Source organism: Nipponia nippon, unplaced genomic scaffold, assembly GCF_047370975.1.
Source record: "Nipponia nippon isolate SJK-2023a ecotype South Korea unplaced genomic scaffold, ASM4737097v1 scaffold_1, whole genome shotgun sequence".
Lineage (NCBI taxonomy): Eukaryota > Metazoa > Chordata > Aves > Pelecaniformes > Threskiornithidae > Nipponia > Nipponia nippon.
The window spans coordinates 1313126-1435021 of record NW_028262290.1 but is presented as its reverse complement, the minus strand read 5'-3'; the positions used below and the strand labels follow the sequence as shown (position 1 = coordinate 1435021).

Here is a 121896-nt window from a genome sequence, read left to right as displayed (position 1 = left end):
CACAGGACAGGGGACACAGGCGACAGGGCCACGGGGGCGCCGGCCGCAGCCCGCGGGGACCCTCCCGCTCCCTCTAGGACCCAGCAGCAGGGGGCGAGGCGGTGCAGCCGCGAGACCCGCCCTCTCCCCTTCATTGGCTACCTGCCTTGCGCTCCGCCTCTCCCTATTGGCCGGCCAGCCGGCGGCAGAGGGGCGGGCCGGAAGCGCCGGCGTGTGGCGGCGCCGCTCTGGGCCGCGCTCCCGCCGTGGCTCTGTGGTGGCGTCCCCTGAGGCGGAAGAGCGGGGCCGGGGCGGCGGCGGACGGTGAGAGCGGGGGATCGGGCGGGTCCCGGCCTCCCCCTGCGGCCTCCCCTCCTCGGCATCGCCCCACAGCCCAGCCTTCCCCCGCCGCCCCCCAGCCCCGCCGCCCCCCGGCCCCTGTGGGGCCCTCCCAGCCCCCTGTTCCCCCCGGTACCTCTGGGACAGGCCCCTGCAGACCCTTCCCCCCACCCCAGCCTCTGTTTATTCCTTTAATTTCGCTTTAGTTTTAATTATTTGGCGCTTTCCACGTCCCCCTCAGCGTAATCCATCAGGTTTCAGCACCATTTAAAACGCCACAAGCCCAAATAGTCGCACATTGGCTTGAATGTGCTTTTATTTCTATTAACCTGGGAGGGAATTGTGCATAGTCTGTTGTTAAAGAGATGGTTTATTCTTGGGTTTGCTGAGGAAAAACGTTTATGCTGGGTTTTTTAACGAGGAAAACGGTTTATTCTGGGTTTTTTAATGAGGAAAATGGTTTATTCTAGGGTTTTTTTATGAGGACAACAGTTTATTCTAGGTTTTTAATGACGAAAATGGTTTATTCTAATTTTTTTATGATGAAAATGGTTTATTCTAGGTTTTTTCCTGCGGAAAATGGTTTATTCTAGTTTTTTTCCTGAGGAAAATAGTTTATTCTAGGTTTTTTGTGAGGAAAACAGTTTATTCTAGGCCGATTTTTTGAGGAAAATGGTTTATTCTGGGTGGGTTCTAGGTTTTTAATGAGGAAACCTGTTTATTCTAGGGTTTTTTTGAGGAAAACAGTTTATTCTAGGATTTTTTTATGAGGAAAATGGTTTATTCTAGGATTTTTTTGAGGAAAATGGTTTATTCTAGGATTTTTTTATGAGGAAAATGGTTTATTCTAGGATTTTTTTGAGGAAAATGGTTTATTCTAGGATTTTTTTGAGGAAAATGGTTTATTCTAGGATTTTTTTGAGGAAAATGGTTTATTCTAGGATTTTTTTGAGGAAAATGGTTTATTCTAGGATTTTTTTGAGGAAAATGGTTTATTCTAGGTTTTCTTTTGAGGAAAACGGTTTATTCTAGGTGTTTTCTTTTGAGGAAAATAGTTTATACTAGGGTTTTTTTATGAGGAAAATGTTTTATTCTGGTTATCCTCTTTTGGCAGCACTTAAAGCACAGTGAGGTTTCTTGTATTCCTTGTGGAGGGAGAACTTTAAAAAAAAAAAAAAAGTAAAATAAACCCGAGGTCCTGACTATGGAAGATTGAATGGGGGGGGTTGGGACACAGAATGTTATTCTTTAATTCTATCCTTTAAAAATCACAGAATTTCAAGCCTTTGCCCCGCCGGCAGAGTTATAAAACGTCAGCAGCGAGCTGCATCGATGGGAAATAAGGGAACTGCTGTGCGGCACGGGATTTCTTCCACTTCCACAGCCTGCTGTCGCCTCACGACTTGCTTATGGCAAAACAAGGGGGCTCGCCCTGGCGTGGCCGCTGCCGGGTACCCCCGTAGAGCCCCGTGACTTCGAGGTGCTCATCCCGGAGGGAATTGCGCTGGATTCCCTGCGGATTTGGTGTTCTGCTGGCAGGAGTCCCTCGGTAGAAAGAAGGAAGAGCGTGAGCGTGGTTTGCAGCACCGTGGTAGGGCCCTGCCTCGGTGCCGCGCGTTCGATTCTCGAATCTCTGGGTTTACAGGTGAAATTAGCCACGTTGGCAAACCCAACTGGATGCTGCTTGAGGAGACCCATGTTTTTTTGGGGGGGTTATTCCGTTTTGAGACCACACCTTCGGCCGCAGCAAACGAGCGTTGCCCAAAAGCAGTACAGCAGCATTTGGATCGGGTCTCCGAGCCATCTTCCCGCCTGCTGAGGTTAAAAAAATAAGAGTGAAAGGGAGACGGCTCCTGTAGGAGGCCGCCCCGATGAGCCCAAACACAAGGAAAGCTCCAGGAGCTGATCAGGCGATTTTTTTTTCCAACACAAGCAGTGATTTACCTTTACCTGATACTTTAAAAAATGAGCTCTCTTGATATTAATCTCTAGCAAAGTCCCCAATAACGCTGCCCTCCTCCTCGCTGAGCGCTGCGCAGCCTTTCTCTTCGACCTCTGCCTACATTTTCCTCCCAACCCACCCGTTTATTTTTCTTGCGAACAGCTGCCTTCGTGCTTCCTGCCGCAATGCCCCGAGTGTGTTTCTACTTCCCTTAATTACAGCTGCTCAATTCCTCCTTTCTCCACTTCAAACTTTTAAGAAACTTCTACCAGGTAGCCCATAGCAGAGACGTCTTTTTTTTTTTTTTCTTAATTTCCTCCATGGCCTAGAAACGGAGATGTCTCTTATTTTCCCTGTATTGGCCAGGTTGGGCCAACCGGTCCTGTCCACCTGCAGGAGGAATTTTCTATATTCACCCCCCCCTTTTTTTTTTTTTTATGTTGCAACAAAAAGTCTGGGTGTCCTGGCTGTGCGTGGTTTCGCCAACAGTGAGATGCAGAGCGGTAAATTGCATGAAAACTGAATTTAACTAGGGTTTAACTAGGGTTTAACTAGAAAGTAAGCACAAAAACGTACTTCTGATTCCAGATATTTGAATTTCTTTTAATACGTTTGTTTTGAAAGATGGGGATCTTCAGTGCCGCAGCATAGTAATGCGGTAGGTGCTGTGCTTAGCGTACGTTTTGAATATTAACGTGCTTTAACGCGACATGGAAGAGCTCTAGTTGCAGACTAGAACTCCCTTTTTTCGAGAATTTTTAAAAGGCAGAATTTAGCCTTTGTCCCACTCCTGCAAGTAAGTACGAAAAGAAAGCAGGAGGTGGAGTTTAATGAGGCCGTTCTGGATCTGCGGCATTGTAGAGAACAGGACAGACGAGATGCAGCTCTTCACAACTTACTGGGAGGGTTTAGTAGTGAAGACGGAGCCAAACTCATCCCGTGGATGCACAGTGGGGACAAGAGGCAACGGGGACAAGCAGGAACGTGGGAAACCTTGGTTAGATGGAATTTTTCCTTTTCCACCAGGAGGGTGGTCAAACCCTCAAGGGACCAGGGAGGCTGTGGGATCTCTGTCGTTGGAGATGCTCAAAACTCAGCTGGGTGAGGCTTTGAGCAACCTGCTTTGAGCGCGGCGTTGGGCTCCGAGACCTCTTCCAACCTGAATTCTTCTGAGATCCCGTGGTATCGCGCATGTATCTTCACTGGCGTGACTCTCTCCTTTCTCACAACCCAGGGGAATGACGATGACCAGCCTCCTGCCTTCGGCAGGGGACGGAAACTGCTATTACATCCTGACAGAAGACTGTGCCTATGGCAGCAAGTACTTCCAGGCTGGGAACATGTGCTTCTGCAGCGAGAGGAGTTACCTGCGCAATTTCTCCGACGACAGGCCCCCGGCTTGCTTCTTGAAAGTTGTCATGCTGGATGACAGCTCCACCGTCACGATAAACATAGAAATCCTTCAACCTGTGCGCGAGGAGGCGGCCGTCTTCCTCCTGGCCATCAGCAGCCACAACGAACGTTTGAACTACTTCTTGGAGAGGCTGAGCCTCGAAGCGGCTCTGCGGGCCGTGCCAGGCCAAAAAGTTATGGTGGATGTCGACCGGCAATATTTCCCTGGTATCATCCGCTACATTGGGAGCATTTACAAAAACACTTCATCTGTGCTGTCTCCGTTCTTCTTCGGGGTGGAGTTACAGGTAAAGTGGCCAACGAAGTAAGTTGCTTATTTTCCCTTTATGTTTGCGTATGTAACGTGCCTTTCTGGTGTGTTTTCAGGGCGAGGGTGAAAACAGAGGGCGCAGCGATGGATCTTATCACGGCACTGAGTATTTCAAGTGTAAGCGGAACTGCGGGATCTTCCTGCCGTTTAGCAGAGTCCAGTTTAGTCCCGCGTCGGATGATGACTATGGGAAACAGAAGGCAAAACCGGACACGGAGGAGGGGGTTCCTGTGAAAGTGGGAGATGCGGTTAGCTTCTACGTGGACGAGGTCCTCACAAAAGGAATAGCGATGGCTGTTTACAGGGAGGGAACCCAATGGTTCGTTAAAGTTTGTCCGGTAAGAGCAGTCTTGCTGCCTTTTCTTGCTTTTGGGGGATTTTTTAAAAAATTATGTTATGGTGGGACATTAAAGAGAAGTGGAAAGAATGTCCAAAAGGGACATAAGGTTACATACAAACTTTCCAGGCCTGTTTGAAAAATTAATTTGTATTCCAGGAATGCCCTATGTCTGATAAAGCATTTAGCTGATAGATATTTTTTTTTTTTTTTCTCTCCTTTCAGGAAGAAGAAGGAACAACTGACATTTTCAGAGAAATCCCTATGGACTCTGTTGTGAAGGAAAGCTTGCAAAGTAGGTTATCCTCAGATGTGTCTGCCCTGTGTATGTTCCTGGGGATTTAGCATTTATTTCTTCTCTGCGTGGTACTAATGAGCCGAAAGTCCAACAAAAGCTTCAGCTAGTCACAACGAAGTCGTTCAGGAGGCAGAGAAGGTCCATAGAAAAGTCTCGAGTTCTGGTTCTCTGCATTAGGCAGCTAAAGCTGAGTCTCCCCATTTATCAAGAAGAAGAAGAGAGACTCTGATTGCAGTGCAGTATTTCCTAGGGCAGAAGGCACCACTGGTTAGAGAGTCTTTAATTAAGCTGTAGAAGGTGGAGCAGGAGCCTTATCCTGATGCCAGACAAACTCAGAAAGGCACAGACGCCAGCAGCGATGGTGTGAGTCATTGGACAAGACAAGAAATTAGTGGAATCTCTCCGTTGCCATCAAAAGACACCGTGCTTCTGTCAGGGCCGGCCCGAGGGGAGCCGTCATTAGACTTGTCACTGAGTTGATTCATCTTGCTAAAGGCAGAAAAATAATTTAGAAATAACCCCCCCTGCTGCCTTTTCAGTAGTCTGAAATGGTTCTGTGAAGGGGTGGCTTAGCTCCAGGGCCTGGAGTGCGCAGCCCTGAGCGGGGAAACAAGGAGCAGGATCATCCTCTCCCAGCCTGTTACACCAGCTTGGCCATATCACGGGGAATTACACCTTATTTCTCTGGTGCTCAGCTTCATGCTTGTCCGTGCGGTCTATAATTTCAAAATAGACCTGGTATTAGGTGAGATCCTGAGGTATCTGTCATGAGGTGTTGACTTCTTACCTCACCTGACATTTTGTATTGCTCACTAGGTTTATTTTCATCGTTCGAGTCCGACATGGGCTTGGGACACCCAAACCAAATGAAACGAGAGATAAGCGAGAGCGGTGAGGAGTGTGAAAGTGGGAATTCATCCCTGGAGGTGAACTCCATGGTCCAGATCACCTTGGACAAGGGAAATCAGGTTTCGGGAATCATCCGCTGGTTGGGCTACCTGCCCCAAATTAAGCACAAAATGGCAGGAGTTGAACTGGTAAGGAGCAAAATATTTCCCGCTGTGAGATTGTATATCAGAACGGGGACGGTCTTGGTTGCCCTTCTCTTCTCCTTCTCTTCTCCTTCTCTTCTCCTTCTCTTCTCCTTCTCTTCTCCTTCTCTTCTCCTTCTCTTCTCCTTCTCTTCTCCTTCTCCTTCTCTTCTCCTTCTCTTCTCCTTCTCTTCTCCTTCTCTTCTCCTTCTCTTCTCCTTCTCTTCTCCTTCTCTTCTCCTTCTCTTCTCCTTCTCTTCTCCTTCTCTTCTCCGACCTTCAGCTTGTGGCTGTGTAGCTCACAGCTTGACCTGGGCCTCTGACAGGTCGGAGTGTGAACTGTGAAGGCAAGCACACAATTGTCCCCTCCCTTAGGCTGGGGAGGAGAGCCTATGGCATGATGTACAAGGGTTGGTTTGCTCTCTTCTAGAGCAATGCTACTGGAATGGGGGACGGAATAATCATGAATCCTATACTGGCGGCATCCATAGGTTCAAAACCTAACCAGAATAAATGAAAACGGTCAGCAAAATGGGACCAAACTTGTACACAGCTCTTAAGATATTAAATGGCCATATGGGGGATTGCACCTCACTCGTGGAAAGCCTGCTCTCGTGTTACGATGTCCTCGCAAGGCTCAGGGCCGGGTCCTGCACGTGGGTCACAACAACCCCATGCAACGCTGCAGGTGTGGGGAGGAGTGGCTGGAGAGCTGCCTGGCGGGAAAGGGCCTGGGGGTGTTGGTTGACAGCCGCCTGAACATGAGCCAGCAGTGTGCCCAGGTGGCCACAAGGGCCAATGGCATCCTGGCTTGTATCAGGAATGGTGTGGCCAGCAGGAGCAGGGCAGGGATCGTCCCCCTGTGCTGGGCACTGGGGAGGCCGCCCCTCGAATGCTGTGCTCAGCGCTGGGCCCCTCACCCCAAGGCGGCCATGGAGGGGCTGGAGCGTGGCCAGAGCAGGGCAGCGAGGCTGGGGCAGGGGCTGGAGCCCAAGGCTGGGGAGGAGCGGCTGGGGGAGCTGGGGGTGCTCAGCCTGGAGAAGAGGAGGCTGAGGGGAGCCCTCGTCACTCTCTGCAACTGCCTGAAAGGAGGCTGGAACCAGGGGGGCGGGTGGTCTCTTCTCCCAGATAACAATCACAGAATCGTTAAGGTTGGAAAAGACCCTTAAGATCATCGAGTCCAACCGTTAACCCAGCACTGCCAAGCCCACCACTAAACCATGTCCTCGAGCACCACGTCTCCCCTTCTTTTAGATACATCCAGGGATGGGGACTCAACCACTTCCCTGGGCAGCCTGTGCCAGGGCCCGACAGCCCTTTCAGTGAAGAAATTGTTCCTAATATCCAACCTAAACCTGTCCTGGCGCAGCTTGAGGCCATTTCCTCTTGTCCTATCACTCTTCTTCCAAGTAACAAGCGATAGGACAAGAGGAAACGGACTCAAGCTGTGCCAGGGGAAGTTTAGGTTGGATAGTAGGAAAACTTCTTCACCAGCAGGGTAGTCAGGCATTGGAAGAGGCTGCCCAGGGAAGCGGTGGAGTCTCCATCCCTGGAGGGATTTAAAAGAAGTGCAGACGTGGTGCTCGAGGACATGGTTTAGTGGTGGGCTTGGCAGTGCTGGGTTAACGGTTGGACTCGATGATCTTAAGGGTCTTTTCCAACCTTAACGATTCTACGATTCTATGTTATTCCTCAATGCTCTTTTCCCAGGATGAAGATAAGGGGGTCACTGCCGGCGAATGGCTGGGCAAATACTACTTCCACTGCGCTCCGAAGCGCGGCCTCTTCGTGAAGCTGCAGTCCTGCCAGCCCGACATTCGCTTCCAGTGTTCGCGCAACAGCGACCTGAGCCTCGTGGATTATAGTAAGTTCTCTGGGGAAAGGGGAGACAGTGCCGCGCTGGGACAAGGCACGCTACCGAGAAGCCTCATGCGCAGTGTCTTAATCAGTGATTTAATGTTCTTCACTTTGAGTGTTTCAAAAAATGTCAGTTTTAAGGATGCTGAGGTTGCCGTGGTGGGGTTTATAGGGAATGGGCTGAGTAATTTAATAGAGGGATAACGTAGACTAGGGCATCGAATATAGGGCAACATACTGTGAATGGCTCTAAAAATGAGGCCTCAGTGGTGTGGATGTGTTGGAGAAGAGGAAGCTGCAGGAAATATTGGGGGGTAACAGAGGATAGAAGTCCAGAGCAACAGTCTTTGCAAGGCATTATGAATGCTGCAAGCAAGGCAGGACTTTTCTGCCTGTGGTTTTCAGGGCAGAAGAAAAAACCGGAGATTTGAATGCGGACAAGTGTTTTAGCTATAGCCTAGCTACCGTATCTTAAATGTTGCGCAAACACAGGCCAAGCGCGTGGCTCTGGAGAATTGGAGGGGGTAACTCGGGCCCGTGGCCAGGATGTCAGGGGATAACGGTGTCGCGCCTGGGAACTGAGAAATAAGGGAGAGCTTGGAAAGGGAGAGAGGATTAAATCAATTTTAATGTAGAGTTTGACGTGGCAAGACATTCACAAGAGGGTGTGGGGAAGAAGAGAGGTCAGTATTTTCATTTGAACAGGAAGAAATTCCTCCAGAGCAGAGAAGACCGTGTGAACGAGCCATTTAGAAACTGTCTTCTCGTTTACAGTCGTCTCATTTACAGGATTTGTGTAGGGACTGCCCAAAATCTAGGAGTAGGGACAAGAAAGAATGTCCTAAGGACGTGCTGAAGAGAGGGGGTTAAATTACAAGGGGAGAATGCTGAAGAAACCAGAAAAGACCAGATTGAGATGCCACCTTTGAAGCGTAAGGAGACAACTGGCCAGCGGGATGAGGCTATTAAAGCACAGTTGCCTGTTTGTCTCCTTGCTGCTGGAGTCACAAGTCTTTCAACAGAGACCCCAAGCTTGCTTATAACACAGCACCAGCTCATTTGTAGCTCTTTTTATCTTCGTTATACTTGGCATAACGATGGCAGAGGCAGTATGGATTGCTAGGGCACGTCTCTGGTGAAGAAGAGATGGTTTGGGTTTGTCTCCATTTCCAGTGGATGAATTGCTAAAGAGTCAAGTCTTCATCCCAGCGTGGTTGAATCCCAGCAGGAGCAGCGCAGAAGAGCGTGGTGCTGATTTCTGAGCGGAGCAGAGCGCTGGGGCATCGGGGAAGGGCAGAGCTGACCCAGACGAGGTGGGAAGCTAAAGGGAGTTGCTTCTGTTGCTTCTCTTGCAGGAGGGCAGGAAGTTCTTCCACAGGCTCCAGACAGTTTTCCTCCCCTCAGGAACGAGGCAGCGGTGCGTGTCCTGCGAGGGCGGATGAAGGGGATCCAAGGCCACTGTAATTCCTGCTATATGGACGCAGCTCTCTTCAGGTAAGGACCTGCTTGGGTGGTGCCGTTTCATTAAATGAGTGCCTTTTTTTTTTAATTGGGCAGAGCCCTAAACTGCAGCACTTCCCTGGACTTCCAAGGCGGCTGGAAATTTAGCCGGTATAGAGCAGAATATAACTGTGTGGAGATGCAGCCTCGATGCTTGCTGCTTTTTGATCTCCTTCCTAATCTGGTAGGTTCTCAGGCCCTGAAATACCTCTCATGAGTACCTAAGGTACCCGTGTGTCTGTCATGCAGGGCGGTGAGAGATCGTAGCTCTCTGGACTTGGACCGTGCTGACTCTGTCACTGGAGGTAATGGCTGGAAACATTTCAAAGAAAGTGCCCAGGAGGTCCCAGCTTCACTGTGCAGCCCTGTTTGGAGAGGAAAAGACTTAGTGGTGCCCCCCCATGAGCAGTTTTGGCTGCAAAGTACGAGATTTCATTCTCTCTGAGCTGTTTCCTTGCTTAATACCAGTGTTCATTAAACCAGATGTGGTTTATGGCACTGCGGAGACGCGCTGTCGCTCACCTTTCTGTAACTGCATGCATGGACTGTTGAGAATAAAAGCCACCAACTGTCACCAGGCACAACAGTTTGGGTCTAACTCTCACTGCAAACCCATCAGGCTTACACAGCGCGCTCTTTCCACAGCCTCTTCTCCTGTACGTCCGTGCTGGACTCCATGCTCTTCAAGCCCTTCCCACTGTGTGACAGGAATGTCCAGAGCATTCTGCGGGATGAGATTGTTAATCCCCTTCGAAAGTGAGTATAGTATGTAGGAATCCTGGAAGTCATCCATCTGCCTTCGTACCTTCTCTGCTGCCCTGCCAGAATGGACCTGTCACTGAGGGAAAGGGTTACCTGCAGGGTTTCTCCTCCCGTTGTTCCCTTCCCCAGGTTGCGAGGGTGTTGTGACTCCTACTGCATGTGCATGAGCCTCTCCTGCTCAGAAGGAAGCCTTGTGAGCTGTAGGTCTCAGTGAAAGGATGAAAGGGGGATTCCTGGGGCTGAGACCACCTCTGCGGAGGAACCCTGGAGCTGATGAAGCAAGGGCATCGCTTTCATCAGCAGTTAGTCCCAAAGGCAGCATGCAATGCCAGGCTGGATGAGGGTAGACCACAGCATGAGAGCTAAATTCTCTGGAATTTGTATCAAAGATACCAGGTTCTTTCCTCATCCTCCCTAGAGAGGCGAGGCATGGAGAGCTGATTGAACATAAGACATTATGTCCTTGAGGACCAGTATCCTGGCACTGGCTGCAGAAATACAACCCTGGGCATTCTGTGATGCTGAGATTTGATTGAGAGCAGCCCTGCATAGAAGGACTTGGGGATAAAAAGTTGGACGTGAACCGGCAACATGCACTCGCAGCCCAGAAAGCCAAGCGTATCCTGGGCCGCATCGAAATCAGCGTGGGCAGCAGGGCGAGGGAGGGGATTCTGCCCCTCTGCTCCGATGTCCTCAGACCCCCCCGCAGCCCTGCCTCCAGCTCGCGGGTCCCCAGCACCAGACAGACATGGACCTGTTGGAGCGGGGCCAGAGGAGGCCACGGAAATGGTCCGAGGGCTGGAACCCCTCTGCTATGGAGAAAGGCTGGGAGAGTTGGGGTTGTGCAGCCTGGGGAAGAGAAGGCTGCGGGGAGACCTTCTTGTGGCCTGTCAGTGCTTAAAGGGGGCTGGTAAGAAAGATGGAGAGAGTTTTTACCAGGGCCTGCAGCGAGAGGACAAGGGGTGATGGTTTTAAACTGAAAGGAGGTAGGGTTAGACTGGACATAAGGAAGAAATTTTTTTACGCTGAGGGTGGTGAGACACTGGCCCAGGTTGCCCAGAGCGGTGGGAGACGCCCCATCCCTGGAAACATTCAAGGCCAGGTTGGATGGGACTCTGAGCAACCTGCTGTAGTGGGAGATGTCCCTGCCCATGGCAGGGGGGTTGGACTGGATGAGCTTTAAAAAGTCCCTTCCAACCCAAACCATTTGATGATTCTATGATTTAAATACACTGGAGAGATTGTCTGCAGCTGCTTCTTGTTTCTAGGACTGGCTTCGTCAGGGCTAGGAGTGTGATGCACCTTAGGGAGCAGCTAACTGAAAAGGGCCAGTGTTCAAGCTTTACCAACGCTGAGAAAGGTAATGTGCTCTCTGGGGCCTTCCCCGGGCTGCTTCGCTGTGCGCCGCCTCATCCAGGCACCAGCCTGACGACTTAATTGTAGGCTTCTCCCAGGCACGTGCATTAATACGCCTGCTGTGCTGTTCGTTTATGTAAAAAATGCACATGTAAAATATTTTCAACTTTTAAAACTCTACAGGCTTTTCAACTGAAATTTGTCCTGAAGTCTGATGGAAAGATAGGAATTGCTGGGGCTCTACCTGGTGGCAGCTGTTGCCAGGAGGGAAGCTCTCTGTGAGCAGAATTTAAACAAGGGAAATATCCTTGACCTTTATACCTTGAGTTATACCCTGATAAATCCATCCCTGATGTCCCTGCTAGAATGCAGCTTGATTTCTCATTTTGCCAGGATCAACTTGTCTTTGAGTTCTGATATAAGTCATTTGAGGTTCCTCAAAGACTCTAGTCTGCTTAAAATAAGACAGAAAACACCTACAGCCGAAACCCACCAACCTCTGCTTGCAATCACCACGTTCCCATCCATGCACAGCAAGGCCCCGTGTAGTTTACAACAAGGAAACGGATTACACCAATACCAAACATCACTGCCGCAACCTCTGAGTACCTGGCTAGTACACAAGTGGCATTGATTCTTCCAGAAACGGCAGGTATCTTGCCAGTGAACAGCACTTGTGCTTTGTGCTATTGTATATTTATTTTAGCCAGGGGATAGTTTAACCATTCGGTTTCTTGAATTTCCATAGCTGACCCTGTTTTCACTTTGAGTTTATACGTTTTCTCTTAGCAGTAACTGTCCGTTAAGGTCTCTGAGACAGTGTTGCTGTCATGGCCCGGCTTGTAAGAGTGCAGTATCTGAGGGCTGGTTTGGGGTTTTTTTTTTCATGCTCACCCTGGGATTTATGCATTAACCAAGCGCTCTCAGCTTTTAGCCCAATTCTCCCCTGACCTAGAGTAAAAGAGGAGATTCCAGGTTCACAAAATGCTGGCTCATGTTTATCCGGCAGCTTTTGCCTTCTGGATGCAGTGGGGCAAGGCAGCGTTCCTGGTGTGGTGTGACCCATGCTTTTCTCTGACCTTCCAGATCCTGAGGAGTTCCTCAATCTCATCATGCATCAGATCCTGGGAATAGAGCCACTCTTGAAACTGCAGTAAGTGTCCCTATCTAAGCGATATGATTTACCCAGGCCAGGCTCGTTAGTTATCCACCTCAAGATCACCGGGTGTTGCTTGCACCTTTTCATCGAGGCTTTGGAGGCACAGGCTCAGGGAGTTGTGTGCAGCTCCTCTCTGCTGTCCGTGTGATCTTGCTTGGTGTGATCTTGTCCCGGGTGACGCATCCAGGAAAAAACACTTCTAAACTCTCCCTGGAGGTGCCGCCTTCAGAAAATGATGATAAAAACCTTGTCTCGTCCTTAGGGAGAGCCAGCAGTGGCTTGAGAAACGTAGTGTCCAACTTCAGCGCAGAACCAGCAGTATCCGACAGCCTTTGGATGCGTTTGGGATGTGTCCAGGCTGTCAAGCTGGCTCAGGTCCTGCAGCCTCTCAAACAGCCAGTCCATGGATGCAGTCCCAGTTTTTCAGGACTCTACAAAGAGGATGAGAGGCTGAAGGAAGCCAAAAATAACTGTGCTGTTCAGAAGCATAGAAGGGGATTGTTCGGTTTCTGTGCTCCTTTGTTGAGACGTCAGTCAAGCCGTAGATCGTGGAGTGCTCGGAAAGGCTGAGCACAAAGACGACTCTGTGCTGCAGCTCCCCTGCAGAGGGTCATCTGAAGGAAATCCTTTCTCTGCTGGCTCAGGGATGTAGGGGTTGTGGGAGATCTTCTGCACACAACTCACCTTTTGAATGCACCGAGCTTTGCTCTGTGGCTTTTCTATGGGCAGTTATACATAGATCTTTCATCCGAGAAGGAGTTTGCTGATTGTGCCGTAGTGCAGTTGATTTTAAAAACATGGAAATGTCTTTTAATATTTACATCGATGAGGGGAAACCGAGTTTTGCTCCTAGGAGCGGGACGTGATGCTGTGGAGTGATACTGAGACTGAAGATGGTACTTGTATCCTCCTCCCATGATACGTATTTAGTATTTCTGGGTGGAAAAAGTGCTTCGTGTCAGTGTTGCGCCAAGCAGCCCTTGGTGCCTTGGGCCCAGAAGCTCTTGCAGGACAAAACCAGTATGTCCTCTGGGAGCTCAGATGTGTGTGGCACCACGTAAACAAGCCCCGTGACCACTCCTTGCAGGTCAGGAGGCCAGAAGGAGCAGGAGTGTTACTGTTACCAGATATTTATGGACAAACAGGAGGATCTGGTGGTTCCCGACGTGCAGCAGTTAGTGGAACATTCCTTCCTGTCCTCTGATCTGAAGCTAGTGGAGGTGAGCCCAGCTACCTTCCGCCTACGCTGCTATCTGCCGCCTCTTTCTTGCTTCCTCCAACGTACCTGTGCCTGCCAGCGAGTCTGCGGTGGGTTTAGTATGTCTTATATCCAACGCTGCAAAGAAGCAGGATACAGCCACAAGAGAGAGGTCTTGGGGAATCTGAGCGTGACCTGGGAAGAGGGCTGTGCTTTCCCTGTTGCCATTTTGTCTTGTGAATAACCAGAGCAGAAAGTCTTTACTCCCAGCAGCAATATGGAGAGAAGAGTCTCTGGGGCTTGTCTCTTCCAGCAGGGTGACTTGTTTGCCTTTCTTTTCCCAGATCCCATCTTGCTTCATTATCCAAATGCCGCGTTTTGGGAAAGAATATAAAATGTTCAGCAAAATCATTCCTTCCTTGGAGCTGGACATAACAGATCTGCTGCTTGACAGTAAGTTGTTGGGCAATGGTAAAAGCTGCTGGCTGAGACTGTGAGCAACCAGGTGATGGGTCTCGCCTCTTCGGGTTGTGAGCAGATGTCAGGTGGGATCACGGCGTGATTCTTCTTCCCTGAACACCAGTTTTGGCAGGACAAGTTGGATTTCAGGTGAGACCTGGAGAAGACGCATCCTCTCGCCCCTGTTGCCCCTGCAGGTCCCAGGGAGTGCTGCGTGTGCGGCGACGTCGCCACCCTGGAGTGTTCGGAGTGTTTCAAAGACAAGGTATTCGCAGCTACGGGCCTGAAGCAGTTCTGCAGCTCCTGCTCCAGACAGGTATTCATTTTCTTTGGCTGCCCACGAAATCTGTCTTGGTGGCTGACGGCAGATTGAACCCTCCAAAATACCCATGTTTCCCCTGCAGCCGTTCAGGTTGGGCACGGAGTGGCCCCTTCCTGAGCATCAGCCCCACCGCCCACGTCGGCTGCGTGAGCGGCGTTAGGTGCCACACATCATCGAACCCTCTGCTTACATAGAATCGTAGAATCGTTTAGGTTGGAAAAGACCCTTAAGATCATCGAGTCCAACCGTTAACCCAGCACTGCCAAGCCCACCACTAAACCATGTCCCTAAGCACCACATCTCCCCGGCTTTTAAATACCTCCAGGGATGGAGACTCAACCCCTGCCCTGGGCAGCCTGTGCCAGTGCCTGACTGCCCTTTCGGGGAAGAAGTTTTTCCTAATATCCAACCTATAGAGCCTAAATGAGCACTGATCCTGCACAGAGTGCTGGGCCCTCCACGCTCTCTCACCAGGAGCATTCCTGCAGCTTTCTGGCCTTTTTTGGAGGGTGGCAGGCTCCCGTCTCAGCTTCTTGCTGCCAGCCTGGTGACACAATGCCATTCCCTGGCATGCAGGGACCGTGGGAGTCAGATCACTGGGAATAAACTGGGGATCTGACCCCTGCACACTCCTCTTTCTGGCAGGCCAGGTTCAGTTCTGCCCGCTCAGCCGTGCCACCTCGTCATCTCTCCTCAGGTTCACTCCCACTACCGACGCAAAACGCACAAGCCGACTAGGCTGCACATCCCAGAAGAGTTTCACAGCCGGAGCTCCCGGGGCAGCCAGCAGGTCCCTCGCGAGAAGATGGAGCTCTTCGCGGTGCTCTGCATCGAAACCAGTCATTACGTCTCCTTTGTGAAATACGGCCCCGAGAACGAACACTGGATGTTCTTCGACAGCATGGCTGACAGGCACGGTGAGGACGTGGTGGTGGGCTCAGAGCTTTGATCGCAGCCGGGCGGTGGGCAGCTGCGAGGGTCTGCAACGCTCATTGCGTAGGTGCTGGTCCATCCGCCTTTTGCTCTGAAGCCCCCTACGCGATTTAGGCTCTCTCTGGACCCTGCTTCTAACAGCGACCATTTAAGTAGACCCCAGAGCTGTGTTCAAACAAGGGCTGTCCTGTGGGCGAGGACTGTTCTCCTGTCCTTTCCCGCTTTCTTGGTGGCCTCCAGATCTCAGCTAAGGCACTACGCTACTGTCGAGCGTGGTGGTATCTGCTTGAGCTGTAGGTGCTCGTCCCTTGGGACCTGGTTTGGACTTTTCTCCTTCTTTCTGGGTTAGGTGATGAAAACGGCTTCAACATTCCCACGGTAACGCTGTGCCCTGAAGTTGCCAAATACCTGGACTTGCCACTGGCTGTGCTGGCCCTGGAGCAACCTCGGGACATGGATGGAGTGGCCAAGCGCCTCTTCTGCGACGCCTACATGTACATGTACCAGAGCAAGAAGATGGCGCTTTACAAATGACACTGCCTTGGGCTCGTGCCGCAGAGCAGCGAGGCGTTGGAAACGTGAGCCTGGATCAACCCTGCAGCTCGTCATCGGTGAAAGCAGCTGAGTCTGGGCACACCGAGCCTGCACTTCTGCCTCTTCTTACCTCTTTCAGTGTCTGGTATCAAGCTATCCACGTCAGCCTCTCTGGGATTGTTAAATCCTGTACCTGGCCTTATCGAGTGATAGTTTGTACTTCTGGCAGACCTGGACTCTGAACTATTGACACTCAAATTCATTCTCATTTCCTACCTTCCCTTTCCACCCTCCTTCCTCCCCAGGCACGCTGCAGCTCTGCCCTACCTCAGAGTCCTCCCCAACAGCCCTTTCTCCCGGCCAGCCCTTCCCTCCAAAACTAAGGACCAGCATCTCATCAAAACAGTTGCAAAGAGCACAAGAAAACCACAGCCTCGCCCTGCGTAAGAGATCCCCGCGTGGACTTGCCGAGTGAGAAAACCAGCAGGTGTGAGCTGCGCCGGCGCGGTTAAGAGATGGGTCAGGTCAACGGTTTTTCTTGAGGTCTGGGATGTGACCCCGCGCCTAAAGCCGGGTCCCTGAATTGTCTGCGCTTCCTTTATCCAGCACTAATGCTCTGGCACTTTTACCCACCATTCCTTATTTTCAGCCATGAGATTAATCGGATGCGTTGAGCTGCAAATATGCTTTAAAAATGTGTATTTTGTAAGAACAAAGCTGGAAGAAAGATGGAGCAAAGGAAGAGCGTGTCAGCTCATTAGGTTTCCTCTTTTTTTGTGAAGTCTCCGCTATTGCTACATGATCCGGTGTTTTACCCTCACTTTTAGCACTTTCTGTCCTATCTTTGCATCTGCTTCTGAGATCTGTGCCAAAGACCAAAACCCGAAGGCCAAGGGCAAAAATGGAAAAAAAGGAGCATTCTTGGATTTTCTGCCCTGACTGCAGTAAGGTTTAGGGTCTCTGGGTGGGAACTGGTATTCCTGAGCTAAAATAACTTAAATTTGCTAAGTGGGGGTTCTCTGCCGTTAAGCACATACTGTCACGGCAGTGGGAAGCTGTTACGGGAGTCAGTGACACGAATGGCGTTGCCCGGATTCCAGATTGCACCGACAGGACACCAAAACCTTGAGGGACACATCCAGGAGCCCCAGATGTGCAGCTGTAATCTCCCTCTTGCTCTTTTTTTTTTTTTTGTTGTTCCTTTTTAGTGCAGGGTGCATAATTGTAATACGCAGCCTGTGGCTTTGTAGCGGTCCTGTTGGCTCGGGCCACGCAATACGCGTGGTTTAGGATCTTTTTTTTTTTTTTTTTGCTGACAGCAGGGTCGTGATGCTAACAGGACCTCAGCAGCTTGATGGCTGCATCGGCTTTCTGGTGTGTCCCTTATTTCTGTGCGTGGTGGCTACAAAGGACAGCTGGTGTGCAAGGAACCCAGATCGTTAACGCACGGTTCATGTTTTGAGAGCAATGCTGTCCAATTCAGCTTCCAAATGTCCTCGATGAGCGTTTGGGCCTCAACACCAAGTTGACCACAAGGCAGCAACGTGTCCTCATGGTGCAGAAGGCGAACGAGGTCCTGGGCTGCGTTTGGAGAAATGTTGCCAGCAGGTCAAGGGAGAGGCACTGATAAGGCCACCCCTGGAGTACTGGGTCCAGTTTTGGGCTTCCCAGTACGAGAGAGATGAAGAGAGGCCAACAAAGGGCCACAAAGATGCGTGGAGCATCTTGCCGAGGAGGAAAGGCTGGGAGAGCTGGGACTGTGCAACCTGGAGAAGAGAAGACTCGAGGGAATCTCATCAATGTTTATAAAGACCCGAAGGGAGGGTGCGTAGAGGACAGAGCCAGGATCTTCTCCGTGGTTCCCAGTGCCAGGACCGCTGTCTTTATTCATCGGCTTAAAGTTGCTCTTCATTCCCTCTCTCCTAAGAACTCGGGACAATCCCTGCTCAGGTACGCCGGGGGTTGGGCTCTTTGATCTCTGGTGCTTCTGCTCTAAAAATGTACGTTTTAATAGCAAACTGGTCTTGGTTTTCCTGGCAGTTTTTTTCCTCTCTTAAAATGTTAAGTGTGATACAGTGCCCACGGCTGGAGCACTGCAACAGGGAGGCCCAGCCTGTTGGGGTTTTTAGAAACAAGAGACCACCAGGCCTTGTTCGTTAAATTATTTTAATTTTTTTTCCCCCCATCAACATGTCCTGTAAAGATCTAAACCACGGCTGCTCCTGGGAGGGGGTGCGATGCGGGCAGAGGGTTGGTGCCTGGGGATGCGTGGGTGCATCTCGCTGGGGACTTCCCTCTTGCCCTCCCTCCTTTTCCGATGGGTGGCTCAGCTCTGCGTCCGTACATTTTACAGATCTCCCCGTTACAGATTTGGGCAGGGTTAGAGAAAATACGCGCGTCTCGGAGACGATCTACCCCCAGTGCTGCTAGAAAGGGGTTTTCGCTGCAATTAGAGTCATGGGATGCCATGAAATGGGGCTGTGAGGCACCTGCTGTGGCCACCCCCGGGTGCTTTCATGGGTCAGAACTTGCTTTTTCATTCCAACTTTATTCAGTCATAAACCGTGAAGTGAAGGACGGTGACTTAAATGTTCAGGCTGAAGGCACCGAGTGTTTTGAAGGACCAGGGCAGCCACACAGCATGGCCGTGGTGGGTAAAGGCCTTTATTTCATTTTTTGCTTAGGATGAAGTTAATTGTGAGGATTAGTACCCCTCTTCCTCTAGGAACATCAGGGGAGAGAGTGCAGGCACCGACCTGGAGCCGGCCTCCACCCCCCAGGGAACGCAAACGAAATGGAAAGAGAGAAAACGTGGCCACAAAGCCTAGACTAGGAAGCGCAAAGTGCATCTGCCACGGGTGTCCCACAGGATGTGGGTTAGGGGACAAGCTGGTCCCTCCCATGGTGGACCCCTTCTTGTGCACTCAAGACTTGGTCTCTCGTGCCCCTGAGGAGCATGGGCTGCCACCACAGAAAGTGCAGGGTGTGGCAGGGCCACCAAGGTGGGCAGCGCTGCCTTAGGAGAAGGCACAGGGTGTGGCAGGGCCACCAAGGTGGGCAACACTGCCATGGCAGAAGGTGCAGGGCTGGCAGGGCCACCAAGGCAGGCAGGGAAGGACTGTCGCTTCCAGAGGACATGGGGGCAGCTGCCTCCCAGCTCTGCTTGCTCCATCCCTTTCTGCCCAGCTTTGTTGCTGGGAGCCCTTCCAGTTCCTGCAGGGTCCTTGGATCAGCACCACGCAGCAGCAACGTCACTAGAACCATTCATTCCCAATTAGTCACCTGGCCTTTAAAAGGGCACGGAGGAAGAGCTGGTTAGGCAGGGGCTGTTCCCGGCGTGGGCTGGCACAGGGTGGGGGGCGAGCGGGGACCCCCTCACTGGCTGGCCTGCTGCAGCTCGGCGAGGAGGCGGTGCAGCCTCTCCGTCACGGCCACCTGCCACGGGAGCGAGAGGGGACGGTGAGCGTGCGCTCCCCAGGGGGGACTGCAGCCCCATATCCACGCACCGCTGCAGCTCCGCGGTGGAGCCACGCTGGCTTTGCTCAGGCCACCGGGGCCAGGCAGGGTTCCGGGGTGTGTACCGACGGTGCCTGGCAAGTGGCGGACGTACCGGGTAGGGCTGTGGCTCATGGAGCCGCCGGTGAGCAGGGTTGAGCAGACTGAGGGACGCCTGCGCGTAGCTCCTCACCTCTGGCAGGCTGGGCAGCGGCTCACACACCTGCGGGACAGAGATGGGTGACCGTGGCCATGTGGGGGTGCTGGCCACCCAGCCCCAATCCCCAACGAGCCAGCTCCAGGCTGGACTCCAATGCCACCATGCCCAGGGTGGCACCTGGGTGGTTGTGACAGGGGCCATCTCAGATGCAAGGAAAGGCTGGGGTTTAACCCTTTGATGCTGCCATTACTGCCAGGACACCACCACCCCAGCTCGGTCCTTCACCCAACGGGGGGGAGGACACCCCAGCACCAGAAGGCAGAGCCACACCTGACCTGGCCATCTCTGAAGTACGTGCGATGGAGGGGCTCCACGGCGGTGGGCACGACCTTGCTGGCCTCGCCGAGCCGCCCCAGGACACGGACCACCAGCTCCTGCCCCGCGCTGGGCGAGGGCTCCTCCTCCAGGGCCATGAGGTCCATGAAGGGGTGACCTGCAGGGGTGCCAGGTTAGGGGCCAGTGAGTGCGCGGGACACCAGGGACAAGGTTATGGAGCAGGAGGGGGACACAGGTCAACAGGACAGAACCATGGCAAGGGTGTCCCAGCTCACCGGCAGCGTCGTAGAGCCGATAGATCGTCTTAGTCCCTGGGATCGTCATCTTCTCCTCCTCTTCTGTGAGTTTCAAGCATGGGGAGCCGTTGACCTCCACCAGCTGTAGGAGAAGGAGGTTATGGGGATGGGCACCTTATTTTTGTCGCACTCACCAGCTCATGCGGGTGCTGGGGACCGTGCTGAGCTCTGTCCCCTCTGTGTGTGGCCCCACATGGTGGGGAGGCCTCAGATACAAACCAGCTGAATAAATCATTTAAAAAAACCCCCTCAAACCACCCCAAAGATGGCCATCCTGCCTCCTCCTGCCTGCACGCTTCCCGTTACAGCCGTCTCATGACCATCATCTCCAAGAAGGACACGGTGGGATCGAGTGCCCCCACAGCAAGTTTGCAGATGACGCCAAGCTGGGCGAAGCAGTTGATTCCCTTGAGGGAAGGGATGCCATCCAGAGGGACCTTGATGGGCTGGAGGAGTGGGCCCAGGTGAACCTCATGGAGTTCAACAAGGCCAAGGGCAAGGTCCTGCACCTGGGTCGGAGCAATCCCCAGTATCAGCACAGGCTGGGGGATGGAGGGATGGAGAGCAGCCCTGAGGAGAAGGACTTGGGGGTGCTGGGGGATGAAAAATGGGACGTGAGCCGGCAATGTGCGCTCACAGCCCAGAAAGCCAAGCGTATCCTGGGCCGCATCCAGAGCAGCGTGGGCAGCAGGGCGAGGGAGGGGATTCTGCCCCTCTGCTCCGATGTCCTCAGACCCCCCCGCAGCCCTGCCTCCAGCTCGCGGGTCCCCAGCACCAGACAGACATGGACCTGTTGGAGCGGGGCCAGAGGAGGCCACGGAAATGGTCCGAGGGCTGGAACCCCTCTGCTATGGAGAAAGGCTGGGAGAGTTGGGGTTGTGCAGCCTGGGGAAGAGAAGGCTGCGGGGAGACCTTCTTGTGGCCTGTCAGTGCTTAAAGGGGGCTGGTAAGAAAGATGGGGACAGACTTTTTAGTAGGACTTGCAATGATAGGACAAGGGGTGATGGTTTTCAACTCAAAGAGGGGAGAGTCAGACAAGATCTAAGGAAGAAATTTTTGACGCTGAGGGTGGTGAGACACTGGCCCAGGTTGCCCAGAGCGGTGGGAGATGCCCCATCCCTGGACACATTCAAGGCCAGGTTGAATGGGGCTGTGAGCAACCTGATCTGGTTGAAGATGTCCCTGCCCATGGGAGGGGGGGGGGTTGGACTGGATGAGCTTTAACAAGTCCCTTCCAACCCAAACCCTGCTGTGGTTTGATGACGTTGGCCTCGCAGCAGCGTCCCTTAGGGCCGGAGCCCCCTTTGCTCCTTGGCCGCAGCTGTGCGAAGCCCAGGAGCCCCCACGCAGGGCAGGGCGCTGCCGCCCCTACCTTGTAAACACAGCCCAGCGACGGCTGCAGGGGACACGTCACCAGGTTTGTCCCAACGCCGATGACGTCGATCTCGCTCCCCTGGTGCGGCAGAGAAGACGGCGGCCATCAACACAGCGCAGCCTTGCCACTGGTTTTTAAGCCCACACCAAAACCGGAGCCACGGGGCAGGTCAGAGGATGCGCTGCCTGAAGGTGCCTGGTGTCTGTCTGTCTGTCTGTCCCACCCAAAATGCTTTTTTTTTTCTTTTTTTTCCCCCAGCTTAGAAACTCTTCTCTATTCTCACCCAGGGAGACCGTCCCAGGTGGCTCTCGTGTCCACCCCACCCACCCCAAACCTCAGCGGCACCAGCAAAAGCCAGGGTGACGCCCCAGCCCCAACAGCAGCTACCTCACCTCCCGGCTGAACTCCTCCAGGCTCCGCTCACTGATGTCGTTGCTGACGGCGATGGGGACGGTCTCAAACCAGGGCACCTGGAAGCTGGAGAGGGGCAGGGGAGCAAGCGAGGGTTTGGGGGGACCCCTGGCTCTGCTCGCAGCACCCCCCTGAGCAGCGAGGGCTCCCACCCCGGCAGGACAAGGCGCTGGGGTGCCCACGGTGGGGACACTGGGGACTGGTGGCAGCCAACCCCGGCTTGGTGGAGGACTCACTGCGCACCGCAGGCTCGCAGCGCTCGGCGGACCTCCTTGGACTGCCGGGCCAGGTCCCCGCTGTCCAGGCGCACCCCGATAGCCCGGTACCCCAGCTGGTGCAGGGCCAGCGCCACGGCACAGAAGTTCGGCATGCCGCTCCTGGCGTGGGCGAGGAGAGGGTTAGTGTCCCTTGCCTGGTGGGACAGGGACCCAGGGCAGGTCCAGCAGCAGGCCCAAGCCCTGCGTCACACAACAGGGATGCTGCCAGGTGGAAACATCCCTCCTTCAAGGCCACCAAGCAAGCAGGGACACATCTGTCCCCTCTGCCACGGTGGCAAAGCCACCCGGTGTCCTCACCTCCTGACGCAGTACGTGTCCAGCAGCCCCTGGAAGTCCCGCGGGAAGGTGATGGCGTAGGACACGAAGGCGGCCAGCTCGCCCCGGTTCGCCTTCTCGGCTGGGGTCTGCAGCAGCTCGCACACCCGCCCCAACCACGACTCTGCCAGGGCCAGGAAATCCACGGGCTCTCCTCCCGCCAGCGGTGACAGCTCCTGCCCAGGGGACACGGGCATTGCGCACACCGTGGCATCCTCCACGGCACCGGGAGCGCGGCCACGGGCAGAGCATCCCATCCCCTGCCCACGGTGACGCTCACCCGGGGCTGCACTTCCTCCAGCGATGTGAAGGACATGATGAAGGAGTGGGCGACGGTGCCGCGCACTGGGATGCCGTAGAGCTTCCCCGCCAGGATGTTACTGGTGTAGTCAAAGCCTGTGAGGAGGGATGGGGAGACACACGGGTGATGGCGTGGCCGCAGTGCTGCGGAGCACCGCGGGGCAGCACTCACCCCCGATGTAGGAGTACTTGGAGGCTGAAAGGGCACCGTCCGGCCCCTGAGCACGACGAAGCCCGATCTCCATCAGCTTCACCTCCGGGCTGGTGAGGAGTCGGAAGCGAGCGGCATTCGTAGCTACCAGGCTGGGGAGGAAGGGACCGGTCACACCAAGCCAGGCCGAGCACGGAGCCAGCGCACAGCCCAGGGTGGGGAGGGCTCCGGGACCCTCTGCGCTCGACCGCAGCCGTTGCGCCAGGAGGTGGCAGGGACCGCAGTGGGACTCGGAGGGTTTGGCAGAGCAGGGACAGACGCGGCCCTACCTGGCGTAGCTGACCAGGCACAGCAACGTCGTCTCCAGCAGCTGCACCACCAGCAGCGGCCCCTTCACCTGCAGGAACGGGACCTGCGGGGACAGCCGGGCGGTGACGTCCCCGTCCTCCCCGGGGACACAGGAGCCAACCAAAGCCCCCCCGAAGCAGGGGAGGGTACTGAGCTCGTCCCACCCTGGCGAAGACGACGGAGCCCTCCGGCACGGCGGAGACGGTCACCTCCGAGGCGTCCAGGCTGGCCAGGTAATCGAAGAAGGCGTCCTCCGTGGTGCTGGGCAGGACGGAGCGCAGGTAGGCGACGTCTGCAGGGACAGAGCTCAGCGGGCACCGGGGTGGGTGGTCCCCGAGCCGTGGTCCCGTGGCACAGGTCAGGCTGGAGGGAGTGACCCCCCCATGCCAGGGGCAGGTGACAGCGCCGGGGCAGGGGTGTCCCCAGCCCTTGGAGGGCACCATGGCCCTGCCACGTCCCCTCTGAGGGACTGGCCCTGGGAGCACTGTCCTCCTGGAGGGTGTCCCAGTGTCCCCCAAGTCTTCTTGAGGGCTGTCCATGTCCATGTCCCCTGAAGGGTCCCCCTCTCCCTCAGGTCCCTCTGAGGGATGTCCCTGTTGTCCCCCTGTCCCTCTTTAGCCTTCCCTGTCCTTCCAGCTTCTCCTGAAAGATGTCCCTGTCACCACCAGATCCCCCGAGGGGTCTCCTGGTCCCTCTGAGGGACGTCCCTGTCCCCCCCGAGGTGTCCCACTCTCCCCTTAAGGGACGTCCCTGTCCCCACCAACCCACCAGTTCCCACTGAAGGGTCCCCCTGTCCCTCAGGTCCCTCTGAGGGATGTCCCTGTCCCCACCAGGTCCCCTTGTCCCTCTGAGGGATGTCCCTGTCCCCACCAGGCCCCCCCGTCCCTCAGATCCCTCTGAGAGATGTTGCTGTCACTTGGAGGGTTGTCACTGTCCCCACCAGGTCCCCTTGTCCCTCTGAAGGATGTCCTTGTCCCCACCAGGCCCCCCTGAAGGGTCCCCCTGTCCCTCAGGTCCCTCTGAGGGCTGTCCCTGTCCCCACCAGGTCCCCCTGAAGGGCTGCCCTGTCCCTCAGGTCCCTCTGAGAGATGTCCCTGTCCCCCCCAGGTCCCTCTGAGAGGTCTCCTGGTCCCTCTAAAGGATGACCCTGCCCCCCCCCCCCCCCCCCGGTCCCCCTGTCCCTCAGGTCCTTCTGTGGGCTCTGTCCTGCCCCAGGTCCCCCTGAGCGCTGTCCCTGTCCCCTCAAGGTCCCCCTGTGGGCTCTGTCCTGCCCCAGGTCCCCCTGAGCGCTGTCCCTGTCCCCTGCAGGTCCCCCCGTCCCCCGCAGGTCCCCCTGAGCGCTGTCCCTCTCCCCCACCGCAGGCCCCCCGTCGCTTCCCCCCCCGCCGCCCCTCAGCCCCACGCACCGGCGGCGGAGAAGCGGAAGGCGCGGAGGCAGCGCAGCGCCTCGGCCAGGCCGGCGGCCAGCGCCAAGGTGCCGCGGAAGGGCCCGCGGCGGAAGAAGAGCTCGGCGGCGGCGGGGGCGCGGTGGCGGCCGGCCCGCCAGTGCCCGTAGGCCATGGTGAGCTGGTAGAGGTCGGTGAGCGGCGCCATGGCCCGGCCGCGCCGCCGCGGGGCAGCCTGGGAGCGGCGGGCGGGGGCGCGGGCGGCCGCGGACACGGGTGGGGTGCGAGGGGCAGCGGGCACCGGGGATGGCGGCGCACGGGGGACGGGGGACACGGGGCACCGGGGATGGCAACCCACGGGGGGGACACAGGGACACGATGGCACCGGGGATGGCGGCACACGGGGGACACGGGGACATGATGGCACCGGGGAGGGCGGCACACAGGGACACGGGGATGGCAGCCCCCCCCGGGGGACACGATGGCACCAGGGATGGCAGCATGTACGGGACACGGGGCACTGGCGATGGCATCACACAGGGGACATGGGGTGGGGCACACAGGGACGGCAGCCCCCGGGGGGACACGATGGCACCGGGGATGGCAGCCCACAGGGGACACAGGACACGAAGAGACAGCAGCCCACAGGGGACACGATGGCACCAGGGATAGCAGCGCACAGGGGACACAGGGATGGCAAGCCACGGGGGACACAAGGCACCAGGGATGGCAGCACACGGGGGACACGGGGACATGATGGCACCAGGGATGGCAGCATGTAGGAGACACAGGGCACTGGCGATGCCAGCCCACGGGAGACACAGGACACAATGGCACCAGGGATGGCAGCACACAGGGCACACGTGGCACCAGGGATGGCAGCACGGGGGGCACCGGGCATATGGCACACCGCACACCCAGCGCTGGGCACGCACGGCCCCAGCTGTGCCAGCACCCAGAACCCCAGGGACTCTGGGGACAGCAGCACATGGGACACTGGGCACCCCCAGCACCAGGCACCTGGGACACCGGGCACACAGGACAGCAGGCACCGGGGGCACTGGTGGCTTAAGGGACACATGGCACAGGGGGGAGGGCAGCACACAGGGGCCACATGGGCCACAGCAGGGAGAGGGGTGCACAGGACCCTGGGCACAGGGAAGGGTGGTACAAGGGACACGGGGCACCAGAGATGGGAGCGGACGGGGACACAGGGCAGGAGGGGTGGCAGCACCGGGGACCAGGCTTATGCAGCACTGCATGCCCAGCACCGTGCGCACCAGGCATCCCAACACCAAGGACAGGGCAGACACCACACCCCAGGTGTGACAAAACACTGGCCACGCCAACACCAGGGCAAGGGACACCACGCACAGCAGGCACCGCAGGCGTCGACCCCGGCACTGCGCGTGCCACCACCAGCCCCAGGGGACACGCCAGGCGCCGTGCTCGGTACCCCAGCACACACTGGGCACGGAGCAGGCAGGCCCCAGACAAACCCACACCAGGTACCGCATGCGCAGGGCACCGCTCCCTGCGCACCTGCAGGCAGGGGACATCGGGCACAGGGCACCACGCACAGCCAGGAAAGCTGGCGCTGAAGTCATTGTCACTTGGCTGTCGCGTACTGCGCAGGCCGGGCGCCGCTGCGGCTTCGTCCGGTGCTTGCAGCGCAACCCCACAGCACTTGCCCCTTTGCTCAGCGTTCACACCCTGCAACTCGCACCCGACCTTGGACTCTGGCGGTGCACCGCGCGTCCCTAGGGTTCGAAACGCCTCCTGCCTCCCCTTCCCCCAGGCCACGCTCAGCCACGAACCAAAGGATTGGCTGAAGTGACCTGTGCAGGACAGCGAGGGGAAACGAGGGAGGAAATTAAACCCCAAACCAGCAAGGCTGAATGTTTCCTGGTGATTCGTCCTGTCGTTTTTTTTTTTTGTTGTTTTGTTTTGGGTTTTTTTGGGTTTTTTTGTTTTTTTTGGTTTTTTTTTTTTTTTTTTCTGACTGGGGTCTCTACCTTGGGAAAGGTGGGCGCAAACACCCTCAGCGCAGGCTACTGGGACAGGATGCCGCTCAGACCTTCCTTCCAGCCCAGAACCACAGGTCACCCCCGTCTCAAAGCCTCTCCTTTTATGAAGGGAACAAGGGAAATACCCCAAAGTCTCACAACCCATCACGCTGGAGACGTTGCACTTGGCAGAGGAAAAACATCACCCGATCTGCACTCCCAATCCTGATCTTTATTAGTTACAGTTTCAGAGGGGATACAGTTTTCCTTCTAGATCTTGTTAAAAGCAGCAATGTCAACGCTTTGCACCTGAAAGAGAACAAAAGCAGCACCCAGAGGTCACCAAGGCGTTTTCTTTTCAGACATTTAAAACAGAGAAAGCACTCGCATCAGGGATTTCTTCACAGCATGCACTAGCAACGCCCAAACAGATCAAGTGTGGCCCAGGTCTCTTAGGCCAGCTCCCGGCTGTGGTAAGAGGACCTTTAGGGACCGTTATTTAATATTTCTAGCAACATCAGTCACAACAGCACTGTCCTCGTTACGGCACAAATCTTTAGCCAGTCCAGCCTACAAAGAACATCATATTAAGAATTTCTTAATTAAAAGTTCCTGATTTATTCTAAATATAAGCAAAAGAGTAGGCAAAGAAGATCAATAAAAACAGGTACCTGGCCTGCTGCTCTCCCAACAGCGAGACTGGGAGCGTTACAGAGCCTGCACGTTACCCGGCACAGGGCTGGAGCTCCCGCTCCCATTTCCATGGAAGGAGGAAGGATGGGGATGGAGACATCTCCTCCAGCCCCAGCCACAAGGTTAAACTTGGGCCAGGGCCAACTGTATGGGATTTAACAGGGCTCAGGGCCAGGTCCTGCACTTGGGGCACAACAACCCCAGGCACCGCTGCAGGCGTGGGGAGGAGCGGCTGGGAGCTGCCTGGCGGGAAAAGACCTGGGGGTGTTGGCTGACAGCCGGCTGAACATGAGCCAGCAGTGTGCCCAGGTGGCCAAGAGGGCCAGTGGCATCCTGGCCTGTATCAGGAATGGTGTGGCCAGCAGGAGCAGGGCAGGGATCGTCCCCCTGTGCTGGGCACTGGGGAGGCCGCCCCTCGAATGCTGTGCTCAGCGCTGGGCCCCTCACCCCAAGGCGGCCATGGAGGGGCTGGAGCGTGGCCAGAGCAGGGCAGCGAGGCTGGGGCAGGGGCTGGAGCCCAAGGCTGGGGAGGAGCGGCTGGGGGAGCTGGGGGGGCTCAGCCTGGAGAAGAGGAGGCTGAGGGGAGCCCTCATCGCTCTCTGCAACTGCCCGAAAGGAGGCTGGAGCCGGGGGGGTCGGTCTCTTCTCCCCAGGAACAAGCGATGGGACGAGAGGGAACGGCCTCAAGCTGCGCCAGGGCAGGGTTGGGTTGGGTATTGGGAAAAACTTCTTCCCCCAAAGGGCTGTCAGGCCCTGGCCCAGGCTGCCCAGGGCAGGGGCTGAGTCCCCATCCCTGGGGGGATTTAAAACCCGGGGAGATGTGGTGCTTAGGGCCATGGTTTAGTGGTGGCCTTGGCAGTGCTGGGTTAACGGCTGGACTCGATCTTAGGGGTCTTTTCCAACCTAAACGATTCTATGATTCTATGATTTGTGTGTCTACCTTGGTACTGTAAAAGCAGGGGTTCCCCAAAGTAACAGTTGGTGGGGGCTGGACGCAAAACAGCTCTGCAAAATACCTGCATCAGCCAGCCTTAAAAAAATATATTCAAACATACTCTACAAGTGTCTCAGCAAGCAGACACCATCCATTCCATGTGGTTTTCTTTTAAAAATCCAATTTTGTCAAAATCTGCAAATGAACCTTAGTTAAAAATGACCCCGCACGGGTCAGGCATCACCCAGCTCGCTGAAAGACTTACGTAGTCTTCAAACTTGGTGATCTCCTCCTCCAGGATGTCTGTCCCGACTTTGTCATCCTCCACCACACACTGGATTTGGAGCTTCTTAATACCATAGCCTACTGGGACCAGCTTGGAGGCTCCCCACACCAGCCCGTCCATGTGGATGGACCGGACACACTCCTCCATCTTCGCCATGTCAGTCTCATCGTCCCACTGGAAAAAACATCAAGTATAAACTTCAGTGTTTTCCTCGAGATCACCATTAGCCCCAAGACGCGGGACTTAAAATTCAACCCCACTCCTCTCAGTACATTTCAGCTGATCCAAGCTGCCCTTTCTTGGCTACTATTTTCACCAGAATTAGCCGATGGGTTAGCCAAGCTAAATCTGACTTTGCAGCCATGCTGCACAGCGTGGCGTTTCGGTTCTACCTACACGCACCGCAGATACAAGGGGGATTCTTCCTGCAGCAACACGACCGCTTTGGAGTGCTCACTTTCAAGTGACTTTTACCCAGGACATCTCTCGGAGCACTAGCCAGCCCAGAGTTTTTGTTCTACCATAACAGTTTGACAAAGAGAGGTTTATTCCCATTTTTAGGGCATTTATTATCTCTCTTTTCTTCAAAGAAAAAGGCTAGTCCTGGTGAGGGGAACCTCGGCTAAGAGCCCGCGCTTGGTGCGAGGAACAGGGCAGCAGCGCAAAGCCTTCAGATCCCAGCTGCAATATCCCACCTCACTCTGACCCCTCCTTTGGAAATCTGCAGGTCCGATCGTCACCAACCCGCTCGGATGCGCGAGCGAGGTGATTTACGGCCTCCTGCAGCACTCAGGAGCTCCCCCGCTTCAGTTACTCACTGGCTTCACATCCAGAAGGATAGAAGACTTGGCAATAAGACCCGGTTTCTTGGCCTTCTTCTCTGCGTACTGACGCAGTCTCTCCTCCCGGACTTTGGCAGCCTCTTGGTCTTCCTCTTCATCATCACTACCAAAAAGGTCGATGTCATCATCATCATCTTCCTCTGCGGCAGCTGGTTGAGCTTTTTTTGCCGGTGAAGCAGATGGGAGCTCCACTTTCTTGGAGGGAACGCTGAAGGGTTCCACTTTCTTCATTGGGGCGAAGAATTCAAGTTTGCATTAAGGAAAAAGGGGAGAAGATTAACCTGAAGTTGAATCAGAGCAGCACTCAGGAGAAGCTCAGGAACAGGAGTCTACATTACTCAAGGCAACGAACATGGCCCACACCACGTGATTTGTGTGAAAAATCAGCTATTGGCCATCAAAACAGGATATTCGACCAGTTGGACCTTTGAACTGGCCCAGCATGGCCGTACTTATATTCCTAGAGCAAAAACCACCAGGTAGCCAAGAGCTGATCCTTCTCCTAAGGGCTCAGGATAGCCAGACCGTAAGAGTCTGAGCGGGACAGCAGCTGGGAACGCAACCAAGCAGCTTCGCCTAGCTTGAGGAGGGGCCTACGCAGTCCACAGAGTAACTGCAGAGCCCACCAGCACCACTGGTAGCACATCTGCCACCCTACAACAAGACTCGATCAAATTGGTGCCACGCATTCAGCTCCCAGAGAGTTTTCTCTTAAATTAAATACATTCTTACAGGAGACATTTGTTAAAAAGAGTCACCAACTCAGCTGATCTATTCTACTAAAGTGGCATTTTACCTGGTGTGTGCTAAGAAACTCGCAGCACCGTGGGCTAAATGCTAATCGAGTATATATAAACTCCAAACCTCCACAGATCTGCACCAGCTCTCCCTAGCTGAAATCTCTAACGTAGCTTCTTTGCTGGTTTTAGGGCAGAACACTCCTCTCTACACACACTTTTTGGGAAAGATAATAGAATGCTTTGGGATGGAAGGGACATTTAAAGGCCATCTCATCCATCCCCCCTGCCATGGGCAGGGACATCTTCAACCAAATCAGGTTGCTCACAGCCCCGTCCAGCCTGGCCTTGAATGTTTGCAGGGATGGGGCCTCTACCACCTCTCTGGGCAACCTGGGCCAGTGTCTCACCACCCTCAGCGTAAAAACTTTCTTCCTTATATCTAGTCTGAATCTCCCCTCTTTCAGTTGAAAACCATCACCCCTTCTCCTGTCACTGCAGGCCCCACTAAAAAGTCTGTCCCCATCTTTCTTACCAGCCCCCTTTAAGCACTGACAGGCCACAAGAAGGTCTCCCCGCAGCCTTCTCTTCCCCAGGCTGCACAACCCCAACTCTCCCAGCCTTTCTCCATAGCAGAGGGGTTCCAGCCCTCGGACCATTTCCGTGGCCTCCTCTGGCCCCGCTCCAACAGGTCCATGTCTGTCTGGTGCTGGGGACCCGCGAGCTGGAGGCAGGGCTGCAGGGGGGTCTGAGGACATCAGAGCAGAGGGGCAGAATCCCCTCCCTCGCCCCGCTGCCCACGCTGCTCTGGATGCGGCCCAGGATACGCTTGGCTTTCTGGGCTGCGAGCGCACATTGCTGGCTCACGTCCCATTTTTCATCCCCCAGTACCCCCAGTCCTTCTCCTCAGGGCTGCTCTCCATCCCTTCATCTCCCAGCCTGTGCTGATACCAGGGATTGCCCCTACCCAGGTGCAGGACCTTGCACTTGATGTGTGGTGGTCATCATTCAAAGACGACAAGGCAGCTGCCAACACTGCTGGAAAACCTGCAGCAAACTCATCCTAACTATGAGCATCTCTTCACCTTCAGCCAGGAGAGGACAGAAATAACCCAGCACTTTGTGACTGTGAAGCATTCAGGAACAGCACTTTGCCAAGGCTCACCTGGGTTGGAGGAACCGGTGAGGGCTGGTGGGAGGTAGATGACTTTTCCAGAGCATTCAGGCGGCTTTCCAACTTGAAGATGGCCATCTGAAGGTCTGCAACAACTGCGAGAAGGGGGAGAAAAAAAAACCAAAAAACTTTATCTTATAGGATCTGCATCAGCTCTCAAGTCAGGACAAATTTACTTCTGCTCAAAGTGGGCTTTAAAAACACCAGTTGCCCCAGTCAGAGGGAAGCCTGCAAAGCTCTGATCAAGACACTGGCATGTGCTCACCTGGCAACAGACAAAGTCAGTAAGGGATACACCCCAGAGAAGCAGGACCCCAGCCAGTTTTGCTTTCGTGCCAAAAGATTCTCCTACTTACCACTGCGAAGGTTTTGATTTTCTACCTCCAGGTGAGAAATTCTGGAAAGGAGTTCATTTTGGTCACCAGCAGGCCCAGAAGAGGTTGTGCTTGCACTCTGCAACAAGGAAAACCGAGATGAAAAATCTGTTCACCTGCTCCCAAGCTCAGTGGTTCAGTGAAGCAAAGCAGAGTCATGCCTTCAGGGAAGAAGAAAATTTGAGAGCTAATCTAAGAACAAGGACATTTTCTCTAAAGGCTTTCTAAAAAGAATATACTAGCTCTACAGAATGAAGCATGGAACTTATCTTGAGAAATGGCAGCTGGCACTGATGAGCAAAGGATAAAGTCATTCTCCGCGGTCTCGGATCACAGACGGACACTAAACACACACAAAGTTTTCAAAAGTTTCATGCTACACCCCTTAAATGGGGCAACTGGTCTCCTCTTACAAAGGGAGGCACAGAAGCGACCTGCCTAACGTCCCACAGCGAGTCACTGCGAAAGCTGGAAAGAGATCCCGACGTTTCTATGCTCTCACCTTCCCCGGTCCAGCCTTTAATTCCTCTCAAAACAACTTAAACGTACTTTAACACATCCTGAGGGAGCAATTATACCGATCCAGCTTCAAAAGTATTTGTTTCAACAGCAAAAAAGAGCTGTCATTTCTTTTAAGGAGGCCCTTACCTATAAATTCAAATTGGCAAAGGGAAAGAAAATAACAGGCCTTCACACTTTAAGTGGCATTTATAACTGAATACAGCAATAGAGAAAATAATTTATACTCTTTCAAGTGGACCCTGCACGTAATTATAACGTGCTTCTCTGTTGCAGCTGACCTGCTTCCAAGATCTCAGCAGTCACTTAAGATGGAGAGAGGGGTTAAGATGAGGAATACATGGCACACGGAAAGCAGGTCTGGGAGATGCCAGGCCCTGGGAGACACATGGAGCAGTGCAAGCTGCTCCCAGCGGGAAGGTCAAAAGAGACCCTTCTCCACCCACCCCCCCCCAAAAAAAAGAGGTCAAAAGCACCAGAAAAAATCAGTCTCCAACGCAGCCTTTGCAGTGGATGCAGGCTCAGGAACGCGAATGCAGATCCGCAGTCCCCAGACACCAAGCTGCGAGACCTAAACGCCCTGCTAAAGATCCTGTTACACAGAGTGAGCTCCGACCACCTGCCAAAGGACAAACGCTTCTCATCGTAAGGAAGAACTTGATCCACCTCTCCAAGAAAGGGCTGTCCTTGCCCTACAACGTCCTCGCAAATCACACAACCAGCTCCATCCGTGCACAGGTGACTTACAGTTGAGCGGCCTGACTGCCTCTTGTGACGGGCAGAAGGAGCTTCTTTGCTACGAGGAACTGTCTTCTGCTGCAAAGGGCAAAAGGTTTGGGGGGCGTTTGGTTCAACACGGAAGATAGAAAAGGATTTCAGTCATGCTGGAAGATGCAGTCCAAGTGCAGGAAGCAGATCCACATGCAAGACAAATCGTCAAGCAACGAGATACAGCCTCACGCCAACTACACACCGAACAAAGCCCGCACAGAAACGTTTATCCACAAACTCTGCCATCTTCTTGTTAAACACCTCAGTGCCCGCAGCAAGGTCACGCAGCTGGGTGGCAGAACGGGATCGAGATGTCCAGAGCATGGGCTCCGCCATCTCCCCATCTGTAAAATCAGAGGTGAAGCAGGTGCGTGCACTACTGCGGCACGCACCGCGGTCTCTGCTCGCTCTCCTCTCTTCAGATAAAATCTAATACCTGACAGATGCAGAAGCACATGCAAAGTTAAAGACTCTTAACAAGTCCCCAGTTACCACTAAAGCATCTCTCCTAGGGAGGAGTAAAGCAACGCAACGCCAGTCTGCACTAACAACCTGATGAGACCCCTGCATGGGCTTCCATCCTCACGTGCACCACCAGAACGGAGGCTGCTAGCCACGGTGGGCTCATCACACCAGGCTAGCCCTAGCCTTACACAAAAATTAAACCTCAGATGAACTCGTTGCCTGACCTCTTCCTGTTCTAGTTACACCATCGGGGCCAAGGTCTAAAGTTAATTCAATGAAAAGTAAATTCTGGCAATAGTCACATCCATCCCCTCCCCTTGAAAAAGCACTTCTTGCTTTGACTCATGATCAAACACGGGCGCTGTGTCACCTGCAAAGAGATACACAGCTGGGTTTTTTCCCCCCAAAAGCAGCCTGCTGATTCAGCTAAGCAGCAAGCACCACAGATATTTGGCACTTTGAAGCCCCAGTCACGTTTTCCAGCCAAAGGATGAAGCGTTTCAGCAGGCTCTGCGCTTGCCCTGCCAACTGGCTGTCCTGCGCACAAGCGTGGATGTTCAAGACGCTGCAAGACGGCTACGGCTATTCGGTGCTGCGGAACAGCCCGCTTTTACACCCTGGCTCTCAGGTTTAGTGGAAACATTTTCCACAGAAGCCCGTCATGCCTCCACATTTCTTTCCTGTTAGTAATAAGCCCTCAAAAATGAGAAATCTAAATTGAGGCAGTTCCAGCTACCTTGATACTGATCTGCCATCCTGGAGCCTCACACGGAATAGCTCAGCGCTGCTCCTCCCTGTAGTCCCACAGGAAAAACATCTACAGCTTGGCAGGAGGCCTCCAGCTCAAGACAAACCTGTCAGCCTTGTGTGGTTGTGTCATTTAGGGGAAGAGTTGGAGAAAATCACGGCCGTTTTCCCCAAAACCACTGTAGCTGCAGCTTGCAAGAGCAAGGTGAGAGGACTCTGAAACACTCTCCTCTGCGTGAAGCTGTTCTCAACAAGGAAGAGCATGGAAAAACGACGTTTTGTTATTTCAACAGACCTTTTGAGTAGTACAAAATACTAGGATACAAACCTAGCTGTATATTGCCGTCAGGTGCTGTTTGTAAAGCTTTGTGTAGCACCCAGGGCACCGCGCAAAGCAGAGGTCTACGATGCACAAACTCCTTCCCTTTTCACCCTTCCTTTGCCAGCTTGCATCGAGCCCGCAGGTGAGACGACGTTAAGGTTGCAAATAACAGATAATGAAGGCCAGAGGAGAGTCAGCATTCTTGGTGGGGCATTTAAGGATGCGCCTGCCCATCAGCATGCGGTAATACAGGTAGCACAGGCGCCGGAGGAGCTGCAGCAGATATCTGGGTGGCTCTGTGGGAAGCCGTCTCACCTCCGGGATTTCTCAGCTGTAAGTTGCTACTGAGGTCTCCGCAGAAATGGCAAGATCGATTAACAACCTGGATGCACCTACAGGTTAAACACCCACAAAATTGATGTGAGTAGTTCGGTGTTGTGCACCTGGACGAACGGATTCAGCATTTTGCATATGCTAAGCTAATCCTAAACCAGGATTCACTTGCTCCTCTGCGCTGTATTTTTCACGCCTGTTTCAAAGGGGGGTTTACAACGCGAAGGGGGCTCACAGACGCAGCATTTCAATCACCACCCTGTGGAATTCAGGCATTACTTGTTAGTCCTGGGCAACCCCAGGGCAGGGTGAGCCTGAGCACAGCCATCTCTTGCTGGTGAGAAGAGAGGGTTGCCTGCCCCGAGCTTGAGCAAACAAGAGATTAAAAGTCTTCACAAACCAGGCCAGCCATCCTTTGGGAACCTGTAACCTGTGTAAAGCACGGTAGAAGAGGCAAAATGCTGAACCAAGTTCCCAATTTTGGGAGGTGGTCAAGCCACACTTTCAGAAATTGTGGAAAAGTTGCCTTTAGGAGACTGTGGGCTTTCCTCCGAGGTGAGGATTTTTCAAGCTTTTAGTGATGGGGCCACCAACCTAAGCTACACCCTACCCAGAGCGTGTTTTTTCCTCTGCACAACCAAGCACTATTTCCTCTTCTGACTCAACTGTGCCAAGAGGAAGCTCGACACAAGTGTTTGTGAATTTTATCAAGGAGAGTAATTCAAAATCCCGAAGGTGGAGAGTTCCAGAGCATCACTTCAGCCACTTCCCACGCACCGTCTCATCGACGGAGCTCTTAAAACGTTTATTTTTTCTAAGCTTAAGCCATAGCTTTTGTGCTGAACTCACATTAGTGATACACTGACCAGTGCTGCAACCTATTCAAAATATTTTGCACAGCAGAAGCACTCAGCAAGCCTGGAACCACACCAAGGACAGTATACAAATTTAATCATCCAAGCAAATTAAAACCCTGGGACTTCTTGCTTATGAAGGGTAGAAAACAGAATCTAGCCTCAGCGGCCTTTCAACATCTGTACCTCTCTAAAGTTTGACTAAAACATACTTTGAAAGTCAGAGACACTGACTAACGAAGAAGAAAAAGTTGGCAAGGGTTACACTTCTCCGTATCAGCTGAAAAAAATCCGTCTGGACAACTACAGGTAAAATCTTTTCCCTTGGGATGTCAGGCCCAGCCAACGGACACAGCTGGAAAGCTGGCACTTCCCTCGCTACAAGAAGTATCCGGAGGTTATCAACCCTTTTCCCTTCATTTGAGTTAACCAGTTACAAAGAAGAGCACGCAGATTTTACAAGCGCGGTTACAGATGTGTAGGTTTTCTGGTCCAGAGCTCACAAAGCACTCATAGCTTCATACAAAAAAATAAACCTATTTTGCGCATGCAGAGGTACAACACCTTTCCCCTCAGGGGAGCTCTGGAAACCTAGAAAATTTAGCCGTGGTCTGATACACAAAACTGAACTGCGGGGAAATGATGCTGAAGAAGTAGAAGCAGCTTTCCCCCACTTCAGACCAGCAGGATGGATCCTGGCTGGTTTCTTACAGAAGGTGTGACCGTTCCCTGCACACAGATGCGCTTCTGAATGTGGTCTCCAAACACTTTAGCAAGATCAGACGTTTTTCTGGGAGTTTTTCTTATTTGAAACCCACACGCAGGAAATGCACAAATACGGAGGCTTTGTAAGGAGCAGCTTGGGCAGAGAGCGGAATAACAGAGCTTCAGATTCCCACACCGGCCACCTACCCAGTGACATCCCTTTCGTTACGGCCCCCGGGGAGGGTGTAGGAAGTGAGAGTTCAGTCACCCGCTCTGTTGGACTTGCTCATGATCTCAGGCAAGTCAATCCTTTCCGTGCCTCAGGTCCCCAGCTGTAAAATCTCTCACCACCTGCGGTCTCAACACCACCAGCTGCAGTACTGCACACGTTAACCACTTTATATCTAGGAAAGCATTAGCGATCGAGCAGACGTCAACCGGAAAGATTGTTTAGAGCAGAGATGACCATGCAAAGCGGGATGAAAGGTATGTGCAAACAAATGTTTCCAGCATCCGAGCTTTGTACCCTCCTTCGGGAGGTACAAACCACTGCCTCGACCCTTCTAATGCTCATTCACACATTTCAGAACACCACTATCCAGCTGAAGCAGATCTGAAAACGGCCTTGGCTGAATTTCACAGCAAAAGGAAGGCACTGATCTTCCATCTTCCCATCTTATACAAACCAAGTCTTCACTTGCTACATCTTCAGACACCTGACGATAACTCTGCACGTTCAGGTGGAATGAAAGACTAAATCCTGACTACAAAAACACGCTTCGCTATTGTGCTGTAGATCAGACAGTATAAATTTGACTTTCTGAAACAAAAAACCAAAGTTTAAGCATGTTCTAAAGTCAAGCCTGCTCTATGGCACAGCTGTCCGAGACCAATGATGATCCTTCAGAAATGCAAGCTACAAAAGCTGATGTTTCAGACTCGTTTCTCAACAGCTCCGTCTTTTTAACTCACACGTTAGCACAGAAGAGCCAACCGTGGTTTATCGCTTCAGGTTCCAGGGCAATGTGTGGAAAAATTGAAAAGGTGAGCTCTCCGGGGCATCACATAAGCCAGGGTAAGGCATGATTCGTAAAACGGGACTACAAAACAGTAAGGAGGTCACTGCTGCCACGTGCTCTGCTTATCCAAGCAACCGCATCCTTTGAGAGCGGGATGGCAGCTATAGGTTAAATCACCACGGCGTGCCCCTGAGAGCAAGGCAGATCAGGGTGCACAATGCTTTCCCCAATAGTCATGCAGTAACACAATGCTTTTCCTTCAAGCCTTCACTGCAGTCTCAGTCCACTTTTTGCACCACCCCAGATTCCAGTTTTAAGGCCCTATGGCTCAGTCCTGACCTTAAATCCTCAAGCCCACCAAGCTTTCTTCACAGGAAGAAAAAAATCCAGCAGATGAATTTTTTCTATTCAGCACTAACGCCAACAAGTGTCACAGGGGTGCAAAGGACTTTATATTCTCACATTTCTGTTCTAGCTTTGGTCTGGTGCTTTCCCAGTTCTCCCAGTCTTCCCCGTGACAGGATCTGGACAATCCAAACTCACGTGCTTCTCACATAAAGAAGCTCTCTAACAGGAGTCACAGGCCAGGGCAAGAAACTCATCTTTGGCAAACCACAGACCATTCAGCAAGATGAGAATATGCCTTCAGGGTAGACCAGCAGCACCACCAGGTGATTTGTATTTGGGTTTCCTGCCCCTCCTCACCACATCCAGCCTCTGCTCCTGAAGGAGGCAGGTCCTGGAGGAAGAAGCTGATGCTAGAGACCTCACTCCGTTTCAAAATGTCTTTCCAAAGTCATTTTTAACACTGTGCAAAAAGTTCTCCATCCCTGTCTGGGACGGGGGCTATTTCTCCACATATTTGCCTTACTAAAGTCCAAACTAAAAGTCTTCGACAGGGGCTGATAGTCTCTACTGAGAGCCCAAACATGTTACTTCAGATCTGAACTTAAATGAGCCAGTTCAGGAAAATCTTCCCTAAGCTGTTGGCTGAAATCCTGATGCTGAAGGAAGAAACTAGCATCAGAAAACTTCCAAGTATTCTCCTCCTCAACATGTTTTGGTTTGTTTTTAGTATTACTAAGATGTCCCAACTTTCCATTGATTCCCACGCTGTATTCAGGACCACTGAATCTAACCAAAGCAAATTTAACTCTTTCCCACTGTCCTTTCATCAAATTTGCCCTGCTCTTCCCACATCCACTTCCAAGTTTCCAGCGCAGTACGGAGTATCTTGGATTGCTCACGTGAGCGGTTGCAGAAGCTGCTTTTGTAGTGTCGACTTCAACAGGCCCAGTGAGACCGCCACGGGGAAAGCAATTAGCCAAACTCCTTCGCATTCACCCCAAATGTATGGCTCCTTTCTGCTTGTGGTAAGGAGGAATATGAAATATTCCCCTTGAGAAAGGCTCGATTCCCTGTGATTGTGCTGCTCTAGATAGAAACTGAGGGTGTTAAATACCCCAAGAGGGAGTTATGAGGCCAAATCAACACAGATAAAGGATGGATACCCTCAGATGGAAGGTATGCGCAGGTATGTAGTAGTCCCACTGCAGAGGTAAGAAATCAAGATACACGGGCTGTATTCCGTGAGTTTTCTTCACTCATGAAACCAGTCCACGTATTAGTTTAAGAACTCAGCTTCCTATTGAAAAATTAAGAGTTTTAACAGTGCTGTCTCTACATATCAGCACAAAAATACCTCCAGAAAGGAGGTGACTGAACTTCTACGGGATGGTCCAGACTCAGAGCTAGTAGCCAAGCTGAATTCCCTCGATGCAGCAGATGGAAGATACCATTTTTTTGCACATACCCTAACTGAAAGCAAAACAGGAAAGAGAAGGTGGCAGCCCAGTGTACCCCGAGAGAGACAGACATCCTCCTGCTGGCAGCTCAGTGCTTTGCTACTCAGCAAGGTTATTTGAACAGTGACTTGTTAGATAAGACTTGTGGGAACAAACTCTAGCATTCCACCAGCAGAAAAAGTAAAGAAATGCACAGCAGGAGACTTTCAACCCAAATCCAGTTAGTTTTAAAAAGCACTGCAGGCTAGCAAGCAGGTAAGCAGCATGCAGTCTAGTAGCAAGGGTGCTCTTGATCGGATGGAGCTATGCTGGTGGTACACAGCGCTGCACACCTTAGTCTTCTCCTCTAACTTCAAAATAAGAAGCCACACAATCTATGAAGTGGTCACAGCGAAGTTCTGTGAGATGCACCACAGCTAAAAATGGTTGCGGGTAGCCAGCTGGTGAGAGAGCTTGGGTACTCACTCCGGCCAGCGATTTCTGGATATTCTCCCTGGCTCTGGCAATGTCGCGTAGGATCGTGCTGGCTCCGTTCTCCTGCAAACAGTGCAGAAAGAACCAAGATTTTTTTTAAAAAATATGAAACATGGGAAACTGGTCAGGGAAGTTAAAAAAAAAAAGAGAGGGTAAGAGTAGGGGAGGGTTCCTTCCAATGATTCAGCAAGTATTGCAAACTTAGCTGCAAGGAGGATTGGTTCTAAATCAAGTAGCACCGACTGCAATCCCTGGTCCCATCAGGCCCCGTGTCCAGAAGATCATCCAGTGAAGAGCTCTTAAATTCTTTATTATTACCCTGAACAGTTTGGACAGCTGCCAGCCAGGCAGAGGGCTGGAGTCACTTCAGGACTCCTTGGAGATCTATGGTTAGGCAGCTCTTTGTCACGGAATTACCTGTCATTGTATTCAGGCAAGAAGTGACAGCCCTAACCGAAGTCTTCTATCCAGAGAGGTATGACCCAGAGTACAGCAGCACAAGTTTTTTTTCCACCCCCCCACGCTCCTGCTGCCAAGCCTTAGCCTGGATTTGAAGATTCCCTTCCTAGGGCACCAATTCAGTTTCCGTGATCCATTCACTCCTTGCCTCTCCCAGACTGCAACCCCACAAGCAAAATCCGAGACATGAAACTGCCCAGAAGCCAAGGTTTTAAGGAGCGTGGATCTTTTTCCTTAACAGAGAAGTGGCTGATAAACTGCTGCAGAATCTCCCCCAGAGCCTTCACACCACCTCTCAAAGGCAGAACTTCTTCACTGGAAGCTCCTTACGTGGCACAAAATAATTCTTCTAAGAGCACTGCAGAGGTTTGCACTTGAACATCTACTTCGAGCGCTTATCTATAGCTTCTATTTTTATGCACGTCCTAGGTGCTGTGCCACCACTATACTAGCATGGGCAGCAGGAACAGACAGTGTGACTAGAAGCTATTACTTAAGCAAAAAGCTTCCCCTTAAACACTTGCAAGACAGCCATTTAAAACTTTAAGCAGCTTTCTACATAACCAACCAAATGCATAAGCAGTTAACAGCTCTTTACGTGGCAGGAAGAGGTTACAACAGCTCTGTACCTTTAAATAATAATAATTTCGGGCTAATATTTAAGCTTGAACTACTTCAGCTCAGGTGCGCTGCAGCAGCACCATGCTTCCCCCAACTCACCAGTACTGCGATGCAGTCTTCTGCAGGAGCACACTGAATATTTCAAGGAGTACAAAGAGAGGAATATAATTCCTGGTCTCTTTGGAGCCACGGTGCCTCTCTTCAAACATCAAGCATCTCATATATACCCGATACATCCCTTGCCAAGGAAAGCTTAGCTGCTTCAGAACCGCGGCAAAACAGCGTCTTCCCTGGCTGAACGGGGACAGGGCAATTGTTCGCCCAGCGTACCGCCCAGCCAACAGAACCGCAGCTCTCGGGGCTTACAGCTCAAACTGTGTCCCCGTTAGATTGCAGAGAGCATTCGTGCCCTGCCACAGCAGCCTGAAAAGATTAACTGCTGCAACCTATAACTGGTTTGTCTGTTGTTACAAGGGTGTCTGATCTCCCAGTACACTGGTTGTACGGGAAGAATTCTTCCGAGTCCACAGAAGATTTTTGAAAAGACAAAAGGGGTCATAACGGGGGGTAGGCTTAGAGAGCTCCAGAGAAGACTCTCACACTTGGAAAAAACAGCACCCAGAGTGGAAATAATACGGAAGCGTACATCCAGATGGATCGTGTCCTTTCGCCTGCTCTGTACTAGTTCTTAAAGCTCCAGCACCCTGCTAAACCCCACCTGAGAACAAGTGTTACCTGCTGGTGGGAAGAGCTGCCAACTGGCCCGTTCATCTGCTCATAGTATCTTCTCTCAGCATCGTCATACTTGTATTTCTCAAACCAGATCTTCTCATGCAAAAAGTAGTCGACTGCCATTTTTCTGCAGAAAGGAAAAAAAGAAAACCCAAAGTAAGTTCCTAGAAGTACTTAACAGCTTGCAATGAGCTTGTCAGAAGAGCGTTTTCTTCCCCCACGGAGCTGTGCCTGCAGCTCTCTGGTGGTTTCCCCTCCAGTGGAAAGCTTTAAGTAAATGGGATCCTATTAAGAAAGCAGGGCAGCCTAATCACCCACCCGTCTGCCTGGCCTGACCTGCATTTAGTGACGGGACACCAAGTGGGGACAGAACAAATCAGCTGATCTGGACCTTCTTCCACAAAAAAAGCTTTCAGAGCAGGATTTGCTAGATCACACTAGACACGCGCTGCTAAGAAAGATGTCTTGTGTATGAGAATCAAAAAGGGAATAATGCTTTTAATTCTTAAGACGCCTGGCCACGGTGAAACCAAAGACTGAAGAATACGCGGCTCCAAGCAGCCCGTGCCACGCATGCCAACGAGGGAGCACTCTGTATGCGACAGGCAATTCCTGACGCTGCAGCTCACACATTTCAACGCGTTTCCGTCTTCCTTGAACACGACTCAACTGCGTTGACAGCAACTGTTGGCTGTCTTCGGCAGGACACGTCTCTACCTGGTCACCCCATGCTTCACTAGGTGCACCACCGAATCCTCCTGTAAGGAACAGCCCGGCACAGCATACTGCCTGACACCGACCAGCTTCCAGGAATTCGGATACACACGCAAATGACAACGGCACCGCAGGTAACCGCACACATGCCCTTTTGGAAGCTGCTGCAACCGTTTAGAAATTAAAATCATCAGCAATGCAACACTTGCAAGGAACAGACACCTGGCACTACAGGGAGGAGGAGCATTAAACATCCTAACGCTGCTGTGAAATGCTGCTGTTTTTCTTCAGAGCAGCAGCTTCCAAAGGTTTAATTCCTTAACTTGAAGGGAAATGATGGAGCCCTTGCAACAGTAAGAGAAGAGGATGTGCCCTTATTTCAAGCCAGGGGACAGCTACAGGAGGTGGGGAGAGCAGGGATAGAGCATCACAACGAAACCACACCGTTACCAGGTTCCACCACACAACGCAGAGAGAGCAACTAAGAGCAACCCGCAAATCCTTTCCTTACCAGCTCAAAACCCCACAGCTCTCCAGTAAAACATTTCCGTGGAAGCCAACAGATGAGACTTTTGTAAAACAAGCACCCTTCTCATCTACCCCTTCAGAAGAGACCAGAGGCCACCACAGGTCCTCTGCATTGAAGCCATTCCCAACACTCAACCCTCCAAGACCCTGCTTGAGCTGCCAACCAGTATCGTTAATAGAGAATCCCAGTTACAGACAAACTTATGCCACATATTTTACAAGGACACCCTTGGGGAAGGGTGAAAGGCACAACCAAATATCTAGTTTTGTCCAACTAAAGAGAAAATTATCCCAAATAGGACAGGGTGAAAGGCATGGGTGCTCTAAAGCTTGTCTGTAACCCTCGGTGTCAACTTGACATGAAGATCTTAAAACTTTCCCACAAATCCTAAGAAACTCAAGGATCAAAAGTGTCAGAAATAAGGACTGACACTCCAAAGGCTCCAAGAGCCTTTTTTTTTTTTCCTAAGAACATCAGTCACTGCAAAATAACATCTAAGCACTGGCCTTCGGACAGGCTCCCAGGGCGTTACAGCCCTGGTTCAAGCAGTCATACATAAAAGCACGGTATCATACCGCACCTCATCCAGGACTGAAAAAGAAGCCTTTAAACGTTTTTCTGCAAACTGATTTATAACTGCAAGTTACAAACATGAAGGTCATGTACAATTTGAGAACACACTCTTCCTGCCCAGCTACCTCTGCACATCAGGTAAGCTGTAATCCAGCTAGCCCTATCCCAAAATTAACAGCAGCTTCCAGACCAAATGGTCGAACAAATTAGAAAGGCGACCTTCTCCCACAATGAAGCAAATATAGGACATGCTCACACCAGACTGACACCCTAAATTGTATTTCACTGTCATCCCCAAGCCTTCTTCAAGCTGGATGCTAGTAGGGATGCTCAAATGTAGTCATGGCTTGCAGAGGTCAATGACCAGCCTACGTGCTCTGCAGGAGAACTGGGGTAACCGCTCCTCTGAAGGACCTTGTGCTATTTTTAACAGAAATACACAGCAAATAACCACCACTAATTTCTCAAATTCAAAGATGAAGCACTGCATCCTCTGCAGGCCTGTTTAAAACACGTGGTTACTCCCTCCAACTTCTCACTTTTATGGCTTTTTGTATGTAGTAGGAACAGAGAAAGGGGCATCACCCCAGGCTTCCCCCATCTAAAGAGGGAGTCAAACCTTAGCTCACTTACCAGCCCTGACTTTAAATGCTTAACCTCTGGCACCACACAAATACCACCTTTAGCCACCAGCATTCACCAGGAGAAAGGGGGTTCCTTGAACAAGTCTCCCCCAGTTCCCCTGCCCACGAACAGGCTCCCTAGCTCAGGAGCAGCGTCTCCCTACAGCCGCACGCACGCTCGGTCCTGCGGACACAAAAGACGCCCATCTTCTACACATGCAAATTCTTTCAGCTCAATCCTGACCCGGCAGTTTTGCATGTGTGAGTGTTACCCCAGAATAAACTTCTCCTACTTCGTTTCTGGCGCAGGTACGCTTGAAGCATAAGCAGCTGGTTGGGAGGGTTTTACTACTGCGGATTCCTGCGTCTCCGTACTCTCTCCTGCTCTTGACATTTTCAGAGCCTCGGCTGCATAGTATCGCGACTCGGCACTGTCATATGTCGGCTTATTAAGCCACACAGTTTCGCTGTCCTCATGCAGAAAAAAGCAGGTAGGCGGAGGTTGCTCAGCATCACTGGGAAGCAGAGAGGTGGTGGCAATCTCCACGTGTTCGATGCCCGCTTGCTTTCCAACGGTGTGGTCCTTCCCGTCCTCGTGGTGGTTCTTCGATGCTTCGGGGCAGCCACGTTGCTGCTGTCTGACTTTGCCCGACGGATGACCATCAAACATGTTCTCGTAGAAGCTCTTCTCAGCATCGTCATAGAGAGGTTTCTCTAACCACACCTCTGACATGAGAGCCTGCAAGCTTGAAATCTGTGGCTTACCATTTACAGTCTGGTCTACAGAGCCAGGCAAACTGGTAACGAAGGAAGAAGCAGAATCGGCAACGATGTCTGGAGCTAAGCTTGGCGTAGCAGGGGTAGGCAGGGCTGTAACATAGCCCTCATCTGGCGTTCTCAGCCCAACGTTGCCAGCGTTTGACCACACAGACGGGATGGTTAGGACATTTGGAGGAACAAAGAACTGAGATTTTTCAATAAACACCTCCTCGGCCTTATCAAAATCAAACTTGTTGACCCAGACATCCTGAACAACATGGTGACATGCAGACAGACTACCGTGGGAGCAGGACAGGGCTGCTGAAAGCATCCTTGGCTTCGGAACATCTTGGACAGCTTTTGACCTGGCCACTAAAGGGGACTCCTCAGCGGTTAATGCAGTCTCAGGTGCCTCCTCGTTCTGACAATCCACCAGTTTTTTCCTGTACACGTTCTCAGCGTGATCATAGAAAGGCTTGTCAAACCACACGTGGTCAGCTAACAAACCGGTCAAAATAGAGTCTAACTTGGAGGCCATGTTTTTGGGTTTTGGAGAACGTTTCCGTTTCCTTTGTTTCTTTCCATTCCTTGCTCTCTTCAGGTCTCCCTTGAATTCACTTTCAACAGAGTCGTCATTGCAGACCCCATTTACAGCCTCTACCTCCTGGCACTCCTCAGGGGCCGCAGCAGCTAGCATCGCTTCTCTTTCGTAATGCAGTCTCTCTGCTTCATCGTATTTGTGCTTGTCTACCCACACTTTTTCTACTGGGCAGGGAGGCTTCCTTGTCCTCATCTTCCAAAGAGTGGCAGCATTAAAAGATAAGCACAACAATGTAGTTGCAACAAAACTAAATAAAGCAAGGGCATGCATCAGACTTCAGTAAAATCTTAAGTAATACAAGAACGTCAAAGCTATCATGCCGTTATTATTCATGGTAAAGAGCCTAAGCATTTAGTTCGATTTTTCCTTTGTTATAAATTTTCATCCAAAGAAATTAAACTGCCTAAACACATCCAGTTTCTGAAGCCAAAATAACCTTGCTCCTAAAGTACTTCTGCTGTTCTGAGAAGTATTCTGCACGTTACTATTTAAAAATAAAGGCACTGAAAGCACTTCAAATTTCACTTTTGAAGACAACTGGCAGGAAAAAAACAACGAGGTTTTGTTCAAATGCCTGGTCATGTATAAGATATTCATCCAAGTTAGTAGATTAGTCCTTAATTACTCATTAGGTATTCTCAACTAGGCACTGTTTTGGGAAGACAAGCTAAAAGACGCCCCAATTCTTGAGTATCTTTAGAGGTCACTGCTTACACCTATTCGTGTTTTGCTTCTAGAAAGCCAGCAGAGGGAGCTGACTGAAAAACGATGACTCAGTTTTGGTTTAAAACCCCAGTTACTGGCAAATTAAAATTGACCAAGAGCTGAAGATCTCATGATTTGTTTAGCTTACCAAAAAAAAAAAATCTTCTATTGAAATGAAAAACATTGCATCTGCTTTGTGTTTTCCTGCCTTTGTCATACTTTACCAGAGGAAAAAAGAAAAAAATCAAGCCGCTCCTAATATGTGTAGATCATTGGAAATGGTATAGGAAATACTTTTTCAAGTACAGAATTTACTGTACTGCTTAAATATCTAATGAGTAGGTAATCACCCCTCTGCCAAACAACTACATGGTCAGATCCCTAGAGTTAAAAAACAAAACTCTGAAATGAAGTACCTGTAAGCCAGCTCTCTCTTTAGCTACCAACAGCTGCAAGTTTTAGAGCTACAAATTTATCTGTGACAGGTTGCCAAGTAAAATTCCTATACAGCTGAAATATCCTCCAGAGTTCAGTCGATGGCTTGCAGTTCCAACCATTCCTGGAAGATTTTACAAGCCTCAAGTCCGGGGCTTGACAGACCAGTAAAAACAAAAAACTATTATTACAAGTAAACACTTTTGCTTTTTTAAACTTTCACTTTAACTTTATATAGTTTAAAATATTAAAGCAATGTAATACTATATTTCGATTATAAAAATTACTAGGAAAAGCAAAAGTAGATCTTTTTCTTACTGGAGTTGTGAAACTGCTCCTCCACCAGCTGCTGAAAACACTGTGATACAGCTAAAAACATTTCAATTGAAACTTATTTTGACATCTTTTACTTTACACTCTCCTCTTGCATTTTACAAGTTATGGAGCAATAAAACACTTCTTAGTACACACAAATCAGTGCTTTCAATAAACAATCTACTTGTTACCACCAACATCAAAAACACCCAAGCTGGAAGCACACGCATTGCAAGGTGGGAGCAATGCCACGAGCAAGCAGTAACTCAGGTTTGCTCATCAGGACGAGCTCTCCTTGCACAGTGTTCTCATCAAGCAGTGAAAAATGACATCACGTAGGTCGTGCGGACCAAAGACATGGCAGTGCCACTAAAGAGCCTGCACGAGTTGAGGTACAAGGATATGTTCCTGCTGTAAAAAAGAAACCAACCATTGAGGCAGCCTCATACTCCCGATTGTCTCGGCTGCTGGACAAATAATTTAAGATATTTTTATGTTCTTACATGGCAAACAGCATCCCCCTTAAAAAAATAATCTTTACAGGAGATTTAAATGGGATTCTTGGAGGGTAACATCAAAGACAAGGCACCATCTGCTAGAGCAATACCTGCATTTCAGGCATTGGCAGACTGGAAAAGGATTAAATGATGCAAATTAAAAGGGTTGTGCGCAAAGGTGCTGCTTTGCAGCGCACGCTTTCCACAGTAACGGCCATCCAGATCTAGGGCAGTAACCTGCCAGCACAAAATCCACAGGGAAAGGAAAGCGCACAGCTGAAAATACATAGGTAAGGCATGCAAAAGGGTGAAGGCAATACATTTGAATTTTTATGTTATTTAGGTCGATAAAGACTGCTAAACAGGTCATCAGATTTCTGCGTTGGCCTGACACGCTCTCTTTGGCTCTACGTTCATATTCATTGGAGTTATCCCAAGGAAAAACCATAGTCTAAGGGAATAAAGCCTTCAAGGAGATCCTTTATTGAGAATACTTCATTAACCCAATGCAGGTGTTATATTCTGAGGTTATGACTTAAAACTATTTCAGGAGGAATCTCTAGAGGGTGTAACAAGAAACCCAGACATGACTCAATACAGCTCAAACTGTCACACCTTTAAATATTTAATTTGCATTACAGCTATTAACATTTCATATAGAAAGAGCATAACCGTTTGACAAAAACAAAACTAAAATTTGGGGGTTAGTGTTTTGGGTTTTTTTTTTTTTTAATTATAGGTGATTTTGCTCAAGTCTTTAAGCCAACAGCTTCAAGCACTGGAGCTGCAGCCCCCACATCGCTCAGCTCAAGGGTGAGGTGCATTATTGAGGACTCCAACTATCAGGAGTCTCAAATCAAAGAACTGTCTTGAATCAATGTGAGACACAGGTGAATTTAATAAAGAAACCTGTAAAGGTACACTTATTTCCAGTGGAAATCAGAAAACTGTGCAATAATCTGTCTAGTAAGAAACATCAGATCAGTGCCTATATTCCCCTGATTTTCCAGGAAGTGCAAAAACCACATAACAACTAGAGAGTACTTACTTTTTTAGCTCCTATGATAGCATTAAGAAAAAAGATAAAGTTAGAGAAAGCTTCCAGTTCTAGAGATGCAGCAGCTAGTCAGCAAGGACACAGAATGACAACAGCCAAGTGTATTACCATACAGTTAACTCCCCCCATACATAATACATTTAATTAAACTTACAGCTGGTTAACTCTCCAGAACTACATTACCTTCATCAACCGACACCACATACACTCAGTTACTTTGCATTTTAAATAACAAGCCAAAAAATATACATATCCAAAAGGATCTACCCATCACGACAGGGAATCAGCCAGAGAGGCTCCCAACCTGCCAGACCAATACGATCAGCTGGTGCAAAAGGGAAGCTCTGGTCCCTCAGGTTCAGGTCACTAAACACCAATATAGCAAATACTTGGAAGAATTCTGAAAATGTAACAATTGTAACATCAGATGATGAATTTACACAATTGTAGCTATGTCTACCAGAAGTTAGCGATCAGTACAACATTCTATGAATGAGACAGAAATAAAACGTTCGCCCCAATACTCAGCCGACTCATTTTTCAGGAAAAGCATCAATACAACATGTGAACATCTGCGGTAGAGTTTAAGACTTTAAGAGCCATACCTCTGAGGCTACACTTACGAAGCCTGACGAGACACAGCTTCTTATGTCACCAATTCAACATTCCATGTAAAAAAAGGGTATTTCTGCAAGGAAGCAACACAAACCCCCAAGCCAAAGTGACCACAAGTATTTCCCACCAAACCTGGCTCAAAGGAATTCAAGTTCTGTTTTTTTTAATGAAGATTATTACCAGGGAAAATCTTCATAAAGGGAATTTACCACAACAAGCAGCAATGCCATTTTTCCAAAATCAAGTCCAAGATACTTGCAGCACCTATTTGTTTCCACGAGGGGCCAAACCTTAGGTTCGGTTATGATAAAGATTAGATTTTCAATGAAGTTTACAAACACAAGCAAAAATTGAAATAAAAAAAAGTCATTTCTACCCTGTGTTCCTAAGTTTTCCCAGAGGAACTTGGGAAAAGGCATATAAAAGGATTTTCATTACACAAACCGTCACCTGAGCTAGTGCAGACAGCCTGATGAGACATGAGCTGCAGACCATTAACACCAGACCAGAGCACTACCAGTTCTCCCAGCATACAAATTTACTCCAGCCAAGACACGAGCTCATGATCCAGCTTCAGCCAAGTCTGCCAAAGCACAGTACCAAGAGTGAAGGGAGGATACCTGATCTGACGAAGTCCGGAAGGACAAATTCACCTCTTCAGAGGTTTGGGGAGAAATTTAAACTGACTTGGACTTTTTAAGAGCCTGCACCGGACGCCACGCTGCTCGCAGCCTGGTCTGAGGCAGCTAAGATTTACCTCCACACCAAACCACAGCCTGCACGGTTGTTCCAATGTTTTCCACCTGGTGTTGCTTCACCTCCTCAAACAGAGAGTTTTACAATTAAAAGAACATGCTATGGTTTTATGAACACTGTCCGCTAGCAAAAATTAGAGCACAGAAACTAGAGCTGAATTAGAAACCCATCAGTCTGCACACACTCAGAACCAAGCTGGCAGCTCAGGTCTCTCGCTCAAACCACTCCTGAAACCACATTCATCCGCTGCCTAGTAACATCTTTCAGAAGTGAAGCAGTTTTTCATTTAACTAGCATTTTTTTTAGCACGAAGATAAATTAATACTTTGAGACAGAGGCAGCAAACTTTGTGAAAAGTGTTTAAGAAACACAAATCTGTGAGATGAGTAGAAAAATGTAAGAAGGGCTCTTACTGCCCGCACCAGAGACCGGCTCCTGCGTACCCAGGACAACTTTGCTTTTCCAGTGACAGTGCAGACAACCTGTCAGGTGTTTTACAAAGCATAAAGCCACAGGCAAATATTTATCAATGCAAATAATCAAATACTCCCAAGTAACAAAAAAAAAAAAATCACAGGTCAATGTTTAGGCCTCCCATGGACCATTAAAAAGGGCTTACTAAAACCTGAAAGAAGATTTTCTTAATCATAGCTACTGCTTCAGAGCTTTGGGCTTGGTGTTGTCTTGTCACCGCTTCCTGGGTATTTCAAGCCAGAACAAATGTGTGCTGTGCTTCCAGCGCTGCAGGGAAATGCATAAAGTTAAAAATAGGCAATGAAAAGCTCTCTATTGTTGTTCTGTAAATCCAAAATAAGCTTTGGACTTCAGCTATTTGGCTGCATTATCCCCTTAAGTCTAGCTACTTTTTAAAAAGTCAGTAAAACAAAAGCATACAATAAATTACCCCAAGGCTGAGGCCAAAAAAAGAAAGTTAAGTCAACTCCTTTTATCAGTTTAATGAAAGCTGCTCTTTCTCTTCTGTCCATGAGAAAGTTACATTTCTCCTGACTTGAGAGGCCTATAAAATAAATGTGGGGTTTTTTGGGGGGAAGTCAGGTTATAAATGAGTTTCTCACAGCCTCCCAGAGACCTAAATTCCATCAGGCCCCACACAATTTCTTGCTCTGGAACTGAACCGTGATTTTCATTTCAGCTGTGTGCCAGGCTGACCTGTCAGCTCCCAACAAGGCACAGCAAGTCAGGCAGCACCACAGTTTGAAATTAGCTCTCCCAGAAATAATTTCACAGTTTGATGTGGCTTAAAATATTTCCGATAGTCTTGAAAAAGTATCTTTAGACAAGCAAGAGCAGCAAATCTCATCCGTCACTGATTGCTGGAGGGACATGACAGCTGCTTTCTGCAAACCATAACCAAGAGGGCAGGATTACAGTCACAATTTAACTCCCTTCTTCAGAGAAGGCATCAAAACATGGGCATCAGGTGGCACCGGGGGGGACACGGGATGACAGAGACGCAGGGCAGCTTGCTGTGGTTTGACTCCAAAAACACCCCATGGACGCAGCCCTAAAAGTTAGGCAGGAAAGTCCTGATTTCTGCAGGTCCAAGCCAACACCGCTTGCGCTTCCCCCAGCCCAGCACTGATGGGTTCTCACTACAGGAGATTCTGTCCCAATCCTCCGTCTGCATATTTGCTTACGTGCCCTGGCACAGCCGATTTTGACCAGGCCAACATGGTTATATATTTAGTGCTCCTGTCCTATCGCATGTCACATCAGCCGCTCCACCAGAAGCTCCTGAACACTCACCCCAGCAGCAGCAAGAAAAATAAACGCCAGAAAACCCAGAAAGGACCCATTTGGTGTCAGAGACAGAGCAGAGAGAAGAGCAAGAAGGTCCAACAGGCACCAGTCTGTTCCTTTCTACAGCCTCAGGCTGGCACCTGGTCTATGCCACACTCAAAACATCTGCACCGCCGACGCCTTCCTAGTGAAATGCTTCTCCTCTTCCCAAAACTGCTACTGCTGCAGTCCTGCACAAAAGCGAGAGCCATTTCAGCCAGGCATTTGGGCCCCATTTAGACACAGCTGCCTCATACCTACCTGCTCAACAGCAAAGGAAAAGCATCAACCCTGCCCCGCCTCCCACTTTTTTCTTTTTGGTGATTCAGAGTTAAAAGAACTGAGACTGGTTTCACACCAGAGGGTCTGATGGCCTCTTGCAGCTGAAGAGAGCAAATCCACCCCCTCCTCAACACTAGCGCTGGCACTGAGTCAATACAGGCAGCTAAAGCAAAAGAAAATATTAACGCTTGTGTAGTATTGCTCTTCTGCTGGTTTAACTCCCTAAATTGGTTCTCCCCCAGCTCACGGTGGCTCAAAGCAACAGGACACAGAGTCAGGAGAGGGACCGGCCTTCATCACCTCTGCTATGATACAAAGCTCCACACTAACCTTTAGCCAGGGAAACGACAACGACTCCCAACCTCGATCACCTAAAAATGCGACTCTTCACTCCAAGCAACAAGGCTGCTGATTGCTAATGAAGAGATAATCAAGGCCATGGGAAATCAGCAGTAGAGAAAGACAGGGAAGAAGTCACCTTCACAAAAAAAAAAAAAGGCAAAGTAGTTGAAAACAAACAGCTTGGGTGAAAAGAAAAAAGGCATACCTGCAAGGTCAGGCAGAAAGAGGGCACACCTAGAAAAGGAGAGGAAAGAATTACAGCTATACAGCCAAGCAAAGTTATTTTCTCCTCCATACCGAGCACGACAGGATTGTGAACATCAGATTACGATCGATTCCAAAACATCGATGATCTAGACATGAAAGGACAAATCCATATTGATTTCAGTGAACACCGGGAGGGGAGGAGGGGAGGAATGTCAGACTGTGGCAGCCTCAGCAACTTCAGCTACCGCTGTAATCCTTCACAACCCCCCAGAGAGCACATTAGCAGCCTCCGCACAACCACTCCTCCCCGGCTCTGCCCATTCCCCAAATATAGTTTTGAAACGGATACCTCCCGAGTGAGCTGTCGTTGAAACAAAAAGGAAAAGCAGAAAAAGCAAGACGGGCTGCCGGAGGCACTGCCAAGGTTACGGAGGGGTTGGGAACACCAGGAGATGGAGAGGTGAGATGAGCAGAGGCCAGGTGAACCTACAGAGCAACGGGGAGGCCCCTGACATTACAGGGCTCCCAGCTCCACACCAGGTTCGGGGAGGCACCTAAGGGTGCTGGGCCATGGGCTGGATCAGGCCACTGCTTCAGTTACAGAGGGCTGCCAGCTGCTCTGTGCCAGGGCAGCAGCTCCAGTTTCCCTTTGCAGTAGGTGACTCGACAAGAAACCCTTGCCAAGATGAGAAACGGGGAAAAAAGCAGACCCCCCAAGGCACTCGGAGCTGCTGGGGACAAGGGGTCCCCTAAAATCCCCTCCCTCCCAAGGCAGGAATCGCACTGACCCTGAGACTTGAAGGGATGAGGCTCCACATAGCAGGGGTATCCCCACAATCAGCACCCCCCAAAAGAGAGGGAACCTGTCCCAAAAGGTGCACAGGTTTAGGGAGACCTCCAGCATCGGCCCACCCAGCCCTTACACCTCTAACAGGGTGCTCTTGCAACCACCTACCTCGAGCCTGCGAAGGGGAAGCGACCCCAAAAAGAGGGGAGAACCCTGTAACCACCCTTCCCAAGGCCTAAGAGGGGAAAAGGGGATCTCACAGATAATGAGGGTCCCCCCCCAACCTCCTTTTTCTGGGGTCTGAGGGAAGAAGAGACCCCACAGGGAATGGGTGGGCCTCCAACAACCCCCTTCCCAGAGAAGAGGGACCTAAGAGATTACAGGGAGGATGGGGGGTGTATCACCACACTATTCCCTGGGACGTAAGAGCGGGGAAAAGTAATCCCAAAGAGCAAGGGCACCCTAAGCTTTCTCCCTCAGGACTCCAGGGGGGCACCCACCCCCATTCCCCAGGCCATGAAGGGACCACACAAATGATGGGGGAACCCCACAACCTCCCTTCTCTGAGGCTGTAAGAGGGAAGGAGACTCCCACGTTTATTAAGGATCCCCCACAACTCTCCCCTTCCCGCCACTATGAGGGAAGGGGCCTCACTGGTAACGAGGTACCCCCAAAACCCCCTTCCCCGGCCTATGAGCAAGAAAGGACCCCACAGATAACAGGGGAGTGATCATAACCTCTTTCCTGGGGACTGTGAGAGGAAAAAGGGACCCCACGGATCATGAGGAGCCCCCACAACCCCTTCTCCTGGCCCCTGAAGAGGAAAGGGCCTCACAGATCATGAGGGGCTCCCACCCCAGGGCTGTGAGAGAACAGGGGGAACTCCCATTCCCGAGGCCCGCGGGGGTGGGATGAAGGACCCCCACGGAGCGGGGAGCCCTCCCGGCGGGCCGGTGAAGGGGAGCAGCAGCACTCACCGGCAGCGCTGGGCCCGGCCAGGCCGCAGGCGGCTCCGCTCCGCTCGGCCTCCACCAGGCAAAGGGAGGCGGGGAGCGACGCGCGGGGGGTTGTGGGGGCGGCGCGGACCACGCGTGCCGGGGGCGGGGGGGGGGAGGGGAAGAACGGCGGCGCGGAGGGAGACAACGCGCCGCGCTCACAGCGCAGCCCTCCCCCCCCCCTTTCCACAATGGAACAGCCGGGCAGGGGCGGCGGGGGGGAAGCAGTGAGAGGGTGAAGCGGGAATTCGTCCGATCCCCCCCTCCTCGCAGAATGGTACAACCCAGAGGCGGTGGAGGAGATGCGGGGACGAGTCCAACAGGGCAAAGAGGAAGGGGGGAAGGGGGGGGAGCGGCGCAACTGAAGTATTAAGGGAGGCGCGCATGCGCGCTGCGCCCCGCCCCGCCCTACCGGCCGGCTCGGGGCCGGAGCGGAGACAAAGGCGCCGCGCCCCCCCCCCTTTCCCCGCCCAGCCCCGGTTATAACGCGCCCCCCCCTCCTGGTACCGCTCCGGCCCATGGCTACGGGGGCTGCTTCATGCCCGGGGGGGAAGCGGAGGCGGGTGGGTGGCCGGCCGGTATGGCGGGAGGGCGACGGGGTGGTAGCAATGCAGCCGGGGGGGTATCGGTGAAGATGGCGTTGCGTCGGGCCTACTCCATCAAGGACAAGCTACAGGCCATCGAGAGGGTGAAGAAGGGAGAACGGCAAGCGTCGGTGTGCCGGGCTTTCGGGGTGCCCGGGGGTACGCTGAGGGGTTGGCTGAAGGACGAAGCCAAGCTCCGGTGGTTCCTGGAGCAGCTGGGGGGTGAGGTGGGAACCCAACGCAAGAAGATGCGCTTGGCCAACGAGGAGGAGATTGACCGCGCCGTCTACGCCTGGTTCCTCGCCCTCCGCCAGCACGGCGTCCCCCTCTCCGGACCCCTCATCCAAGCCCAAGCCGAGGCCTTCGCTCGACAGATCTACGGTCCCGAGTGTACCTTCAAGGCCAGCCACGGTTGGTTCTGGCGCTGGCAGAAGCGTCACGGCATCTCCAGCCAGCGTATCTACGGTGAGGGCGGCCTCCCCGCCGAGCCCGAGCGGGCTCCGGCCGCCTGCCCCGAGACCTTGCCAATGCCGGCTGCTGATGCCGGGGGCTACGGTGATGAGCAGATCTACAACGCCAACGTCACTGGGCTCTACTGGAAGCTGCTGCCGGGGCAGGCCGGCACGGTGACGGCAACAGCACGGCGGCGGCCGGCTGCCCGCGAGCGGGTCACCGTGCTGCTGGCTGCCAATTTGACCGGCTCCCACAAGCTCAAGCCGCTGGTGGTCGGGGGCCTTCGCGATCCCCCCAGCCTCCGCCATCACAACCAGGACAAATTCCCCGCTTGCTACCGCTACAGCCCCGAAGCCAGGCTGGGGCCGGCCCTTCTCCGGGCTTGGTTCTTTGAGGACTTCGTGCCGGGCGTAAAGCGCTATCTGCGTCGGAGCTGCCTGCAGCAGAAGGCCGTGTTGCTGCTCAGCTCCCCACCACCCCCCTCTGGGACGGGCCCTGAGGAATCCCCCCCACTGCAGACACCCGACGGCTCCATCCGCGCCCTCTTCCTCTCCAAGGGCCCTGCCGGGAGCGGCTCGGCTGGAGGAGGAGGCCGAATCCCGGCCCCGCTGGAGCAGGGGGTGGTGTCTGCCTTCAAGCAGCTCTACAAGCGGGAATTGCTGCGCCTGGCTGTCTCGTGCGCAGCCGGCGGCGGTGGCGGCTCTGGTGGCCCCATGGACTTTGTGCGGTCTTTCCTCCTCAAGGATATGTTGTACCTGGCCGGCCTCTCCTGGGACCTCATCCCCCCCGGCTCCATTGAGAAGTGCTGGCTGCTGGGGCTGCGCGCCGCCTTCGAGCCCCAGCCCGGGGAGGAAGAGCACGGAGACCCCCAGCGCGGGGAGGAAGGCGGCGGGGACAGCAAAGTCTTTAGCGACTTGACCCACCTGGCCGCGTTGGCCTACAAGCGCTTGGCTCCTGAGGAGGTGGCCGACTGGTTGCACTTGGATGATGCGGCCCCGGGTACAGAGGAGGACGATGGGGAAGAGGATGCTGAGGAGGAAGGGCCTGGGGGCTGCAGGGTAGAGGAGGATGAGGAGGAGGCAGCTGCCGGAGATGGGGGTGGCAGAAGGGGTGGGGAAGGAGGGGATGCCTTGCTGCCCACGGCTCGGGAAGCCATCAAAGGTCTGGAGACGGCTCTGCGCTGGCTGGAGGGTCAGGACCCCCGGCAAGTTGGGCCGCTGAAGCTGGTGCAGCTCCGCTCCCTCATCAGCATGGCCCAACGGCTGCACCGTGGCGGCAGCCCCCATTCCTAGGGCAGGGTGACCCGTGACCTCTTGGCTACCAACCGCCCTGCTTGGGGTGGGGGGGGACACGGGGCTGGGGACACCCTGGTTGTCCCAGGGGGCTGGCGGTGGAGGTGCCAGCTCCCCGCACCCCTCCGTCACGGGCAGTCCCCAGGGCTCAGGAGGCCCAGACGCCCCTGGGTTACCACGGCTAAGGGGAGGGTTACAATTTAGGGCTAACGGGGCTTTTTTATGCAACAACCCCTCCGTACGTTGCATATTTGAGGGTTGTTCCTCGCCCTAAGTATATTTAGGAGGTGCTATTTTTTTAAATCCCATGAGACTGAGCAGGGGTGGCCCCCTGGTCGCTGGCACCGCTAGAAGGGAGTGGATGCCCCCCACGCTGCCCGGTCCCCCCGACCCCGTGGGGAGAAGGGGCGAAGGAGGGACCTGCTTGGCGTCACTGCGAGGAGCCGGGATGATGGGGGAAGTTACGCTAAGTAATTCCCCACATCTCGGAGCGGGGCTGAGGTCGGCACAGCCGGCTGGACAGGGACCACTCCTTGGGTGCTGTAAGGCAAACGTTCTGCCCTGGAAGAGGCTGGTGATGCCCTTCCCACTGCCAAAACAGAGTCCTGTTAAACTGGAGAGGTTTGGGGCTGGTTTAAGACAACTTTCTTCATGCACTGGATTGGGACACTTGGGTGGCATCCAAGAAGCAGCAGCTCCCCGGAGAGGGTCACCTCCATCATTCCCATGACAGTCCCGCACCCGGGAACGCCCAGACCACGGAGACCTGCTGAAACAGGTACCATCATCCGAGCATCCTCGCGAAGCCAAAGGCTCCGGGGTTGGGGGTTGAGGTGCCTCCCCCGGGGTTTGCGGGGTGGCTGGGGCTGGAGGACGTGTGTCGCGATGCAGGGGAGACGGCTGCCAGCATGACGTGCATCGCGAGTTGAGACGGGAGCAGGGAGGGCTCCCGGCGCTGCCTTGAAATACCAGAGGCATCAGATGTGAATTTAGAAGCTCTTGACCTGATCTGGATTAAATTTTAGCCTGCTTAGCCAAATTATTGAAAGAAGGGAAAAAACCCAACTCATCAGTGCTGCCGTGCCCCGTGTCAGCAGCCAGGGTGGGTGTTTTTACTTGTCGGGTCTTTGTCTCATAACTTCAGAGTTTATTGAAAATTAAATGGATTTTTATTCCCGCTTTGGGGTTGTTGTCTGTAAACGGTCACGCGGAGCCATCCCAGTGGGATGGAGGGGAGGAGGCACAAGGGGGACCTCCGTGCGGTTGTGTCCTCTCGGTGTGATCTTCTCCATCGTGTTCCCTGCCTCTCCGCAGCCCATTTAACGCGGCAGGGCCAGGCAGGCATCCGAGCCACTGCGTCTGCTCCCCAGATTGACTTTTTTACTTTATTAGTAGGATTAACACGTTAATAAATGAGCCTGCCAGGAAATTTAGGGAGCAGCAAGGAAAAAAAACCCACAAAAAGTCAAATTTAGAGCTGAGGTTTGTCCCTTCCAATCCTGAAACTCCACTGCAGAACCAATGTCAAGAAATGCTTCGGATTAGGGGAGAAATGCACTTTTTTTTTCCCCTGCAAACCCAACCAACCTCAATTTCTGGTGTTCATCTTCTGCCACGTTCACAGCCAGCATGCTGCGTGGTGTCTCACCCATTTCAAGTTTCTCCCTTAGCTTTGGTTTCCTAATGGTATGTGTTTGGGCCTCGATGCTGCCATGCTTGAAAGCAGACTTTTATCCACCAATGGGATGTAATCATGTAAAACCACGTTTATTTTTGTGATCTTTTGCACCAAAAAACCTCTACAAAAACATTACGTCAAGCAGTAGTTTGTGAATTAAAGGAGTTTTCAGTTGTTTGAGAAAAATGTTGCCAAGCTCAGCAGAAGGTACCAGGTTGGAGGTCTTCTCCTGTAGGTCAGCCTGGACGCACTCATGGCACCGTTTGGCCTGGTTTGGGGAGGCGAGAACATCGAATCACTGAATGGTTTGCGTTGAAAGGGACCTTCAAAGATCGTCCAGTCCAACCCCCCTGCCATGAGCAGGGACATCTTCAACCAGGTTGCTCACAGCCCCATCCAACCTGACCTTGAGCACTTCTAATGATGGGGCATCCACAACCTCTCTGGGCAACCTGGGCCAGTGTCTCACCACCCTCATTGTAAAAAATATTTTCCATATCTCCAATCTAAACCTACTCTCATTCAGTTTAAAACTTAACTCCATCTTTCTTACCAACCCCCTTTAAGCACTGACAGGCCACAAGAAGGTCTCCCCGCAGCCTTCTCTTCCCCAGGCTGCACAACCCCAACTCTCCCAGCCTTTCTCCATAGCAGAGGGGTTCCAGCCCTCGGACCATTTCCGTGGCCTCCTCTGGCCCCGCTCCAACAGGTCCATGTCTGTCTGGTGCTGGGGACCCGCGAGCTGGAGGCAGGGCTGCAGGGGGGTCTGAGGACATCGGAGCAGAGGGGCAGAATCCCCTCCCTCGCCCTGCTGCCCACGCTGATTTCGATGCGGCCCAGGATACGCTTGGCTTTCTGGGCTGCGAGCGCACATTGCTGGCTCATGTCCCATTTTTCATCCCCCAGTACCCCCAGTCCTTCTCCTCAGGGCTGCTCTCAATCCATTCATCCCCCAGCCTGTGCTGATACTGGGGATTGCTCCGACCCAGGTGCAGAACCTTGCCCTTGGCCTTGTTGAACTCCATGAGGTTCACCTGGGCCCACTCCTCCAGCCCGTCAAGGTCCCTCTGGATGGCATCCCTTCCCTCAAGGGAATCAACTGCTTCGCCCAGCTTGGTGTCATCTGCAAACTTGCTGTGGGGGCACTCGATCCCACCGTCTATGTATGTCATTGATGAAGATATTTAATAGTATTGGTCCTAGTACAGACCCTTGAGGGACACCATTCGTTACCGGTTTCCACTTGGACATTGAGCCATTGATTGTAACTCTTTGGATGCCACCATCCAGCCAATACCTGATCCATCTAACAGTCCATCCATCAAACCCATATCCATCCATCTGTCCATATCCAAACCCCTATCCATCCGTATCTCTCCAATTTAGCAGCAGGAACGTTGTGTGGGACCATATCAAAGGCCTTACAGAAGTCTAGGTAGATGACATCTGTAGCTCTTCCCTTGTCCACCAACGCAGTCACTCCATCGTAGAAGGCCACTACCTTTGTCAGGCACAATTTGCCCTTGGTGAAGCCATGTTGGCTGTCTCGCATCACCTCTGTCTTCCATATGTTTCGACGTGCCTTCCAGGAGCATCTGCTCCATGATCTCACTGGGCAAGATAAGATGCCTCTCCTGAAGGCAGGAGTACTAGAAGTAGCAATAATTTACCTGCAGTGAGTGCTGGCTTTTTAAATAAAATTAATGGAATTTAAGCCATTTTTGTTAAAACTAGCACTTAGCAAAATGATGACGGTCATCAGCATCCTGGCTTTGGGGTTGAACGTGCCGCTTCTCTGACAGACAACCTGAAAACCCAAAGCTCAAAAGCCTTTAGGAGGACACATGGAGATGGGGAATGGGCAGGGGCTGGGGTCAGCTGCCTCACAAGCGGTGGGGCTGGATTTGGCCAAGGCTTTTTGGCCAGATAGGTTAAAGAGTGGTGTGGAGGACATAGAAGAGATGGAGACGCCCCAGAATGAAATCAGAAGGCTGCATATTTCAGAGAGATCGGCAGAATCACCTCGGGGGGGGGGGACCTGGGGACAGGGCAGGGATAAAAGCAGGCAGAAGAAGGACAAAGGAGCTACCAGGTGGCTTGGAAAACTTGAGGACCACTGCTTCCTTGCACCATGAGCCCCTTCCCTGGCTACACGGCGAAGCGTAGGGATGGGCAGGAGAGACGGGCAGGCTCGAGCTCCATCTCCAGCTTTTGTACAGCTTTGCTAATTAATTAGGTGCCTCAAGAAGGTGCCCATGGAGGTCACGCCTTGGCGTGACCCAACAGCGCCACAGGGCTGTGGCATCTCTCTTGGTTTGGTGCCACTGGCATCTGGGGTGACGGCATCCCTGGGGACGAGGTCAAAGCCGTAGGAGCCGGAGGCTCAGCATCCAGCTGTTTCACCAGCGATGTTTTGCCCGGAAAAAGCCTTTCATCTTCAAAGCGCTTCGCAAATCATCACTAATTGCATCCGTGCAGGTGCCGGCAGGCAAACAAAGCTTAATTAGGGCATGCAAAAGGCTCAGATGCTCTCCAGATTGGCAAGCTTTGAGTTTCTACTCCCTTGATGTGCAGCACCTTGGGGCTGAGCGCGGGTCTGGGCTTCCATCCCGCTGCCTTGCTGCCAGAGCAAGACCTGTCTGCAGGACCGTGGTGCAATGCTGGTGCCTGGCCGGGGTGGGAGGTGGAGGTTTTTCGGCTGGTTGACTTCTCGCCCGTGGTTCTGGGACGTGGATAGCAGCTCCGTGTTCGTGCACGCATCTCCAGAGTCAAGTAGGCGTCGGTGCCCAGGTGTAACCCAAGCACCAAGCATCCCTGCTTGGCATTGGGAAATCAAAGCCTTTGTGCTCACCTGGAGAGCATCATCCTGCCAGCTCCCCACTTCCCAAGGTCCCTTGGCATCCTCACGGCACCTGCGACGCTCCTCGCCTCCCGGTGCAGGGATGCGGCCACTCTGCCCAGCCCCAGCAGGCTCGATTTGGGATCAACCCGTCCCCAAAACTCCGTCCCCATCCCTGTCCCCAGTGCCATACATCCTGGCACAGCACCGGTGAGCGTAGAGCCAGCGTGGCATCAGCTCCATCCCTGCTGGCCCAGGGGCCCATGGCTGTCACCTCCCCGTGGAGGTGACCCCATACTGGGTGCAGTAGCCCCCCAGGACGGAAGGGACCAGAAAGAGCCAAGCTTGCCATCGTGCTGCCCACGTTTATTTGGTCCCAGCCTTGCAGAGGTAGCACGTGGCGTGGACATGGGTCCACGTGGGTCCACGCCATCTCCCACCCCCAGCCAGGGTCTCCTGGGGATGTCAGGGTCCCCCTGCTCCCTGAAGGGGTTCAGTCTGGTCCCTATCGCCCCTCCTGCCCCATGGGGGACAGGACAGAGAGGCTCATCTGCAGCCAGACCGCTAGTCCTCGGCCATGTCGCATGCCCGGTTGGTGGCCGCCTCCACGGCGTTCATGACAGTGGCCCGCAGCGCACCCTTCTCCAGCTGGTGCAGCGCGTGGATGGTGGTGCCCCCGGGAGTGCAGACGTCTCCTCGCAGCTTCGCTGGGTGCTCCCCCGTCTCCAGCATCATCTTCGCTGCACCCTACGGGAGACCAGGGTGGGTCAGAGAGAAGGGGACCTCTCAAACCCCCGTCTCCTTGCCCGGGGATTGGATGGCAGCATCCTCCCATCGCCCACGCTCCGTGGTGGGGGACAAGGCGCCGAAGCATCTGTCCCACCGCCATGCCCTTCGCTGTCTCCTGGTGGCCTCATCTTTGGTTTCAAGAGGCGAAACTGAGGCAAGAGGCCATCCAGCACCTCCTCCCTCGCTCTGCCACCCTGCTGGGTGCCGCAGAGCCCTGGGCAGCAATGGTGGCAGGGTGCCCAAGCCGGGTGGGAGCTGCGGGGCAGGAGGGAGAAGAGCAATGCCGGGTGTCCCCAAGCGACAGCACCGACTCACCAGCAGCGTCTGAGCCGCGATCCTGCTGGCTAAGCCGCCCGGCATGCCCATCTTCACCGCTCCCTCCGCCAAGGCTTCGGCAAACAGGTAGACCTGGGGGAGAAGAGCATCGGGGATGAGCGTGGTGCAAGGGGGGACCCCAAACCCCAACCCCACGCGGGTGAGATTTCTGCCGGCATCCCATATCCCGCCGGTGAGCCGGTGCCCGCCGAGCGTGGGTGCTTACGTAGGCCACCCCGCTGCCGCTGAGGCCGGTGTGGATGTTGATGTAGGATTCGGGGACCTCCTCGCAGAGCCCGCAGGAGGACAGCAGGCTCTTCAACAGGGCGGCTTCCCCATCACCGGCACCGCTGCCTCGGGCGAAGACCATTGCCCCTGCCTGCACCACGCACGGCAGGTTGGGCATGAGCCGCAGCACCTTGGTCCCGGCGGGGAGAAGCTGGGGAGAGATGGGGATGGGAGAGAGGTGCCAGCTCCGGGCAGCACCCAAGGGTGTCCTGAGACACCGGTGGGTATCATGAGAAGCACGGTCCATGGCGAAGGACCTGGGGATGCAACCCAGGTGGGGACAGAGCCACAGCAGCGTGTCCTTCTCCACAAGCCCAGGTGCAAATAGGAGGAGGAAGAAGAGGAGGAGGCTCACCCGCTGCAGTGTCTGGAGGGTGACGCCAGCCACCAGTGAGACGACGACGTGGTGGGGTCCCACGGCAGGACGGATCTCCTGCAGGACGCCCGGCAGGACGTGGGGTTTGGTGGCCAGGAAGACCAGGGTGCTCTCCTGCAGCACCTCCAGGTTGCAGTGCGTGGTCCGGCAGCCCGACTCCTGCCCGCGGGCAGGGGGAGGCGTCAGAGCCTGGCACCCCGCACCCCCACGGGCAAGGCACATTCGCATGCGGGGACACGGCTTGGGGACACGGCTTGGCGACACGGCTTGGGGACCCGCTCTGGCTGCAAAGCCACCTGGATTTCACCCAGACTTGGGAAGGATGAGCCAAAGCCCTGCGTGGGGGGAAAAGTGTGCCCCGAAATCGTGGCGAGGGGCACCCCAACATGCTTCCCACCTCCCCGGCCTCCGAGCGGGGTGGTTTGTCACCCTGTGTCCCCACTCACCCTCCAAGCGTCCAGGTTTTTGTCCGAGGGAGCGCTGGCCAGGATGCTGCTGGCTGGGACCTTCCCTTGGGGAACGTGGGGAGCGGGGTGAGCGGCCGGGGTGTCCCCAAGGCGGTGGGGACACCCCAGCGTAACCTGGGCACCCCGATCTCAGCCGGGATGTTCTCCTCTTCTCCAACCCCATCCTGATCAGCCTGGGGGCCGGGGCCCGATCCTGCCAGCCCGTCCTGAGCGCCCCCATGTACCACAGTGCGGTGACAAGGGAGGTGACCCCAAAAATCAGGGGCCATCTCCCAGCTTCTGAGCGTGGCCAGGGCCCGTCCCCACACTGGGGAGGGGACACCCGTGGGGGAAGGACAGGGCTGTGCCCCCGCTCTCCGTGGGGCAGAGACCCCCGAGGAGTGGGGCAGGACGGGGCTGTCCCCATGCCCCCACACTGATCTGTGGGGGCAGGGACCCCACGGAGGGCGGGGACTCCACGGAGGGCAGGGACACCCCCCCCCTCCTGCCTGTACCTGCCTGTACCTGCCCGTACCTGCCCGCAGCAGCCCCCGGGCCAGGCCTCCCGCCATCCGCCCGGCCCCCACGAACCCCACTCGCAACTCCACCGCCTCCATCACGCCGGCCGCCCCACAGACACGCCCACGCCCCGCCCCTTCCAGGCCACACACCCCCGCCGAACGCCCATTGGCTTCGCTCGATCCTCCCCCCTCCCGCCCATTGGCGGGACCTGGTGATAAGAGGCGGAGCCTGGGAGAGGGGCGGGCGTCTGCGCAGGTGCGGGGGCGCCACGTGGTTGCGTGAGGGGTGGAGCCGATCCGGTTCACGCGTGGGGGGGGAACCCCCCCCACCCGGGGAAAGGGGGGGGAGGCGGACCCCAGCCCTTCCCATCGCCCTTCCCATCGCCCCTGGGCTGCAGCCGAGGGCCCTGGTACCCCTGGGTGTATTGGGGGGATCCCTTCCATGGGGGGGGGGGTCCCCCAAACCCCTCCCCGGATTTGGGGGGGTTTCTCCCAGCCTCTGGGTGCTCCCCACCCCTTTTCTCCCCGCAGGACCCCGTCATGCTGCTGCAGAGCTGCCGGGCTTTGCTGCTCCTCTGCGCCGCTGCCAGGTTTTTCGGGTGGCTGGGCCTCGATACCCACCCGGAGGAGCTGGGGACCTCCCCTCCAGAGTTGGGGATCCCCCCACGTGTCCCCTTTGAGAGGACCACGGGTGACGAGCGGTTCCAGGCTGAAGCCACGCGCTGGGAGCCATCACCTCTGGAGCCCTGCCACCATCAGGTGTGGCAGTGGGGCTCCCCCCCCCGGCTGGGAAATGGGGGTCCCCAGGAGCCCCCACCCGCTCACCCAGGTGTGGGGTGCCCCGTGTCCACGTAGGATGGGTTTTGGGGGGGGGTGAAGACCAAGTGCTGGGGTGGGCTCACGCCTTTCTCCTTAATTTTCCACCCAAAACCCAACCCCTCTGTACCCCCCGTCCCGGCTGTGCTGGGAGCACCCATGGGTGCTGAGCCCTGCTGACGCCAGTGCCGTCTCCAGGTCGTGATGTGGCTCCGCTCATCCTGTGCCGACCTGAGCGAGGAGGAGGAAGATGTAGCCAAGCTGGGGGTGGACCTGTCCAACTGCCATGCCAGCACCGAGGGTCGCCGGACATACCCCTGCACACCAGACGCGGTAAGGTGCCTGGCCAGGGCACCCCAAATCCCGTTTTCTCCATTCCCACTCCAAATCCTATAGTAATCCAATGTAATTCCCCCACCCAAAATCCCAAACTTTGTAGCTGCGGAGCCTGAGCTGCACCCAGCCACCTCTGCTCAGCCTCTCGTCCTTATTTTGGGGTAAAACCAGCCCTGTTTTGCCCATTTCCCCCATGGCAAATGGGGATTTCTGCTCCTTGATCCCCTTCCCACCCCCAGCCTTGCTCGCTTCCGAAGGTTTTTCCAAAGTCTCTTTCCCCAGCACCGTGGGATGGAGATGAAACACTGGGGGCTCATTTTGGGATGCTGAGGAGGTGCCCCTGGGGAGAACCAGCATCCACCTGGTACGTGGTGGTGGGCAGCGCCGTGGGGTGATGGTGTTGGGGGGGCTGTGGGGCCACCCCCCATCACCACCACCCCAATATTCACCCCAGGAGGAGCCGCAGGAGCAGCCAGATGGGCAGCTGCGGCCAAGGCTGGAGACCCCCATCCACCACAGCCTGCAGCGGCCGACGCTGGATGAGACCCTCGTTGCCAGTGGACAGCACCGGGTGGCCCAGCTCGTGGAGGACACCACCCAGCAGATGGGTAAGAGCCACTGGCTGGCATGCAGCTACGTCCCCGTGTCCCATCTTGGGGACCAACCCAAGCTTTTGTGCCTCCTTACAGGGAACGTGAGCAGCCGTGAGGCCGCGGGGCTCCGAGAAGGGCACCAGGTTGTCCTGTCCAACCTCCACCACGCACAGAAAAGAGCTAAGGACGTCTGTTCCCAACTAGGTGGGAGCATGACAAATTCCATTCCCAGCTCTTTTTGCACCAGGACACCCCTGGGTGCAGCTTCCCCGGCTCATCCCCACGCCGTATCCATCTCTTCCGCATGCAGAGAGCAACTTGGCCCTTCTCCTGGCCCGGCAGCGCCAGATGGAGGAGGTGATGGAGAAGCTGCGCTGGGTCAGCCGGAGCCTGGGGCTGATGCTGGCGGCTGTGGAGGATGCACGGAGCCAGCTGGAGAACCATCTGCAGCACCTCCACACCAGCCTTGACCCAGCCGGTGAGCTGGGGATGGGTGCTGGGGGGTGGATGGGTGCTGGTGGGTGCCAACGCTGGGCTTTTGCTCTCCATCTCACAGGTCAGAGCCCAAGTGCCATCTCCACCTGCATCCTACACGGCTCCTACTTTGTGCTGCTGGTCACGCTACTGGTGCCCATGCCGCCCCGTGCCATCCTCCTCCTCCTCTTCCTCGCCTCCAGCGCTCTCGGCATCCCGGCACTCTCCGCTTTCCTGGCCCTTGCTGCTGCAGGTGGGGATGGGTGTGGGGGGACCTGGTTGGGGACATGCCGTCCTCGGGGTGCTGCAGGGGTGGGCTGGGGGTGCTCTGCCTTCTCCCACCCTCTCGCTTCCTCGCAGGGCAATGGCTGGTGGCAGCCACCTGCTGCGGTGCTGGGGGAGCCTGGCTGGTGCTTCCCCGTGAGGAGCCCCGTCACTGGCTCACCTCCACCCCGGAGAGGTAGGAGATGGTTGGGGGCGGGGGGGCGGCCATGGCACGCTTGGGAGCTGCTGGGACCCAGCCTGGGCACCCATCCTGGATGTCCCATCCTGCTGCCATCTGGCAGAGGTCCCCAGGGTGGGCTGCTGGTCCCCAGGAGGGGACAAGACACATCTTGATGGCTTGCCTGCAGCTTTTGGGCACCCTCATCCCAGCTCCCTGCCCTATTTCTGCCCGGAGGAGGCTGTGGGGAGGCTGGAGAGGGGGCTGCCATCATGATGGTGACGCAGAAGCCACCAAGGCGATGGGGCTCTCTGGTTTTTCCTTCTTCCCATATAGGGAATGCGAAATGGAGCTGTTGCAGGAGGAGCTGGACAGGATGGAGATGAGCTGCCTGCAAGGTGAGAGCTGGCCAGGCAGGGGGACATGGGAAAGATGATCATGAGGTGGGAGGTGTGGTGGCTGTAGGGCAAGGGGCTGAAGCTCCATCATGTTGCGGGGGGGCACATGTGCTACCCCCGAGTGTCCCCAAGCTGTGCTAGGGCATCTGCACCACCCCAGGGTGTCCCCATCCAGCACCTGGGGACAGCGGCACTGGGAGCGTGTCACCACCTCTGCCATGTTCTTGCAGAGGCCTCGTACCTGGAGCAACCCCCAGCGATGGCAGGGGACCTCCCCGGCTTAGCACCCACCCCCGGTGGCTGGAGGACAAAGCTGAGCTCGTGCAGGGTAAGCCTGAGCTGGGGTTAGGTGCTGGGTGGGATGTCCCCAGGTTGGGCCAGACCCTGCTCCTGGGGGCCAGCTGGGTCCCTCTGAGGGTCAGGTCCTCTAGGGCTGGGGTGTCCTCATCGTGACTGCACCTCTGGGTGCTGGGCACCCTGTTGGGAGAGGGGCCAGGGCTGGTGCCGCAGGACTTGTGGGACATGACACCCAGGGAAGACTTCTGGATGGAGTGGGGGTGTCCTCCAAGGATGGATGGCCAAGGCACCCAACCTGTATGACCCAGATATTCCCAGGGGACAAGGGACATCTCCTGCAGGACAGGAGGGCCACCAGGGATGGTGTCTAAACCCTTTCTTCCCCAACCAGGCAATGCCAGAGCTGGCCCTGGCTGCTGGGAAGCATTGGGAGCCCAAACCCTCCAACCCGTCCAGCGATGTGTGAGTGCCAAGCATAGGGGAACATCCCTTCTCCAGGGACACGTTGGGGCTGGTGTCACCTCGGGGTGGAACCAGTGACCTGACAGCCTCTCTGGGGGCGTCTTGGGGTGCTGGGGCTGATGGGTCTCTCTTCCATAGATCCTTACGGTCCCCATGCCAGGGGCTCACCAGGGCCGGGCAGCGGTGCCGGAAGAAAGCCATCCCTGGGCAGGACTTCTGCCATGTCCACACCACCAGTCGAGCCTCATGCAGCAGCTTGGCCATGGACTCCTCCCCCCGTATTTGACCCTCTACCCCCTTCCAGAGGGGTTTTAAACCCTTTTTTGGCTCTTCCAGATCCTGGTGGAGAACACATGGAGGTGCTCAGGACCCTAAGGGTACCATTCAATGTGGGTACGGTACCACACTGTGGGGCAGATGTGCCTTGTCCTACCAGTTTTATACTATTTGCATATATTTTAATAAATGCCATATTTACAGCTGGAGCCTTCCCTGTTCTGCCCCCACCCCATCCTGATGCTGGGGCAGGGGTGGCTTTGCTGGGGGCTTTGGGACCATCCCCACCTGCCAAAAGCAACAGCAAATGCTGAGCTGCCATTCCCGCACCAGAGAAACCACCCTGATCACCTTCCCTTTATTACAGCCTAATTACAGGTAATTAGCAGCGTAGCCCATTACAGCTCAGCAGGAGCTGCCAGCCTCCTGGATAGAGCCAAGGTGGTGGTGGTGGTGGCTCCAGTTGGTGGCTACCACCCTGTCTGGGGTCCCAGCACCTTCGGGATGCCCCAACCTTCCTCCCCACCCTGCCCTGGGTGTCCCGCACCGCTCCCAGCAGCGGGTAGGAATGTGGGGGCTGTTCGCTGGGCTCTGGCCCCCTTTTACTTTGGAAATGTCACTGTCACGCACCCCACCCCCACCCGCCCCCAGCCCCGTCCTCTGCCCCAGCAAAGGACAACCCTGAGATGAAGAGGATGGATGGTGCCAGATGATGCCGGTGCCGCGTTGGCCCCTCACTTCCTGGCGTTGGCGTAGTTGGCGCTGAACCAGGCGCAGGTCTCCTTCACGGCTGGGGAGGGAGAAGAGGGGGATGGGTTTGGGGATTGGGAACGCAGTTTGTTCATAGAATTATTGAATGGTTTGGGTTGGAAGGGACCTTTAAAGCTCATCCAGTCCAACCCCCCTGCCATGGGCAGGGACATCTTCAACCAGATCAGGTTGCTCACCGCCCCATCCAACCTGGCCTTGAATGTTTCCAGGGATGGGGCATCTCCCACCGCTCTGGGCAACCTGGGCCAGTGTCTCACCACCCTCAGCGTAAAACATTTCTTCCTTAGATCTAGTCTGAATCTCCCCTCTTTGAGTTTAAAACCATCACCCCTTGTCCTATCGCTCCAGGCCCTACTGAAAAGTCTGTCCCCATCTTTCTTATCAGCCCCCTTTAGGTATTGAAAGGATGGACCACCCTGATGCCACCAAGGCTAACTGCAGTGGGTGGGGGGGACCCCTTTATTCTGGAGCCCCTCATCTCACCTTGCCTGAATGGTGTGAACTGGAAGCCGGGCAGGTAGTGCCGTAGCTTGGCGTTGCTGGCCGTCTTCTTGAACTGCCCGTCTGCTTTGGTGGTGTCGAACTGGTGCGGGAGGGATTAAGGGAAACCAAAGGGGGAAAACCAGGTCTCTCTGGGTGCTGCTCTGGGTCACGGCATCTCCCCTGGAGCCCTACAGCTGCTGGTGGAAAGTGGGGTGCCCCCCCATGCCGCAGCAGTCCCATGGGGGCCAGCCTGCGGTGAAGGATACAACAAGCTCTCCCCTGAAGTCCATGGCCTCTGTGATCGCCTCTGCTGCCTCCTTGATGGAGACTTCATCTTCTTCTCCCACTGTGGAGAAGGGCATGATTGTGGCTGTTCCTCCATCCTCTTGGAAAGGGGCTGGAGCGGGGGGTTATGGGGGTGCAGCTGGGCCTTACCTGACAAAATGATGGGTTCCACCTCATCGTATTCCCGCAGGACCCAAAGGAAGAGCCGGGCCAGGTCCTGCGGAGGGGCAGACAGCTCTTGGAGGGTGGCTGCTGTCCCCCAGCCCTCCCATCGCAAGGGGACCCAACCCTGAGGATGGCCAACGCTGCCCAGGACAACCCAGGTGGGCTTAGACCCTGCTGGGGTCCAGGCGCCGGCCCCCCCAGCCCCATGCGCTGCCCTCCCCAAGCTTTGGGAGGCAAATGCTCCGCAAGGCCACACATACCAGGGAGTAGATGAACTGTCTCCTGGGCTTGCCCGTGCCCCAGACGGTCAGAGCTGAGCCGGTCTCTGTGGGAGGAAGGAGAGCATGTCCATGAGCATCAGAGCCACCTCCATTGACCCTGGCTACCCTACAGAGCTCATGGAGCAGGCAGGGGAGAAAAAAAACAGCCCAATCCTCCCAAAAAAAAGCCGTAAGTCCTGCTGCACTCACGTTTGGCCAGGTAGACCTTATGGATGAGCCCCGGCAAGACGTGGCCATCCTCGATGTTGAAGTTGTCGTGCGGTCCGAAGACATTGGTGGGGATGACGGCGGTGAAGCGGCAGCCATGCTGCTCGAAGTAGCCCCTGGGTGAGAGCGTGGGGGGTGCAGGTGGGTTGCCCACCAGCCGCAGTCACCCCACTCCAGCACAGAGCTGTCCCTAGAAGACCCCAGCCAGCAGCATCTCCATCTGCTGAGCCCAGGTATCTTAGAATCATAGAATCGTTAAGGTTGGAAAAGACTCTTAAGATCAAGTCCAACCGTCTCCAACCCTGGAGGTATTTAAAGAATGGATAGATATGGTGCTTGAAGACATGGTATAGATGAACTTGGCAGTGATAGGTTGATGGTTGGACTCGATGATCTTAAGGGTCTTTTCCAACCTTGACAATTCTATGATTCTATGAACCGTAACCCAGCACTGCCAAGCCCACCACTAAACCATGTCCTCGAGCACCACATCTCCCCTTCTTTTAAATACCTCCAGGGATGGAGACTCAGCCACTTCCCTGGGCAGCCTCTTCCAGTGCCTGACAGCCCTTTCGGGGAAGAAGTTTTTCCTAATATCCAACCTAAACTTCCCCTGGCGCAGCTTGAGGCCGTTTCCTCTCATCCTATCCCTTGTTACTGGGGAGAAGAGACCAAACCCCACCTCGCTACAGCCTCCTTTCAGGCAGTTGTAGAGAGCGATGAGGGCTCCCCTCAGCCTCCTCTTCTCCAGGCTGAGCACCCCCAGCTCCCTCAGCCGCTCCTCATAAGACTTGTGCTCCAGACCCTTCACCAGCTTCGTTTCCCTCCTCTGGCCACGCTCCAGCACCTCGATGTCCTTCCTGTGGTGAGGGGCCCAGCGCTGAGCACAGTACTCGAGGTGTGGCCTCACCAGTGCTGAATACAGGGGCACTATCGCCTCCCTGTGATAGCTCCATTTAATTCCTGGGAACCCCAGGGGATTCCTCTTGCCCTGATAACCAGAGGGTGCTACTAGCCCGCAAGGGCTCTCCTGTGTCCCCACCCCGCACCTATTCTGGATGTCGATCATCCTCTTTGCGTAGGAGTAGCCGAAGTTGGAGCTGTGAGGTGGCCCGTTGTGAATCTGGGGACAAGAGCAGAGAGTTAAGCATGGCAGGGATCCCCACTGGGCTGTGCACGGGGACGGAGATGCTCACCATGCTCTCATCGATGGGGTACGTCGTCTTGTCCGGGAAGATGCAGGTGGAGAGGCAGGAGACCACCTTCTGCACCCCCATCTCGTACGCTGAGTGCAGGACGTTGTCGTTGATATGGATGTTTCTCCTCTAGGGATGGAGAGGTTTGTCAGCTCTGTGGGGTGGGGACCCCCAAAACCCTGCACCCTATGGGTAATAACTCATTAATAACTCCAGAAACCAGAGGAGGTCTGGTTTGGCCCCGGCAGCAGAGCAAGCCCTGTCCCCGTGTCCCCATGCTTGAGGAAGGCAGGGGGTTGCAGCACCCTTGGGGACCCCAATACCACCCTTTTGCCATATGCTCACCCAAAAATCCAGGTTGTAGCGGATGTTTTTGAAGAGGCCCCCAACCATGGCAGCCAGGTGGATGACGTGGGTGGGCTTGTGCTGCTCGAACAGGGCTTTGGTCTCTGCGGCATTCCTGGGATGGGAAATTTGGGGGGTTCAGCGGTGCCGAGGAAGCAAACCAGGGGGGTTTCCAAGCGAAAACCCACGCGGTCAACTCACGTCAAGTCGGCATCTCTGGAGGACACGAAGATCCATTCCTCGTCCGGCCTCCCCTCTCCATCAGCCACCACCTTCTCGATGGCTCTCCCTACCAAGCCGGTGCCACCGGTCACCAGGATGCGCCTGGGCGCCAGCCCCGCCGCCTCCGTCATGGCCAAAACCCTGCGGGCAGTGGGGGGGGGCTAAGCTGGGGTCACCTCGGTTTGCACCCCGCTATGGACCACCGAGCTCACCCCCACCCCGGCACCCACGAACATCAGCCACGCTCCAGGCCGGTGGGATTATTTTTTTGGGGGGCTTTTACTCGCTTCTGCTAGCAGACGCGAAAAGGAAAGCAGAAGCGGCGTGTTTGGCGGCGACGCAGCCGGGCTGGGGCAGCAGAAACTCGTCAGCTGGAGTTGCTAATTAATGAAACCGGCCCGTGGCCTCCTTGCGCGCAGGCGGCGCCTGGGCCGGGGCCAGACCCTGCCACGCGGCGCCGCACGGCCTCCGGAAACGAAGGCTCACCCTGCACCCCGTGCCTCCCTCAAATCCCAGGTCTGCACCCCAAATCTCCCCCTGCACCTCAGGTCTGCACCACACACCTCCTCCCCCTGCGCCCCAAATCCCCAGGTCTGCACCCCATGCATCCTCTGCACCCCAGATCCCAGATCTGCACCCCACACCTCCCCCCGCACCCCAAATCGCAGGCCTGACCCTCACGGCTCGCCCTGCACCCCAAATCCCAGATCTGCACCCCATGCCTCCTCTGCACCCCAAATCCCAGGTCTGCACCCAGGTCTGCACCCCCACACCTCCCCCTGCACCCCAAACCCGACCCCCCCACACACCCACAGCCCCCCTCCCCGCAGCCCCGCCCCTATCCCAACCCACAGCCTCCCACCGCCGGGGTCCCCTAGGCCCCTCAGACCCCCCTGGGGCTCTCCCCTCCGTACTGTCCCCCCAACTCTGGGGACACCCCATTTCTACACCCCCCGAGCACCCCGCTGATGGGGTTGGGGGTCCCGTCTCACCCCGACACGGGGCTCGGCTCGGCTCGGCTCGGCTCGGGCTGAGTTCGGCTCGGCTCGGCCCGGCTCGGGCGGGGCTCGGCTGGGTTCGGCTAGGTTCGGCCCGACCCTCGGCAGGGCTCGGCTGTGTTCGGCTCGGCTCGGCCCTCGGCTGGGCTCCGCTGTGTTCGGCTCGGCTCGGCCCGCCCCTCGGCTGGGCTCGGCAGGGCTCGGCTGTGTTCGGCTCGGCTCGGCCGCGCTTCCTGCCGTCCCGCCGCCATCACCGGGCGCCGCCGCTCAGCTCCTTGGGAAATGGAGTCCGCGCCCGGCGTCACCGCCAGCGGGACCTGCTCTCCTCCCTAAGGGCTCGTCAAAAGGCATTTCCATGTGAAAAGGCTTAATCACCTTTAATGCGCTTAAGCTGGGATTAAAAATGAGCAGTGGTTTCTGGTGGGCGGGGGGTGGTTTCAAAGACACCTCCCCCTCTCCGGCTGGTTTTCCCTTCAGGATTTCTGTGAGGCAAAGGCAGGGTCTTGCACTGCTCTAAATTAAAATGGTGAAGAATGGGATTAAGGGAGACCCCGATGTCGAGGAGTCGTAAGATATCGCAGCTTTTTCACTCCTTTTCTCCTGGGTGATACCTGGAAGAGGAACGTCCCCTTTTCCTTTGGGAAAGTCTCAGGAAAAGCTGGATCCCTGGGGACCCCCCTTTCCTTGGGGGGTGGGGGGGCAATTTTTTTCATCATCAAAAGATGTTCACCTCGTGTGACCAGCCGTGTCCCATGGAAATGTCCGACCCCTCTCCCAGCTGGGTGAGTCCCAGCATGTCCCCAGCCTTCCCAGGGCTTTCCCAACTCCAAAATCCCGCTCCCACGAGCGACTTCAGTCCCGGTGCTATTTCGCCCCCCCCCCCCCCCATGACGCAGGATGCCCTTGGCTGATCTCACATGTGGAGCCACGGATGAGGCACTGAAGCTCCTTTCTCCAGCTAATCCCATGTCTGCCCTGCAAACAGCATCGTCCTCTGTGAGACACCAAGGTTTGGCAAGAAGAAACCTCCCGTTGATGTTTCCTGCGTGTCCCACTCCACCCGCACCAGCTCAAGGCAAGGGGATGAATCATAACCACCCCACATCCAGCTACGTTCACGCTTCCAGCTCACCGCATGGTAAAATTATAGAACGGAAGGGTTTGGGTTGAAAGGGACCTTTAAAGATCATCTAGTTGTGGTTTAACCCCAGCCGGCAACTATGTACCACACAGCTGCTCGCTCACTCCCCCGCGGTGGGATGGGGGAGAGAATCGGAAGAGTAAAAGTGAAAAAAAAAAACGTCATGGGTTGAGATAGAGACAGTGTAATAGGTAAAGCAAAAGCCGCGCACGCAAGCAAAGCAAAACAAGGAATTCATTCACTACTTCCCAACAGCAGGTAGGTGCTCAGCCATCCCCAGGAAAGCAGGGCTCCATCGCGCGTAACGGTTACTGGGGAAAACAAATGCCATCACTCCGAACGTCCCCCCCATCCTTCTTCTTCCCCCCGCTTTATGTGCTGAGCATGACGTTATACGGTCTGGGATATCCCTTTGGGCAGTTGGGCTCAGCTGTCCCAGCCGCGTCCCCTCCCAACTCCTTGTGGACCCCCAGCCTCCTCCCTGGTGGGGTGGGGTGAGGAGCAGAAAAGGCCTTGCCTCTGTGTCAGCACTGCTCAGCAATAACGGAAACACCCCTGTATTATCAACCCCGTTTCCAGCACAAATCCAAACCATAGCCCCATACTAGCTACTGTGAAGAAAATGAACTCTATCCAAAACCAGAACACTAGTCCAACCCTTCTGCCATGGGCATGGACATCTTCCATTAGATAAGGTGGCTCAAAACCCTGTCCAACCTGACCTTGAACAATTCCAACTATGAGGCATCCATTAGACGAGCTCAGGAAATGCAAAAGGAAAAGGAAGATTTTCCAGGTGCCAATGGGAGGATAAGAGCTTCCTGCTGCATCCTGCGAACATCGGAGACTAACCCCTGTTTTGGCTGAGGAATCGCTGGGAGGTGGCGCAGCTGGAGCTGCTGCAGCAGCAGCTGAATAATCATGGTGCTGGATTTACATATGGTAATTCTGGAGCTAATTACCAAAGCAATGTTAGGGCACGAGGGAAGATCACAGGGGAGAGGTGTAAACTTGCAGTGACCGCAGGGGATGGAGCAGGACTCTCTTGTTAATGAAATATCACCCAAGCTTTTGATATTATCTAGCAAGATCTTGTGAGTTCAGGATGAAAGCCTGGAGGAGACCCACTAGGTCAACTGGGCAGGTCTTCTGTGTGACACGAACCAGAAGACAGCCCAGGACCTTGCAGCAGGCAGGATAAAGCTTGGGCGGCTTGGTCAGATCCCATCGCCGTTGGAGAACCGCTGCTTCATCTGACGCGTTGTTTCCGTAACAAAGCTTCCTTGTGGGTGACCTCTTTCTCTCAAACTGGTCCAGTTTTGGCACCAGCCTTGATCCCTGCTATGCCCTCCCCATTCCTCCTAGGGAAGTGGGGCAGATGGATATGAGCTGCTCAGATGCAGCCCATCCCAGTGTGGAAACCGGCTCGTGATGATGCTGCATGGCTGCAGCCAAGCTCCAGGAGCCCAGGTGAGACACACCAGCTCTAAGCATCCCTCTCCCGCTTGGATTTCAGTTTTACGGCTCTTTTTTATGCTTTTAGGTAGACAGCACACCAGCAGTGAGCCCCTTTCCAGGTTATGTCCTGCAGCACAGCCTGTGCCTCCCTCCACGCATGATTTCAGCTGGCTGAAGTCCATTTTGTCCTAAGCAGCCCAGCTCCCACCAGTTTCCATAGGGGCTGGGGGTTTCTTAGCATATGAAATATGAACCGGGGGCAGTTTGAGTGGAAAATTTCTGACTTGGGGTGGGACAGGGACAAATCGGACTCCTTGCAGACTCCTGGTTCATGGGATCGGAAGGAGCTGCTGCGCAGTAACATCCTTGCCGTCATCACTTTGTATTTGGCCCTGCCGAGTCCAGTCCTCTTGAAGGAGGAAGACAAGGGAAAAGGCCATGCGTGGCTGCAAGCTGCGACCGCTCCGTGATGGGGTTTGGGGCATCTCTGAGAGCGCAGGGTCCTGGCTGGGTGGCTGAGAGTCCTATTGGGAGACACTGGGAGAGATGCCACCCATTTCATCTGCAGCTCGGTGCCCTCCAGCACGTCCTTCCTGCTGTGTGCCTGGCTTGGGGTCTCCTAAGATTGAATTGCAGAGAGCTGGGCTGGGGGCAACCAAAGGGACCTGGATGGATGGGAGAGAAGCATGTGCCGGTCCATCCATCCTCTGGGCAGAGGGCGATGTGGTTATGAGCCTCCTCCCAGTGCTCCCTTGAACCCGTCTGAGCTGACTGTGCCCAATATGAGCAGCTCTGGAGCAAGTTTGGGCTGAGACATGCTCTGAAGCATGAGGCAGACATCCCTCCGGGCCTGGCTGCTCAGGCACGTCGCAGGACTGTGGGGAGGTGAGATCCTGCACCCATTTCAGTCCAAGGGTTGATGTCAAGCTGGCTGAACTCCAAGGTGAACAACTGTCACTCATAAGAGCAGGTATTACTTGAGTTTGTCTTCTATTGATTAGACATTACTTTAAGATGAGCTAAAGTAAGCCCCTCAAGGCCAACGAAGCATGTCTGCAGGGGAGATGCGCTATTTATACTAAATCACAGGATAAAAAGGCCAAACAGATCCAAACCCATTCCCTCTCTCCTTGCCCAGCTCCAAGGCAGGTGATGTTTGGTTTTGAATTAGAGAAGGGCTTTGTTCCTAGGCAAAAGCTTCGTCTTTGAAACGAGGCTGACTCCAGCTGTGCGCAGAGCTCTCCGGCACTCTGGACTCCAGCTGCTCTGGAGACATTCTCTTAATTCGCTTTTGATGAATATTTCAGTGCCGCCAACAGCCCTGGAGACTGCGAGCTCCTGTCTCAGCCCAGAGTTCACCTGTTTTGCAGGAGCCTGTTATTTTTCACTTACCGAGAGTGAAAAATAAAAACAACAAAGGAGAAGAAAGCGTGAGCAGCACTGTTGATAAGTAATTTGGGGGGGACCAAAGACCTTTGGTACCCTAAGATCTGTGTTTGAGTGCCCGAGTTGGGAGGGTGGCATAAGGGAATAAGGGAATATGCCCACCCCACCAGCTCCTTGCCCATGCAGCCCTGCAGGAGCCCCATCTTCACAGCAGAGCAGGGGCAGGGGCTTGTTCCTGCACCTGGTACTCAGTCCCCTGCGCTGCACCTCAGGGACCCCACAGTGAGGAGGATGGTGACCTCATACAGGGGGCTTTCTGTGTGACCTCAGAGGAAAGGGATGGTGGCTTGAGGTCCCCTGTACAGGTGGTCCAGGGACCCTGCAGCAAGGGGGATGGTGGTCTGGAGACCCCCTCCACTGTGGAACCCTGCAGTGAAGAGGGGATGGTGGCCTGGTGATCCCCCACAAGGCATCAGTTGGGGACCCCATAGCAAGGTGAGACTGTGGCCTGGGGACTCCCACGTAGATGGAATGGGGACTGCGCAGCCAGGTGGACAGTGCAACGAGGACCCACACTTGGGTCAGCTGAGGACCCCACAGCAGGGGGGGTAGTGACCTGGGCACCCTTGCATGGATTGCCCAGGGTCCTCACAGCAAAGAGGGATGGGGACACAGGATTCTGCTGTGAGGGAAGATGGTGTCATGGGGACTGCCAGGTGGTTGGGCTGGAGACCACAGCAAGGGGGGGCCATGATAGGGGACCCCACATGCGTGTCCCTGGCCCTGCAGCACAGGCAGGAAGTGCAGGGTCTGTTGACATATTTATTGATTGCAGCTTTTTTTGGGAGGTGTTATTTAATCAGGGCATTTTCCCTACCTCTTGCCCCTCTCGGTTCGCTAACTGCTTTCATGTGAGGCATTTGGTTTGGTTTCCGGCAGCATTTCTACTCATTCACTCCCTCATTCACCCCCCCCCCCCCCCCCCCAAGTCCCCCAGCAGTTGTTTTAGGGGCCATTTGGTGAAGATTTTTTATGCCCAGGGGGACTGGGACAGGCAGGCAGGGGAGGCTGGTGAGTCACTGCCTTTGGGGTCCTTCTTTGGGGTGAGTGCTGAGGGGTGAGACCATTTCCAGCGCGATGTTTGTGGGGCCAGAGTGGCATTGGATGTAGCGGAGGGGAAATGGGAGTTGCGCACGCTGGGCTGTGCACCTGAGAACCTCGAGGTGATGTTTGCATGCCAAAGGGTTGATGAAGCAGAATAGACTAGACTAGACTAGAACACTCCAGTTGGAAGGGACCTACAACGATCATCTAGTCCAACTGCCTGACGACTTCAAGGCTGATCAAAAGTTAAAGCGTGTTATTAAGGGCATTGTCCAAATGCCTCTTAAACACTGACAGGCTTCGGGCATAAACCACCTCTCTAGGAAGCCTCTTCCAGTATTACCTTTCAAGAGCACCAGTAGGATCTTCTCCATAATTTTTCTAGGTACTGCTTGTTAGACTAACAGGTCTGCACTTACCTAGATCCTCACTCATGCCCTTTTAAGAAATTGGAATAACATTTCCTGGCTTCGAATCAGTGAGGACCTCCCCAGACCCCCGAGACCTGCCCACATTCAGCGAAGGTGAGTGTCTTGAGGGCTGTTCACTGTGTGAGCAGTGCTTGTTTGTGAGGAAGAGGAGGTGAGGTAGGAAGGGTACCTGTGCTTCTGTGTTGGTGGGTGCTGGAGCGCCTGGCCGGGAAGAGGCACGCGGGGCTGTGCTGGAGGTGCCAGTGGACTCACGGCTGCCCCCCCGAAAGATGGGTTTGTGGAACTGGATGTACATAAGTCCATGGGGAAAGATGGTTTGCAGCCACGAATGCTGAGGGAGCTACCTGAGTTCCTTGCACCCGACACAGAGGAATCTGATGGAGTTGAGCAAGAGGAGATGCAAAGCCCTGTTTCTAGGGACTTAGCTGATGCCCTGGTGGTGGTGGCTGCATGACGAAGGGTTGATGAATGGCAAGGCCTGCCCCAAGTGAGCCGAGGTGAGTGTTTTGCAGGCTGTTTGTCAGGCGGGCAGTGGTTGTTGCTGAGGAAGATGGAACGAAGAAATAAGGAGTGCTTTGTGACTGGATGTACGCAAGTGCACAGAGCCTGAATGGTCGTAGCCATGAATGCTGAGGGAGCTGTCTGATGTCCTTGGGAGGCCACTCTCCATTAGCTTGCAAAGGTCATGGTGTGTGTGGGCAGTTCCTGAAGACTGGAAGGAAGCTCATACCCCTCGTATCTTGAAGAAGATCAAGAGGGAGGATCTGGGAAAGTAGAGGCTGGTGAGCCTGACCTCGTTTCCGGGCAAGACGATGGAGGAAATCCTCACTGAAAGCATTGCCAAGCCAAGAAACACCAAGAAAGTGCTAGGGAGTGGTCAGCATGGATTTACGAAGGGGAAATCATGCTTGACCAACCTCTGTGTCTTCCGGGTGTAAGCGACTGGATGTCGGACGAGGGGAGAGCAGTGGCTGTTGTTGAGCTCTACTTGAATGAAGCCTTTGTCGCTGCTCCCATTCCACGTCCCTAGAGAAGCCGAGAAAGTATGGGTTGCATAAGTGGCCAGTGAGGTGGACTGCAAAGTGGCTGAAGGGCTGGGCCCAGAGGCTCGTGATCGGTGGCAGGCCAAGCGGCCATGGGCACAAGTGAAAAGCGATGGAATTGCATGGGCAAGGCCAGGGTTTTTCAGTGTGAGGGTGTTCAAAGAGTGGAAGAGGTGGTGGAGTCTCCATCCTGGGAGATACTGAAACCACAACTGGCCATGGTCCCGGACAGCCTGCTCTGGCTTTCCCTGCTTGAGGAGGGGGGGTCGAAGCACCTGCTTTCCAGAGTTCCTATCTTCTGTGATTCTGCTTGCAGTGATTGGCAGGGAGTCATGGTGGGGAACAGAGTTAGTGAAGTGTGTGATGGCACAGGGAGACTTTGTCAGCGGCGTGCGCAGGTGAGCGCTGTCGTGTCGAAGCGTTTGACTGAGCAAGTGGTGGGCTTGTGTCACGGGCTTGAAGTCCCCAGGTGCCAGTCTGTGTTGCTGTTATCGCTGGTGACGTATTTCCTAGGAGAGGATTTGTGGCCCCTTTGCACCCACCCTGCTGGCCTGTTGAGCCCTGGCTTTGTGCTGAGTGAGACTGGAAGAGCCTTGGGAGAAGAAAGGAAGAGGAGGCATCTTCAGGCTGGGCTGCAGAAGAAGTTTATTGGGAGAAAAAAGGAGTGCAAAGGCAGGAGCACCAAGTAGAAGAGAGCTGATCTGAGGTGCCAGTAGGGAGACCATCAGCCATGGTCCCTTGTGTGCAGACAGATTTTGCCAGAGCCCCAAGATCTTCCACTCCTGCAGTGGGAGTGGTAAACTGGAGGTCCCTGGTGGTCTTTGGCTTGTCAGAGAACATAGTTGCAGCAGAGAACAGTGGATGTAGCAGAAGGGGTGCTGCAAGGAAGGAAGAGGGAGAAGAGGCAGAGGTACATGGGCCATGTTTGCAGGCAGCCCGGGCTGGCCCCTTCCCCGCTTCCTTCCTAGGTGCCTTGAGAGGAGGAGCTGTGCACTGCGGGTGCACAGGCCAGCAATTGCCGGGAGGTGCATCCTCAATCCATGCTGTGGCTTCCAGGGTGTGGGTGGTTGTTGTCAGGGGTGGTGGTGAGGGCCCTTAGCAGGGGTAGCAGCCTCTTCTGCCACTGAAGCAGCCCAGGCCTCCAAAGCCAGAGCCGTAGCCGTAGCCGAGGCCAAAGCCCCCGGAGACGGGCACTCCCTGGGAGCTGAGGACGTTGCCCACGGCAGCCGATGCGGAGGATCCGACGGCGGTGCTCTGGGGGAAGGAGCTGAGGATGGGTCCTGGCAGGGTGACCACGACAGTGGAAGGCTGGATGACGACGCGGGAGTCCTCGCACTGCCTGACACAGGGCTCGTTGCAGCTGTTAGCCAGCGGGGTGGGTCCGCAGGGGCGGCAGCTGTCGTAGCAGGCCATGGGTGTGGTGTGGAGGGGCCCTGGAAGAGAGGGTGTTGAGAAGGCGGAGGGGCGTGGGGGTGCGAGGGGCGGTGTTGCAGGAGGGCGAGGGAGCGGGGAGGCCTGGTGTGGGGCTGTGGGGAGCGTGGGGGTGGGGAGGCGTCAGCGGTGCTGAGGCTGGGGTCAGAGCGTGGTGGAAGAGAGGGGCCAGGTGGGTCAGGAGAAGGAGGGGAAGGGGGTTGAGGCTCACCTTGTTGAGCGCGGAGGAGAAGGCGTGAGGAGAAGAGCGTGAGGGAGAGAGGTCCTGGGCTGGCTTTTATGCTGGTGTGCGAGGGGCGGGACAGCCTTTGCGCATGACAGCCTTTTGCAGCAAGCAGCTGTTGCATGCCCCAGCCATGTAAGTAATGAGGTGGGGTGTGTTTTCCTTCCCGCAATTGTCCAATTTCATGTCCTCCTCTTGAGGCCGTGTCCATCTGACCCTGGCGGCAGCTTTGAACTGTGAGTATTAGAGGCCAAAGGCTTGGTGTTGATGGTGCGTGTCAGGACAGGCAGAGGACACGACCAAAGGGTAGGAGAGGTGGGGTGTCATCAGTGAGGTCATCGCGTGGCACTGGTGTGGTGTGGTTTGTGGGTGCGTTGTGAAGAGGGGGGCCCCATTTCCTCGCAGCCCTGGCAGGCTGGTCTGGGCTTTGGAGGTGTGCTGGGCGTGAGGCGCTGCCCCTTGCATCATGTTTTGTCCCTGCCCGCCTTGCTGCCAGATCACTAGGGCAGTTTTTAGGCCTGGCCTTTCCCGTTGGCTGTGCTCTGTGGGTGTCTGGTGCCCCTCTTGTTTGACTTTGTAGTTCTTGTGGAGGACAAGCTGACCGCGCGGCAGAAACGCAGCCTTGCGGCAAAAGAGGCCAAGAGTCTCCAGGGCAGTGCTGGGATGAGCGTTGCCAGGAGGTCGGGGGAGGTGATCTTGCTCTGTCTTTTGCACTGGTGAGGACCTGTGTGGAGTCCCGTGTCCAGCTGAGGGCTCCCCTGTTGAAGAAGGACATGGCCTTAGTGGAGTGAGTGCCGTGCAGGGCCACCAAGACGCTGAGGGGACTGGAGCATCCTTCCTATGAGGAGAAGCTGAGAGAGCTGGGAGGTTATTTCAGCCAGGAGGCAAGGCCGTGCATGGAAGATGACATCACTGTTTGTAAATCCCGGATGGGAGGGAATGATGCCAGGGGACACAGACTTTTCTTGTGGGTGGCCATGGCCAGGGCAAGGGTGGATGGAGAAAGCAGAGAAGACATGCCATTTCCTTGGAAGAGAAGGCAAGGCTTTTTCATCATGAGGGTGGTCAAGCAGCAGAACCAGTTGTGCAGAGAGCTGCTGGAGTCTCCATCCTCGGAGATACTGAAAACCTGACTGGCCGTGGTCGTGGACAGCCTGCTCAAGCTGACCCTGCTTGAGCAGGTTGGGTTGAAGTAGCCGATCTCCAGAGGTTCCTTGTGCACTCACTGATTCTGTTTGCTGTGATTCTGCTTGCTGTGATAGGCAGGGAGTTGTGCTCCCCAAGAAAGTTGGTCAACGGGGAGCAGAAAAAAGCCCTCATAATGCAAGGAGCAATGGTTAGCGACCTGCTACACCACTTAGCCACACACAGGTCTATGGGAGCGAATGGGATCCACCCAAGGGTACCGAGGGAGCTGGTGGAACGGCTCACCAAGCCACTTTCCATCATTTGTCATCAGTCCTGGCTAAGCGGGGAGGTCCCTGTTGACTGGAGGTTAGCAAATGAAGGTAATGATGAGTCTGTTTTAGACCATCCAACCAAGATGAAGAAACAGATGAAGCATTCTACAAGCGGTGGCTGAAGTCTCGCGATCGCTAGCCCTTGTTGTCATGGGAGACGTCAACTTACCAGATCTCTGCTGGAAACACAACACAGCAGAGAGGAAACGGTGTAGGAGGTTCCTGGAGTGCGTGGAAGATAACTTCCTGACGCAGCTGGTAAGCGAGCCAAGCATGGGAGGTGCCCCGCTGGACCTGCTGTTTACGAAGAGAGAAGGCCTGGTGGTGGTCGGAGGCCGTCTTGGGCACAGCGACCATGAAAGGACAGAGTTTTTGGTTCTCGGAGAAGTAAGGATGGGGGTCAGCAGAACCACTCCCCTGGACTTCAGAAAGGCAGACTTGGGCCTGTTTAGGAGTCTGGTTGAGGGAGTGCCTTGGGAGGCAGTCCTGAAGGGCAAAGGAGTGCAGGAAGGCTGGATGCTATTCAAGAAGGAAGTCTTAAATGCACAGGAGCAGGCCGTCCCCATGTGCCGAAAGACGAGCAGGCGGGGAAGAAGACCGGCCTGGCTGAACGCGAAGCTTCAGCTGGAACTCAGGAAAAAAAAAAAGAGAGCTGACCACCTTTGGAAGAAGGGGCAGGCAACTCAGGAGGACTACAAGGATGTCGTGAGGTTATGCAGGGAGAAAATGAGAAAGGCAAAGGCCCAGCTAGAACTTAAACTGGCCACTGCACTCAGGGATAACAAAAAATGTTTCTACAAATATATCGGCGACAAAAGGAGGGCCAAGGAGAATCTCCATTCTTTGTTGGCTGCAGAGGGAAACATCGCCACAAAGGATGAGGAGAAGGCTGGGGTACTTAATGCCTTCTTTGCCTCAGTCTTTAAGAGTCCGACTGGTCATCCTCAGGGTATTCGGGCCCCTGAGCTGGGAGATGGGGATAGGAAGCAGAACGAAGCCCCAGTAATGGAAGAGGTAACAGTCAGCGACCTGCTCCTCCACCTGGATGCCCACAAGTCTATGGGGCCAGAAGGGATCCACTGGAGGATACCGAGGGAGCTGGTGGAGGAGCTCGCCAAGCCACTCTCCATCATTTACCAGCAGTCCTGGTCAACGAGGGAGGTGCCAGCTGACTGGAAGTTAGCTAATGTGACACCCACCTACACGAAGGGTTGGAAGCAGGATCCCAGGATCAACAGGCCTGTCAGCCTGACCTCTGTGCTGGGGAAGGTCATGGAGCAGATCCTCTTGAGTGCCATCACACATAAGGCACATGCAGGACAACCAGGGCATCAGGCTCAGTCAGCATGGGTTCATGAAGGGAAGGTCCTGCTTGACCAACCTGATCTCCTTCTATGACAAGGTGACGCGCTTGGTGGATGAGGGGAAGGCTGTGGATGTTGTTGACCTGGACTTTAGTAAGGCCTTTGCCACTGTCTCCCACAGCATTCCCCTTGGAGAAGCTGGCTGCTCACGGCTTGGAGAAGTGCACTCTGCGCTGGGTAAAAACCTGGCTGAATGGGCGAGGCCAGAGAGTGGTGGTGAATGGAGTTCAATCCAGTTGGTGACCGGTCACGCGTGGTGTTCCCCAGGGCTGAGTATTGGGGCCGGTGCTGTTTAATATCTTTATCGATGATCTGGATGAGGGGATCAAGCGTACCCTCAGTAAGTTTGCAGATGAAGCCACGCTGGGCGGGAGTGTTGATCTGCTGGAGGGAAGAAAGGGCCTACAGAGGGATCTGGAGAGGCTGGATCGATGGGCTGAGTCCAATTCTAGGAGATGTAACAAGGCTCAGTGCCAGGTGTTGCACGTGGGTCACAACGACCCCATGCAACGCTGCAGGCTTGGGGAAGAGTGGCTGGAAAGCTGCGCGAGGGAAAAGGAGCTGGGGGTGTTGGTTGATACCCGGTTGCTTATGAGCCGGCAGTGTGCCCAGGTGGCCAAGAAGGCCAATAGCTTCGTGGCTTGTATGAGAAATAGTGTGGCCAGCAGGACCAGGGAGGTGATCATCCCCCAATACTGGGCACCGATTTGACCGCCCCTCGAATACAGTGTTGAGTGTTGGGCCGCTGACTAGAAGAAAGACACTGAGGTGCTGGAGCGTGTCGAAAGAAGAGCAAGGAAGCTGGTGAAGGGTCTAGAGAACAAGTCCTGTGAAGAGCAGCAGAGGGAACTGGCATGGTTCAGTCTGGAGAACAGGAGGGTGAGGGGAGAGCTTATGGCTCTCTCCAACTAGCTGAAAGGAGGTTGTAGCGAGGTGGGGGTCCGTCTCTTTTGCCAAGTAACAAGTGATAGGAGAAGAGGAAATGGGCTCAAGTAGCACAAAGGGACATTTAGATTGGATAATAGGAGCAACTTCTTCCTGGAAAGGGTTATCAAGCACTGGACCAGGCTGCCCAGGGAAGTGGTTGAGTCCCCGTCCTGGGAGGTATTTAAAGACATGTAGATGTGGTGCCTAGGGACATGGTTTTGTGGTGGACATGGCAGTGTTAAGTTAATGCTTAGACTCAATGATCTTAAGGGTCCTTTCCAACCTAAATAAATCTATGCTTCTAAGTGCGTGCTGCCAAGGGAAGCTGGCGTCAGAGACATGGGCAGAAGCGCATTAGCGTGTCCAAGCATTTGTTTGAGTAAGTGATGGGCTTGTGTCACGGGCTTGATGTCCCCATGTGCCAGTCTGTGTTGTTGTTATCGCTGGAGACATACTTGCTAAGAGAGGTCTTGCAGCCCCTTTCCAGCCATCCCGCGAGCCTGTTGAGCCCTGGCTTTGTGCTGAGTGAGACTGGAAGAGCGTTGGGAGAAGAAAGGAAGAGGAGGCATCTTCAGGCTGGGCTGCAGAAGAACTTTATTGACAGAGTCTGAGGTGCCAGTAGGGAGACCATCGGCCATGGTCCCTTGTGTGAGACAGATCTAGCCAGAGCCCCAAGATCTTCCACTCCTGCAGTGGGAGTGGTAAACTGGGGGTCCCTGGTGGTCTTTGGCTTGTGAGAACATAGTTGCAGCAGAGAACAGTGGATGTAGCAGAAGAGGCAGTGCCAAGAAGGAAGAGGGAGAAGAGGCGGAGGTACATGGGCCATGCTTGCAGGCAGCCCGGGCTGGCCCCTTCCCCGCTTCCTTCCTAGGTGCCTTGAGAGGAGGAGCTGTGCACTGCGGGTGCACAGGCCAGCAATTGCCGGGAGGTGCATCCTCAATCCATGCTGTGGCTTCCAGGGTGTGGGTGGTTGTTGTCAGGGGTGGTGGTGAGGGCCCTTAGCAGGGGTAGCAGCCTCTTCTGCCACTGAAGCAGCCCAGGCCTCCGAAGCCAGAGCCGTAGCCGTAGCCGAGGCCAAAGCCCCCGGAGACGGGCACTCCCTGGGAGCTGAGGACGTTGCCCACGGCAGCCGATGCGGAGGATCCGACGGCGGTGCTCTGGGGGAAGGAGCTGAGGATGGGTCCTGGCAGGGTGACCAGCACGGCGGGAGGCTGGATGACGACGCGGGAGTCCTCGCACTGCCTGACACAGGGCTCGTTGCAGCTGTTAGCCAGCGGGGTGGGTCCGCAGGGGCGGCAGAGGTCGTAGCAGGCCATGGGTGTGGTGTGGAGGGGCCCTGGAAGAGAGGGTGTTGAGTAGGCGGAGGGGCGTGGGGGTGCGAGGGGCGGTGTTGCAGGAGGGCGAGGGAGCGGGGAGGCCTGGTGTGGGGCTGTGGGGAGCGTGGGGGTGGGGAGGCGTCAGCGGTGCTGAGGCTGGGGTCAGAGCGTGGTGGAAGAGAGGGGCCAGGTGGGTCAGGAGAAGGAGGGGAAGGGGGTTGAGGCTCACCTTGTTGAGCGCGGAGGAGAAGGCGTGAGGAGAAGAGCGTGAGGGAGAGAGGTCCTGGGCTGGCTTTTATGCTGGTGTGCGAGGGGCGGGACAGCCTTTGCGCATGACAGCATTTTGCAGCAAGCAGCTGTTGCATGCCCCAGCCATGTAAGTAATGAGGTGGGGTGTGTTTTCCTTCCCGCAATTGTCCAATTTCATGTCCTCCTCTTGAGGCCGTGTCCATCTGACCTTGGCGGCAGCTTTGAAGTGAGAGCAGGTATTTGGGAGGATTTGCATGGAAGGTGCGTGTCAGGGCATTTGGCAGACGTGGCCAAAGCCTAGGAGAGGTGGGGCGTCGTCAGTGAGGTCATCCCATGGGACTGGTGTGGTGTGGTTTGCGGGTGCGTTGTGAAGAGGGGGCCCCATTTCCTCGCAGCCCTGGCAGGCTGGTCTGGGCTTTGGAGGTGTGCTGGGTGTGAGGCGCTGCCCCTTGCATCATGTTTTGTCCCTGCCCGCCTTGCTGCCAGATCACTAGGGCAGTTTTTAGGCCTGGCCTTTCCCGCTGGGTGTCCTCTGTGGGTGTCTGGTGCCCCTCTTGTTTGACTTTGTAGTTCTTGTGGAGGACAAGCTGACCGCGCGGCAGAAACGCAGCCTTGCGGCAAAAGAGGCCAAGAGTCTCCAGGCGGTGCTGGGATGAGCGTTGCCAGGAGGTCGGGGGAGGTGATCTTGCTCTGTCTTTTGCACTGGTGAGGACCTGTGTGGAGTCCCGTGTCCAGCTGAGGGCTCCCCTGTTGAAGAAGGACATGGCCTTAGTGGAGTGAGTGCCGTGCAGGGCCACCAAGACGCTGAGGGGACTGGAGCATCCTTCCTATGAGGAGAAGCTGAGAGAGCTGGGAGGTTATTTCAGCCAGGAGGCAAGGCCGTGCATGGAAGATGACATCACTGTTTGTAAATCCCGGATGGGAGGGAATGATGCCAGGGGACACAGACTTTTCTTGTGGGTGGCCATGGCCAGGGCAAGGGTGGATGGAGAAAGCAGAGAAGACATGCCATTTCCTTGGAAGAGAAGGCAAGGCTTTTTCATCATGAGGGTGGTCAAGCAGCAGAACCAGTTGTGCAGAGAGCTGCTGGAGTCTCCATCCTCGGAGATACTGAAAACCTGACTGGCCGTGGTCGTGGACAGCCTGCTCAAGCTGACCCTGCTTGAGCAGGTTGGGTTGAAGTAGCCGATCTCCAGAGGTTCCTTGTGCACTCACTGATTCTGTTTGCTGTGATTCTGCTTGCTGTGATAGGCAGGGAGTTGTGCTCCCCAAGAAAGTTGGTCAACGGGGAGCAGAAAAAAGCCCTCATAATGCAAGGAGCAATGGTTAGCGACCTGCTACACCACTTAGCCACACACAGGTCTATGGGAGCGAATGGGATCCACCCAAGGGTACCGAGGGAGCTGGTGGAACGGCTCACCAAGCCACTTTCCATCATTTGTCATCAGTCCTGGCTAAGCGGGGAGGTCCCTGTTGACTGGAGGTTAGCAAATGAAGGTAATGATGAGTCTGTTTTAGACCATCCAACCAAGATGAAGAAACAGATGAAGCATTCTACAAGCGGTGGCTGAAGTCTCGCGATCGCTAGCCCTTGTTGTCATGGGAGACGTCAACTTACCAGATCTCTGCTGGAAACACAACACAGCAGAGAGGAAACGGTGTAGGAGGTTCCTGGAGTGCGTGGAAGATAACTTCCTGACGCAGCTGGTAAGCGAGCCAAGCATGGGAGGTGCCCCGCTGGACCTGCTGTTTACGAAGAGAGAAGGCCTGGTGGTGGTCGGAGGCCGTCTTGGGCACAGCGACCATGAAAGGACAGAGTTTTTGGTTCTCGGAGAAGTAAGGATGGGGGTCAGCAGAACCACTCCCCTGGACTTCAGAAAGGCAGACTTGGGCCTGCTTAGGAGTCTGGTTGAGGGAGTGCCTTGGGAGGCAGTCCTGAAGGGCAAAGGAGTGCAGGAAGGCTGGATGCTATTCAAGAAGGAAGTCTTAAATGCACAGGAGCAGGCCGTCCCCATGTGCCGAAAGACGAGCAGGCGGGGAAGAAGACCGGCCTGGCTGAACGCGAAGCTTCAGCTGGAACTCAGGAAAAAAAAAATGAGAGCTGACCACCTTTGGAAGAAGGGGCAGGCAACTCAGGAGGACTACAAGGATGTCGTGAGGTTATGCAGGGAGAAAATGAGAAAGGCAAAGGCCCAGCTAGAACTTAAACTGGCCACTGCACTCAGGAATAACAAAAAATGTTTCTACAAATATATCGGCGACAAAAGGAGGGCCAAGGAGAATCTCCATTCTTTGTTGGCTGCAGAGGGAAACATCGCCACAAAGGATGAGGAGAAGGTTGGGGTACTTAATGCCTTCTTTGCCTCAGTCTTTAAGAGTCCGACTGGTCATCCTCAGGGTATTCGGGCCCCTGAGCTGGGAGATGGGGATAGGAAGCAGAACGAAGCCCCAGTAATGGAAGAGGTAACAGTCAGCGACCTGCTCCTCCACCTGGATGCCCACAAGTCTATGGGGCCAGAAGGGATCCACTTGAGGATACCGAGAGAGCTGGTGGAGGAGCTCGCCAAGCCACTCTCCATCATTTACCAGCAGTCCTGGTCAACGAGGGAGGTGCCAGCTGACTGGAAGTTAGCTAATGTGACACCCACCTACACGAAGGGTTGGAAGCAGGATCCCAGGATCAACAGGCCTGTCAGCCTGACCTCTGTGCTGGGGAAGGTCATGGAGCAGATCCTCTTGAGTGCCATCACACATAAGGCACATGCAGGACAACCAGGGCATCAGGCTCAGTCAGCATGGGTTCATGAAGGGAAGGTCCTGCTTGACCAACCTGATCTCCTTCTATGACAAGGTGACGCGCTTGGTGGATGAGGGGAAGGCTGTGGATGTTGTTGACCTGGACTTTAGTAAGGCCTTTGCCACTGTCTCCCACAGCATTCCCCTGGAGAAGCTGGCTGCTCACGGCTTGGAGAAGTGCACTCTGCGCTGGGTAAAAACCTGGCTGAATGGGCGAGGCCAGAGAGTGGTGGTGAATGGAGTTCAATCCAGTTGGTGACCGGTCACGCGTGGTGTTCCCCAGGGCTGAGTATTGGGGCCGGTGCTGTTTAATATCTTTATCGATGATCTGGATGAGGGGATCAAGCGTACCCTCAGTAAGTTTGCAGATGAAGCCACGCTGGGCGGGAGTGTTGATCTGCTGGAGGGAAGAAAGGGCCTACAGAGGGATCTGGAGAGGCTGGATCGATGGGCTGAGTCCAATTCTAGGAGATGTAACAAGGCTCAGTGCCAGGTGTTGCACGTGGGTCACAACGACCCCATGCAACGCTGCAGGCTTGGGGAAGAGTGGCTGGAAAGCTGCGCGAGGGAAAAGGAGCTGGGGGTGTTGGTTGATACCCGGTTGCTTATGAGCCGGCAGTGTGCCCAGGTGGCCAAGAAGGCCAATAGCTTCGTGGCTTGTATGAGAAATAGTGTGGCCAGCAGGACCAGGGAGGTGATCATCCCCCAATACTGGGCACCGATTTGACCGCCCCTCGAATACAGTGTTGAGTGTTGGGCCGCTGACTAGAAGAAAGACACTGAGGTGCTGGAGCGTGTCGAAAGAAGAGCAAGGAAGCTGGTGAAGGGTCTAGAGAACAAGTCCTGTGAAGAGCAGCAGAGGGAACTGGCATGGTTCAGTCTGGAGAACAGGAGGGTGAGGGGAGAGCTTATGGCTCTCTCCAACTAGCTGAAAGGAGGTTGTAGCGAGGTGGGGGTCCGTCTCTTTTGCCAAGTAACAAGTGATAGGAGAAGAGGAAATGGGCTCAAGTAGCACAAAGGGACATTTAGATTGGATAATAGGAGCAACTTCTTCCTGGAAAGGGTTATCAAGCACTGGACCAGGCTGCCCAGGGAAGTGGTTGAGTCCCCGTCCTGGGAGGTATTTAAAGACATGTAGATGTGGTGCCTAGGGACATGGTTTTGTGGTGGACATGGCAGTGTTAAGTTAATGCTTAGACTCAATGATCTTAAGGGTCCTTTCCAACCTAAATAAATCTATGCTTCTAAGTGCGTGCTGCCAAGGGAAGCTGGCGTCAGAGACATGGGCAGAAGCGCATTAGCGTGTCCAAGCATTTGTTTGAGTAAGTGATGGGCTTGTGTCACGGGCTTGATGTCCCCATGTGCCAGTCTGTGTTGTTGTTATCGCTGGAGACATACTTGCTAAGAGAGGTCTTGCAGCCCCTTTCCAGCCATCCCGCGAGCCTGTTGAGCCCTGGCTTTGTGCTGAGTGAGACTGGAAGAGCGTTGGGAGAAGAAAGGAAGAGGAGGCATCTTCAGGCTGGGCTGCAGAAGAACTTTATTGACAGAGTCTGAGGTGCCAGTAGGGAGACCATCGGCCATGGTCCCTTGTGTGAGACAGATCTAGCCAGAGCCCCAAGATCTTCCACTCCTGCAGTGGGAGTGGTAAACTGGGGGTCCCTGGTGGTCTTTGGCTTGTGAGAACATAGTTGCAGCAGAGAACAGTGGATGTAGCAGAAGAGGCAGTGCCAAGAAGGAAGAGGGAGAAGAGGCGGAGGTACATGGGCCATGCTTGCAGGCAGCCCGGGCTGGCCCCTTCCCCGCTTCCTTCCTAGGTGCCTTGAGAGGAGGAGCTGTGCACTGCGGGTGCACAGGCCAGCAATTGCCGGGAGGTGCATCCTCAATCCATGCTGTGGCTTCCAGGGTGTGGGTGGTTGTTGTCAGGGGTGGTGGTGAGGGCCCTTAGCAGGGGTAGCAGCCTCTTCTGCCACTGAAGCAGCCCAGGCCTCCGAAGCCAGAGCCGTAGCCGTAGCCGAGGCCAAAGCCCCCGGAGACGGGCACTCCCTGGGAGCTGAGGACGTTGCCCACGGCAGCCGATGCGGAGGATCCGACGGCGGTGCTCTGGGGGAAGGAGCTGAGGATGGGTCCTGGCAGGGTGACCAGCACGGCGGGAGGCTGGATGACGACGCGGGAGTCCTCGCACTGCCTGACACAGGGCTCGTTGCAGCTGTTAGCCAGCGGGGTGGGTCCGCAGGGGCGGCAGAGGTCGTAGCAGGCCATGGGTGTGGTGTGGAGGGGCCCTGGAAGAGAGGGTGTTGAGTAGGCGGAGGGGCGTGGGGGTGCGAGGGGCGGTGTTGCAGGAGGGCGAGGGAGCGGGGAGGCCTGGTGTGGGGCTGTGGGGAGCGTGGGGGTGGGGAGGCGTCAGCGGTGCTGAGGCTGGGGTCAGAGCGTGGTGGAAGAGAGGGGCCAGGTGGGTCAGGAGAAGGAGGGGAAGGGGGTTGAGGCTCACCTTGTTGAGCGCGGAGGAGAAGGCGTGAGGAGAAGAGCGTGAGGGAGAGAGGTCCTGGGCTGGCTTTTATGCTGGTGTGCGAGGGGCGGGACAGCCTTTGCGCATGACAGCATTTTGCAGCAAGCAGCTGTTGCATGCCCCAGCCATGTAAGTAATGAGGTGGGGTGTGTTTTCCTTCCCGCAATTGTCCAATTTCATGTCCTCCTCTTGAGGCCGTGTCCATCTGACCTTGGCGGCAGCTTTGAAGTGAGAGCAGGTATTTGGGAGGATTTGCATGGAAGGTGCGTGTCAGGGCATTTGGCAGACGTGGCCAAAGCCTAGGAGAGGTGGGGCGTCGTCAGTGAGGTCATCCCATGGGACTGGTGTGGTGTGGTTTGCGGGTGCGTTGTGAAGAGGGGGCCCCATTTCCTCGCAGCCCTGGCAGGCTGGTCTGGGCTTTGGAGGTGTGCTGGGTGTGAGGCGCTGCCCCTTGCATCATGTTTTGTCCCTGCCCGCCTTGCTGCCAGATCACTAGGGCAGTTTTTAGGCCTGGCCTTTCCCGCTGGGTGTCCTCTGTGGGTGTCTGGTGCCCCTCTTGTTTGACTTTGTAGTTCTTGTGGAGGACAAGCTGACCGCGCGGCAGAAACGCAGCCTTGCGGCAAAAGAGGCCAAGAGTCTCCAGGGCGGTGCTGGGATGAGCGTTGCCAGGAGGTCGGGGGAGGTGATCTTGCTCTGTCTTTTGCACTGGTGAGGACCTGTGTGGAGTCCCGTGTCCAGCTGAGGGCTCCCCTGTTGAAGAAGGACATGGCCTTAGTGGAGTGAGTGCCGTGCAGGGCCACCAAGACGCTGAGGGGACTGGAGCATCCTTCCTATGAGGAGAAGCTGAGAGAGCTGGGAGGTTATTTCAGCCAGGAGGCAAGGCCGTGCATGGAAGATGACATCACTGTTTGTAAATCCCGGATGGGAGGGAATGATGCCAGGGGACACAGACTTTTCTTGTGGGTGGCCATGGCCAGGGCAAGGGTGGATGGAGAAAGCAGAGAAGACATGCCATTTCCTTGGAAGAGAAGGCAAGGCTTTTTCATCATGAGGGTGGTCAAGCAGCAGAACCAGTTGTGCAGAGAGCTGCTGGAGTCTCCATCCTCGGAGATACTGAAAACCTGACTGGCCGTGGTCGTGGACAGCCTGCTCAAGCTGACCCTGCTTGAGCAGGTTGGGTTGAAGTAGCCGATCTCCAGAGGTTCCTTGTGCACTCACTGATTCTGTTTGCTGTGATTCTGCTTGCTGTGATAGGCAGGGAGTTGTGCTCCCCAAGAAAGTTGGTCAACGGGGAGCAGAAAAAAGCCCTCATAATGCAAGGAGCAATGGTTAGCGACCTGCTACACCACTTAGCCACACACAGGTCTATGGGAGCGAATGGGATCCACCCAAGGGTACCGAGGGAGCTGGTGGAACGGCTCACCAAGCCACTTTCCATCATTTGTCATCAGTCCTGGCTAAGCGGGGAGGTCCCTGTTGACTGGAGGTTAGCAAATGAAGGTAATGATGAGTCTGTTTTAGACCATCCAACCAAGATGAAGAAACAGATGAAGCATTCTACAAGCGGTGGCTGAAGTCTCGCGATCGCTAGCCCTTGTTGTCATGGGAGACGTCAACTTACCAGATCTCTGCTGGAAACACAACACAGCAGAGAGGAAACGGTGTAGGAGGTTCCTGGAGTGCGTGGAAGATAACTTCCTGACGCAGCTGGTAAGCGAGCCAAGCATGGGAGGTGCCCCGCTGGACCTGCTGTTTACGAAGAGAGAAGGCCTGGTGGTGGTCGGAGGCCGTCTTGGGCACAGCGACCATGAAAGGACAGAGTTTTTGGTTCTCGGAGAAGTAAGGATGGGGGTCAGCAGAACCACTCCCCTGGACTTCAGAAAGGCAGACTTGGGCCTGCTTAGGAGTCTGGTTGAGGGAGTGCCTTGGGAGGCAGTCCTGAAGGGCAAAGGAGTGCAGGAAGGCTGGATGCTATTCAAGAAGGAAGTCTTAAATGCACAGGAGCAGGCCGTCCCCATGTGCCGAAAGACGAGCAGGCGGGGAAGAAGACCGGCCTGGCTGAACGCGAAGCTTCAGCTGGAACTCAGGAAAAAAAAATGAGAGCTGACCACCTTTGGAAGAAGGGGCAGGCAACTCAGGAGGACTACAAGGATGTTGTGAGGTTATGCAGGGAGAAAATGAGAAAGGCAAAGGCCCAGCTAGAACTTAAACTGGCCACTGCACTCAGGGATAACAAAAAATGTTTCTACAAATATATCGGCGACAAAAGGAGGGCCAAGGAGAATCTCCATTCTTTGTTGGCTGCAGAGGGAAACATCGCCACAAAGGATGAGGAGAAGGCTGGGGTACTTAATGCCTTCTTTGCCTCAGTCTTTAAGAGTCCGACTGGTCATCCTCAGGGTATTCGGGCCCCTGAGCTGGGAGATGGGGATAGGAAGCAGAACGAAGCCCCAGTAATGGAAGAGGTAACAGTCAGCGACCTGCTCCTCCACCTGGATGCCCACAAGTCTATGGGGCCAGAAGGGATCCACTTGAGGATACCGAGAGAGCTGGTGGAGGAGCTCGCCAAGCCACTCTCCATCATTTACCAGCAGTCCTGGTCAACGAGGGAGGTGCCAGCTGACTGGAAGTTAGCTATTGTGACACCCACCTACACGAAGGGTTGGAAGCAGGATCCCAGGATCAACAGGCCTGTCAGCCTGACCTCTGTGCTGGGGAAGGTCATGGAGCAGATCCTCTTGAGTGCCATCACACATAAGGCACATGCAGGACAACCAGGGCATCAGGCTCAGCCAGCATGGGTTCATGAAGGGAAGGTCCTGCTTGACCAACCTGATCTCCTTCTATGACAAGGTGACGCGCTTGGTGGATGAGGGGAAGGCTGTGGATGTTGTTGACCTGGACTTTAGTAAGGCCTTTGCCACTGTCTCCCACAGCATTCCCCTTGGAGAAGCTGGCTGCTCACGGCTTGGAGAAGTGCACTCTGCGCTGGGTAAAAACCTGGCTGAATGGGCGAGGCCAGAGAGTGGTGGTGAATGGAGTTCAATCCAGTTGGTGACCGGTCACGCGTGGTGTTCCCCAGGGCTGAGTATTGGGGCCGGTGCTGTTTAATATCTTTATCGATGATCTGGATGAGGGGATCAAGCGTACCCTCAGTAAGTTTGCAGATGAAGCCACGCTGGGCGGGAGTGTTGATCTGCTGGAGGGAAGAAAGGGCCTACAGAGGGATCTGGAGAGGCTGGATCGATGGGCTGAGTCCAATTCTAGGAGATGTAACAAGGCTCAGTGCCAGGTGTTGCACGTGGGTCACAACGACCCCATGCAACGCTGCAGGCTTGGGGAAGAGTGGCTGGAAAGCTGCGCGAGGGAAAAGGAGCTGGGGGTGTTGGTTGATACCCGGTTGCTTATGAGCCGGCAGTGTGCCCAGGTGGCCAAGAAGGCCAATAGCTTCGTGGCTTGTATGAGAAATAGTGTGGCCAGCAGGACCAGGGAGGTGATCATCCCCCAATACTGGGCACCGATTTGACCGCCCCTCGAATACAGTGTTGAGTGTTGGGCCGCTGACTAGAAGAAAGACACTGAGGTGCTGGAGCGTGTCGAAAGAAGAGCAAGGAAGCTGGTGAAGGGTCTAGAGAACAAGTCCTGTGAAGAGCAGCAGAGGGAACTGGCATGGTTCAGTCTGGAGAACAGGAGGGTGAGGGGAGAGCTTATGGCTCTCTCCAACTAGCTGAAAGGAGGTTGTAGCGAGGTGGGGGTCCGTCTCTTTTGCCAAGTAACAAGTGATAGGAGAAGAGGAAATGGGCTCAAGTAGCACAAAGGGACATTTAGATTGGATAATAGGAGCAACTTCTTCCTGGAAAGGGTTATCAAGCACTGGACCAGGCTGCCCAGGGAAGTGGTTGAGTCCCCGTCCTGGGAGGTATTTAAAGACATGTAGATGTGGTGCCTAGGGACATGGTTTTGTGGTGGACATGGCAGTGTTAAGTTAATGCTTAGACTCAATGATCTTAAGGGTCCTTTCCAACCTAAATAAATCTATGCTTCTAAGTGCGTGCTGCCAAGGGAAGCTGGCGTCAGAGACATGGGCAGAAGCGCATTAGCGTGTCCAAGCATTTGTTTGAGTAAGTGATGGGCTTGTGTCACGGGCTTGATGTCCCCATGTGCCAGTCTGTGTTGTTGTTATCGCTGGAGACATACTTGCTAAGAGAGGTCTTGCAGCCCCTTTCCAGCCATCCCGCGAGCCTGTTGAGCCCTGGCTTTGTGCTGAGTGAGACTGGAAGAGCGTTGGGAGAAGAAAGGAAGAGGAGGCATCTTCAGGCTGGGCTGCAGAAGAACTTTATTGACAGAGTCTGAGGTGCCAGTAGGGAGACCATCGGCCATGGTCCCTTGTGTGAGACAGATCTAGCCAGAGCCCCAAGATCTTCCACTCCTGCAGTGGGAGTGGTAAACTGGGGGTCCCTGGTGGTCTTTGGCTTGTGAGAACATAGTTGCAGCAGAGAACAGTGGATGTAGCAGAAGAGGCAGTGCCAAGAAGGAAGAGGGAGAAGAGGCGGAGGTACATGGGCCATGCTTGCAGGCAGCCCGGGCTGGCCCCTTCCCCGCTTCCTTCCTAGGTGCCTTGAGAGGAGGAGCTGTGCACTGCGGGTGCACAGGCCAGCAATTGCCGGGAGGTGCATCCTCAATCCATGCTGTGGCTTCCAGGGTGTGGGTGGTTGTTGTCAGGGGTGGTGGTGAGGGCCCTTAGCAGGGGTAGCAGCCTCTTCTGCCACTGAAGCAGCCCAGGCCTCCGAAGCCAGAGCCGTAGCCGTAGCCGAGGCCAAAGCCCCCGGAGACGGGCACTCCCTGGGAGCTGAGGACGTTGCCCACGGCAGCCGATGCGGAGGATCCGACGGCGGTGCTCTGGGGGAAGGAGCTGAGGATGGGTCCTGGCAGGGTGACCAGCACGGCGGGAGGCTGGATGACGACGCGGGAGTCCTCGCACTGCCTGACACAGGGCTCGTTGCAGCTGTTAGCCAGCGGGGTGGGTCCGCAGGGGCGGCAGAGGTCGTAGCAGGCCATGGGTGTGGTGTGGAGGGGCCCTGGAAGAGAGGGTGTTGAGTAGGCGGAGGGGCGTGGGGGTGCGAGGGGCGGTGTTGCAGGAGGGCGAGGGAGCGGGGAGGCCTGGTGTGGGGCTGTGGGGAGCGTGGGGGTGGGGAGGCGTCAGCGGTGCTGAGGCTGGGGTCAGAGCGTGGTGGAAGAGAGGGGCCAGGTGGGTCAGGAGAAGGAGGGGAAGGGGGTTGAGGCTCACCTTGTTGAGCGCGGAGGAGAAGGCGTGAGGAGAAGAGCGTGAGGGAGAGAGGTCCTGGGCTGGCTTTTATGCTGGTGTGCGAGGGGCGGGACAGCCTTTGCGCATGACAGCATTTTGCAGCAAGCAGCTGTTGCATGCCCCAGCCATGTAAGTAATGAGGTGGGGTGTGTTTTCCTTCCCGCAATTGTCCAATTTCATGTCCTCCTCTTGAGGCCGTGTCCATCTGACCTTGGCGGCAGCTTTGAAGTGAGAGCAGGTATTTGGGAGGATTTGCATGGAAGGTGCGTGTCAGGGCATTTGGCAGACGTGGCCAAAGCCTAGGAGAGGTGGGGCGTCGTCAGTGAGGTCATCCCATGGGACTGGTGTGGTGTGGTTTGCGGGTGCGTTGTGAAGAGGGGGCCCCATTTCCTCGCAGCCCTGGCAGGCTGGTCTGGGCTTTGGAGGTGTGCTGGGTGTGAGGCGCTGCCCCTTGCATCATGTTTTGTCCCTGCCCGCCTTGCTGCCAGATCACTAGGGCAGTTTTTAGGCCTGGCCTTTCCCGCTGGGTGTCCTCTGTGGGTGTCTGGTGCCCCTCTTGTTTGACTTTGTAGTTCTTGTGGAGGACAAGCTGACCGCGCGGCAGAAACGCAGCCTTGCGGCAAAAGAGGCCAAGAGTCTCCAGGGCAGTGCTGGGATGAGCGTTGCCAGGAGGTCGGGGGAGGTGATCTTGCTCTGTCTTTTGCACTGGTGAGGACCTGTGTGGAGTCCCGTGTCCAGCTGAGGGCTCCCCTGTTGAAGAAGGACATGGCCTTAGTGGAGTGAGTGCCGTGCAGGGCCACCAAGACGCTGAGGGGACTGGAGCATCCTTCCTATGAGGAGAAGCTGAGAGAGCTGGGAGGTTATTTCAGCCAGGAGGCAAGGCCGTGCATGGAAGATGACATCACTGTTTGTAAATCCCGGATGGGAGGGAATGATGCCAGGGGACACAGACTTTTCTTGTGGGTGGCCATGGCCAGGGCAAGGGTGGATGGAGAAAGCAGAGAAGACATGCCATTTCCTTGGAAGAGAAGGCAAGGCTTTTTCATCATGAGGGTGGTCAAGCAGCAGAACCAGTTGTGCAGAGAGCTGCTGGAGTCTCCATCCTCGGAGATACTGAAAACCTGACTGGCCGTGGTCGTGGACAGCCTGCTCAAGCTGACCCTGCTTGAGCAGGTTGGGTTGAAGTAGCCGATCTCCAGAGGTTCCTTGTGCACTCACTGATTCTGTTTGCTGTGATTCTGCTTGCTGTGATAGGCAGGGAGTTGTGCTCCCCAAGAAAGTTGGTCAACGGGGAGCAGAAAAAAGCCCTCATAATGCAAGGAGCAATGGTTAGCGACCTGCTACACCACTTAGCCACACACAGGTCTATGGGAGCGAATGGGATCCACCCAAGGGTACCGAGGGAGCTGGTGGAACGGCTCACCAAGCCACTTTCCATCATTTGTCATCAGTCCTGGCTAAGCGGGGAGGTCCCTGTTGACTGGAGGTTAGCAAATGAAGGTAATGATGAGTCTGTTTTAGACCATCCAACCAAGATGAAGAAACAGATGAAGCATTCTACAAGCGGTGGCTGAAGTCTCGCGATCGCTAGCCCTTGTTGTCATGGGAGACGTCAACTTACCAGATCTCTGCTGGAAACACAACACAGCAGAGAGGAAACGGTGTAGGAGGTTCCTGGAGTGCGTGGAAGATAACTTCCTGACGCAGCTGGTAAGCGAGCCAAGCATGGGAGGTGCCCCGCTGGACCTGCTGTTTACGAAGAGAGAAGGCCTGGTGGTGGTCGGAGGCCGTCTTGGGCACAGCGACCATGAAAGGACAGAGTTTTTGGTTCTCGGAGAAGTAAGGATGGGGGTCAGCAGAACCACTCCCCTGGACTTCAGAAAGGCAGACTTGGGCCTGCTTAGGAGTCTGGTTGAGGGAGTGCCTTGGGAGGCAGTCCTGAAGGGCAAAGGAGTGCAGGAAGGCTGGATGCTATTCAAGAAGGAAGTCTTAAATGCACAGGAGCAGGCCGTCCCCATGTGCCGAAAGACGAGCAGGCGGGGAAAAAGACCGGCCTGGCTGAACGCAGAGCTTCGGCTGGAACTCAGGAAAAAAAAAGAGAGCTGACCACCTTTGGAAGAAGGGGCAGGCAACTCAGGAGGACTACAAGGATGTTGTGAGGTTATGCAGGGAGAAAATGAGAAAGGCAAAGGCCCAGCTAGAACTTAAACTGGCCACTGCACTCAGGGATAACAAAAAATGTTTCTACAAATATATCGGCGACAAAAGGAGGGCCAAGGAGAATCTCCATTCTTTGTTGGCTGCAGAGGGAAACATCGCCACAAAGGATGAGGAGAAGGCTGGGGTACTTAATGCCTTCTTTGCCTCAGTCTTTAAGAGTCCGACTGGTCATCCTCAGGGTATTCGGGCCCCTGAGCTGGGAGATGGGGATAGGAAGCAGAACGAAGCCCCAGTAATGGAAGAGGTAACAGTCAGCGACCTGCTCCTCCACCTGGATGCCCACAAGTCTATGGGGCCAGAAGGGATCCACTTGAGGATACCGAGAGAGCTGGTGGAGGAGCTCGCCAAGCCACTCTCCATCATTTACCAGCAGTCCTGGTCAACGAGGGAGGTGCCAGCTGACTGGAAGTTAGCTATTGTGACACCCACCTACACGAAGGGTTGGAAGCAGGATCCCAGGATCTACAGGCCTGTCAGCCTGACCTCTGTGCTGGGGAAGGTCATGGAGCAGATCCTCTTGAGTGCCATCACACATAAGGCACATGCAGGACAACCAGGGCATCAGGCTCAGCCAGCATGGGTTCATGAAGGGAAGGTCCTGCTTGACCAACCTGATCTCCTTCTATGACAAGGTGACGCGCTTGGTGGATGAGGGGAAGGCTGTGGATGTTGTTGACCTGGACTTTAGTAAGGCCTTTGCCACTGTCTCCCACAGCATTCCCCTTGGAGAAGCTGGCTGCTCACGGCTTGGAGAAGTGCACTCTGCGCTGGGTAAAAACCTGGCTGAATGGGCGAGGCCAGAGAGTGGTGGTGAATGGAGTTCAATCCAGTTGGTGACCGGTCACGCGTGGTGTTCCCCAGGGCTGAGTATTGGGGCCGGTGCTGTTTAATATCTTTATCGATGATCTGGATGAGGGGATCAAGCGTACCCTCAGTAAGTTTGCAGATGAAGCCACGCTGGGCGGGAGTGTTGATCTGCTGGAGGGAAGAAAGGGCCTACAGAGGGATCTGGAGAGGCTGGATCGATGGGCTGAGTCCAATTCTAGGAGATGTAACAAGGCTCAGTGCCAGGTGTTGCACGTGGGTCACAACGACCCCATGCAACGCTGCAGGCTTGGGGAAGAGTGGCTGGAAAGCTGCGCGAGGGAAAAGGAGCTGGGGGTGTTGGTTGATACCCGGTTGCTTATGAGCCGGCAGTGTGCCCAGGTGGCCAAGAAGGCCAATAGCTTCGTGGCTTGTATGAGAAATAGTGTGGCCAGCAGGACCAGGGAGGTGATCATCCCCCAATACTGGGCACCGATTTGACCGCCCCTCGAATACAGTGTTGAGTGTTGGGCCGCTGACTAGAAGAAAGACACTGAGGTGCTGGAGCGTGTCGAAAGAAGAGCAAGGAAGCTGGTGAAGGGTCTAGAGAACAAGTCCTGTGAAGAGCAGCAGAGGGAACTGGCATGGTTCAGTCTGGAGAACAGGAGGGTGAGGGGAGAGCTTATGGCTCTCTCCAACTAGCTGAAAGGAGGTTGTAGCGAGGTGGGGGTCCGTCTCTTTTGCCAAGTAACAAGTGATAGGAGAAGAGGAAATGGGCTCAAGTAGCACAAAGGGACATTTAGATTGGATAATAGGAGCAACTTCTTCCTGGAAAGGGTTATCAAGCACTGGACCAGGCTGCCCAGGGAAGTGGTTGAGTCCCCGTCCTGGGAGGTATTTAAAGACATGTAGATGTGGTGCCTAGGGACATGGTTTTGTGGTGGACATGGCAGTGTTAAGTTAATGCTTAGACTCAATGATCTTAAGGGTCCTTTCCAACCTAAATAAATCTATGCTTCTAAGTGCGTGCTGCCAAGGGAAGCTGGCGTCAGAGACATGGGCAGAAGCGCATTAGCGTGTCCAAGCATTTGTTTGAGTAAGTGATGGGCTTGTGTCACGGGCTTGATGTCCCCATGTGCCAGTCTGTGTTGTTGTTATCGCTGGAGACATACTTGCTAAGAGAGGTCTTGCAGCCCCTTTCCAGCCATCCCGCGAGCCTGTTGAGCCCTGGCTTTGTGCTGAGTGAGACTGGAAGAGCGTTGGGAGAAGAAAGGAAGAGGAGGCATCTTCAGGCTGGGCTGCAGAAGAACTTTATTGACAGAGTCTGAGGTGCCAGTAGGGAGACCATCGGCCATGGTCCCTTGTGTGAGACAGATCTAGCCAGAGCCCCAAGATCTTCCACTCCTGCAGTGGGAGTGGTAAACTGGGGGTCCCTGGTGGTCTTTGGCTTGTGAGAACATAGTTGCAGCAGAGAACAGTGGATGTAGCAGAAGAGGCAGTGCCAAGAAGGAAGAGGGAGAAGAGGCGGAGGTACATGGGCCATGCTTGCAGGCAGCCCGGGCTGGCCCCTTCCCCGCTTCCTTCCTAGGTGCCTTGAGAGGAGGAGCTGTGCACTGCGGGTGCACAGGCCAGCAATTGCCGGGAGGTGCATCCTCAATCCATGCTGTGGCTTCCAGGGTGTGGGTGGTTGTTGTCAGGGGTGGTGGTGAGGGCCCTTAGCAGGGGTAGCAGCCTCTTCTGCCACTGAAGCAGCCCAGGCCTCCGAAGCCAGAGCCGTAGCCGTAGCCGAGGCCAAAGCCCCCGGAGACGGGCACTCCCTGGGAGCTGAGGACGTTGCCCACGGCAGCCGATGCGGAGGATCCGACGGCGGTGCTCTGGGGGAAGGAGCTGAGGATGGGTCCTGGCAGGGTGACCAGCACGGCGGGAGGCTGGATGACGACGCGGGAGTCCTCGCACTGCCTGACACAGGGCTCGTTGCAGCTGTTAGCCAGCGGGGTGGGTCCGCAGGGGCGGCAGAGGTCGTAGCAGGCCATGGGTGTGGTGTGGAGGGGCCCTGGAAGAGAGGGTGTTGAGTAGGCGGAGGGGCGTGGGGGTGCGAGGGGCGGTGTTGCAGGAGGGCGAGGGAGCGGGGAGGCCTGGTGTGGGGCTGTGGGGAGCGTGGGGGTGGGGAGGCGTCAGCGGTGCTGAGGCTGGGGTCAGAGCGTGGTGGAAGAGAGGGGCCAGGTGGGTCAGGAGAAGGAGGGGAAGGGGGTTGAGGCTCACCTTGTTGAGCGCGGAGGAGAAGGCGTGAGGAGAAGAGCGTGAGGGAGAGAGGTCCTGGGCTGGCTTTTATGCTGGTGTGCGAGGGGCGGGACAGCCTTTGCGCATGACAGCATTTTGCAGCAAGCAGCTGTTGCATGCCCCAGCCATGTAAGTAATGAGGTGGGGTGTGTTTTCCTTCCCGCAATTGTCCAATTTCATGTCCTCCTCTTGAGGCCGTGTCCATCTGACCTTGGCGGCAGCTTTGAAGTGAGAGCAGGTATTTGGGAGGATTTGCATGGAAGGTGCGTGTCAGGGCATTTGGCAGACGTGGCCAAAGCCTAGGAGAGGTGGGGCGTCGTCAGTGAGGTCATCCCATGGGACTGGTGTGGTGTGGTTTGCGGGTGCGTTGTGAAGAGGGGGCCCCATTTCCTCGCAGCCCTGGCAGGCTGGTCTGGGCTTTGGAGGTGTGCTGGGTGTGAGGCGCTGCCCCTTGCATCATGTTTTGTCCCTGCCCGCCTTGCTGCCAGATCACTAGGGCAGTTTTTAGGCCTGGCCTTTCCCGCTGGGTGTCCTCTGTGGGTGTCTGGTGCCCCTCTTGTTTGACTTTGTAGTTCTTGTGGAGGACAAGCTGACCGCGCGGCAGAAACGCAGCCTTGCGGCAAAAGAGGCCAAGAGTCTCCAGGGCGGTGCTGGGATGAGCGTTGCCAGGAGGTCGGGGGAGGTGATCTTGCTCTGTCTTTTGCACTGGTGAGGACCTGTGTGGAGTCCCGTGTCCAGCTGAGGGCTCCCCTGTTGAAGAAGGACATGGCCTTAGTGGAGTGAGTGCCGTGCAGGGCCACCAAGACGCTGAGGGGACTGGAGCATCCTTCCTATGAGGAGAAGCTGAGAGAGCTGGGAGGTTATTTCAGCCAGGAGGCAAGGCCGTGCATGGAAGATGACATCACTGTTTGTAAATCCCGGATGGGAGGGAATGATGCCAGGGGACACAGACTTTTCTTGTGGGTGGCCATGGCCAGGGCAAGGGTGGATGGAGAAAGCAGAGAAGACATGCCATTTCCTTGGAAGAGAAGGCAAGGCTTTTTCATCATGAGGGTGGTCAAGCAGCAGAACCAGTTGTGCAGAGAGCTGCTGGAGTCTCCATCCTCGGAGATACCGAAAACCTGACTGGCCGTGGTCGTGGACAGCCTGCTCAAGCTGACCCTGCTTGAGCAGGTTGGGTTGAAGTAGCCGATCTCCAGAGGTTCCTTGTGCACTCACTGATTCTGTTTGCTGTGATTCTGCTTGCTGTGATAGGCAGGGAGTTGTGCTCCCCAAGAAAGTTGGTCAACGGGGAGCAGAAAAAAGCCCTCATAATGCAAGGAGCAATGGTTAGCGACCTGCTACACCACTTAGCCACACACAGGTCTATGGGAGCGAATGGGATCCACCCAAGGGTACCGAGGGAGCTGGTGGAACGGCTCACCAAGCCACTTTCCATCATTTGTCATCAGTCCTGGCTAAGCGGGGAGGTCCCTGTTGACTGGAGGTTAGCAAATGAAGGTAATGATGAGTCTGTTTTAGACCATCCAACCAAGATGAAGAAACAGATGAAGCATTCTACAAGCGGTGGCTGAAGTCTCGCGATCGCTAGCCCTTGTTGTCATGGGAGACGTCAACTTACCAGATCTCTGCTGGAAACACAACACAGCAGAGAGGAAACGGTGTAGGAGGTTCCTGGAGTGCGTGGAAGATAACTTCCTGACGCAGCTGGTAAGCGAGCCAAGCATGGGAGGTGCCCCGCTGGACCTGCTGTTTACGAAGAGAGAAGGCCTGGTGGTGGTCGGAGGCCGTCTTGGGCACAGCGACCATGAAAGGACAGAGTTTTTGGTTCTCGGAGAAGTAAGGATGGGGGTCAGCAGAACCACTCCCCTGGACTTCAGAAAGGCAGACTTGGGCCTGCTTAGGAGTCTGGTTGAGGGAGTGCCTTGGGAGGCAGTCCTGAAGGGCAAAGGAGTGCAGGAAGGCTGGATGCTATTCAAGAAGGAAGTCTTAAATGCACAGGAGCAGGCCGTCCCCATGTGCCGAAAGACGAGCAGGCGGGGAAAAAGACCGGCCTGGCTGAACGCAGAGCTTCGGCTGGAACTCAGGAAAAAAAAAGAGAGCTGACCACCTTTGGAAGAAGGGGCAGGCAACTCAGGAGGACTACAAGGATGTTGTGAGGTTATGCAGGGAGAAAATGAGAAAGGCAAAGGCCCAGCTAGAACTTAAACTGGCCACTGCACTCAGGGATAACAAAAAATGTTTCTACAAATATATCGGCGACAAAAGGAGGGCCAAGGAGAATCTCCATTCTTTGTTGGCTGCAGAGGGAAACATCGCCACAAAGGATGAGGAGAAGGCTGGGGTACTTAATGCCTTCTTTGCCTCAGTCTTTAAGAGTCCGACTGGTCATCCTCAGGGTATTCGGGCCCCTGAGCTGGGAGATGGGGATAGGAAGCAGAACGAAGCCCCAGTAATGGAAGAGGTAACAGTCAGCGACCTGCTCCTCCACCTGGATGCCCACAAGTCTATGGGGCCAGAAGGGATCCACTTGAGGATACCGAGAGAGCTGGTGGAGGAGCTCGCCAAGCCACTCTCCATCATTTACCAGCAGTCCTGGTCAACGAGGGAGGTGCCAGCTGACTGGAAGTTAGCTAATGTGACACCCACCTACACGAAGGGTTGGAAGCAGGATCCCAGGATCAACAGGCCTGTCAGCCTGACCTCTGTGCTGGGGAAGGTCATGGAGCAGATCCTCTTGAGTGCCATCACACATAAGGCACATGCAGGACAACCAGGGCATCAGGCTCAGTCAGCATGGGTTCATGAAGGGAAGGTCCTGCTTGACCAACCTGATCTCCTTCTATGACAAGGTGACGCGCTTGGTGGATGAGGGGAAGGCTGTGGATGTTGTTGACCTGGACTTTAGTAAGGCCTTTGCCACTGTCTCCCACAGCATTCCCCTTGGAGAAGCTGGCTGCTCACGGCTTGGAGAAGTGCACTCTGCGCTGGGTAAAAACCTGGCTGAATGGGCGAGGCCAGAGAGTGGTGGTGAATGGAGTTCAATCCAGTTGGTGACCGGTCACGCGTGGTGTTCCCCAGGGCTGAGTATTGGGGCCGGTGCTGTTTAATATCTTTATCGATGATCTGGATGAGGGGATCAAGCGTACCCTCAGTAAGTTTGCAGATGAAGCCACGCTGGGCGGGAGTGTTGATCTGCTGGAGGGAAGAAAGGGCCTACAGAGGGATCTGGAGAGGCTGGATCGATGGGCTGAGTCCAATTCTAGGAGATGTAACAAGGCTCAGTGCCAGGTGTTGCACGTGGGTCACAACGACCCCATGCAACGCTGCAGGCTTGGGGAAGAGTGGCTGGAAAGCTGCGCGAGGGAAAAGGAGCTGGGGGTGTTGGTTGATACCCGGTTGCTTATGAGCCGGCAGTGTGCCCAGGTGGCCAAGAAGGCCAATAGCTTCGTGGCTTGTATGAGAAATAGTGTGGCCAGCAGGACCAGGGAGGTGATCATCCCCCAATACTGGGCACCGATTTGACCGCCCCTCGAATACAGTGTTGAGTGTTGGGCCGCTGACTAGAAGAAAGACACTGAGGTGCTGGAGCGTGTCGAAAGAAGAGCAAGGAAGCTGGTGAAGGGTCTAGAGAACAAGTCCTGTGAAGAGCAGCAGAGGGAACTGGCATGGTTCAGTCTGGAGAACAGGAGGGTGAGGGGAGAGCTTATGGCTCTCTCCAACTAGCTGAAAGGAGGTTGTAGCGAGGTGGGGGTCCGTCTCTTTTGCCAAGTAACAAGTGATAGGAGAAGAGGAAATGGGCTCAAGTAGCACAAAGGGACATTTAGATTGGATAATAGGAGCAACTTCTTCCTGGAAAGGGTTATCAAGCACTGGACCAGGCTGCCCAGGGAAGTGGTTGAGTCCCCGTCCTGGGAGGTATTTAAAGACATGTAGATGTGGTGCCTAGGGACATGGTTTTGTGGTGGACATGGCAGTGTTAAGTTAATGCTTAGACTCAATGATCTTAAGGGTCCTTTCCAACCTAAATAAATCTATGCTTCTAAGTGCGTGCTGCCAAGGGAAGCTGGCGTCAGAGACATGGGCAGAAGCGCATTAGCGTGTCCAAGCATTTGTTTGAGTAAGTGATGGGCTTGTGTCACGGGCTTGATGTCCCCATGTGCCAGTCTGTGTTGTTGTTATCGCTGGAGACATACTTGCTAAGAGAGGTCTTGCAGCCCCTTTCCAGCCATCCCGCGAGCCTGTTGAGCCCTGGCTTTGTGCTGAGTGAGACTGGAAGAGCGTTGGGAGAAGAAAGGAAGAGGAGGCATCTTCAGGCTGGGCTGCAGAAGAACTTTATTGACAGAGTCTGAGGTGCCAGTAGGGAGACCATCGGCCATGGTCCCTTGTGTGAGACAGACCTAGCCAGAGCCCCAAGATCTTCCACTCCTGCAGTGGGAGTGGTAAACTGGGGGTCCCTGGTGGTCTTTGGCTTGTGAGAACATAGTTGCAGCAGAGAACAGTGGATGTAGCAGAAGAGGCAGTGCCAAGAAGGAAGAGGGAGAAGAGGCGGAGGTACATGGGCCATGCTTGCAGGCAGCCCGGGCTGGCCCCTTCCCCGCTTCCTTCCTAGGTGCCTTGAGAGGAGGAGCTGTGCACTGCGGGTGCACAGGCCAGCAATTGCCGGGAGGTGCATCCTCAATCCATGCTGTGGCTTCCAGGGTGTGGGTGGTTGTTGTCAGGGGTGGTGGTGAGGGCCCTTAGCAGGGGTAGCAGCCTCTTCTGCCACTGAAGCAGCCCAGGCCTCCGAAGCCAGAGCCGTAGCCGTAGCCGAGGCCAAAGCCCCCGGAGACGGGCACTCCCTGGGAGCTGAGGACGTTGCCCACGGCAGCCGATGCGGAGGATCCGACGGCGGTGCTCTGGGGGAAGGAGCTGAGGATGGGTCCTGGCAGGGTGACCAGCACGGCGGGAGGCTGGATGACGACGCGGGAGTCCTCGCACTGCCTGACACAGGGCTCGTTGCAGCTGTTAGCCAGCGGGGTGGGTCCGCAGGGGCGGCAGAGGTCGTAGCAGGCCATGGGTGTGGTGTGGAGGGGCCCTGGAAGAGAGGGTGTTGAGTAGGCGGAGGGGCGTGGGGGTGCGAGGGGCGGTGTTGCAGGAGGGCGAGGGAGCGGGGAGGCCTGGTGTGGGGCTGTGGGGAGCGTGGGGGTGGGGAGGCGTCAGCGGTGCTGAGGCTGGGGTCAGAGCGTGGTGGAAGAGAGGGGCCAGGTGGGTCAGGAGAAGGAGGGGAAGGGGGTTGAGGCTCACCTTGTTGAGCGCGGAGGAGAAGGCGTGAGGAGAAGAGCGTGAGGGAGAGAGGTCCTGGGCTGGCTTTTATGCTGGTGTGCGAGGGGCGGGACAGCCTTTGCGCATGACAGCATTTTGCAGCAAGCAGCTGTTGCATGCCCCAGCCATGTAAGTAATGAGGTGGGGTGTGTTTTCCTTCCCGCAATTGTCCAATTTCATGTCCTCCTCTTGAGGCCGTGTCCATCTGACCTTGGCGGCAGCTTTGAAGTGAGAGCAGGTATTTGGGAGGATTTGCATGGAAGGTGCGTGTCAGGGCATTTGGCAGACGTGGCCAAAGCCTAGGAGAGGTGGGGCGTCGTCAGTGAGGTCATCCCATGGGACTGGTGTGGTGTGGTTTGCGGGTGCGTTGTGAAGAGGGGGCCCCATTTCCTCGCAGCCCTGGCAGGCTGGTCTGGGCTTTGGAGGTGTGCTGGGTGTGAGGCGCTGCCCCTTGCATCATGTTTTGTCCCTGCCCGCCTTGCTGCCAGATCACTAGGGCAGTTTTTAGGCCTGGCCTTTCCCGCTGGGTGTCCTCTGTGGGTGTCTGGTGCCCCTCTTGTTTGACTTTGTAGTTCTTGTGGAGGACAAGCTGACCGCGCGGCAGAAACGCAGCCTTGCGGCAAAAGAGGCCAAGAGTCTCCAGGGCAGTGCTGGGATGAGCGTTGCCAGGAGGTCGGGGGAGGTGATCTTGCTCTGTCTTTTGCACTGGTGAGGACCTGTGTGGAGTCCCGTGTCCAGCTGAGGGCTCCCCTGTTGAAGAAGGACATGGCCTTAGTGGAGTGAGTGCCGTGCAGGGCCACCAAGACGCTGAGGGGACTGGAGCATCCTTCCTATGAGGAGAAGCTGAGAGAGCTGGGAGGTTATTTCAGCCAGGAGGCAAGGCCGTGCATGGAAGATGACATCACTGTTTGTAAATCCCGGATGGGAGGGAATGATGCCAGGGGACACAGACTTTTCTTGTGGGTGGCCATGGCCAGGGCAAGGGTGGATGGAGAAAGCAGAGAAGACATGCCATTTCCTTGGAAGAGAAGGCAAGGCTTTTTCATCATGAGGGTGGTCAAGCAGCAGAACCAGTTGTGCAGAGAGCTGCTGGAGTCTCCATCCTCGGAGATACCGAAAACCTGACTGGCCGTGGTCGTGGACAGCCTGCTCAAGCTGACCCTGCTTGAGCAGGTTGGGTTGAAGTAGCCGATCTCCAGAGGTTCCTTGTGCACTCACTGATTCTGTTTGCTGTGATTCTGCTTGCTGTGATAGGCAGGGAGTTGTGCTCCCCAAGAAAGTTGGTCAACGGGGAGCAGAAAAAAGCCCTCATAATGCAAGGAGCAATGGTTAGCGACCTGCTACACCACTTAGCCACACACAGGTCTATGGGAGCGAATGGGATCCACCCAAGGGTACCGAGGGAGCTGGTGGAACGGCTCACCAAGCCACTTTCCATCATTTGTCATCAGTCCTGGCTAAGCGGGGAGGTCCCTGTTGACTGGAGGTTAGCAAATGAAGGTAATGATGAGTCTGTTTTAGACCATCCAACCAAGATGAAGAAACAGATGAAGCATTCTACAAGCGGTGGCTGAAGTCTCGCGATCGCTAGCCCTTGTTGTCATGGGAGACGTCAACTTACCAGATCTCTGCTGGAAACACAACACAGCAGAGAGGAAACGGTGTAGGAGGTTCCTGGAGTGCGTGGAAGATAACTTCCTGACGCAGCTGGTAAGCGAGCCAAGCATGGGAGGTGCCCCGCTGGACCTGCTGTTTACGAAGAGAGAAGGCCTGGTGGTGGTCGGAGGCCGTCTTGGGCACAGCGACCATGAAAGGACAGAGTTTTTGGTTCTCGGAGAAGTAAGGATGGGGGTCAGCAGAACCACTCCCCTGGACTTCAGAAAGGCAGACTTGGGCCTGCTTAGGAGTCTGGTTGAGGGAGTGCCTTGGGAGGCAGTCCTGAAGGGCAAAGGAGTGCAGGAAGGCTGGATGCTATTCAAGAAGGAAGTCTTAAATGCACAGGAGCAGGCCGTCCCCATGTGCCGAAAGACGAGCAGGCGGGGAAGAAGACCGGCCTGGCTGAACGCGAAGCTTCAGCTGGAACTCAGGAAAAAAAAAATGAGAGCTGACCACCTTTGGAAGAAGGGGCAGGCAACTCAGGAGGACTACAAGGATGTCGTGAGGTTATGCAGGGAGAAAATGAGAAAGGCAAAGGCCCAGCTAGAACTTAAACTGGCCACTGCACTGAGGGATAACAAAAAATGTTTCTACAAATATATCGGCGACAAAAGGAGGGCCAAGGAGAATCTCCATTCTTTGTTGGCTGCAGAGGGAAACATCGCCACAAAGGATGAGGAGAAGGCTGGGGTACTTAATGCCTTCTTTGCCTCAGTCTTTAAGAGTCCGACTGGTCATCCTCAGGGTATTCGGGCCCCTGAGCTGGGAGATGGGGATAGGAAGCAGAACGAAGCCCCAGTAATGGAAGAGGTAACAGTCAGCGACCTGCTCCTCCACCTGGATGCCCACAAGTCTATGGGGCCAGAAGGGATCCACTTGAGGATACCGAGAGAGCTGGTGGAGGAGCTCGCCAAGCCACTCTCCATCATTTACCAGCAGTCCTGGTCAACGAGGGAGGTGCCAGCTGACTGGAAGTTAGCTATTGTGACACCCACCTACACGAAGGGTTGGAAGCAGGATCCCAGGATCAACAGGCCTGTCAGCCTGACCTCTGTGCTGGGGAAGGTCATGGAGCAGATCCTCTTGAGTGCCATCACACATAAGGCACATGCAGGACAACCAGGGCATCAGGCTCAGCCAGCATGGGTTCATGAAGGGAAGGTCCTGCTTGACCAACCTGATCTCCTTCTATGACAAGGTGACGCGCTTGGTGGATGAGGGGAAGGCTGTGGATGTTGTTGACCTGGACTTTAGTAAGGCCTTTGCCACTGTCTCCCACAGCATTCCCCTTGGAGAAGCTGGCTGCTCACGGCTTGGAGAAGTGCACTCTGCGCTGGGTAAAAACCTGGCTGAATGGGCGAGGCCAGAGAGTGGTGGTGAATGGAGTTCAATCCAGTTGGTGACCGGTCACGCGTGGTGTTCCCCAGGGCTGAGTATTGGGGCCGGTGCTGTTTAATATCTTTATCGATGATCTGGATGAGGGGATCAAGCGTACCCTCAGTAAGTTTGCAGATGAAGCCACGCTGGGCGGGAGTGTTGATCTGCTGGAGGGAAGAAAGGGCCTACAGAGGGATCTGGAGAGGCTGGATCGATGGGCTGAGTCCAATTCTAGGAGATGTAACAAGGCTCAGTGCCAGGTGTTGCACGTGGGTCACAACGACCCCATGCAACGCTGCAGGCTTGGGGAAGAGTGGCTGGAAAGCTGCGCGAGGGAAAAGGAGCTGGGGGTGTTGGTTGATACCCGGTTGCTTATGAGCCGGCAGTGTGCCCAGGTGGCCAAGAAGGCCAATAGCTTCGTGGCTTGTATGAGAAATAGTGTGGCCAGCAGGACCAGGGAGGTGATCATCCCCCAATACTGGGCACCGATTTGACCGCCCCTCGAATACAGTGTTGAGTGTTGGGCCGCTGACTAGAAGAAAGACACTGAGGTGCTGGAGCGTGTCGAAAGAAGAGCAAGGAAGCTGGTGAAGGGTCTAGAGAACAAGTCCTGTGAAGAGCAGCAGAGGGAACTGGCATGGTTCAGTCTGGAGAACAGGAGGGTGAGGGGAGAGCTTATGGCTCTCTCCAACTAGCTGAAAGGAGGTTGTAGCGAGGTGGGGGTCCGTCTCTTTTGCCAAGTAACAAGTGATAGGAGAAGAGGAAATGGGCTCAAGTAGCACAAAGGGACATTTAGATTGGATAATAGGAGCAACTTCTTCCTGGAAAGGGTTATCAAGCACTGGACCAGGCTGCCCAGGGAAGTGGTTGAGTCCCCGTCCTGGGAGGTATTTAAAGACATGTAGATGTGGTGCCTAGGGACATGGTTTTGTGGTGGACATGGCAGTGTTAAGTTAATGCTTAGACTCAATGATCTTAAGGGTCCTTTCCAACCTAAATAAATCTATGCTTCTAAGTGCGTGCTGCCAAGGGAAGCTGGCGTCAGAGACATGGGCAGAAGCGCATTAGCGTGTCCAAGCATTTGTTTGAGTAAGTGATGGGCTTGTGTCACGGGCTTGATGTCCCCATGTGCCAGTCTGTGTTGTTGTTATCGCTGGAGACATACTTGCTAAGAGAGGTCTTGCAGCCCCTTTCCAGCCATCCCGCGAGCCTGTTGAGCCCTGGCTTTGTGCTGAGTGAGACTGGAAGAGCGTTGGGAGAAGAAAGGAAGAGGAGGCATCTTCAGGCTGGGCTGCAGAAGAACTTTATTGACAGAGTCTGAGGTGCCAGTAGGGAGACCATCGGCCATGGTCCCTTGTGTGAGACAGACCTAGCCAGAGCCCCAAGATCTTCCACTCCTGCAGTGGGAGTGGTAAACTGGGGGTCCCTGGTGGTCTTTGGCTTGTGAGAACATAGTTGCAGCAGAGAACAGTGGATGTAGCAGAAGAGGCAGTGCCAAGAAGGAAGAGGGAGAAGAGGCGGAGGTACATGGGCCATGCTTGCAGGCAGCCCGGGCTGGCCCCTTCCCCGCTTCCTTCCTAGGTGCCTTGAGAGGAGGAGCTGTGCACTGCGGGTGCACAGGCCAGCAATTGCCGGGAGGTGCATCCTCAATCCATGCTGTGGCTTCCAGGGTGTGGGTGGTTGTTGTCAGGGGTGGTGGTGAGGGCCCTTAGCAGGGGTAGCAGCCTCTTCTGCCACTGAAGCAGCCCAGGCCTCCGAAGCCAGAGCCGTAGCCGTAGCCGAGGCCAAAGCCCCCGGAGACGGGCACTCCCTGGGAGCTGAGGACGTTGCCCACGGCAGCCGATGCGGAGGATCCGACGGCGGTGCTCTGGGGGAAGGAGCTGAGGATGGGTCCTGGCAGGGTGACCAGCACGGCGGGAGGCTGGATGACGACGCGGGAGTCCTCGCACTGCCTGACACAGGGCTCGTTGCAGCTGTTAGCCAGCGGGGTGGGTCCGCAGGGGCGGCAGAGGTCGTAGCAGGCCATGGGTGTGGTGTGGAGGGGCCCTGGAAGAGAGGGTGTTGAGTAGGCGGAGGGGCGTGGGGGTGCGAGGGGCGGTGTTGCAGGAGGGCGAGGGAGCGGGGAGGCCTGGTGTGGGGCTGTGGGGAGCGTGGGGGTGGGGAGGCGTCAGCGGTGCTGAGGCTGGGGTCAGAGCGTGGTGGAAGAGAGGGGCCAGGTGGGTCAGGAGAAGGAGGGGAAGGGGGTTGAGGCTCACCTTGTTGAGCGCGGAGGAGAAGGCGTGAGGAGAAGAGCGTGAGGGAGAGAGGTCCTGGGCTGGCTTTTATGCTGGTGTGCGAGGGGCGGGACAGCCTTTGCGCATGACAGCATTTTGCAGCAAGCAGCTGTTGCATGCCCCAGCCATGTAAGTAATGAGGTGGGGTGTGTTTTCCTTCCCGCAATTGTCCAATTTCATGTCCTCCTCTTGAGGCCGTGTCCATCTGACCTTGGCGGCAGCTTTGAAGTGAGAGCAGGTATTTGGGAGGATTTGCATGGAAGGTGCGTGTCAGGGCATTTGGCAGACGTGGCCAAAGCCTAGGAGAGGTGGGGCGTCGTCAGTGAGGTCATCCCATGGGACTGGTGTGGTGTGGTTTGCGGGTGCGTTGTGAAGAGGGGGCCCCATTTCCTCGCAGCCCTGGCAGGCTGGTCTGGGCTTTGGAGGTGTGCTGGGTGTGAGGCGCTGCCCCTTGCATCATGTTTTGTCCCTGCCCGCCTTGCTGCCAGATCACTAGGGCAGTTTTTAGGCCTGGCCTTTCCCGCTGGGTGTCCTCTGTGGGTGTCTGGTGCCCCTCTTGTTTGACTTTGTAGTTCTTGTGGAGGACAAGCTGACCGCGCGGCAGAAACGCAGCCTTGCGGCAAAAGAGGCCAAGAGTCTCCAGGGCAGTGCTGGGATGAGCGTTGCCAGGAGGTCGGGGGAGGTGATCTTGCTCTGTCTTTTGCACTGGTGAGGACCTGTGTGGAGTCCCGTGTCCAGCTGAGGGCTCCCCTGTTGAAGAAGGACATGGCCTTAGTGGAGTGAGTGCCGTGCAGGGCCACCAAGACGCTGAGGGGACTGGAGCATCCTTCCTATGAGGAGAAGCTGAGAGAGCTGGGAGGTTATTTCAGCCAGGAGGCAAGGCCGTGCATGGAAGATGACATCACTGTTTGTAAATCCCGGATGGGAGGGAATGATGCCAGGGGACACAGACTTTTCTTGTGGGTGGCCATGGCCAGGGCAAGGGTGGATGGAGAAAGCAGAGAAGACATGCCATTTCCTTGGAAGAGAAGGCAAGGCTTTTTCATCATGAGGGTGGTCAAGCAGCAGAACCAGTTGTGCAGAGAGCTGCTGGAGTCTCCATCCTCGGAGATACCGAAAACCTGACTGGCCGTGGTCGTGGACAGCCTGCTCAAGCTGACCCTGCTTGAGCAGGTTGGGTTGAAGTAGCCGATCTCCAGAGGTTCCTTGTGCACTCACTGATTCTGTTTGCTGTGATTCTGCTTGCTGTGATAGGCAGGGAGTTGTGCTCCCCAAGAAAGTTGGTCAACGGGGAGCAGAAAAAAGCCCTCATAATGCAAGGAGCAATGGTTAGCGACCTGCTACACCACTTAGCCACACACAGGTCTATGGGAGCGAATGGGATCCACCCAAGGGTACCGAGGGAGCTGGTGGAACGGCTCACCAAGCCACTTTCCATCATTTGTCATCAGTCCTGGCTAAGCGGGGAGGTCCCTGTTGACTGGAGGTTAGCAAATGAAGGTAATGATGAGTCTGTTTTAGACCATCCAACCAAGATGAAGAAACAGATGAAGCATTCTACAAGCGGTGGCTGAAGTCTCGCGATCGCTAGCCCTTGTTGTCATGGGAGACGTCAACTTACCAGATCTCTGCTGGAAACACAACACAGCAGAGAGGAAACGGTGTAGGAGGTTCCTGGAGTGCGTGGAAGATAACTTCCTGACGCAGCTGGTAAGCGAGCCAAGCATGGGAGGTGCCCCGCTGGACCTGCTGTTTACGAAGAGAGAAGGCCTGGTGGTGGTCGGAGGCCGTCTTGGGCACAGCGACCATGAAAGGACAGAGTTTTTGGTTCTCGGAGAAGTAAGGATGGGGGTCAGCAGAACCACTCCCCTGGACTTCAGAAAGGCAGACTTGGGCCTGTTTAGGAGTCTGGTTGAGGGAGTGCCTTGGGAGGCAGTCCTGAAGGGCAAAGGAGTGCAGGAAGGCTGGATGCTATTCAAGAAGGAAGTCTTAAATGCACAGGAGCAGGCCGTCCCCATGTGCCGAAAGACGAGCAGGCGGGGAAGAAGACCGGCCTGGCTGAACGCGAAGCTTCAGCTGGAACTCAGGAAAAAAAAAAAAGAGAGCTGACCACCTTTGGAAGAAGGGGCAGGCAACTCAGGAGGACTACAAGGATGTTGTGAGGTTATGCAGGGAGAAAATGAGAAAGGCAAAGGCCCAGCTAGAACTTAAACTGGCCACTGCACTCAGGGATAACAAAAAATGTTTCTACAAATATATCGGCGACAAAAGGAGGGCCAAGGAGAATCTCCATTCTTTGTTGGCTGCAGAGGGAAACATCGCCACAAAGGATGAGGAGAAGGCTGGGGTACTTAATGCCTTCTTTGCCTCAGTCTTTAAGAGTCCGACTGGTCATCCTCAGGGTATTCGGGCCCCTGAGCTGGGAGATGGGGATAGGAAGCAGAACGAAGCCCCAGTAATGGAAGAGGTAACAGTCAGCGACCTGCTCCTCCACCTGGATGCCCACAAGTCTATGGGGCCAGAAGGGATCCACTGGAGGATACCGAGGGAGCTGGTGGAGGAGCTCGCCAAGCCACTCTCCATCATTTACCAGCAGTCCTGGTCAACGAGGGAGGTGCCAGCTGACTGGAAGTTAGCTAATGTGACACCCACCTTCACGAAGGGTTGGAAGCAGGATCCCAGGATCAACAGGCCTGTCAGCCTGACCTCTGTGCTGGGGAAGGTCATGGAGCAGATCCTCTTGAGTGCCATCACACATAAGGCACATGCAGGACAACCAGGGCATCAGGCTCAGCCAGCATGGGTTCATGAAGGGAAGGTCCTGCTTGACCAACCTGATCTCCTTCTATGACAAGGTGACGCGCTTGGTGGATGAGGGGAAGGCTGTGGATGTTGTTGACCTGGACTTTAGTAAGGCCTTTGCCACTGTCTCCCACAGCATTCCCCTTGGAGAAGCTGGCTGCTCACGGCTTGGAGAAGTGCACTCTGCGCTGGGTAAAAACCTGGCTGAATGGGCGAGGCCAGAGAGTGGTGGTGAATGGAGTTCAATCCAGTTGGTGACCGGTCACGCGTGGTGTTCCCCAGGGCTGAGTATTGGGGCCGGTGCTGTTTAATATCTTTATCGATGATCTGGATGAGGGGATCAAGCGTACCCTCAGTAAGTTTGCAGATGAAGCCACGCTGGGCGGGAGTGTTGATCTGCTGGAGGGAAGAAAGGGCCTACAGAGGGATCTGGAGAGGCTGGATCGATGGGCTGAGTCCAATTCTAGGAGATGTAACAAGGCTCAGTGCCAGGTGTTGCACGTGGGTCACAACGACCCCATGCAACGCTGCAGGCTTGGGGAAGAGTGGCTGGAAAGCTGCGCGAGGGAAAAGGAGCTGGGGGTGTTGGTTGATACCCGGTTGCTTATGAGCCGGCAGTGTGCCCAGGTGGCCAAGAAGGCCAATAGCTTCGTGGCTTGTATGAGAAATAGTGTGGCCAGCAGGACCAGGGAGGTGATCATCCCCCAATACTGGGCACCGATTTGACCGCCCCTCGAATACAGTGTTGAGTGTTGGGCCGCTGACTAGAAGAAAGACACTGAGGTGCTGGAGCGTGTCGAAAGAAGAGCAAGGAAGCTGGTGAAGGGTCTAGAGAACAAGTCCTGTGAAGAGCAGCAGAGGGAACTGGCATGGTTCAGTCTGGAGAACAGGAGGGTGAGGGGAGAGCTTATGGCTCTCTCCAACTAGCTGAAAGGAGGTTGTAGCGAGGTGGGGGTCCGTCTCTTTTGCCAAGTAACAAGTGATAGGAGAAGAGGAAATGGGCTCAAGTAGCACAAAGGGACATTTAGATTGGATAATAGGAGCAACTTCTTCCTGGAAAGGGTTATCAAGCACTGGACCAGGCTGCCCAGGGAAGTGGTTGAGTCCCCGTCCTGGGAGGTATTTAAAGACATGTAGATGTGGTGCCTAGGGACATGGTTTTGTGGTGGACATGGCAGTGTTAAGTTAATGCTTAGACTCAATGATCTTAAGGGTCCTTTCCAACCTAAATAAATCTATGCTTCTAAGTGCGTGCTGCCAAGGGAAGCTGGCGTCAGAGACATGGGCAGAAGCGCATTAGCGTGTCCAAGCATTTGTTTGAGTAAGTGATGGGCTTGTGTCACGGGCTTGATGTCCCCATGTGCCAGTCTGTGTTGTTGTTATCGCTGGAGACATACTTGCTAAGAGAGGTCTTGCAGCCCCTTTCCAGCCATCCCGCGAGCCTGTTGAGCCCTGGCTTTGTGCTGAGTGAGACTGGAAGAGCGTTGGGAGAAGAAAGGAAGAGGAGGCATCTTCAGGCTGGGCTGCAGAAGAACTTTATTGACAGAGTCTGAGGTGCCAGTAGGGAGACCATCGGCCATGGTCCCTTGTGTGAGACAGATCTAGCCAGAGCCCCAAGATCTTCCACTCCTGCAGTGGGAGTGGTAAACTGGGGGTCCCTGGTGGTCTTTGGCTTGTGAGAACATAGTTGCAGCAGAGAACAGTGGATGTAGCAGAAGAGGCAGTGCCAAGAAGGAAGAGGGAGAAGAGGCGGAGGTACATGGGCCATGCTTGCAGGCAGCCCGGGCTGGCCCCTTCCCCGCTTCCTTCCTAGGTGCCTTGAGAGGAGGAGCTGTGCACTGCGGGTGCACAGGCCAGCAATTGCCGGGAGGTGCATCCTCAATCCATGCTGTGGCTTCCAGGGTGTGGGTGGTTGTTGTCAGGGGTGGTGGTGAGGGCCCTTAGCAGGGGTAGCAGCCTCTTCTGCCACTGAAGCAGCCCAGGCCTCCGAAGCCAGAGCCGTAGCCGTAGCCGAGGCCAAAGCCCCCGGAGACGGGCACTCCCTGGGAGCTGAGGACGTTGCCCACGGCAGCCGATGCGGAGGATCCGACGGCGGTGCTCTGGGGGAAGGAGCTGAGGATGGGTCCTGGCAGGGTGACCACGACGGCGGGAGGCTGGATGACGACGCGGGAGTCCTCGCACTGCCTGACACAGGGCTCGTTGCAGCTGTTAGCCAGCGGGGTGGGTCCGCAGGGGCGGCAGCTGTCGTAGCAGGCCATGGGTGTGGTGTGGAGGGGCCCTGGAAGAGAGGGTGTTGAGAAGGCGGAGGGGCGTGGGGGTGCGAGGGGCGGTGTTGCAGGAGGGCGAGGGAGCGGGGAGGCCTGGTGTGGGGCTGTGGGGAGCGTGGGGGTGGGGAGGCGTCAGCGGTGCTGAGGCTGGGGTCAGAGCGTGGTGGAAGAGAGGGGCCAGGTGGGTCAGGAGAAGGAGGGGAAGGGGGTTGAGGCTCACCTTGTTGAGCGCGGAGGAGAAGGCGTGAGGAGAAGAGCGTGAGGGAGAGAGGTCCTGGGCTGGCTTTTATGCTGGTGTGCGAGGGGCGGGACAGCCTTTGCGCATGACAGCATTTTGCAGCAAGCAGCTGTTGCATGCCCCAGCCATGTAAGTAATGAGGTGGGGTGTGTTTTCCTTCCCGCAATTGTCCAATTTCATGTCCTCCTCTTGAGGCCGTGTCCATCTGACCCTGGCGGCAAGTTTGAAGTGCGAGTATTAGAGGTCAAAGGTTTGGTGTTGATGGTGCGTGTCAGGACGGGCAGAGGACACGACCAAAGGGTAGGAGAGGTGGGGTGTCATCAGTGCGGTCATCGCGTGGCACTGGTGTGGTGTGGTTTGCGGGTGCGTTGTGAAGAGGGGGCCCCATTTCCTTGTGGCCCTGGCAGGCTGGTCTTGGCTTTGGAGGTGTGCCAGGCATGAGGGTCTGCCCCTTGCATTGCATTGGGTCAGTCCTTGCCTTGCTGCCAGTTTGCTAAGCCTGTCTTTACGCCTGGAGTTTTCCGCTGGATGTGCTCTGTGGGTGTCTTGGTGCCCCTCTTGCTGGTAAGGTTGGAGGTGGGAGAAAGGAGGCTGCGTGTTTCGACTTGTGCCCCCTTGGTGCTGTCCCTGGGTGTGGCAGTGCAAGCAGGCAGAGGAGGGCCTCTTGTGAGAGCAGGCCGTTGTGCTCGCAGTCCTGGTTCAGGGTTCACAAGCCCTGTGATGTGGGGAGCCCTGCCAGGCTCCCCAAAGACTTCTGTTTGCCTCTGCATATTGATCCCCTTAGCTTTGGCCAGTATGTTTTCAGCCTGGGCTCTGGTGTGATGTGTCCAAAGAAGAGCAAGGCAGCTGGTGAAGGATGTAGACAACAAGTCATCTGAGGAGCGGCTGAGGGAACTGGGAGTGTTTAGTTTGCAGAAAAAGAAGGCTGAGGGGAGACCTTATCACTCTCTAGTATTTCCTGAATTGAAGTTGTAAGAAGGTGGCTTTCTGTATCTCATCCCTAGCAACAAGTGATCGGACAAGACGAATCACCCTCACATTGCACCAGGGGACATTTGGATTCGATATGAGGAGAAATTTCATCATGGAAAGTGTTATTAAGCACTGGACCACGCTGCCCAGGGAAGTGGTTGAGTCCCCATCCCGGCAGGTATCTAAAAGACGTGTAGATGTGTTGCTCAGGGACATGGTTTAGCGTTGGACTTGGTACTGTTTGTGTCACGGTTGGACTCGGTAATGTTTAAGGGTCTTTTCCAAGCTCCATGACTCTCTGATTGTATATGGGGCACCCTGCAAGGGCAGGTGAGTTTCTGGAGAGCCCGTGAGTGTGTGGAGAGGCAGAGGGGGAGTGGAGGTGGCAGGCAGGGGAGGTGGTGAGCCAGGGCCTTTGGGGTGTTGTTTTGGGGTGAGTGCCGAGGGGTGAGGCCGTTTCTCTGCACAGTGTCTGATGGGCTGAATGAGGATTTGGAGCTTGCGGAGGGGAGCTGGAGGTGAGCATGCAGCACGTGGCTGCAGAGGGGAGGCCCTGGTGGTGGTGGCTGCATGCCGAAGGGTTGATGAATGGCAAGGCCTGCCCCAAGTGAGCCGAGATGAGTGTTTTGCAGGCTGTTTGTCAGGCGAGCAGTGGTTGTTGCTGAGGAAGATGGAATGAGGTAATAAGGAGTGCCTTGCTACTCGATGTACTTATGTCCACGGGGCCTGACGGTTTGCATGCACAAATGCTGATGGAGCTGTCTGATGTCCTTGAGAGTCAACTCTTCAGTAGTTTGGAAAGGTCATAGTACCTGGTGGCAGTTCCTGAAGGCTGGAAGAGAGCTCCTTCGCCTTCTTTCTTTGTCAGGATCCAGAAGGACGATCTATGTAACTAGAATTTTTTTAGCTTCATCTTGTTCCCACAGAAGGCCATGGAGGAAATAGTCCAGGAAAGCACTGCTAAGCCCAGGAAGACAAATCGTCAGTGTGGATTTACGAATGGGGAATCATGCTTCACCAATCTCCATGTCTTCTGCGTTGAAGTGACTAGCTTTGTGGATGAGGAGGTTTACCTCTATTTTTTAGTAAGGTCTTTACTGCTTTCGTCCCTTGCATACTCCTAGACAAACCAAGAAAGTATGGTGTGCGTAAGCGGGCAGTGAGGTGGACTGCACAGTGGCTGAAGGGCTGACATATAGGCTTGTGATCAGAGGCCCAAAGTCCAGATGGAGGCAAGTCTCACATGATGTATCCCAGAACTCAGATCCGTGTGGCCGACACTGTTCAACATCCTCTTCAGTGACCTGGGCAGTGGGAGGTAGTGCCCCCTCAGCAAGTTGGCAGATGATGCAAAATCTGGAAGAGTAGCTGAGCCACAAGATCATTTTAGTACCATTCACAGGGACCTGGAGACGCTGGATATAGGGACAGAGAGCAATCTGCTGACGTTCGACAAGGGGAAGTGCAAAGCCCTGCATCTGGGGAGGAATAGCGCTGGGCACCCGGACATGCTGGGGGACAACAACTTTGCAGAGCATGATCTCATTGTGCCGGTGGAGAGCAAGCTAACTCCGACTCCGCACCCTTGCAGCAAAAGTATCTCTCCCATGTACCTGTGATCTGGATGCAGGAGGTGATTGCACCTTTAGCAAGTTTGCTGATGGTACCAAACTGGGAGGTGCTGCTGAGCCTCTTGAGGGACAAGAGGCCTAGCAGAGGGGTCTAGAGAGATCGGAGCACTGGGCAGTGATTAATGGGATGAAATTTAACCGGAACAAATGCCGGATCCTGCACCTAGGACGGAGCAATTCTGGACACAAGCACGCCTTGGGAGAGGAGTGGCTGGAGAGCAGCCCTGCAGAAAGAGATCTGAGGGTGCTGCATGGCAGCAGGCTCAATACACGCGCCCTGGCAGCCAAGAGGGCAAACCGCGTTCTGGGGTGCCTGGCACTGTTCACTCAACTCCTGCGCAGATTTTGGCTAACCCAGCTTTGGCTACGGCCTCACGTATGCTGGGAGCAGCGCCATTAGGTCAAAGCGAGAGCACCGCTTAGGCAGGACAAGTGGCCAGCAAGATGGAAACGGCCGTTCTGCAGCCATTATCACCTGCACATTGCTGTCTCCTGCAGCCATTCTCTTTTGTCTGGCAGGTTAGTCAGAGTCCGCTACCTTATGGACATGCTATAGACCAAACCTCCAATCTGGAAGGTCCAAAACATCAGCTTCCCCAAAAAGCTTTTCAAGCAGATCCAACAGCAGCTGCACTGCTGAGGTGTTCATGCTTCCCGCTGTGACACAAGGAACGCCCGCACCGTGACGGAGGAGAGAGGAGGAGCACCCTTACCGTCGGCTAGGTAATTATAACTTTTTGCTCACAGGTAAGCAATGTTAAGAGTTACGGGTTATAAGGTATGAAACCTAATAACTTGAATGGTGAATAAGTGAATTGAAGTCATCAGCTAGCCTGGGCAAAAGGCGATGGAGCCCCAGTTTGCTGACTTGGTTTACTGTATTTCTTCGTGAACTCAAGAAATACAGCTTAAATCACAAACTACGTTGTCCCGTGAACGTGACAGATACAAACAGACCGTGAGAGCAGGAACGAGGTCACCATCAACAGCCTCTACTTTCCCAGACCCTCCCTCTTGATCTTCTTCAAGATACAGGGGCCATGAGCTTTCTTCCAGGCTTCAGGAACTGCCCCCACGCACCATGACCTTTCCAAATGATAATGGAGAGTGGCCTCCCAAGGACATCAGGCAGCTCCCTCCGCATTCGTGGGTGCAACCTAGGTACATCCAGTCTCAAAACACGCCTCATTACCTCGTTTCATCTGCCTCAGGAACAACAACTGCTTGCCTGAGAAACAACCTGCAAACACTCAACGTGACT

At 54.8% G+C, this 121896-nt stretch overlaps 15 protein-coding genes across 26 annotated transcripts; 3 read left to right on the top strand and 12 right to left on the bottom strand.

Moving 5' to 3' along the window:
• The first annotated feature begins 202 nt into the window (after positions 1-202).
• Positions 203-18112, top strand: LOC104020600 (ubiquitin carboxyl-terminal hydrolase CYLD). 2 transcript variants are annotated; one of them, XM_087737509.1, is made up of 16 exons: positions 207-303; positions 1593-2763; positions 3495-3960; positions 4040-4321; positions 4546-4615; positions 5435-5655; positions 7360-7513; positions 8862-9000; positions 9652-9762; positions 11037-11128; positions 12211-12277; positions 13371-13503; positions 13826-13934; positions 14138-14256; positions 14960-15179; positions 15545-18112. In XM_087737509.1, the coding sequence occupies exons 3-16, from the start codon at positions 3499-3501 to the stop codon at positions 15727-15729; spliced, it is 2364 nt and encodes a 787-aa protein (XP_087593635.1). In that variant the 5' UTR covers positions 207-303; positions 1593-2763; positions 3495-3498; the 3' UTR covers positions 15730-18112. The 2 variants fall into 2 exon arrangements, with proteins under 2 accessions (XP_087593551.1, XP_087593635.1); XM_087737425.1 differs by lacking the exons at positions 1593-2763; positions 11037-11128 and adding an exon at positions 9256-9428 and having other exon boundaries at positions 203-303.
• A 261-nt stretch (positions 18113-18373) lies between these two features.
• NAPRT (nicotinate phosphoribosyltransferase) lies at positions 18374-24798 on the bottom strand. The gene is made up of 13 exons (XM_087737616.1): positions 24601-24798; positions 23359-23486; positions 23176-23258; positions 22868-22998; positions 22676-22791; positions 22378-22571; positions 22039-22179; positions 21784-21868; positions 21389-21469; positions 19996-20098; positions 19720-19877; positions 19340-19447; positions 18374-19164 (listed from the first exon to the last, which is right to left on the bottom strand). Exons 1-13 carry the CDS (start codon positions 24785-24787, stop codon positions 19105-19107), a joined length of 1575 nt encoding a protein of 524 aa, XP_087593742.1. The 5' UTR covers positions 24788-24798; the 3' UTR covers positions 18374-19104.
• Positions 24799-26797: 1999 nt separating this feature from the next.
• On the bottom strand, positions 26798-54171 carry EEF1D (eukaryotic translation elongation factor 1 delta). 8 transcript variants are annotated; one of them, XM_087737112.1, is made up of 10 exons: positions 54026-54152; positions 52260-52288; positions 41455-41578; positions 39631-39702; positions 32892-32960; positions 31608-31704; positions 31243-31346; positions 29317-29565; positions 28478-28672; positions 26798-26894 (listed from the first exon to the last, which is right to left on the bottom strand). In XM_087737112.1, the coding sequence occupies exons 3-10, from the start codon at positions 41572-41574 to the stop codon at positions 26856-26858; spliced, it is 945 nt and encodes a 314-aa protein (XP_087593238.1). In that variant the 5' UTR covers positions 41575-41578; positions 52260-52288; positions 54026-54152; the 3' UTR covers positions 26798-26855. The 8 variants fall into 8 exon arrangements, with proteins under 8 accessions (XP_087593238.1, XP_087592959.1, XP_087593169.1 ...); XM_087736833.1 differs by lacking the exons at positions 52260-52288; positions 54026-54152 and adding exons at positions 44184-45442; positions 46372-46499; XM_087737043.1 differs by lacking the exon at positions 52260-52288 and having other exon boundaries at positions 54026-54171.
• Positions 54172-54531: 360 nt separating this feature from the next.
• On the top strand, positions 54532-57567 carry TIGD5 (tigger transposable element derived 5). The gene has a single exon (XM_009474058.2). It carries the CDS (start codon positions 54582-54584, stop codon positions 56370-56372), a length of 1791 nt encoding a protein of 596 aa, XP_009472333.2. The 5' UTR covers positions 54532-54581; the 3' UTR covers positions 56373-57567.
• A 3667-nt stretch (positions 57568-61234) lies between these two features.
• PYCR3 (pyrroline-5-carboxylate reductase 3) lies at positions 61235-63735 on the bottom strand. The gene is made up of 6 exons (XM_087734471.1): positions 63639-63735; positions 63104-63168; positions 62637-62816; positions 62220-62432; positions 61994-62086; positions 61235-61636 (listed from the first exon to the last, which is right to left on the bottom strand). The coding sequence occupies exons 1-6, from the start codon at positions 63718-63720 to the stop codon at positions 61454-61456; spliced, it is 816 nt and encodes a 271-aa protein (XP_087590597.1). The 5' UTR covers positions 63721-63735; the 3' UTR covers positions 61235-61453.
• A 192-nt stretch (positions 63736-63927) lies between these two features.
• Positions 63928-67921, top strand: LOC104020616 (protein brambleberry-like). The gene is made up of 11 exons (XM_087734458.1): positions 63928-64383; positions 64639-64773; positions 65231-65384; positions 65466-65573; positions 65680-65847; positions 65926-66096; positions 66204-66303; positions 66622-66683; positions 66914-67011; positions 67372-67442; positions 67581-67921. Exons 1-11 carry the CDS (start codon positions 64165-64167, stop codon positions 67726-67728), a joined length of 1434 nt encoding a protein of 477 aa, XP_087590584.1. The 5' UTR covers positions 63928-64164; the 3' UTR covers positions 67729-67921.
• Positions 67922-68373: 452 nt separating this feature from the next.
• Positions 68374-72802, bottom strand: GFUS (GDP-L-fucose synthase). Of its 4 annotated transcripts, none has more exons than XM_087734428.1 (11): positions 72666-72802; positions 71653-71814; positions 71452-71566; positions 71107-71235; positions 70960-71033; positions 69893-70026; positions 69683-69747; positions 69408-69474; positions 69239-69318; positions 68973-69072; positions 68374-68508 (listed from the first exon to the last, which is right to left on the bottom strand). In XM_087734428.1, exons 2-11 carry the CDS (start codon positions 71802-71804, stop codon positions 68453-68455), a joined length of 972 nt encoding a protein of 323 aa, XP_087590554.1. In that variant the 5' UTR covers positions 71805-71814; positions 72666-72802; the 3' UTR covers positions 68374-68452. The 4 variants fall into 4 exon arrangements, 3 of the variants coding, with proteins under 3 accessions (XP_087590554.1, XP_087590561.1, XP_087590568.1); XM_087734435.1 differs by having other exon boundaries at positions 71653-71834; positions 72666-72789; XR_015699257.1 differs by lacking the exon at positions 68374-68508 and having other exon boundaries at positions 69018-69072; positions 69408-69562.
• Positions 72803-80329: 7527 nt separating this feature from the next.
• Positions 80330-80647, bottom strand: LOC148057223 (feather keratin-like). The gene has a single exon (XM_087734415.1). The coding sequence runs from the start codon at positions 80645-80647 to the stop codon at positions 80330-80332; it is 318 nt and encodes a 105-aa protein (XP_087590541.1).
• A 4990-nt stretch (positions 80648-85637) lies between these two features.
• Positions 85638-85955, bottom strand: LOC148057222 (feather keratin-like). The gene has a single exon (XM_087734400.1). It carries the CDS (start codon positions 85953-85955, stop codon positions 85638-85640), a length of 318 nt encoding a protein of 105 aa, XP_087590526.1.
• A 4986-nt stretch (positions 85956-90941) lies between these two features.
• Positions 90942-91259, bottom strand: LOC148057221 (feather keratin-like). The gene has a single exon (XM_087734388.1). It carries the CDS (start codon positions 91257-91259, stop codon positions 90942-90944), a length of 318 nt encoding a protein of 105 aa, XP_087590514.1.
• A 4987-nt stretch (positions 91260-96246) lies between these two features.
• On the bottom strand, positions 96247-96564 carry LOC148057220 (feather keratin-like). Its single transcript, XM_087734377.1, has one exon. The coding sequence runs from the start codon at positions 96562-96564 to the stop codon at positions 96247-96249; it is 318 nt and encodes a 105-aa protein (XP_087590503.1).
• Positions 96565-101550: 4986 nt separating this feature from the next.
• Positions 101551-101868, bottom strand: LOC148057219 (feather keratin-like). The gene has a single exon (XM_087734363.1). It carries the CDS (start codon positions 101866-101868, stop codon positions 101551-101553), a length of 318 nt encoding a protein of 105 aa, XP_087590489.1.
• Positions 101869-106854: 4986 nt separating this feature from the next.
• LOC148057218 (feather keratin-like) lies at positions 106855-107172 on the bottom strand. Its single transcript, XM_087734356.1, has one exon. The coding sequence runs from the start codon at positions 107170-107172 to the stop codon at positions 106855-106857; it is 318 nt and encodes a 105-aa protein (XP_087590482.1).
• Positions 107173-112160: 4988 nt separating this feature from the next.
• Positions 112161-112478, bottom strand: LOC148057217 (feather keratin-like). Its single transcript, XM_087734346.1, has one exon. The coding sequence runs from the start codon at positions 112476-112478 to the stop codon at positions 112161-112163; it is 318 nt and encodes a 105-aa protein (XP_087590472.1).
• Positions 112479-117467: 4989 nt separating this feature from the next.
• Positions 117468-117785, bottom strand: LOC148057216 (feather keratin-like). The gene has a single exon (XM_087734334.1). The coding sequence runs from the start codon at positions 117783-117785 to the stop codon at positions 117468-117470; it is 318 nt and encodes a 105-aa protein (XP_087590460.1).
• Between the last annotated feature and the right edge of the window lie 4111 nt (positions 117786-121896).

What these genes read in the sequence shown, in the direction of transcription:
- LOC104020600 (XM_087737425.1), top strand. Translation starts at nt 3,499, where the DNA reads ATGACGATGACCAGCCTCCTGCCTTCGGCAGGGGACGGAAACTGCTAT. An exon ending in CCTGAGCCTCGTGGATTATA is followed by an intron (nt 7,514 to 8,861) that starts GTAAGTTCTCTG and finishes CTTCTCTTGCAG; the next exon opens with GAGGGCAGGAAGTTCTTCCA. An exon ending in GCAGCTCCTGCTCCAGACAG is followed by an intron (nt 14,257 to 14,959) that starts GTATTCATTTTC and finishes ATCTCTCCTCAG; the next exon opens with GTTCACTCCCACTACCGACG.
- NAPRT (XM_087737616.1), bottom strand. Translation starts at nt 24,787, where the DNA reads ATGGCGCCGCTCACCGACCTCTACCAGCTCACCATGGCCTACGGGCAC. An exon ending in CAAGTACTCCTACATCGGGG is followed by an intron (nt 22,792 to 22,867) that starts GTGAGTGCTGCC and finishes CCCTCCTCACAG; the next exon opens with GCTTTGACTACACCAGTAAC. An exon ending in GACACGTACTGCGTCAGGAG is followed by an intron (nt 22,180 to 22,377) that starts GTGAGGACACCG and finishes CGCCCACGCCAG; the next exon opens with GAGCGGCATGCCGAACTTCT.
- EEF1D (XM_087736833.1), bottom strand. Translation starts at nt 45,442, where the DNA reads ATGAGGACAAGGAAGCCTCCCTGCCCAGTAGAAAAAGTGTGGGTAGAC. An exon ending in GCAGCTCTTCCCACCAGCAG is followed by an intron (nt 39,703 to 41,454) that starts GTAACACTTGTT and finishes CACTGTTTGCAG; the next exon opens with GAGAACGGAGCCAGCACGAT. An exon ending in AAATCAAAACCTTCGCAGTG is followed by an intron (nt 31,347 to 31,607) that starts GTAAGTAGGAGA and finishes CCCTTCTCGCAG; the next exon opens with TTGTTGCAGACCTTCAGATG.
- TIGD5 (XM_009474058.2), top strand. Translation starts at nt 54,582, where the DNA reads ATGCCCGGGGGGGAAGCGGAGGCGGGTGGGTGGCCGGCCGGTATGGCG.
- PYCR3 (XM_087734471.1), bottom strand. Translation starts at nt 63,720, where the DNA reads ATGGAGGCGGTGGAGTTGCGAGTGGGGTTCGTGGGGGCCGGGCGGATG. An exon ending in AAAACCTGGACGCTTGGAGG is followed by an intron (nt 62,817 to 63,103) that starts GTGAGTGGGGAC and finishes GCCCGCGGGCAG; the next exon opens with GAGTCGGGCTGCCGGACCAC. An exon ending in TCGCGGCTCAGACGCTGCTG is followed by an intron (nt 61,637 to 61,993) that starts GTGAGTCGGTGC and finishes GGTCTCCCGTAG; the next exon opens with GGTGCAGCGAAGATGATGCT.
- LOC104020616 (XM_087734458.1), top strand. Translation starts at nt 64,165, where the DNA reads ATGCTGCTGCAGAGCTGCCGGGCTTTGCTGCTCCTCTGCGCCGCTGCC. An exon ending in TGGAGCCCTGCCACCATCAG is followed by an intron (nt 64,384 to 64,638) that starts GTGTGGCAGTGG and finishes TGCCGTCTCCAG; the next exon opens with GTCGTGATGTGGCTCCGCTC. An exon ending in GGAGATGAGCTGCCTGCAAG is followed by an intron (nt 66,684 to 66,913) that starts GTGAGAGCTGGC and finishes ATGTTCTTGCAG; the next exon opens with AGGCCTCGTACCTGGAGCAA.
- GFUS (XM_087734428.1), bottom strand. Translation starts at nt 71,804, where the DNA reads ATGACGGAGGCGGCGGGGCTGGCGCCCAGGCGCATCCTGGTGACCGGT. An exon ending in ACCCCATCGATGAGAGCATG is followed by an intron (nt 71,034 to 71,106) that starts GTGAGCATCTCC and finishes TCTTGTCCCCAG; the next exon opens with ATTCACAACGGGCCACCTCA. An exon ending in ACTTCAGGGGAGAGCTTGTT is followed by an intron (nt 69,073 to 69,238) that starts GTATCCTTCACC and finishes CTCCCGCACCAG; the next exon opens with TTCGACACCACCAAAGCAGA.
- LOC148057223 (XM_087734415.1), bottom strand. Translation starts at nt 80,647, where the DNA reads ATGGCCTGCTACGACAGCTGCCGCCCCTGCGGACCCACCCCGCTGGCT.
- LOC148057222 (XM_087734400.1), bottom strand. Translation starts at nt 85,955, where the DNA reads ATGGCCTGCTACGACCTCTGCCGCCCCTGCGGACCCACCCCGCTGGCT.
- LOC148057221 (XM_087734388.1), bottom strand. Translation starts at nt 91,259, where the DNA reads ATGGCCTGCTACGACCTCTGCCGCCCCTGCGGACCCACCCCGCTGGCT.
- LOC148057220 (XM_087734377.1), bottom strand. Translation starts at nt 96,564, where the DNA reads ATGGCCTGCTACGACCTCTGCCGCCCCTGCGGACCCACCCCGCTGGCT.
- LOC148057219 (XM_087734363.1), bottom strand. Translation starts at nt 101,868, where the DNA reads ATGGCCTGCTACGACCTCTGCCGCCCCTGCGGACCCACCCCGCTGGCT.
- LOC148057218 (XM_087734356.1), bottom strand. Translation starts at nt 107,172, where the DNA reads ATGGCCTGCTACGACCTCTGCCGCCCCTGCGGACCCACCCCGCTGGCT.
- LOC148057217 (XM_087734346.1), bottom strand. Translation starts at nt 112,478, where the DNA reads ATGGCCTGCTACGACCTCTGCCGCCCCTGCGGACCCACCCCGCTGGCT.
- LOC148057216 (XM_087734334.1), bottom strand. Translation starts at nt 117,785, where the DNA reads ATGGCCTGCTACGACAGCTGCCGCCCCTGCGGACCCACCCCGCTGGCT.